The 112,728-nt window shown below is 33.1% G+C and overlaps 1 protein-coding gene and 1 long non-coding RNA gene across 5 annotated transcripts; both read left to right on the top strand.

Moving 5' to 3' along the window:
* The first annotated feature begins 10,533 nt into the window (after positions 1-10,533).
* LOC126892892 (uncharacterized) lies at positions 10,534-11,882 on the top strand. The gene is made up of 2 exons (XR_007701036.1): positions 10,534-11,038; positions 11,456-11,882. It is a non-coding gene; the product is annotated as an uncharacterized LOC126892892 (long non-coding RNA).
* Positions 11,883-20,395: 8,513 nt separating this feature from the next.
* On the top strand, positions 20,396-102,618 carry LOC114328999 (lysophosphatidylserine lipase ABHD12). Of its 4 annotated transcripts, XM_050662713.1 has the most exons (9): positions 20,397-20,483; positions 43,890-43,943; positions 56,596-56,720; positions 72,003-72,103; positions 79,862-80,179; positions 82,225-82,475; positions 84,235-84,396; positions 88,128-88,255; positions 102,037-102,618. In XM_050662713.1, exons 3-9 carry the CDS (start codon positions 56,650-56,652, stop codon positions 102,080-102,082), a joined length of 1,077 nt encoding a protein of 358 aa, XP_050518670.1. In that variant the 5' UTR covers positions 20,397-20,483; positions 43,890-43,943; positions 56,596-56,649; the 3' UTR covers positions 102,083-102,618. The 4 variants fall into 4 exon arrangements, with proteins under 4 accessions (XP_050518671.1, XP_050518670.1, XP_050518672.1 ...); XM_050662714.1 differs by lacking the exon at positions 56,596-56,720 and having other exon boundaries at positions 20,396-20,483; XM_050662715.1 differs by lacking the exons at positions 20,397-20,483; positions 56,596-56,720 and adding an exon at positions 29,180-29,230.
* Positions 102,619-112,728: the final 10,110 nt, after the last annotated feature.

Raw genomic sequence — 112,728 nt, forward strand, 5'->3', positions numbered from 1 at the left:
GAAACCTGAACAGTTTAAAGGAAGAATTTACGAATTTATGCAAAGAAGCATCCAAAAGGGGTTTAGAAATAAAACAAAATACCTAACATGCTTAACATAAAACCCAGTTAATGTGGCAAGCTTAAATATTGATGAATATGAATTTGAAAAGGTAGAACACTTTAAATATCTTGGAGTCTCAGTTAATGGGACTAATGATAGAATCATCGTAATGAATGAAGGAATCCAGGCAGGAAACAAAACCTACTGGAAATACAGTAACTTCCTCAAAGATAAGAAGCTTACTCAGAATACAACACTGAAAATTTACAAAGCAGCAATTAGACCAGTAATCACATATGGTGCTCAAAGTAATGTGTCTGGCACAGAAAGAGGAAGAAAGATTGAGGATCCTAGAAAGGAAAATAATCCGGAGGATAGCAGGACCACTAAACTTAGGTAATAATGAATTTAGAAAACTCATGAACCACGAAGTAAGAGAACTTCTGAAAGGAGAAGAAATCGTCAGATTTATCAATTCACAGAGACTCAGATGGATGGAACATATAGAAAGGAGGAATCCAAAAGCAGTTATCAAGAAAATTTCCAAATGGAGACCTGTATCAGGCAGACCACGAGGAAGACCCAAAACTAGATGGGAAAACCAGATAGTCGAGGATCTTAAGAAGATGGGAGTCAGAGAATGGGTAACCATAAGCAAAAACAAGAACGAATGGAGGAAAATTGTAGAAGATGAAAAATCACACAACCAATTGTAAAACCAAAATGTTAATGCGGATTGATTCACCGCGACAAACGAATCGGAAGAGCCCAAAGAGGTCGGCAATCACTGCGCTAGGAGTGTACATAGATGAAATATGATGATGATGATGATGATGATATTGTGATATATTTTTTAAATATATATCTAACATATTATAGTTATGTCATATATAGTTAAATATTAAATATAAATGTACATTATGTATGTATACACCGTTCTTAGGCGTCAACGCCCTTCGGTAGGGATCTATGGGGCAGTTTCACCGAACCGCAAGCCCTTATCCCTTGCCGTACTGCTCCCTCATAGGTCGATCAGATGCCCGCATATTCCAGTCTAAGCGCCAGATTCATATTTAGAATTTTATACTGACGCGTTAGCCTTTTTGTTTTTCCGATGGCCTGGCCTGGGCTTGAACGCACATACCTCACGGCGAAGTGAAGTGTGGGTCAGCCGCTAGTCGCGCTGAGCTATTCGATCGACTAAATGTACATTATAACTTTATAAAATACGTCCACTGATAATAGCCATTTCCTATTTATTACAATAAGAGTAGGTAGCTACAAATGTGTACTTATAATTTTTCGGAAACGAATATAACTTGAGTTGACTATTTATTAATGTGTATTTTTAAAATAGGTACATAATTAAGAGAGCATTTGCTTGTAGTAAGCAACCAATTATTCAGCCGCGTACTGTTGGTAAACAAAATTTATTTTTTTAAATTATAATCTTAATCTCGAGTAGTTGATAATTATATGTTTTTACTAAATAAAATAAAAAAGGTCGTAGAAAAGTATAGTATTCTACTTGCATGTAATACAAACTTCATCATCGTGAGTATTAGCCATCATTACATACTCGTTGAATATTATACTATTATTACACGGTTTCAAGTAACTAATTAGATAGAAGAATATTAATAAAATATATACAGTTTTTCACTCTTTCGTGGGAAAAATGTTCTAACATAAGTTATATATTATCTGTTTTGTGTTATTTAAAAATAGGAGATAACGGTTTTTACCATGTTTGGTTTTTATCAGTTATTCTGCTTAAATGTTAATACCAAATAATAACATTTTAATGCAGGACGCATCTGTTTTGAGATGCACGTTGAGAGGTGACTCATATTTTTTTGCAGAAATTGCTTGAAATTAATTCATATAGTAATAATTGAGTTATCCTCCCACTTAAAAAGGCCCGGAACATTGTTTAAATAATTAGAATGTCAAAAAATGAAGGAAAGTTCGATTTTTTTCTTGGTTTTTTGATTATAACGTTAAACGTATGCATTTTCGAGAAAAGTTGTACTGACATAAAAGTTGCGCAATTAAATTTCCTATAGCATAGAATTGGTTAAAAATTTTAGAAACTGTCATCCTTGTTGCAAAATAGCAATAATTGGGAAAAAAAGCATAAAAAACAAGTATTTGCATTTTAAGTTTTTCAACCATTTATGCTACCGTTAGGGCCTTAATATTTCATCCAGATAAACTTTATGAAATAGTAAAACAATACTGTAAATTTAGTTAAGATCGGTTAAATAGATTTTTCAAAATAAATTTTGCAATCCAGATTTCGTAAAAAAAATGCATTTTTTCAAAAGGTTGCAGGACTGAAAATAAAGCATACAGCAAGTTGAAATTTTTACTGCTTATAGAAGAATACTGTACCTTTCATTTGCAATTTGCAAAACTAAAATTGGTTAACTACCACATCGTCAGGAATTTCTTTAAATAAACACTAATTTTGGGTGCTACGCGCAGGACAGCGGATACGTTTGCTCTAGGGATGGGAAAAACCTACCGGTTATAACCTAAAACCGGTTTTTTTTTCTCTGCAATAATCGGTTTTTCCGGTTGATTTTTGTCCCAGTTATAACCGGTTTTTTCTTCTTAAAATAATAACTGGTGAAAAACCGGATAAGTGGAAAAAATACTGAATTCAGAGAAAAATGGGAAATTGTTTCGCCCCCCGCGCGTAAATGAGAAATTTTTAGCTGACTGAAATCGATTTTATAACACTGATGACTGATTTCTATACTAGTATGAACTGATATCCATTCGAATGAAGTATCGGAAACTAAAGTGCAATGTAAATGTTACCTATTGGGTATTGGCTGTGACTGAAAAAAACCGAATACCGGTTTTTGGAACAACCGGTTTTTTTGACCGGTTAAAACCGGCAGGTTAAACTGTAGTTAAAAACCGGTATAACCGAAAACCGGTGTTTTGTCAACAACCGCCATCCCTAGTTTGCTCTGATTGGGCATTTCAATGACATGACAAAAATTATTGAATATTGCGGTTACCAATCTTTATCTAATATATTATTTTCTTACTCAATATTTTGTTGTATTTTAATATCTTAATTCCATAAAAATCAAACTAATTTGATTATTGTTTGTGAAATATTGTTTAAAAAATTGCATATGTTTAAAAATAATAAACTTTTATTCTCCAAGTTAAAATATACGAACAAAGAGAGTTTTTGCTAAAAAAGTATTATTCCAAAGGACAAAATGCGCGTTATTATTTTGCAATAAATAAACTTATTTATTTATATTGAAATGTACTAAAAATTAAAATTTATCAATCATTATCAAAGGTCATTGGAATGCCAATCAGAGCAAGAGTATCCGCTGTCCTTCGCGTAGCAACAAAAATTATTGTTTATTTAAAAAAACTCCTGACGCCGTGGTAGTAAACCGATGTTAATTTTGCAAATTGCAAGTGAAAGCTACAGTATTCTTCTATACTTTAAAAACTTGCTGTCTGCTTTATTTTCAGTCCTGCAATATTTTGAAAAAAATGCATTTTTTGCGAAAGCTGAATTGCAAAATTTATTTTGCAAAATCTATTGAACCGATCTTATTGAAATTTACAGTATTGTTTAACTAAATTTACAGTATTTCTGGGTGAAATATGAAGGTCTTAAGTGTAGCATAAATGGTTGAAAAACATAAAATGCGAATACTGTTTTTTATGGTTTTTTTGCAATTATTGCTATTTTGCAACAAGGGTGACAATTTTAAAACATTTTAACTAAACCCATATAGTAGTAAATTTAATTTCGCAACTTTTATGTTAGAGTAAGTTTTCCCGGAAATGAAGACTTTTAAAGTTATAATCAAAAAACAAAGAAAAATATCGAAGTTTTCCTGCATTTTTTAACATTTTAATTATTTAAACAATGTTCTGGACCTTTTTGGGTAGGAGGATACTCAAATATTGTTATATGAGTTATTTTCAAGCAATTTCTGCAAAAAATATGAGTCTTCTCTCAACATCAAAATGTACTAATATTTTTACAGATGGGACCTGGTCTATTTATCAGTGATAGGAAACGTGTTTTTAATACAGCAGAAAGGAAAATACCGGATATTTCGTAATTTTGTTATTTATCGGGTTTTCCCTCTAACCCCTCGATATCAGTAATAACAGTATGCATTAACAAATAACAAACTAGTTGACCCGACGAACTTCGAACCGCCTTAGAAATAAATAATCTACACTTGCGAGCAAAAAAATCGTCTCAAAAGTAAAATAAGTTATATTTTTTGACTACGCTGTTTGGCAAGTGTCTATGAACATAAGATATGTAAAATTAAAAGTAAAATATTGTGAACAGAAGTAATTTTTTTATGCAATGACACCAATATTTGATAAAGTTAGTAACTAAAGAACCTAACAAAGATAACAAAATATTTTAGGTGGGAAAACATTTTATGAATGAAAGCCATTATGTAATGAATATAAATTAAAATAACTTAAACAATCAAAATTAATACTCACTACACCTTTCCCTGCGTTGCGTTACACTTTGCATGCGATCTCAAGAACTCAAGTTTTTGATTGATTGCTGAGGAATCGCTTCCCACTCTTAATCTAATGCATTTTTAGCTCCGCCATTGTCGCTGGTGCTGGTTCACAGACCTGAACCTTAAGATTTACGATTGAGCTCATCCCTTAGGCATAGGCGCCCATACCCAAGGGCAGAGTGGGGCCGTGCCCTCCCTAGCTTTTTGGGTCCTTTAAACTATATAGTATTGTTATCCATAGTGTACAAAATGTAATGTGCAAAATCTTCGCGTCTGCCCCCCCCCCTGAAAATTTTTATATGGATGCCCATGCCCATAGGTGCTCAGTGAGATTCATATTCGGACTCAATGGAGGCCGGTCCATTGTTAATAATATATTAGTGTCTTGAATAATAAGCTAGAAATAGACCATGTTCGGGACACTCAAAGATCAAGGTAGATGACTACTTTTTTAGTTATTGTAGACCTTAGGAGAAAAACTTGTTTCCTGCCTAGAGTTCGCGTCTGTTTTTCAATTAATAACAATTTAGTGCAAAAATCGCTCCATTCAAAAGCTAAATAGTTGACATAAAATTACAAAATTTAATTTTTTTAGCTAAAATGCCGATTTTTGAAAGTTAAGTTAAAAAGTTAATTTTTTGCTACACAAACTGCAAAATAAGTGAAAATTGTTATTTGTTAATAACTTTTACTAAAACTACCTTAGAACTTTAGTGTTTCACCCAAAGTTGGGTATTGGGGTACTTAATAAACCCTCAAAATTTGAGATCGATCCATTAATTAGTTTAAGAGTTATTCTAATTGTTTATCCCAGAGACCTTTATTTTGCAATAACATACGACAGAAAATAATGAAGATAGATAAAGAGTAGAAAACTGATGCTATGAAAATGTACTAAAAAAAGATAAAAAAAAATATCTAATATAGTCAAAAATCCTATTGCCAAATTTGTGAAATTTTGTAGTTTATAAACATTTATAATAACTTTAAAAATATTGTCCGTAGAAAAAATCATTTTACATATTACAAAATCGGGTATTATACAAGAATTTTTAAAAATGTAGTTCAATTGGTGACTAGTCGTGGTAAGTGAAGGGGGAGCTGGGAGTCGACAAATGCACGAGTTCAAAAACTAAAAAGGCAACTTAAAACTACTATCATTTTCTATATCTCGGGATCTACTAAATATATTTTGATCGTTGTTTTTTTAAGTTTTATGTAATATTTCTGTACATTACAAATATGCAATTTGTCTAGACATTTATTAATTAATAAACAGTCTAATTTGTTTAAACAATTTTTAAAAAAATAATTGTTTCCAAAAATCCATGATTTTAATCATACTATCGTTATTAATCATAGAAAAAGTTAAGGTATACTTTAATAAATAAATTATCTTCAATAAATAATTATCTAATAAAAATCATTAATTTATTAAAGTGTACTTTAACTTTTTCTATGATCATTAATAATTACACTATGATTAAAAAATAGATTTTCTACATTTTTGAAAAATTGTAGACATTGCTGTGAAGGTACAATGTTTGTGCACATTTTTTAAGAAAAAATACAAATCCCATTCTTTAAAATGACATTAATGAGATTCCTTAATTATTATAAACAAATTAGCTGTGAATTAAAAAACATATGGCTAACTTTGTCCCAAATGAACCCGGGCTAATTTTTTTATTTAAAAATTTGTGTTAAAATACTATCTTTTCTAATATATAAAAAGATTGTTGCTATGGACATTTTTAAAGTTATTCTAAATGTTTATAAACTACACAATTTCAAAAATTTGGCATTAGGATTTTTGATTATACCTATTAATTATTTTTTATCTTTTTTTAATACATTGTGATACTATCACTCTTTTACTTTCATTTGCCATACTCACAATTGCCCTATCTTCATTATTTTCTGTCTTATCTTAATGCAAAATAAAGGTCTCAAGTATAAACAAATAGAATAACTCTTAAACTAATTAATGGATCGGTCTCAAATTTTGATGGTTTGTTAAGTATGCCAATACCCAACTGTGGGTGAAACACTAAAGTTCTAAGGTAGTTTTAGTAAAAGTTATTAACAAATAGCGATTTTCACTTATTTTGCAGTTTGCGTAGCAACAAATTAACTCTTTAACTTTCAAAAATCGGCATTTTGAAGGGTTTTCAATGTTCTAAAATGAAAGAATACAAACTTGAAAACTGAATTTTGTAATTTTATGTCAACTATTTAGCTTTTGCAGGGAGTGCAAAAAATCGAAAAAATCGCGATTTTTGCATTAAATTGTTAATAATTAAAAACGGACGCGAACTCTAGGCAGGAAACAGGTAGGTTTTCTTCCTATAGGTCCACAATAACTAAAAAAGTATTGATATGAAATAGTTTACTGATATTTATATATTATAATATATATTTCCAAACATTATATAAATTATAATACAATACAAAAACAACTTAATATTATTATCCAACTTAATCTTAAACTTAACCAATGTTCTGCTATATACACTAATGGACAAAACTATTGCATATTTTGAAATTAACGTGTGAAATAAAATTGTTTGCTCTGGCCCCAGTGTCATATAAATAGGATTTCTTTTCCGAATGCGATATATTAATGTATCGTATAATAGCTATTTGTAAACAAGGGAGGAAAGTGCTACTTTTTCTCCCGAGAATGAAGTTTACTGCGGACTCTCCGTCGGGCCCGTTTACTAACCGAGCCGAACGCTTAGAGAACTGACTGAATACGACCCAAATGTGAGGACTGTAGATAGACGGCCTAAACAACAGCTTGCCGGATACAGGGAGGACCCTGAAAGACCACAAAGATAAGATTGCTACATAACACCCGACGACGCGATAACAGATAGGCCCCAAAAAATAATAAAAAAAAATATAAAAAAACGAGCCTAGCTCACCAAAAATATGCCCATAAATCCTACCCAACAAATATTCCTATTTCCTTATTTTAGCTATTTTCATTTTATACTAACCGGTTACACTTATTAAAAAACAAAACCACAAAAATATATGTATACACGGGGTGTGTGAGAGCAGTATACACTTGGAAATGCACACTCCACTCATTTCTTTCTTCCTTCCTTCCTTCCTTCTATTATAATTTTAACTAACCCATACACAATATGCCCCTCAGGCCAAGGCCACTCAGGCAAAGTGCCCTTCAGGCACCAACCCGCGAAACCTGAGCATTGAGGTCGTGTGCGACAAGCACGGGCTCAATGGCTAGACCAGTGTTGCCAATCGGCGGATAATTATCCGATTTGCGTACCTTTTTGAGAGTTGTCGTATCTTCTTGGTATCTTTAAATAAATCGGATATTTGCGGATATTTTTCATTGTATCTACCATCGACTAAAACTTTCTCATCCATATATTCCCAACACCAACAACACAATAATTTTGTTTGGTTCCACCCAAATTTTTATAAATAGCCTATACTGGATGAATGTTAGTGAAATCCGATACTTTTCATCTTTTGACAAAAGGGACATGTGCCGATTCTTTTGTTTATAATTTAAATGCACAAGTGCATCCACTTAAGGCATAATAATCCAATTCAAATTTCAAAAACCGTCTGCCATCCGATGTTATTTATGAGTTTTTAGTTTTTAGTCTTTAAACTTATGAAAGCTAATTTTCATTTCATGTAGTGCAGTGCTTAAGTAAACGTTTCCAGATTTCTCGGACATGAGATGTAGTTAAATCTAGTTCTTTTTTGTAAAGTTCTATCAAATCTAATATCTTAAACAAAATCATTTCATCAAAACATGTTATACTTACCTAATTATATTTATGATTTTTTTGAGGAATGTAATGGTACTATGCAGAAAAGAACTTTCCGGCACAGAAACGTCACTTTTCTGCACACTACTGTCAGTTATTCTGTGAGAAAATATTAAGTTTGTTAACATAAAATTGTGCAGAAAAATGCATTTGGAATAGTGGTTGTAGAAAAATCTACTTATTTGAAGCTAGTATTATCTAGATACCTACTAATTAACTCAAAAATCCTTCAAATTTTTTGCATATAAAAATTATTTAGTCGGGCATTAACGTTGAACGCACCACGGGTATTATGGATAATAACTTTGATACCTTAATAACTACAAGACTGTCAAATACATTTCTATTGTTTTAGTTGTAATAAATCTTTAGTTGTTAAAAGAGCGTAGGCGCAAAATTTCGGACCAAATATCTTTAAACGTATTCATTTGTTTCGAATCCTGAGAAAACTAATAAATATTTTTGAAAAATTTGAACGCAGAATGAAAGATTACATTATTACCGAGGGCTGAAAGTCCCATAAAATAAACAAAATGTTTCTTTTGAATGAGATATTTGAAATTAAAAATCACACTTAATATTCTCTTTTCCTTTTACCCCTGTAACATATTAGAATAAAAATAGTCTTCAGGGACTTTCGCCCCTCGGTAATAATGTAATATTTCATTCTGCGTTTAAATTTTTAAATAATACTTATTAGCTTTCTCAGGACTCGAAAAAAATAATGCATTTTAAAAGCATTGACCAGACATTTTGCGCCTATGCTATTAATGTAGCTGTAGTTTATTTTGTATTGATTTATTTATTATTTATTTTTCCAGTACCTAGTTTTAGGTAGTTATTACGTTTTAATAAAATAATATTTAAAAGTGTTTTTTTTTTACTTAAATAATTATAATAAATTAATATAACGATCCAAATAATGAAATATTTAGATTTATTTATAATTTAACACTTACGATAATACAAAATACGAATAATATAATAATAGTAAGTAAATACTTAGTAAGTAAATACTTTGTACCTTCTTAGTCGTCCTGAATAAACTCGTATATAAGTAAATACTATTTACATACATGAATTATGTAATAATCAGCTAGGATACGAGATTTTCATCTATAAACGAAAATTTTTAAACCGTGAAATAGAGAATCCAGTAGATTAAAGGGCCGGTTGTTCGAACGCTAATCAGAAATGGAATCAGCTGATCATTATCAAATATTTAATTACTGTCAATGTCAACTTTGATTGGGTTGCTGAAAACATAATTGATTACAATTATGAGATTAATTGATTAATTAATCAATTATGTTAACAATTGTTACGTTAATTGATAATTAATAATTAATTAACCAATCAATTATGTTAATTATCATAATGATAATTGATTACAATCAACTGATTGGTGTACGAACAACGGATTTTGTTATTTGATGGTTGTTAAGGGGACTAAACGAATAACATTGGCAACATTGATTTTAATAACAGAATAATTTTTGACCTAGCGTACCTTTTCGTGACAAATCGGATATTTTTCGTGCGATCATCGGATAATCTAGAGAAATGCGATTGGCAACACTGGGCTAGACCGTCTTGGGAGAGATTAAATGTCCAGCAAACGACGGCAATGTTGCCAGATTCCTTTTAACGGGAATTTTAAAATTTTATAGCAGTTTGGTTTTAAATTTGACAGTTCTGTTTTGTCAAGTCAAAAATCTTAACCTTACTTTTACAAGGGATTAGGATTATTATTATTTTATTTACCATAGAGGTAAATATTAACATAGAGGGAGCCTACCTTCCGCGATTCCTGACGACAAGATCTCATGGACTGGTTTGCTGCATCTCTTTCTAACACATTGTATCGAAAATCTATGATGACATTCAGTGTGAATATAGGCACGGAAGAGGAGGATAACTGTAGCAGCTTTACTATGCGTAAGAGTGAAACAGCACTAATCCAAATAAAAAAGATGGTGTCGTCACTTCGCTCTGAATGACACTCTCTCTATGCTAATATATAACTCTATGTTATTTACATGTAAATTGAAACAATAAATATTGTGCTGTGTCATAATTTAAAACTCATTATGTTGCAGTCTTTTCCAGTTGATAAAATTGCAATTCAAAAACTTGTAGGTAGGTACGTGTAACTTCCACATTACATATTATTTATTTTTTAAGTATTAAGGTTGATGTTGATATCAAAAATTTAGATTTCAAAGATAGTTTTATGTAGGTAGATACTAATAGAGTAATACTAGATAATAGATTAGATACAAAGTAAGCTGTAAGTAGTATAACTGCCCATGTAATCACCTGTTATGTTGTTTTTTTTTAGATTTGCACTGTATGGATGGCACAGGAAGAGAACAGTACAAGAACATGAAACATCTTATTATGAATGTATATGTATGTGATCCTCAAAAAATTATTTTACAAAACAAGATAGAGAAAGAGCTTTAAAATCCCAAGGATCCTGCAAAATGTTTATTTGGTGTACTAGTCGAATAATAGTATCTAAAAATATTGAAACTATTTTAAAACATATTACGGACACGAGGATGATATAGAGCACTTACATAAATACCAAAATCAGATAAATATCTCTTCAAAGTTTATTTTGAGACTTTCTTCAAAAATGTAAGTAAAATATTTGCATATCGACGGCGGAAAGGTAGGACTTCGTAACTGAAAAAATTTTATAACATGAGTTACTTCAGTTTTCGCTTTAGAATAAGTGTATCGGCAGCTATTAAGTAGCGATTACAGCTGGGAAAGTTTCCGGAAGGCTTCCAAAAGGCTTTCCCAGCTCTAAAAGCTGTTTAATAGGTGCTGATACACTTATTATAAAGCGAAAACCGAAGTAACTCATTTTATACAAATTTTTCAGTTATGAGGTCCTGCCTTTCCGCCGTCGATATACACAATATAATTTAAAACAAGAATGTTACCACTAAACCACTTTTTTAAATATTACTCATGAATATTTACTACAGTTTACAATTTCAAACTAATTAGTGTGTTTGGTTCTCCTATACCTATATTTTACTTTTTTAGTAAACTTCAGACTGTTCAGGATAGCATAATAGCATAGGAGGCGAATTAAAAAGAATTAATTTACTTACAAGAAAAGATATCACAAACATTAAACTCTCTTATGGCATTGATTTGAAAGATGCTTACAGGTCCGGATGCACAGGGTTGAATGCTTACAGACTCATGTCCAATATTATTTTACAAACAACAGGGCATACTAATGGATATTCATTCTGAATTTAACATTTATGATTTTTGTCTTATTTTCCTTAATACTGTGCCAAAAGGAAATGTTAATTAAGTTTGGTAAATCCTTTATCGCAATCGATGGAACTCATGGGCTCAATTCCTATGACTTTGAACTTATGACAGTATTAGTAAAAGATGAATTTGGGAATGGATTTTGTACTGCTTTCTTATTTTCAAATAGAAAAGATACCTACTTTAATTTACCAATTCTTTTAAATACATGTCTGTGTTGGTATTATATGTATAGTCAAATGTTTTCACATCAGGCATAAGCGACACCTTTTACAATGCCTCGTCAAATGTAATGGGTATTGCTCCTAATAGACTGTTAAGTGTCTGGCACATAGATAGGGCATGGCAAGTAAATCTTAATAAACTATCTGATTCTGAAAAAAATCCTATTATGTATACAAGATCTATTAATGATGGTTTAGACAGTATTAACAGCTTTTTGGGTAGACTTCTAAGTGATGCAGATACATACAATTTTAGTAAGTATTTCCAGTAGAACTACTGCAATAGCATCCAACAATGGGCTTATTGTTATAGGAAGGGGTTGTGGAATTAATACCAATATGACCATTCAAAATTTTCATAAAATTTTGGATAAAAGAGTATCCGTTAGTTGTTATCAGTTAAGCTTAAAACTTGGCACTCATGGAGAGCTATACCATAATATATAATAGGTATATCTCATATTATTACATCTCATATTGTTCACTACAGTAGTAATGAGTGAGCCTGCATACACAGAACCATAATAATATATTATAGTTCATGTATGTAGGCTCACTCATTACAATAGTGAGCAATATGAGATATAACATATTATAGTGTAACTCTCTGTGCATGACCAGATTAACACGTTTGGTGCCCATCTCGAACAAGCTCCACTTGGTTAATACCACATACTTAAATCATTTATTTAGTTACACAGTACTACTCACATAAGTTATGCATCATCAGTAGCTTCGGTAAAACCTTCGTGATGCTACCCATATGTCATGGCCACTGAATGTGTTAAAGCTTGTTAATGTAGGAGAGTTATACTAAAATATATATCTTATATTATATGACTTTAAATAGAAAAAAATCTTATTTAAATTGTATCCATGTAAGTTTTGATTTAATGAAATAAACCTTTTAATCAAAAAAGTGTTGTTTACTTGTGTACACCCAGCAATATCTCTGATCATAGATAAATAATATAGTATTACCGGATCCTGATATGCAGACGCCAATAGGGCTTTTCATCGATTGTCATTTGTTTCGAGCTTCTGTCATGAGTCACATAATATTAATGTATCTACGTCATACGTCTTTGGTTTGTATCATTGGTATATACCAATAACGTACGACGTAGATATATTAATATTATGTGACACATGACAGAAGCTCGAAACAAATGGCTGTGAATGAAAAGCCCTATTGAATAGGGCATTTCATCGATTGTCATTTGTTTCGAACTTCGTTCACATGTCATATAATATTAATATATCTACATCATACGTGTTTGATTTGTATCCTTGGCAATACCAATAACATATGACTTAAATATATTAATATTAGACAACACATGACACAAGCTCGAAACAAATGACTGAATGAAAAGCCCTATATCATGTAAATACAAGTCATAAAGATGTCTTTCTAGGGTTAAAATTTCACAGCCTAAAGACGTCATTTATGTAACTTCTTAAGCCGTCACAAAATGACTGCAATAAGAAAATAGAATTTATTAGCTCGCCTCGCCCCCCAGGTAAAGTAAAGGTGCTAGGCCACTAAGAATGTTTTTTCAATTTTTTTATTTTGCGGCTTTAGCGCTTAGCTATTTAGCCAGATACATGATGAGAATTAATACATATTAAAACTAATTCAAATTACTAGTAATTTTATTAATATTCTGAATAATTATGTAACCACTTAATACTAAAATAAAAAAGTGTCCATCTATACTATCCAACACATTTTCACCTTTGAAATCGTAAATCTCCATTCCGATTAAAAAATAATTTGTACTGTATAAGTATATTTCTTTTGAGCTTCATTTTTTTGTCAAAATACTGCAGCATGAGTTTTAAATTATGACACAGTACAATACTTGTTTCAATATTTACATGTACATAAAATAATCCTAATTACTTGTAAAAGTAAGGTTATAAATTTAAGAATGCAGAACTCTCTTTTAAAACCAAAGTGGCATTGGACTAAGTTTAAAATTCCCGCTAAAAGGAAAAACGTAAATCTGGCAACAGTGCCGTCGTTTGCTGGACGATTAATCTCTCCCCCCAACCACAACCACAAGCGAGCCAAACAACAACAAGAGCTCCACCCGCCGAAGGTGCTGCGCTGGATCATCAGCCGGCGCTCACTCAAGCGGGACGACCGAGGCAGCGCATGAAATGGACTGTGTCCATTAATGAAAACATTTTGCGCTTCTATTACAAGGTGACAAACCTCGGTCAAGAAACAATCGGCTACCGACAACAGCTGTATGCGGAATTTTGCAGGACGTACCCAGATATTCAAGTATCGGAGCAAAGAGTATCAGATCAATACCGGGTAATCATAAGGAACAACCTTATCCCAGAGACTAGACGCAATTCGATCAAAAGCGAAGTCGAACGGGAGATTAATAACCAAGAACAAGTTTTAGATCAAGTCCCTAATGAAATCCTCGATGAGCAGACTCCTGAGATTCCCATGCCAGAAACTCAACCTGATAATACACAGCACGAAAACAACGAGTTGCGCGATAGTCTAGCAAACGAAATGGCTCGTGCCGTACAAGAGTTTAATGGAACAAACCCACTTAGCAGACCACCGCTACCACGAATAAACTCTTGTAAGAAACTAGGTGCGCTGTTACAAATTGTGAACACTGAAGTCCTACCCAACTATGTCGTAGAAGCTCACACGTTGGAATATTTGCATATGCTAATCTACTGTGCAGCAACAGCAATTGTTAATGTAATGGGCGTTAAGATCAGAACACGACGGGTTACTAATAACGAAAGAACTGGTAACAGAATTGCACCCTGGGAAAAAGACTGCTCGGAAAGATCGAATTATTACGTAAGGATATTGGTATAGTCACAGAATACATACGAGGTGTAACAAGTAGAAAAGTCATCAGAAGAGCTGAAGATATAATGCTGACTACCGCAAGACACTCAAGATATGATCCAGAAAACAACACAGCCCATCAGTGTCTGGACACATTAAAACAAAAGCTCTCCGTTTATTCAGGACGACTAAGGAGGTACAAAGTTAGTAACAACCGCAAAAGCGACAATGCTCTTTTTGAAAGTTCTGAAAAGGCGTTCTATCGAAAACTCAATTCCACTGTAGAACGTGTCGATAAGACTTACCCAAGCCCAGAAGAAATTCATGAGTTTTGGGGAAATCAACTTTCCACGCCAGCTGCTCTTAACAACAATGCTGGATGGATAGAAGAAACAACACAAAACTGCCAACACTACATTACCACCCTTTACGAACCCTTCACTACAGAAGAAGTCTCAAATACCATCAAAGAGCTTCACAACTGGAAATCTCCTGGACCAGATGGAGTTCAAAACTTTTGGCTCAAGAAGTTTTGGAGTGTTCATGAATGCTTATCAACACTAATTAATCATGTTATTTCTAATCCGCAGGATATACCATCATTCCTAACTCAGGGAACCACTTATTTAATTCCGAAGGATCAAAATAACACCCAAGATCCAGCCAAATACCGCCCAATTACTTGTCTTCCAACTTTGTACAAATTGGTCACATCCTGTGTAGCCCGGCGTATCTACCAACACTGTGCTCTGAACAATATCATAGAGCCTCAACAGAAAGGATGGGTTAAGGGTTCCATGGGTTGCAAAGAACAACTCATCATCGACTCCGTCATTTCTAACCAGGCATATTCCAAAAAGAGGAATCTTTTTACTGCCTTCATTGATTACAAGAAGGCCTTTGATTCAGTGCCGCATGAATGGCTTATAGATATATTGAGAATATATAAAGTCGATGATAATATAGTGACCTTTTTAGAGCATATAATGACGGAGTGGAAGACTAGAATTCACCTTCAAATACCTGGTGAAAATAACATCGAAACTGAAAATATCGCAATCAGCCGGGGCCTGTTTCAAGGAGATTCGTTGAGTCCACTGTGGTTTTGTCTAGCTATGAACCCATTATCTCAGCTATTGAACTCCACAGACGCAGGTTTTAGCATCAAAAATAACAACAATGTGGTGGCGAAGCTTAATCATTTATTGTATATGGATGATTTGAAATTAATGGCTTCCACTCGAAACCAACTCGATGAGATGCTAAAAACTGTAGAAACTTTTTCTAATGATATTAGCATGCACTTCGGACTAGACAAGTGCCGTATTTTAAATATAGTCAGAGGAAAAGTACAGCCCGGAGGATTCGATATGCAAAATGGCCAGAACATCGAGGCCATGGGTGAAAACGATATGTATAAATATCTTGGAGTAAAGCAAGCGCGGAGAATAGACCATAAACAAATGAAAACAGAGATAACTACTGAGTTTATACGAAGGGTAAAACAGCTGCTTCCCTCACACCTTAATAGTAGAAATTTGTTTAAGGCACTAAACACCTACGCATGTTCCGCGCTTAGCTATTCATTTGGCATTGTTAAGTGGACAAAAACGGACATAGAAAATCTTCAGCGAAAAGTAAGAACGCACCTCACAAAGGCACAAAAACACCATCCAAAAAGTGCAGTAGAAAGAACAACATTACCACGGAATTTAGGAGGAAGAGGACTTATGGATATAGGTGAGCCATTAGACAAACAAATTGCTAATTTAAGATCTTATTTTCAGATGCAGGCTGAAACATCTACTCTACATCGCGCTATCTGCGCAGTAGATGACACAACACCGATAAAACTGAGGGAAGCAGAACTTCGCATAAACCACCTTCCTAAGGACGAAAAAGTGTGCGCCTGGATGGGTAAACCTCTGCACGGGCGACATCCCAATGAGGTCAGCCAAGATTATGTCGACAATATAGCGTCGAACTACTGGTTGACATCAGGAAAGATGTTCCCTGAAACGGAGGGTTCATTGCTGGCCATTCAGGATCAGGTTATACCAACCAGAAATTATCTGAAATATATCATCAAAGACCCTCATGTTCAAAACTACAGATGCCGATATGGATGTCAAGCCAAAGAAACCATCCAACATCTTACAGGGGGCTGCCAGGCATTTGCTGTAACTGAGTACAAGGAACGGCATGACGCAGTGGGAAAAATCCTTCATCAGGAGATAGCTATCAAGCTGGGACTTCTCCAAACCGACCATCTCCCATATTATCAATACGTCCCTGAGAGTATGCTTGAGGATGGCAACTACAAGCTATACTGGGACCGCACTGTGCTCACAGACTAAACAGTGGCGCATAATAGACCAGATCTCGTATTAGTCAATAAATTAACGAGACAAACATTGATGTGGCGATTCCTAACAACAATAATCTACGTACTAAATTTACTGAAAAGATCGCCAATTACAGAGATCTGGAAATTCAAATACGGAGACAATGGAGAATGCAAAGTACCCAGACGATACCGATTATTATGTCTACTACTGGAGTCATTCCGAAGACCCTCCTCGAAAGCATAAAAAAGCTGGGTCTTAATGAACATCTTTATAAGACCATGCAGAAAGCAGTACTACTCGCAACGGCCAGATGTGTACGAAAATTTTTGGGAGATACACCTGCATACCAAGTCACCTAGGGCTCGATAACACGGAAAGAGTCCCACCAGAGCTCAATCCTTTTGATACCGTAGGTATCTGGGATGAGTCAATTTTCTCCTTAGAGGGAGTGGAGCCGTATGGCTAAATCTCGATAATATTTTGTTAATTATTGAGCCAAATTTTTGAGAAATATAGACGGAATGTTGTCAATTATAGCTACAGAATTTTTAGGGCTTAATTTTAGAAAAGAGTAGTGACCATTTAAAGCTTCGAGATTGCTTGCAAAGTCTGGACATTACAATGGAAGAAATATATTTCATATGAAAAATTTGAAATTTCGAACATGTGTTTTCTTCCTTCGTATATCTATTATTATTAAAGTGAGTAAACTAATTTTTAGTGCAACCATGGTTCGTGGAGAATTGAAATGAACCATGAGCTGGATGAACTAATGCAGAGCGCAGATATTGTTAGATTTGTAAAGTCTCAAAGACTAAGCTGGCTTGGTCACTTAGAAAGAATGCCAGATAATCGAGCTGTGAAAGTAATCGAGAGATGGAAGCCCCAAGGAAATAGAACAAGAGGAAGGCCCCGTAAAAGATGGATAGACGACGTAGAGGAGGATCTTAAAACCATGAACATCAGGCAGTGGCGAAGGAAATTATCCTACAGGGCAGAATGGAAGAACATTGTTAAGCAGGCCAAGCCTCACAAAGGATTGTAGCGCCATTAGAAGAAGAAGAAGAAGAAGAAACTAATTTTTATGGCTATCTTTCAAATCATGATCAGCAATTCGTGTAATCTTCTGGCTAAGGTATTCTACAGTGGTAGAGTTTTCAGGTCGCGCAAGAGCCCCTAACATGACTTACTTTACTTTATTTCTTCGTGTCTGGATCCGACTACAGTTTTTCTGCCCAGTATTGGGCTACGTCTACACCCTTTGTATTTGCGAGCCATAAATCATCGAGGGTGCATTGTGATGGGCAAAGTCTGCATACTCTCAGATGCTCCACGTTCTGTATTTCCCCCCATTCACAAAGTGCGTTGTTATCTGTCTTGATGCCCCATTTAATGAGGTTCTATTTTACAGGAGCAACACCTGTGCCTATGCGGTTAAGTATCCGACAGGTTCTCCAGACCAGGTTTATTCCATCAGGTCGTTCTGGATGTAGGGATGTAGGGGAAACAGTTTGGGTGGTTCGACGCTGACATTTCTCATGAACCTTTTCCTTGATTTAAGTCGGCTGGTTTCTGGCGGTTCGTCAAATCCGTTTAATTGGTGCCTTTCATCGAAAGTTTGCCTGAACTTCTCCACATATTGTGAGGCGCATCTACGATCGTCTGGTGATGCGAATCCAGCTGACCGGTACAGTAGGAGTAGAGGGGTAGGCTTCATACAACTGGTAATTATTCTACATGTTTCATTTAACGCCCGGGTGACTTGTAGGGGTGTGTAGATCTACCCCAGACGGAACAAGCATATTCCCCTATTGAGAAACAAGACCTTAGCTGTTGACTTTAAGACCTGGGGTTTGCACCCCACTTGCTCCCTACAAGTTTCCGGAGTAGGTTGTTTCTCGTAAAAACATTTTGTCTTGTGCTCCGACAGTGGAATTTATACGTTAGTGGTCGGTCTAGTATCACTCCAAGATATTTGGGCGTATCTGTATGTTCCAAGCGTTGTCCCTCCCAAGAAACATTCAGTTTTACATGCGCCAGATGGTTGTTGAGATGGAATGCAGATACTTGGTTTTTAGTAGGGTTTGGCTTTAACCAGTCTTGTTTGTAGTAAGTTAACATCATGTTTAACGCCTCTTCCATTGTCGACTCTATTTGCGTGTTTGTTTTCCCCTTTACGGCGATACCAAGGTCGTCAGCATAAACAAAACTCTCAGTAAGGGGGTGCATTGGTTGGTCGTTGATGTAGATGTTCAATAGGGACGGCGCCAGAACGCTTCCTTGAGGTAGGCAATTTTTTTTTGGGTTCTCCATCTGCTCTTCTTTCCATTTAGCACAACGTAGAAGCGTCTATTACACAACAGTCATCTGATGATATTTACCAGGTCATAGTCAAGAACAGTGTTATAGATCTTAGTTAGCAAGGTTCTGTGGTTTATCGTATCATAGGCCATTGTGAGGTCTATCAAGGCTACTACCGCTATATCTTTCTGCTCAAATCTCTCCTCTATGTGCTCTGTTAGGTTCAGCACTTGGCCTGTGCATGATTTACCTGGCCTGAAGCCTGCTTGTTGTGGGATTAGTTTTGCATCTAATTTTTCCTGGATGCGGCTCAAAATACGGCGTTCTTACAATTTATACAAATGGCATAGCAGAGTTATCGGACGGTAGCTACTCAGTAGTTCAGGGTCTTTCCCAGGTATCAGAAGGCCTACTTTTTTTTATTTGCGCCACAGTTTTGGATCGAGCACCCATTGTCTCGCTTTTTGTCCAAAGTGTTTTATCTGCTCTGTTAGGATTTCGTCCACCCCAGGTGATTTTCCATCTATCATATAGTCCATACCATTTTTGAGTACTTCGATGGTAAATGGGTTTCGCAAGAGAGTTGTTTGTTGTTCTTGAGTTCTTATAATATTTGGCGTTTTGCAACGATGGTTTGCTTTGCCATGATATGACTTAACGATCACTTACATAGCCCGGACCGACGGCTTTACGTGTCATTCAAAGCACGGTGGCGGCTCAATTAAATTAGAAATTTAAAATGTTGTTATTCCGGGATCATGGTCATGATTATGATCAGTATTTGATTGTATTAAATGCTTATATTACCTCGAGATCTTTTACCCCTAATCTGTAGTTCCTTAAATTCCTTACTTTTTTAGTTTTACTTGATTTTATGCTAATTAAACAAAAGTAAAATAGCGTATTTGTTAATCTTTCTTAATATTAATATTTGATCAGGTTTAACAAATATTATATTTTGAAACGAATTCTATTCATCTTATCATTTTCAATGTAGGTGTCAGTCAAGAAGTAGACAGTGGTATTTGTGCAACTTCTCCGTAATTTATATCAAGATGATGGGTAAATAAGACATAATAATAAATGTGAGTAGGTATAATATTTAGATTTATTTTATTTTTTAGAGAAAAATTTAGTAGTAGTTTTATCGCCATTTTTTCTTTTTTAACTAGGATTTCAGGAATTTTTCTAAACGAAATTGAAATCAAAGCTCCTTAAATAGAAACGTAAATTTGCGTGTTCTCCTTTCATACTTGCCACGTAGCCAGCCCATCTCCATTTCAATCTGCAAGCTCTCTACACTACACAATATAATATGTAACCAGTGGCGTACTGAGCATGGTTCCGCGGGTTCCAGGGAACCAGGGCTAGGGCCCCGCAGGGGCCCTCTCTAACGTGCTTTTTGCTTCTTTTGTTTCTAATTTGTTTGGAACATTTTGAACTACAGAAGTACACACTACGAAATGTAACTGCTTAATAAATTTTAATTTTTGTGTAGGTATTTATAAATAAAAAAAATACCTATTCATCAAAAAATTTGAAAACCAAATTTATTAAGAAACACAGAGAACGCTATTGTAAGGTTCCTTCGTTTTACCTGCTAAACAAAGCCCTTGTCTCAGCACATGTTTAAAGAATAACAGCCGGTGCCTGCCTAAACACGTGCTAACACGAACACTTTTGTATTTTTTATATTAGCATGTTCCATGAGTAAAGTTTTAAACCGCAAAGTTGCAGTAACACTAATTCGGAAACAGATATTTAATGCAAGTTTTATACGGTGGATTATAAAAATAATCCCAAGATGCTCGATGCTCCTTTTGTTCGTATTTTAAACACCCTCATAACACTGCATAAATAAAGACAATTCTAGTGGTAAGGATAATATGGATCAAATATAGACACTAATTTATTTTTAAGAAAATCTCGTCGTTTGATTGATATCAACCTCACCGATCCAAGGTTTTTTTGGATATTTTTTTATGTAAGGGTTTTATCTCCCTAGAGATTTGTATGTAATTATTTAACTTATTAATAAATCTATCATATGCAATTTGAGAATCTATTTTGTTGATATAAATTTCATTCCAATGTTTATTTTTTTAAAAGCTGTTGTAGTTTTCCATAGATGTAGAAAATTTTTGAGTTTTATTATTTATAAAAACGGCTGGCGTAAAGTGATCATTCATGTAAGTATGAAAAACGATAGGATTAATATTAAGTTATTGCTTTAATAGTCCAATCACTCACATAGCTAATATGTCAAAGAAAAAAGTGATATTGTGCCGATGTGTGCTCTTGCCCAGGGGGTGACTTTTGCCACTTCTCAGAATGAAAAAATATACGTACAAGATAAGTCCGGAATTTAATAAACTAACGTATTCCAAGCAGCTTTAGTTTCATAGATTGTTTTCACTAGTCAATACTTTTAGAGTTATTTGCGAGTGAAAATGTTTATTTTTCTACAAAAAAACACATTTTCAGGCTTTTTCGCAAACAACTCAAAAAGTAAGTATTTTATTAAAAAAATACTATTAGCAAAAATATAGTTTATAAAAAAGTGAAAAAAATGGAGTACATTATAAAGTCTGTAAACCCGTATATAGAAGCAGAGTTGTAGCTAATAAAAAGTAAATTCTTCTAAGTAAGTAATTCTAATAAAAATCTAGCAAATTTCGCAAATGAAGACTGATTACCATTTTTTTTAATCATTTAAAAAAGCTTTATTTTTCTTTTTTAAAAAAGTGTCTAACATGAAAATTAAGTAAGTTACGATCAAAATAATGTTGGTCCCTTTTTTTGTTAGTAACAAAAATCATGAAAATCACCCACTAATTAGGAGGCGGAATGAAATTAATCGTGACCGCTTCACAAATTAGTTTAATTATGTATTTTTTATAAGATCTGTAAAATTCATTGGTTCATAGTTCTTAGTTTTGAAAAGGCTGTAGTTAAATGGGCTAAACGAGTGTACACAAATTTTGAATAGCCCTACCTTAACCAATTTTTGTCTTCAGCAAAACAAAAAGTCTAAAATATTTACGATAGCAAAACCTATATTTTTTCACTACTTGAGATCTTTAGTATCACCAATAATTTTTAAGTTATTTAAAAATTTTTTTCCATAATTAAAAAATAGTATTACATACCTAGCGGGAAAGTACTCTATTTCAGCCGAGCGACAAGGTAGTTTACCGAGGTGCGAAGCACCGAGGTAAACTACAGACGCGAGGCTAGAATGAGTTCCCGCGAGGTTTTTATACTATTTTACTCACAATCGGTTAGTAGTTTATAGATTTCTAATACTCACAATCTACCAATAATAATTTCGTTTCAAATATCTGTATCCATTTTCATTATGTGATAAGATGAATTATTTTAAGTAACCTGTGAGATCGTTGCTAGGTAACAAAACAAGTTTGTTGAATCTGACATTTAGGCGATACACGACGCCATTAATTGTACATATAATCAAATTGTGTTTATTTTACAAAAATGTCTGATAGTGAATTTGAATGTACGCCACCAGAACTGCGGGTAGCTGCAGAGAGAGCTACTGAAGGAATAATTCCTGAAAAAAGCAGGGAGAGGTATGAAAACACCTATGAACTATACAGTAAATGGTGCGTGGCTAAAGGTGTGCAGCATACCTCTGAGACGGTACTTCTTGCTTATTTTTGTGAAATAAGCAAACAAAGTAAAGCCTCCACATTAGGGTCAAGATATTCGATGTCGCGAGCAGTATTAAACTTTAGGCATAATGTTGATATTAGTAAATACGCAAAATAGAAAAGTGGCAGAAGTACTTTCCCGGCTAGCTGGGAAAGTAAAGTAAGTAATAAGTCGCTTCCTGATTACTGCAAAGGTTAGAAATCCATAGATTACTAACCGATTGTGAGTAAACAATTTTTACTCAACGAATTTGTTTCAAAAATGAGATTTTTGAACCGATAAAATTTACAGATCAGATAAACATTACATTAGGTAAGTCAAGTAACTTGTGAAGCGGTAACGATTAGTTTCATTTGAGATGCTAATTATTAAGTGGTGATTTTTACGATTTTTTTTTTACCAAGAAAAAGAACCAACTTTTTTTTTGAGTTTACTTTTGATGCTAGAAACTAAAAAACAAACAGAAATTCAGCTTTTTAAACACTTTAAAAAAGGTGTGATGAGTTAAAATATTAGATTTGGAATTTGACAAATAAGAACCTACTTTTCATTACCTACGACTCTGCTCCTACTGGGCCTACAGAGGACTTTTTGAGTTATTTCCGAAAAACCGTCTAGAAACGTAGTTTTTCTTTTGTTGAAAAATGAGCATATTCACTCGCAAGTAACTCAAAAAGTGTTGACTAGTGAAAACAATTTATCTTGAACGTGTGTTTTTCACCCCTGAGAAGGGGTGAAACTCACCCCCGGACAATATCACACAATATAAATTTTTTCTTTGACCTTTTAGCTATGTTTGTGCCAAATTTCGTGTCAATCCAAACGGATCTTTAAAATTTGGAGCAAAAACCGTGAGTAAAATGAACTAAAAACTTTTGATATACAATGAGTGGTTTTATTGGGCTGGGGGCCCGCATCCTAACTAGAACCAGGGCCCGCTGATCTATCAGTACGCCACTGCATGTAACTCTGGTTTTGTTTCGTAGGTCTTCGTTTGCAATCTTGTCCTTTAACTATTGTTACTCCTATCATTGAACACTCCATCCTTCTTTGTGCTATTCTTAGTTTTGAAGCATTGTTTTTTTGTTCAGGCATTGAAACTAATTCCATGTCCAATGTTCTACAGAGTGAGTCTGTAATTTGGAATAACTTCAATATCTCAAATACTAATCGTTTTTTTTTTGAAAAATGCTCAGTCCCATCGGTTATTATTTCAAATTCTCCTTTTTGAGATACAATAATAATGTATACAGGGTGTCCCAATTTAGAGATATGGCGTCATAGTTGATTTTATTAAATGGCAACACTATCATTTTGATAGCTATTTTGATAGGGTGTGTAAAGTTATACATAACTGCAAAATTTTAAATTTTTATTACCTACCATTTACAAGATAATAAAAAATAACAATGTTATGTCTGTAATTTGGAATAAATTCAATAATTCAAATACTAATTGCTTTTTTGAAAAATACTCAGACCCGTCGATTAGTATTTCAAATTGTCATTTTTGACATAGAATAATAATGTATACAGGGTGCCCCAATTTAGAGATATGGCGTCATCGTTGATTTTCTTAAATAGTAATACTGTCATTTTATAGCTATTTTGATAGGGTGTGTAAAGTTATACATAACTGCAAAATTTCAAATTTTTATTCCCTATCGTCATATCTCTAAATTGCGACACCCTGTATATATTATTATTGTATGTCAAAAAGTACAATTTGAAATACTAATCGAAATCGACGGGTCTGAGCAATTTTCAAAAAAACAATTAGTATTTGAATTATTGAATTTATTCCAAATTACAGATTCATTCTGTATATGTATTTATTAATCCTACTTTGTCGTTCTGAATTTTTAAATTTTTACTGCCCACGTGGTTCATCATGTATTTTGTGTTGGGGATATTTATTTTTAAACCGATTTGTCTGCGGGCTGTTTCCAGTTCTTCTAACATGGTATTGATTTCGCCTAGGTCATCTCCTATCAAAACTATGTCATTAGTATAACTCAGGTGGTGCAGTCTTTTCTCGTCAACACTTATCCTTTTATGATCCCAATCAAGGATTTTAAAAGCAGTTTCTAGGGCAGTTGTAAAAAGCTTCGGTGATAGTGTATGACCCTATTTGACACCTCTTTGAATTTTTATTTCGTTACCGTTTTTTACCATTTTATTTCTATAAAAAATATTGTATACGCTTTTCTCTCCTCAGATTTCCCTTTTCGGGTAGCTATTCTATAAATATTATTCTATACTATTCTGCAATAACAGCTGTCAATGCGACTTTCATTTAATGCTTCAATATCACTATCTATGTAGTTCTACCGAATCAAACGGAACATCAGATCGCTCAACACTAGAAACAAAGAAATAACTCAGGTGACGAAAGAGAAACAATGAGATATATGCACTCTACAGGAAACAAATAGAAAGGGAAAGGGCACTCCAAATTAGATAAATATGTTATTATCTACAGTGGAGTATCAAAAGAAAACAGGGCCAAAGCAGGTATAGCCTTACTAATATACCAAAGACATCAATCACATCAAAGAGTATATATTATAAGAGTCACAAAACAATAGAATTTTTAAATATCCAAAATAGTATAACACTAAATAAAGACCCCCAGAAAAATACCGAAAACAAATTAAACTAGCCATTGAAAATTCAAAATCAATATTAAATCCAACAGAACAGAAATACCTTAATATTATGAACCCACAACCTCCTAAATTATACTCTTTTATTAAACTACACAAACCTGACCACCCAATAAGGCCTGTAGTTTCTTTTTATACAGCTCCGTCATATAAACTTTCAAAAAAACTGTCAGATATTATTACAGAATACACTAAATTTTCACCTAAATTCACCGTAAAAATACACTAGAACTAGTTAATAAAATACAACATTTTCAATTGCCCAACAACTCCAGACTAATTCCATTTGACGTAAAAAATCTTTTTCCTAGTGTTTCTCCTATAGAAACTTTTGTTCTAGTTAAAAATCTTTTGATAATAGTACAAATCCGATCATTGCATCTGAAATTTTACATCTTGAAATTTGCATAAATGAAGACTATTTTGAATTTAATAATCAAATATACACAAACAACAGTGCAGGACTTATTATGGGCAATCCCCTAAGCCCATTGCTATCAGATATAGTCTGTTCGCTAAACTCAGACGCAACTTTCTAGATATTTTAGTCGGTAATTTTGCCAATTTTAGTAAAATTGGCAAAAAATAATTACTAAATAGTTAATAATCACTAAATAGTTAGTAATATTGCCAACTTTTGCAACATTGGCAAAAAACAAAAAAATTATCGACTAAAATATCTAGCCAGTTGCGTCTGAGTTTAGCGAACCGACTATATATGTATTTATGAACCAGCTTGAAACAACAATTTCTAAACATCCCGTATTTAAACAGTTCTTATATTGGTGGAGATACGTGAATGATATACTAGTATGCTCTACAGGAACAAACAGGCAACTTGACCAATTTCTATCATACATTATCATACATTAATATCATAAATTCTATCATACATTAATTCACTTCGTAATAATATTGAGTTTACAAGAGAAACAGCACAGAATAAGTCCATAAACTTTCTAGATGTAACAATTATCAGACTACACAACAAACATGAGTTCTCCGTATATCATAAATCTACCCATACTGACACAACTATACACACTTCATCATCCCATCCTACACAACACATATTAGCAGCCTACCATAGCATGATACATAGACTGACAGAAATTCCCGCATGTCAAAAAATAACTTCGAAATAGAACTGCTATAACGAGCAAACAATTAATAAAATTTTAAACCAAATACTCCATAAGAAAGCTCTGAAATTAGTCTATCCACCACCACAGAAAGAACCCAGTACCTTATGCTCTATCAAATATACTGGCAAGATAACAACAAAAATAGCCAGATGCATAAAATAGAAAGGAATAACACCAGCTTTCAGAACTAACAACAACTTAAGCAAATATATTAAGAACAATAAGAGCCGAAAGAGAAAACAACTACAGAGTGGTGTCTACAAACTAACTTGTGGTGACTGTCCGAAAACTTACATCGGTCAAACGGGCAGAACCTTTGACAAACGGATAGCAGAACACAAAAGGGCTTTCAATAATGGAAAAACAGACACTTCTACATATTATGCACTTCACCTTCTAGATCATAATCATTCTTTTAATGAAGAGTTTCAAATTCTGCATATTCAAAATAACGGCCTTAAGCTATCTTTATTAGAATCTATGGAAATTAATAAATTAAAAAATACAGATATAATTCTGAATGACCAACTCGAGACAAACAGCTCCCCACTCCTCAACATCTTCAGTTAAAGACTTTAAAAAGGCAAACACATAGCAAACTAAATCACTTGAGAAAGGCATTCTGCCGAAACAGCTGTAGTCACATAGTTATAACAAAGAATGTGTGTATACTTTGTACGCACGTAAGAAGTTATACTTCTATTATATGATTTCTTAAAAATAAATATACTTTAAACAGTTTGTTTTAATTTTTTTTAAACACCAAACTAATGTTGTGCTTAACGCTTTCAAAAAAAAATAATGTGTGTGTACTTTGTACGCACGTAATGAGTTATACTTCTATTATTATGATTTCAACGAAATTAATATACTTAACAGGTTATTTGTATTTTATTTAAATATTAAACTAACTTTCTTTACCTACCAGTTTTAAAATTTTTTTATTAAAACGATACTAAGAATATAAAAAAATATATGAATCGTCCGGGATTTGAACCCGGGACCTCTTGATCTCCGGTCACACGCTCTACCACTGAGCTATATCCCGTTTGCTTTGACAGGTTACAAGATTTCTCATACATACTCACAAAGTTAATACAAAAATACTTTAAATATACTTACTATTATTATAAAATATCTTATTCCCGAGGAAGACAAATCGAAAGACACACAAATTATAATAAATAATACATTTACTAAAAACACTAATATATCCTTTTCACACCTTTTCTTGCACTGATATATTTATACATAACTTGAAAGATTCAGCAACTAAACGGCATACTGTCTGTGTGCGCATATTATGAAATTTTACTCTCAATCGCGCCTAAAGAAGTATAACTTCAAAAATAAAAAAAAGGTATAGGATTGCTCCGGATTCGAACTCAAGACCTCTCGATCTCTAGCCGAATGCTATACCAAATACGCTACGAGGACTGTGCCTGTATCGGTTCGGACGTACCTAATGACAATTCACGGTAACAAACAGACAAGGTGAAGTATAATAAATATACAATAAAATGTTTTAATAATACTCATCTTACTCCCGAGGAAGACAAATCCAAAGACACAAAACTTATAATAAATTATATTTACTAAAATGACTAATATATCCTTTTCACGCCTTTTCTTGTACTGATATATTTATACATAACTTTTAAGATTTAGCAACTAAACGCCATACTGTCTGTGTGCGCATGCGCGCAGTATTATGAAATTTTACTCTCAATCGCGCCTAAAGCAGTATAACTTCAATAAATTTTGTGGAAACCTAGAAAACAAACGTTTTCAGTGTTTTATTGTTAGATAAAATGAACTTCCATCAAGTAACGGTCGAATCAATCAATTACATCAAAGAGTATTCTGTTCACCAGTCACTGAAGATCTTCAATATTGGCGTATAATACAGTTGCTCAAATTAATGATTCATATGCTAAGTCAATAGCACTATAAGGGAGGTCTATGTTCAACAATGGACAAACCGGGGCTGGTTGATGATGGTGATTACTAATGGTGAAACTAAACATGCTGACTAGCAAATAGGACTAGGAGATTAAAATCGGTATATCATTTATTTATTTTAACTTTTTTCCACGCATATAAATCAACTATGATACATTACAAGTATTTAGATGATACAGGATTGGTTTTAAAAGCCTTAAAAGCAAATTTAGGTAAAGATATTGTCTTATCTATGTACTTCGAAATTGATAAAGATAAATACTTATATTAAAATTATTTGGTTAATTCCACGTTTTTTTTTATTTCATTTGCCACCTGTTGGAATTAAGTGAAATCAACTTTTAAATAAACATTTTAAAGTAAATTAGGTGACACATCAAATTTAATTGTAAGTAGATATTATCTTTTTTTTATTTGACACAATAGATTTAGTTTTAAGGATATTTAATATCAATTTTTTTAATGTTGCAATCTTACTTATTCTCTTTCTGCTTCTACTAGTTATCTCTACAAAAAAGATAAATATCCCGCTGACTGGTTTCATATTACAGTTATGTCTAGATGGGTTAAAATCCTTTTAGACATTTTTCGTCCATCTTTTATACCACAAGTGAAAGTTTTGATTTAATTAATTATTGCATATATACAGTGTGGGCCAAAGAAAACAGTCCACCGCGATATTTGGCAGTAGTTATAAGATTTTAAGGAAATACCGAAACAGATCGATTTTTACAATTTTCTTTATATATGTTTCATACTAGTGACGTTTTCCGTCTGGGCGTAATGACGTAATCGATGATTTTTTTAATGGGAATAGGGGTCGTGTGGTAGCCAGGGCCTATTTTACCACTAGGCCCATGAGGCCCCTGCCTCGAGCCCGCATTTTAGTTATATCTAAATTTATACATCCACCCGAAAATGGCTGGGGTGTGAATCGGTCATATTTCAAACTCTTCAGTTGGATTGAACTATTTTATAATTATTATTGCGGTGTTTGAAAAATTTTGTGTGTATTTTGAAATATTATTATTTAAATATTAAATGAAAAAAAAAACCTCTCATTAAAATGAAAAATCGACTTGTTTTAGACTTTTCAGAAGGCTTTTAGTTTAGGAGATATCCAATTTATTGAATACTTTACAGAAACACTGTATATTGAAAATACATATTTGTAGTCTGAATTACTTATTCTCAAACAAAAGTAATAGTCGTAGCAGAAATAAATAAATTAGAAAAAGTATTAGCTAAAATATTGACAAGCTCGTTATGGAAAGCTTGGTCCGTTTCGAATTCAGCTCGGCTCGGCTAGCAAAAAATTTGGCTCGGCTTGAAGCTCGGGTTGTAAGAAACGAACCGGCTTGAGCTCAAAGTTTGGCTCGTCAAACGAGCCGAGCCTCGAGCCAAGCCGAGCTAAGCTCGAGCTATTACAAACATTTAAGTTGCAGTGAAAAACGAAAAAAGCAAAAATTAAGAGAACATGCACAAAAAGATGCAATATTATCATATTTTACACCCCACAACACTGCGCAAAAAGAAAGTTCGTCCTCCCATCCTGTTCTTCTTCTTCTTCCACGATACTACAGCCCAAATTAAGCCTTACCTCCTCTTCTTTATACACAGACTCCTAAAAATGCTTGTGCATCGCTGCTTACAGCGTGTCTTTCCAGCGCGTTCTTGGTTTTCCAATCGGTCTCTTTCCCTGCATCCTAACGTTCATTGCTTTTTTTGGTAGCCTATCTTCTCTCATTCTTATCACATGTCTGGCCCATTGCAATCTTTTTATTCTAATGAAGTTTGACAGGGGTGTTTCTGAATAAAGTTGATAAAGCTCGTTGTTGTATCGAATTCTGAAGATTCCGTTTTCCCTCGCAGTTAACAGGTCCTAGTATTCTCCTCAGTACTTTCCTTTGGAATGTGTCGAGTTTGTTTTTGGATGTTTCTTTCAGGGCCTATGCTTCACTACCATATCATGCTATTGGTCGAATTAAGGTTTTATAGATTCTCATATTTGTATTTCGGTGGACACTTTTAGACCGAAATATAATATATGTATATTATAACATATTATGGGAGAGGGCAAAATAAGTTCCGTATTTGTCCATCTTCTGATCCGTCTGCATAAATTATTTCTACTTCCAGGTATCTAAACTTTCCAACCGTTTCATTGCAATCTTCATGTATAATGATTTGTGGGATTATATTTCTTCTCGTCTGTATTTTTGTATTTTATATTTTCTCGTCATTATTTTTGTTTTTTTTTTGTGTTAATTTCTGGACCTAGCCTTTTCGTTTGCGTTTTGAACTCTGCGTATGTTTCCTGTGCTCCTGTTGATGTTTTACTCATAATAATAATAATAATATCATCGGCATAAGCGGCCAGTTTAACGAGTCTGTTGGTCAGTAGATTTCCTCGTCCAGTTTGCATTTGCCTAACCGCATATTCCAGTGTCATGTTAAACAATGTTGGGCCCAGCTCATCTCCCTTCTTCAATCCCTGCAAGATTTTGAAAAAGTCTGTCCAGTGGTTTTGTACTCGTACACATGCCTGAGTTTCATCTTCATCCATCGTTCATTGTGGCTTTAATCAGTCTAATTAGCCTGTGTCGTATTGCCAATTAAGCCAATATATAGTACAGTCTCTTCCTTTTGACTAAGTTGTATGCCTGTTTGAAGTCTACAAACACGTTGTAAACATCAACAAGAATAAAAAACCGCCAAACGCCGTAAAAATGAGTGGCGCATAAAATATTCCAGCTACAAAAGATCTGATATGAATGTTACGTGGCGCGAAAATGGATTTTCATATGATGCAAAACAAAATTTTAGTTTTCTTTTAAAATATTTTTCCATAATATTTGCTAAATTTGAAGTAAACGCGCCACAAAAGAGTAACTTTGATACAGTTTGAATTTTGAAACTCTTTTGTGGCGCGTTTACTTCAAATTTAGCAAATGTTATGGAAAAATATTTTAAAATAAAACTAAAATTTTGTTTTGCATCAAACGAAAATCCATTTTCGCGCCACGTAACATTCACATCAGATCTTTTGTAGCTGGAATATTTTATGCGCCACTCATTTTTACGACGTTTAGCGGTTTTTTATTCTTATATCATGAGTTTTTCAAAGTTATTTATAAATTAAATGTATGAAGTTGAATGCAATGTTCCTCTATTACACGTCAAGCTTTATAAATTGTCACCTTTGCTGCATTATCTCCCAAATAATCTAGTGTCCATCGAATGTACACTAGATTTTTTTCTATTCGAAATAGATTGAAAAAAAAATATATTGAGATGGCCGGTAAATGAAGTCGGATTGCCCGTTGCCAGATCAAATTTAGCTTCGTAACCACTACAACTACATAAACCATTTGGGGAATAATCGTTAATTGGAGTATACTTTTGTATCTCAATAACTTCTAAACGGATTAACCGATTTTGATCAGTAAACATGAGTTTGAAACGTATTAACCAGTAGTATCTGATGGATCTAAGGTCAAGTATGATAACTGAAGCTATTACAGGAATTATTGAGCTTTCGAAACCGTTTTTCCCACAGGAAATAGATTTTATCATATTTATGAAGAGATTATATGTATAGATTTTATCATAAAAATTCGAATTTTCCCGGATATGAGGTATACATCGTTAGATTCGTCTTGAGTCCTTCTACAAACGCTAAGTTATTGGCGTAATTTGTACGTTGAAATGTTGAGTAATTGTCGAAAAACCAAAATTTTCAAAGTTTAGTTTTTCAGTTTTTCGGCTATACTGAGCCGTGTATATGTCTGATCCTGACGGCTTAGACACCATTTGAAAGCTTAAGTCAACACTATTGATTTGATGTATTTGCGGTTCTCCTGCCTCTTCGTAATCCGAATATACCACCAAAAAATATGCCGTTTTGTACCTACTAAGTCATATAGCTGGCTTATGGGTGGTCAAAAGTAACAAAATACAGCGGTTCTAAATCGGCCCTGACCCCCTCTTTAAACACAGAGAAAAATATCAAATCGGTTTAACTTTTAAACACACATCCATACATATCCACAAACATTTTCCCTTTTTTAAATAAAAATTGAGTCACATTTCTAAGCTCTATAACTTTTGAATGGTATAACCGATTTTCAAAATTAGACATGCGTTGGAAAGGTAATGATCAGTTCTATTAGAAGCCGCAAAGGTTGGACAAATTTTTAAACTTTTTGGGAGTTTTGGTGACGAGAACGAAAAAGAGGCCCTAAATAGGAAGGGCCGTAAAATCTACACCCTTGGACCAAAATCGATGGTTGACATATAAATGGGTGAGTCTTTTCTGAACTTTAAGATGGGAGTTGGCCCAATTCTCAATTCAGTCAAATTTAGAAAATCGAAAATTTTGTGTATACAATAGTGTCGCATGTAGGGTGGTGTGGGTGTGCGCCACTGGCGAGAACTGCCGTTCTCTGGTAATGTTCAAAATTAGACATGCGTTGGAAAGGTAATGATCAGTACTGTTAGAAGCCGCAAAAGTCGGACTTAAATTTTCCAAGTTTTTGGGAGTTTTGGGGACCAGAACGAAAAACAGACCCTAAATAGGAAGGGCCGTAAAATCGACACCCTTGGACCAAAATGGATGGTTGACATATGAATGGGTGAGTCTTTTTCTGAACTTGAAGATGGGAGTTGGCAAAATTTTCAATTCAGTCAGATTTAGAAAATTGAAAATTTCGTATATATAATAGTGTCGCGTGTAGGGGGTGTATTTCTGCGCCACTGGCGAGAACTGCCGTTATCTGGTAATCTTTCCGATATAAAACTAACAGCTTCGATAACTAATAAATCGAAAACTATTAATTTTATCAAAAAAATGTATAACGAACATGTTTTGCTTATAATTAATATTTTTACCAGCATTTGCGGTCAAAATATAAAAAAAAATTTCCACCCTCGAGATGAGGTGGCAACAACCCCATGGTAAAAGCGTCTTTCGGCATCATATAGATTTTGATCCTTGGACTATCCACTACTTATTGTCAAATTTTTAAGCAAATCTATCCATTCTGTAAAAATTGCGAAGTGAAAAATTTCAGTTCCTGGACTAATTATACTTTTGGAGCTCTATAACTTCTGAACGGCTTACCTGATCACTAAACATGAATTTGAAACGTATTGACAAGTAGTATCTGATGCATCCAAGATCGAGTATGATGACTGAACGTATTACAGGAATTATTGAGCTTGAAAAACCGTTTTTTCCCATAAGAAATAGATTTGATCATACTTATGAAGCCTATAACTTAAAAATTCGAATTTTCCCAGATATAAGGTATACACCGTTAGACGCGTCCTGAGTCCTTCTACAAACGCTCAGTTATTGGCGAAATTCGTAGGTTGAAATTTTGAGTAATTGTCGAAAAACCAAAATTTTCAAAGTTTCATTTTTCAGTTTTTTGGCTATGGTGAGCAGTGCGTATGTCTCAGCTTGATCGCTTAGGCGCCATTTGAAAGCTTAACTCAACCCTATTGATTTGGTGTATTTGCGGTTTTCCTGTCTTTCCTTGAACCTAAGATATATACGCCCTAAAAATATGCTATTTTGTATTTACCTAGTCCTCTAGCTAACTTACGGGTAGTCAGAAGTCAAAAATTAGACCGGTTCTGAATCGGCCCTCACACCCTCTTGAAACAGAAAAAAAAATTCAGATCGGTTTAACTTTTCCACACACATACATACAAGCATACATATCCACAAACATTTTCCATTTTTTAAATAAAAATTGAGTCACATTTCTGAGCTCCATAACTTTTGAATGGTATAACCGATTTTCAAAATTAAACATGCGTTGGAAAGGTCTATGCTATCAGAAGCCGCAAATGTCGGGCTTAAATTTTTGAAATTTTTGGGAGTTTTGGGGACGAGAACGAAAAGCAGGCTTTAAATGGGAAGGGCCGTAAAATCCACACCCTTGGACCAAAATGGAGAAGAAACATATGGATGGACGAGTCTTTTCCTAAACTTTAAGATGGGATTTAGCCCAATTTTCAATTCAGTCAGGTTTAGAAAATCGAAAATTTCGTGTATATATAGTGTCGCTTGTAGGGGTGTTGTGCGCCACTGGTGAGAACTGCCGTTCTCTGTGGATGTCGTATTCCGATGATTTGCTCAAGACTTGCTTGACTGTAATTGATCCATTGTCGATCTTCCCCAGCTGAAGCCCGTCTGATACTCTCTAATAATATTTTCTGCTATTGGTTGGAGCCGCTGGTTTACAATATACTTACGTGAGGACTTTATAATGATGTACATAGAAATTCCACGGTAATAGTTTTTGCACTTTAAACAATGTTTAATTATTTAAGTATAAATTTTATTTATTGTTAGTAAAAATTTAAATCTCTGGTGCAACTATATTTCTATTAAATAATTAATATTTTTAAATATTTAAAAAAGTTATTGTTATTATTAGTACTACATATAAAATTTTTGTTAGGGGCCCGAAAATTATGTAGTGCCTCGGGCCTGATTTGAAGTAAAATAGGCTCTGGTGGTAGCTCATTTGAAAGGGTGTTCAATTCTCTATTCAGTAATATAAACATTAATATCATTGATTATACGGGATGGCCAACAAAATAATTTTTGAATTAAATTAATTGACGCAAAAAGAAGAAAGTATGTAATTTATTTAACTCAAAAAACATTCTATTGCTGTCAGAAAATAGAAAAAAAAATGTTTATTTGGCAAATAAACATTGCTTTTCGCTTAAATCAAATGTTCAGACTGCCAAAAGGTAGGTGGCAGGCTGTAAAAAAATGGTTATTTGTAAAATAAACATTTTTTTTTTATTTTCTGAAGCAGTATAATGTATTTTGAGTTAAATAAATTACATACATTCTTTTTTTGCGTCAATTAATTTAATTTAAAATTATATTTTTGGTCAACTTGTATAAATAATGATATTAATAATGTATAAACATTTTCAATGTAAAAACATTTTCAATTTCTTTGCAACACGAAAATGCAGCAGCTGTATAATACTCTGGTTAACTTGGAGAGTGCAGGAAGAGTCAATACCGGTTTCGGAGGTCTTTTCCCCCTCATCAGTAGTCTTATATCCTCTTCTCTCCGATTTCTCCACGTGTCATACTTTGGGCCTTTCCGAATTGCAAAGAAAGAAATGTCACGGATGAACTAGAGTCATCTACCGAAAAAAAGTAAGTTATCAATCGAAGTAGCAGAGAAAACGACAATAAATATCGTCTTCATACCACCAGATTGACAACAGGTGGAATACTTTCTTTGGTTACACCTCCTGAGATTTTCAAAATTTATAAATCAAACAAGATGCCGAGGAAATTATGATGAGAGAATTTTAAATAATTCACAACTCATATGCTCACCGTGGTAAAAGTTCCAACAAGAAAGATTCCTTAATACTCCTGCAAAAGAGTAAATGAATTAAAAACGTATAAACATTTTCAATTTCTTTGCAACACGAAAATGCAGCAGCTGCATAATACTCTGGTTAAATCGGAGAGTGCAGGAAGAGTCTATACCGGTTTCGGAAGTCTTTTCCCCCTCATCAGTAGTCCCATGTCCTCTTCTCTCCGATTTCTCCACGTATAATACTTTGGGTTTCTCAAAATTGCAAAGAAAGAAATGTCACGGATGAACTAGAGCCATCTACAGAATAACAAATTAAGTTATCAATCGAAGTAGCACAGAAAATGACAATAAATATCGTTTCCACTCCACCAGATTGACAACAGGTGGAATACTTTCTTTGGTTACACCTCATGAGATTTTCAAAATTTATAAATCAAACAGGATGCCGAGAAAATTAAGATGACAGAATTTTAAATAATTCACAACTCATCTGCTCAGCGTGGTAAATGTTCCAACAAGAAAGATTCCTTAATACTCCTGCAAAAGAGTAAATGAATTAAAAATGTATAGGGGAGAGTTGGATAAAACGGGATAGTCGGATAAAACGGGATACCTAGTCTAGAGACCCAACTAGTGCTGCTATCAATGGGACAACGACGAAAACTTGTTCTCAGTCGTCATTTTAACATTCTCAGTTCGTTTTACCTCGATGCCATTATTTGATCAAAAGTTGTTGTGTTTAGAATTGTTTGACTCTGTTTTTTTGCTACTTTGTACTTTTAAGTGCGTTGTTTTCTACATTATATTGCCTACATATCTAAACATATAATTCCGGTGACTATTACATTTAATTAAGCACTCATTAACGAATATTCTCACGTGTAGTCTATCTAATTTTACTTTCACGTTTAGGCAGGAGCCATTTTTGTCTTGAAAAATGTCTGAGTTGGACAAAACGGGACACTTATAAGTTGGATAAAATGGGATACAGTTTTTTATGTCCCATTTTATCCACCTATTTATTTGTTGGCCTATTAATTTTTTAAATAGCAATAAAGCGTGTTCTCATACTGCAGAAAAGAACAACATATTTTTATGTGACTTTTGTTCTGATATACGTACCTAGTCCTAAATAAAAGGTCTTATTTCCCATTTTGCAATAAAACATAAAAAGGCCTATGTTTAGGTTTCTGACTACTGAAGATATTGTTTTTTTTTTAATGTAAATTTTGATTTGCCGTCTTATATCTACTTAAATATACTTTTTAGATAATTTTATGCAAAAAATTAAATATTGTGAACCTATCCCGTTTTATCCAACCGTGGTATGCTAAAACGGGATGTGCAGGACTTTAATAAATATTTTTTTTACTATTTTCCAGTCATTAAAAAATGATAAAAATATGTTTTTTGTGAGCTTCAATAAATGTTATACCTATAAAAAATAAAAATATGATAATTTCTTTAACATTTTTTCCGTAATAAGAATAAACAAGAATGGTATCCCGTTTTGTCCAACTCTCCCCTAAACCAGTAACAGTAACCAAAGAAAGTATTCCACCTGTTGTCAATCTGGTGGGATAGGAACGATATTTATTGTCGTTTTCTGTGCTACTTCGATTGATAACTTACTTACTAAAAATCATTGATTACATCATCACGCTCATATGGATGACGTCACTAGTATGAAATATATGCCAAAAAATCGTAATTTAAAAATAAAATCGACCTGTTTCAGCATTTTCTTAAAATCTAATAACTACTGCCAAATATCGAGGTGGACTCTTTTCTTTGGCCCACCATGTATACTACTTAAGAAAGCCCTAACATTACTTAGTATTTCCATCACCAGAGAAAAACACAGTACCTTCTGCTCGATTTAATATGTATGTAAAATATCGGTCTTGCTGCCCAAAAACTTACATCGATCAAACTGATAGGGCCTTTACCAACCGTATAGCAGAACACAAAACGGCTTTTAATAATAAAAACAGATTCCACGTACGTATGTACTTCTCTTTCTAGAATCATTACTTTATATTGAAATACCAATTTCAAATTCTCCGTATTCAAAATTAAGGCCTTAAGTAATCTTTATTAGAATCTATCGAAATTAGTCAATTGAAAAATACAGATTATGACATATATAAGATAGCCCCACGATGGGTGACAAAAATTACATAATATACGTTGGGTACAATGCGATGATCTCAGAGGGTATAGAGTTTTTTACAATGAAAATCACGATATTGGATGGAACGGTGTATTTCGTGTTAACTATACAAAAGTCGATCGTTAACTAAAAGCAAAAACTAATACCTAATTTTTTTATTCGCATCTGCAAAACATTAGCTAAATATATACACAAGGGTCAAACCCACGTCAAACCACATGCACGATATAGGGCACTGGGCTATATAACCGGACGATCGAGATGGCACATGTCACTGGTTGACCATAGGCATTCCACAGTAGGGTGCATCGAAAAAGGCGAAAAAAAATTTTTTTTAGCGATGGAAAAGTAATACTTCACAAAAGTTGGCCAATCAACTGTTAAGTATTTTGGTAACATTTTTTCGAAATTGGAAATATCTTCTGCCCCCCCCCAAGACAGTTAAATATTTTGAGAAAATGTTAACAGACGAAAAAAATTTTTTTTTGGATGGAAAAGTAATACCTCACAAAAGTTGCCCAATCAACTGTTAAGTATTTTGGTAAAATTTTTTCGAAATTGGAAAATATCTTCTGCCCCCCCCCCCCCCCCAAGACAGTTAAAAATTTTGAAAAAATGTTAACAGACGAAAAAAAAATTTTTTGCGATGGAAAAGTAATACCTCACAAAAGTTGCCCAATCAACTGTTAAGTATTTTGGTAAAAATTTTTCGAAATTTGAAAATATCTTCTGCTCCCCCAAGACAGTTAAAAATTTTGAAAAAAATTTTAACAGACGAAAAAAAATTTTTTTCCGATGGAAAAGTAATACCTTACCAAAGTTGCCCAAGTATTTTGGTAAAATGTTTTCGAAATTGGAAAATATCTTCTGCTCCCCCCCCCTTTAATATGCTTTAATATGCGAATTTCTTTTGTAAGGGAAATGTAATACCTTATAGGACTTGAATAAATAAATTCCGTTTAAATTGGAAAATATTTTCTGGTTTCACAAGGCAATTAAAAATTTTACTTAAGAAAAGTATACTAAAACATTCTTTTTATAACAAAATAGGCTAACTTATCCGTATTCCTGACGTCACCCAAGTTTTTTAATACTAAAATAAATATAAAGCAAAGTACAAAATTAGGTATATAAATATTACAAACAAATATGGTAAAAGCATTCTATTCGAAGATGTTTTCCGATTTAGCATTAAAGTAAGGCATAGTTTTTCTGGAATCAATTCGAATTTTTATAAATTCATCCATCTAATACGCTCCACAAACTGATAGGGAAGCTTGTGTCACAAGCTTGACACATCGTTCTATTGTTTGTGGCAGTGATATTTCTCAATCTCAATGTTAAAAGGGTCTAAGTTAGGATTCTTAATAAAATCACGCAGATTGTCACTCGAAAATTTAGAGAATATGAATATAGGTGGTTCTGTAAGGTGATATTCTTGTTAGTTAATTAACTCAAAGTAGTCGTTTGAATCAAAATTTTTATAGGAGAAAGTTTGAAGACCCTCACGTTTTTTGATTTGGTCACTGGCAAACTTCTTTTGATGTCCAAGGGGTAGATCATTTGAATGTCGCAGACATACAAACCACTGAAGCGGTTTTTAAAGATGTTCTCCTAACAGCCGTATTACATCACCCTTAACGCCAGTATTTACGACTGTTTCGTCACATGCAATAGCTGGATTTGATACTTTCTGATATACCCAGACAGCGGATACCCATATCCGAAATATTTGCACCCTGGCTCATGCACAAATGTTATGTGTTCTTCCACGATCGATTGACCATAAAACTTGGTACTGTTTTTTACTTGAGCTAAAGTTTTGTCTTTGCGTCGGTAACTTTCTTCTTTTACCGTTGTTCTCTCTGATTATATTTGTTTTTGTTTTCCCTATCAATCGAGCTTATCACCATTTTTCTGGGACCTCTTTGATTTAATAGAAATTCGCGCTCATCCAGAGGCACTTTTTGAGATTTGCTACAAAGACAATTAATCAGAGTGTCACATTTGCATGCTGCAAGATCGAAACGTGTAGTTTTACTTTTGTTCTTAAAGCATTAAATTTTATTTTTGTAAAATTCACTGTTTTGCTTGTTCTTAAATGGTTTCATAAGTTTTATATTTATATTTGTCATGATAGGCTTTTAAAAGCTGAATAATTCTTGTATGTTAAATTATTGGAATTAAAGCCTTTTTCCATATTTCCTTCAATTTAATTGCAACGTGTTCGGCAATACCAGAAAATTCTGGCTCTTTCTTGCTGAGTTTTTTATTCTCTTGCAACCACAAAACTTCATCGCTTGTTTGTATTTCGGTAAAACATTTTCAGGTATATTTGGTGGTTGCCCAAAAATGGGGCGGTCCACAGCACATCTTGATTTTATTCCCCATTATCCTGGTTTATCTATTTTAAAAATCTTTAATTTACAAAGAACAATAATAACAAAGTAACGCATCGCACCAAACATAAGCGAAAATTACACGCACGGACTCACGAAGTGGGACATTTCAAAGGGGCTGGGGAGACTGAAAAAACAAATAAAACTTTAAATATCGTTTAAATTTGTAATTGACAACATTTTTAGTTTTCTTTAATTGATCTTAGATCGACTTAGCTCATATTTTATTCCAAATAATATAAATTGAAATTTCCATAAAAATCAGATATTTAATAAAATTCAAGGTCGTTGGGGGGCAGAAAATTGGCTCAGAAAAAAAAATAAAAATACTAATATGCTGAAAAATAACAGTAGCAACTTTTTCACGCTATTAGGCTACGGCTCCACGGGCGAGAAATTGACGCTAGCAGTAGCAGTAAAATGAACTTAAGGTTCCGCGGAACGGAATGGGAATAGCCGAACTGAACTGCCTACGCACAAGTCCTGTAGTCGGTACAGTTCGGCTACTCCTGTTCCGTTCCGCGGAACCTTAAGTTCATTTTACTGCTACTGCTAGCGTCAATTTCTCGCCCGTGGAGCCGTAGCCTTAGATATAACATTTCCAACTTTTATTTTTTCGATGCACCCTCAGCCACCCTCCAGAGGCGCAGCATAAGGGGTTGGTTTGTTACAAGATATAATTCTGAGTAACTAACTTTTATTACTGATCAGCCCAGAAACATTGACTGCATTCCCCAAAATTAATAATTTTGTATTATTAACAGTCATTACGTATTAATAATTACATATAAAAATTTTGCAGACGTTTAGACGAAATTTGATAACGTCATTATCTATACCTTGTATTTGGATTTAACGTAAAACCCACTCGAGATTTTCTTCGTTAGGTTATCTTTCTTGATTCTCGTTATCGCTGAAACATTCTAATTATTGTTAAAACATTCATCTTTTATTGACCTATCTACTTCTGTAAAGCACTTTTAATAAAATTAGAACTTTTCAAATTTCATGTCTTTAATTTCAAAATTCAAATTGTTCACTGAATATACAGTGATAACCGGCAAAATAACGTAAAAGATTTACAAAACAAATGAGATGAAACTACTAGAGGTGGGAAATTATCCGTATAAACCTATAAAACATGACCACTTACAATAGTTTCGCACCTTTAGACGTTAGCTTTTTTCGTTTTAACTGACACAAATAAACGTCAAAATATGACAAGGTAGTAGCTACATAAATATTTTTTGCCTGAGGGAATGGGAAAACTGTGTCTGTTTAATTTTGAAATTATGTAGTTTTTAAATACATATATTTTAAAAAGTAAAGTAAAATTATTAACTCAATGGTCAAAATCTTTGTTATCGATTTATTTATGAACAGCCTTGCTTCCAAACTCACTCATTCTATTCGTTCTAACAGCTCCGTCAAAATTATTTTAAATTAAAAAAATGTTAATGTTACGTTAACGTCATACGTATGATTAAAATCAACTAGCTCTTTTTATCCGTTAATACCGATAATTTCCCACCTCTACTATTTTCATCTCTTTTTATTTCACAGCGCATTATGTTGCCCATATTGTGCGTTATTTTGCCGGTTATTGGCGCGCTTATTATTGTATGTTGCTGGTATTTTTGGACTTTTATACTAATAGTCCAGGGTAATTAAGGTTTTTTTCCATGACACTTGAACAGCCAGGCTACTGAAGTGTTTTTTCGACAGGTAATACCTATAAGAGCAAATTGTAACTATTTCCTGCGTAGAATCTGGCGGCCATTTTTATTTATAAACAATTAAGTGTCAAAAAATGGAATTTTTCACTTTTTTTCAAATCAATGGAAGACAGGGTTTTTTTAGTACAAATATCTTCGAGATTATGGAAAAAGCTTTAAAATGACGTACTACAAAGTTTGATATACTCGTTTATTGTTAATATAATTGGGAAAAAAGGTCGGAATTGCAAAAAAATTGAAAAAAATAACTGTTGTAAAAATTAGTGTACAGCTTTGAAATTTTTGTCAAATAAGGGTTCTTTGATGCATAATATGTGATAAAAATTTCAAAGCGATTTAGTCAATTGTTTAAATTTTATTTAAATTATTTATCCCAGAGAGCATTTTTTTGCAATAACATAAGTTAGAAGAAAATGACGTTAGAACCACTCCACAGGTGTCAAATGAAAGAGCATGAGCTATTTTTTCAACTTGGTTTAAAAAACGTGAATAAAAAATGCATTAATTAGTAATAAATAATTATGCAAAAGTATCGTAAATCTTTCCTTATAAACTTTTAATTTGTTATATAAGAAATTATACATATTTATTACAATTTATTATCAATTATGATATAGATAATAGTACTTGGTAGTTGTGCACTTAAAACAGGGTAAAAAAGTTAATTTTTTTGGAAAAAGTTATTCAAAAAGTTTATAAAGAATAATTGACGATACTTTTGCATAATTATTTATTACTAATAAATGCATTTTCTATTCACTTTTTTAAACCTTGTTGAAAATAGCTCATGCTCTTTCATTTGACACCTGTGGAATGGTTCTAAGTTCATTTTATTCTGACTTATGTTATTGCAAAAAATGCTCTCTGGGATAAACAATTTGAATAAAATTTAAACAATTGAATGAATCGATTTGAAATTTGTATCACATATTAAGCACTAAAGAACCCTCATTTGACAAAAATTTCAAAGCTGTACACTAATTTTTACAACAGTTATTGGGAAAATATTTTTTTTGCAATTCCAACTTTTTTCGCAATTATATTAACAATAAATGAGTATATCAAACTTTGTAATACGTCATTTTAAATCTTTTCCCATAATTTCGAAGATGTTTGTACTAAAAAAATCGTAAGTTTCACTGTTTTCGTTGATTTGAAAAAAAAAGGAGAAAATGCCATTTTGTGGCAGTTAATTGTTTATAAATAAAAATGGCCGCCAGATCCTACGCAGGAAATAGTTATAATTTGTTCCTATAGGTATTACCTGTCGAAAAAACGCTTCAGTACCCTGGCTGCTGAAGTGTCACGAACAGGGTATATTTTTGTCTTATTACCCTGGCCTATAATTATAATATTAATTTTTGCTTTAAAGGTACCACTGTGACTTCAGACGACTGACGATGGATCTTGCCATATTGTTGATTGGGTAAGCTGTGCCATTTGTTTTTAATATAACACTACTTAGAGAAACATGTCCTCCTGCATATATTGAAAATTGTCAACTTCCTCAATCCGAAGATGTCAAATACAATGATGAGCGCGCTAATAACCGGCAAAATAACGCAAATGATGAAAAACATAATACATTGCGAAACAAAAAGAGATGAAACTAGTGGAGGTGGAAACTATTGTTACAAACGTATAAATTAACATTACGTTACATAGTTTCCCACCTTTAAACGTATCAGAGTAGTATGACAACTGTCATTGTGACAGTAGAATTTTATAAAATACTCCTGTCACAGACTTCTAAAGCTGGAAAACTATGTAGTGTAATGTTAATTATTACGTTTATAACGATAATTTCCACCTATACTAGTTTCATTTCTTTTTGTTTGGCAATGTATTATGTTTTCCATCTTTTGCGTTATTTTGTCAGTTATTAGCGCGCTCATCACTGTATACTGTATACAGTGATGAGCGCGCAGAATAATGATGATGATGACAGAATAACGCAAAAGATGGAAAACGTTATTTTTGCGTTATTTTACCAGTTATTAGCGCGCTCATCACTGTATACGCTGTGAGCTCGTACGTAGAGGGGATATTAAAAAGTTCGTGAGCGCCAGTAGTGGCAAGTCAGGGAACCTTTCCTGGAAATTTGACATAAATGTCAAAGTGACTATTTTAAAATTGAAATTAAAAACATTAATTAGAAAAAATATTAGTTGGTCAAAGCTGTGGTATACAGGGTGTAACAAAAATACAGGTCATAAATTAAATCACATATTCTGAAACCAAAAATAGTTCGAATGAACCTAACTTACCTTAGTACAAATATGAACATAAAAAAAGTTATAGCCCTTTGAAATTACAAAATGAAAATCGATTTTTTCGAATATATCGAAAACTATTAGAGATTTTTTATTGGAAATAGATATGTGGCATTCTTACGGCAGGAGAATGTTAAAGAAAAATTATAGTGAAATTTGTGCTCCCCATACAAATTTTATGGGGGTTCTGTTCCCTTAAACCCCCCCAAACTTTTCTGTACGTTCAAATTAAATTATTATTGTGGTACCGTTAGTTAAATTCAATATTTTTAAAACGTTTTTGGCTCTTAGTATTTTTTCGATAAGGCAGTTTTTATCGAGTTGCGGCTTCTTTTTTAATATATTTACATAAAAATTTTATGGGGGTTTTGTTCCTTTAAACCCCCCAAATGTTTGTGTACGCTCCAATTAAACTATTAATGCGTTACCATTAGTTAAACAAAATGTTTTTAAAACTTTTTTGCCTCTTTGTATTTTTTCAAGAAGGCAACTTTTATCGAGATATGGCTTCTTTTTTAATACGGTTTAAAATATACCTAAAAATGTAAATCATACATAAATTTTCATATTTTTACCAAGTCTCCATAATCGTACTTAACCATATACAAATATGTGGTGGATTTGACAAATATTTAAAGTATCTCGATAAAAACTGAATTTTCGAAAAAGTACTAAGAGCCAAAAAAGTTTTAAAAATATTGTGTTTAAGTAATGGTACTACCATAAAAATTTATTTGGAACGTACACAAAAGTTTGGGGGGGTTTAAAAGAACTAAACCCCCATAAAAATTTTATAGGGTGTCCAAATTTCACTATAATTTTTTCTTAAGATGCTACTGTCATAAAAATGCCATATGTCCATTTTCAATAAAAAATATTTAATAGTTTTCGATATATTGGAAAAAATCGATTTTCATTTTGTAACTTCAAAGGGTTGTAACTTTTTTTATATGCACATTTGTACTAAGCTAAGTTAGGTTCAATCAAACTATTTTTGGTCCCAGAATATGTGATTAAATTTATGACCTGTATTTTCGTTACACCCTGTATATTTTTACCTTAAATATACTTACGTTTTATATACTGAATTTAAGTTTTTTTAATATTCCGTAATATGTTGTTGTTTGTTTGGGTTTATATGACTGCGGACATCCATTCGCCAATTTTACTATTTTTTATTTTATTAGTCATTTTTTCATATCTTATCCTAAAACTAATACTAATATTAATCTCTAATAAACAATTCTACTAATAACTAATAATTTTTGTATTTTTTTAATAATTTTTTTCTAATATTTTTTTTTATTTATTTTTTTCTAAATGATGTTCTCAGAGTTCCGCAGCAAAAACTGCAACATTCTTCTTTAGCCCTCTACTTAATTCGAAAGCTTTTTACTATGGATTGTCCAAGTTCGTCATTCATTTTTATCTACATATTTTTTTATTATATTTTTTTAATTATTATATTTTTTTTTTCTATTATTTTTTTTATATTTTTTTGTAGGTATATGTTTTTTATATTTTTTTATATTTTTTTTCTTTTCTTTTTTCTTTTAACACATAACAATTTAAAAGAAATACATACTCTATATTCTACAATTACAATTTAAGTTTAATATCTAAAATATGTTTATACAATATAGTCGGTATACCAACTCATTTCCGTAATATGTAATTATAAATTATTCTATTAATCTTAGAGCCATCTACACGATAGTTGTGAAAGTATCCGAAGTAAGAAATTAATATTTCATCAATAGAACGTCAAAATGATTAGCAAAATCTTAAAAAAATCGATTAAAATTTAATTACTTTTTTTGTGTTGTAAATATTAAGCGATAACAAATAATAAATTTAAAAATTACCGGCGAAAGTTGCATTAGTAATCCGCTAGTGGCGACACCAGCGAAGCTCAGAGCGTATACGCATACATTTAGGCCGCCATCTAAGTGGCCGTCTAACTTGTAGAAAAACATATGCATAGGTACATAATATATTTACCAAACGTTAACGGCTTGCACTTAAATTAAGTAAATGTACTGGCTCATTGGTCGTAAATCGGACAAAATATTGTCCTTTTGGAAAAATTTGATCTTTTTCTTGTTGTGCCTATCAGTCTCGGATGTTAGCGACTATCATGACAATCTGAACTTTGCACACTGCTGCTCTGAGAAGATTTGCGGTTGTTGTAGGTATTGAACCACGTATGAAGATTTTTCAGCCTTTCAGATTTTTCAGAAGGCACAAGATAGAGAACAATGGAAGAATATGGAGGAGACCTCGGTGGCGCCCAAAACCCCGACAACCAAAATCCCGACGGCCAAAACACCGACAGGCCAAAATCCCGACATGCAACAATCCTCGCATAAGTAAAAATACCGACCACTACATTTTGAATATTTACTGTTTCCTTTTCAAATGCAATACCAGATCATATTATAGAGTATTGAAATTGAAAAATTATTAATTACTAATAAGGGTACTAATTATTATGTATTTTAAAAGAAAAAATTATTTAAACACTTCATTTTATAATATAAAAGCTAGACTTACTGAAATGGAAGGTTGTAAGTGACATGATAATATCTATTATATGAAAGTAAACTTGAATTCAGGATTTGATTATACATATATTATTGACTATATATTGGCAAACAAATTATTTTTCTATGGATGCTATGCAATGTGCAACTTCTCTCACTACTTACATACATTCAAAATGAACAATTTCTCAGGCAGTGAGAAATATTTTTTCTCACAAGTTCACCGCCGGTTTACATACATATGATCGCCATTTCCATGGTAACATGCACAATACAAACAGAATTATTTTTGTCAAACAAAATTTGTTCAAACTTGTCAAAACTTATCAAAAATTACCTTTTAAGACTGTTCAACTGTGAATTATAATTTTAAATAAATAAAGTATATAAATATTAAGAATATTAAATACATATGTGTATATATGTATTTTATTTCAATTTAGGCATATAATAAACCTAAAAGCACCTAAATTATTTAAATTTTATGTTTGAACTCTTGACAAAAACGCATCCATAGAAAAAGTACAGTGTACAACACGAGAGAAAATGACAGATTTCTTTCTCGCTTGATTTGCCACCAAACTTCTGCGCTCGTGAGAAATATGTCTTTTTTCTCTCTTGTTGTACAATTTACTATTAATTCATATACCCATGTTAGAAATTTTATTTAGAAAATTAGTTCATATTAAATGTTAAATACTTTTGTTTAGTAACACAGAATAAAAACAGATGGCCAAAAACAAAAAAAAGAATGTGTGTGTACTTTGTACGCACGTAAGAAGTTATACTTCTATTATATGATTATATGATTATAAACGAAATTAATATACTTTTTATTTATATTTTATTTAAATATAAAACTAATTTATACTTACTACTTCTCAAACATTTTTATTAAAACAGTGCCAAAAATTAAAATAATAAAAGAATAAAACACACACAAACACATTAAAAATGCCACAAATGATTTCTGAACATTAATTGTCGGACAATTTTTTAACTAAATACGTATTTTCTGAAAATAAAATTATATAATAAATATACTTACAATCATAAAATGTATAAAAAAAATAAAAAAATAAATGTTTCTATTGGGATTTGAACCAACTTACCAGCGCGGCTGGTATTGGCGTTGTATTGGGGTTCACTCGCATTAAACGCTTCGCCACGGAGACAGTGTGTCATTATGTGCGAAGATCGACTAACTAAACGGATTAAATTTTTGACATTTTCGAATTATGTAAATCAAATTATTTTGATTTTGAATTTAAATGATTTAGAATTGAAAAAATACAACAAAACATAGAGTAAGAAAACAATATATTAGGTGAATATTGATAGAAATTTTGATGGTAATCAAATTATGTAAATAAAAGTATTACATACTATGTATTTTGGTAGGTTCAAATGATAGTTCAAATGATATTACATACTATGTGTATGTATTTTGGTAGGTACCTATGATACATTTACAATTATTACGTACCTGTTGCTTTAAAAACTATTTAAAAATCACTACAATAATTATAGACTTTTTTGTTTTGCCATATTGGATAATTTTTGTCATGTCATTTGAACATCAAATCAGAACAAAGTTGTAATGCGACTGCGCCAGGATCAAAGGTTTTAATTCTATTAAAATTCACCCTCATATCGCGCGTAAAGAAGTATAACTTCAAAAACAAGAAATAAATGCAATTATCTTACTAATGAAGTAAAAACCTCACGTGTAGGTAGATGGTATATAATTTAATAAAAAATTTTTTTCTAAAATGATCCAAAATGGATAAAATCACACAAACGTTTTCGGACCAATCTGTCCATCATCAGGTGGTAGAAAATTTAGATCCAAAGTAGTTGGAACTAGCTACATATTTAGGTCAAAAGACCTTAATATTATAATAATTATGCCATTTCGGCTACAAAAATGTCGACAATAAGTCGATGTCACAAGAAATTAAAATGCAGCGGTATTACAGAGTGGTCTTCATCTTGGCTTCAAACTGACAGACTGAACTCTACCTACACGTGAGGTTTTTACTTCATTAGTAAGTTTTTTATTATGGTATACAGCCAATGAGAGGAATCTTTTCCTTTTTATTTTAAATGTAATTATGTTAAAAACAAACTTATCAAACCTGTCGGGATTCTGGCCTGTCGGGTTTTTGGCCTGTCGGGATTCTGGCGTGTCGGGATTTTGGCCGTCGGGATTGTGGCTGTCGGGATTTTGGCTGTCGGGATTTTAGAGTGGATGCAAGAGGTTGAGGAATGAGGCGTGAAGGCTCTCTCTAAATTTAATTTCTTTTTGGGTGCAACTTTTTTCGGGGCTAATGAGACAACTAAAGCGAGAGCTTTTAACGGACTGACGACAGTGTCAAGTGGTTGAGAGATAGAATTGATTTTTTTTATAAAATAAATATTACTTGCGTATTCAACTAAATATTATTAAAATACGTTGGACATGTTATGAGAGCAAATGCAGAAAAGATGGAAAGACTCATTATACAAGGAAAGGTGGAAGGCCGAAGATCACGAGGAAGATCCCCAACAAAATGGATCGATCAAATTACAGGAATATGCAAAAGACCTATGCATGAGTTAAAAGAAATGACCAGAGACAGAGATCTTTGGAGACGGACAATACACGACATCACCTCGACCACTACACTCCCTCCGGGGGGTCAGGATTGAAGAGAGATTCAACTAAACAACCCCAGCTTTACATCCAAAGAGACACAGCTTCACACCCAAAGGGCACCATATCGATACCTAAACTCCAAAACCTCTCAACTGTTTTTGTTCGTTTTTCATATTTTGGTCTTTTTCTATAATCAACTATTTTCAATGGGAAATAAGCCACAATTTTATCAAAAAAATTATTTTATTAACGTTTCGACCCCCCAAGTCGGGTGTCGTTGTCAAAATACAAAATAATACTTAATTAAACAAAAATGTTGTTGCTTAGTAAAAAAAATTCTTTTAATAATTTATTTAATCTGACTCATTTATATCGGCAATTTAGACATGTATTATACATTTTAAAGTAGAAGACTTTAAAATGATATTGCCAATACTGATGAGTTGCGTTCCTGGGACGACTTTACTAAAAGATAGTTCATTTGATTACATGAAATCAACCCAACTCTAGAATATCCGCCACAGAAAATCATAGCATGTGATCTGTCTTTGAAAAGACAACCAAATGTAACGGTGGCAGTAAAATTCTCGCGTTAGAGATTCCATAGTAAATCACGAGGGAAAACTAGGAAAAAACCTCATGATACTATCCCGACATCGTAAGTATTTGGGCTTACATTTAGTTTACTCTCAAATCTAATACCAAATTCTAATTTTAATATACAGGGTGTCCCGAAAAGATTGGTCATAAATTATACCACAGATTCTGGGGTCAAAAATAGGTTTATTGAACCTCACTTACCTATATACAATAGTGCACACAAAAAAGTTACAGGCCTTTGAAGTTACAAACTGAAAATCGATTTTTTTTCATATATCGAAAACTCTTAAAGATTTTTTATTTATGGGTTTTAAGAAACCCAGAAAAGAAAATTTATGGGTTTTAATTATGGGTTTTAAGAAAGGCAGATGAAGAAAGATTAGAAAGATGGGAGAGGAAAATTCTCCGATCAATTTACGGCGGCATAAATACACAAATGGGATGGAGAAGAAGGGCAAATAAAGAGTTGGAAGAGCTGTATACGGAACCAAAAATCACCGCAATAATAAAGGCGCATAGAATAAGATGGCTGGGATATGTGCAAAGATTGGAAAACCATAGAATGACCAGGATGATATTGAACAGGAAACCAGTAGGGGAAAAAGGAAAGGAAGACCCCGTAAAAGATGGTTTGACAGCGTCCAAGCAGATTTACGAGAATTAAAAATAGATAACTGAAAAAACAAGGTATTAGACCGAAAAGAATGGAGAGGAGTGGTAAGAAGAGCGCAAGAGAAATTGTAACAGAAGAATGTGCCATGAATTGTAAAATGAGAGCTATATATATATATATATATATATATATATATATATATATATATATATATATATATCAAACAGATGAAATAGAGAATGTGGAAAAATCCCCTTACGAACAATTCACACATCCACCATTTCGGGTTGGGAAAAATTTTTCGAATAGAATCAAAGATCCAAACACCAGTTCTTAGAAATGTGTTTCGCCCTCTTCAACCTCTCTGGGCTTATCAATAAAGATGAGAGGTTGAATATCTTTAGACACATTCCAATCAAAAAACAACATTCGAGACCTAGACATAGAAGGTGCGTAAATCTACGGCAAGTCCGACAATGACAGTCTCAAGTTTTAATTCCCTAATTACTTAAAGTAAGTAAAATATATGTTTAAAAACATGAGATGTAGATCCTTGAAACACACTCAGTGATCAAAAGATCCAAGCTTAATGGTTTGACGACCACTCGTACGAAATCAAACAGATGAAATAGAGAATGTGGAAAAATCCCCTTACGAACAATTCACACATCCACCATTTCGGGTTGGGAAAAATTTTTTTCGAATAGAATCAAAGATCCAAACACCAGTTCTTAGAAATGTGTTTCGCCCTCTTCAACCTCTCTGGGCTTATCAATAAAGATGAGAGGTTGAATATCTTTAGACACATTCCAATCAAAAAACAACATTCGAGACCTAGACATAGAAGGTGCGTAAATCTACGGCAAGTCCGACAATGACAGTCTCAAGTTTTAATTCCCTAATTACTTAAAGTAAGTAAAATATATGTTTAAAAACATGAGATGTAGATCCTTGAAACACACTCAGTGATCAAAAGATTCAAGCTTAATGGTTTGACGACCACTCGTACGAAATCAAACAGATGAAATAGAGAATGTGGAAAAATCCCCTTACGAACAATTCACACATCCACCATTTCGGGTTGGGAAAAATTTTTCGAATAGAATCAAAGATCCAAACACCAGTTCTTAGAAATGTGTTTCGCCCTCTTCAACCTCTCTGGGCTTATCAATAAAGATGAGAGGTTGAATATCTTTAGACACATTCCAATCAAAAAACAACATTCGAGACCTAGACATAGAAGGTGCGTAAATCTACGGCAAGTCCGACAATGACAGTCTCAAGTTTTAATTCCCTAATTACTTAAAGTAAGTAAAATATATGTTTAAAAACATGAGATGTAGATCCTTGAAACACACTCAGTGATCAAAAGATCCAAGCTTAATGGTTTGACGACCACTCGTACGAAATCAAACAGATGAAATAGAGAATGTGGAAAAATCCCCTTACGAACAATTCACACATCCACCATTTCGGGTTGGGAAAAATTTTTCGAATAGAATCAAAGATCCAAACACCAGTTCTTAGAAATGTGTTTCGCCCTCTTCAACCTCTCTGGGCTTATCAATAAAGATCACTGAGTGTGTTTCAAGGATCTACATCTCATGTTTTTAAACATATATTTTACTTACTTTAAGTAATTAGGGAATTAAAACTTGAGACTGTCATTGTCGGACTTGCCGTAGATTTACGCACCTTCTATGTCTAGGTCTCGAATGTTGTTTTTTGATTGGAATGTGTCTAAAGATATTCAACCTCTCATCTTTATTGATAAGCCCAGAGAGGTTGAAGAGGGCGAAACACATTTCTAAGAACTGGTGTTTGGATCTTTGATTCTATTCGAAAAATTTTTCCCAACCCGAAATGGTGGATGTGTGAATTGTTCGTAAGGGGATTTTTCCACATTCTCTATTTCATCTGTTTGATTTCGTACGAGTGGTCGTCAAACCATTAAGCTTGGATCTTTTGATCACTGAGTGTGTTTCAAGGATCTACATCTCATGTTTTTAAACATATATTTTACTTACTTTAAGTAATTAGGGAATTAAAACTTGAGACTGTCATTGTCGGACTTGCCGTAGATTTACGCACCTTCTATGTCTAGGTCTCGAATGTTGTTTTTTGATTGGAATGTGTCTAAAGATATTCAACCTCTCATCTTTATTGATAAGCCCAGAGAGGTTGAAGAGGGCGAAACACATTTCTAAGAACTGGTGTTTGGATCTTTGATTCTATTCGGAAAATTTTTCCCAACCCGAAATGGTGGATGTGTGAATTGTTCGTAAGGGGATTTTTCCACATTCTCTATTTCATCTGTTTGATTTCGTACGAGTGGTCGTCAAACCATTAAGCTTGGATCTTTTGATCACTGAGTGTGTTTCAAGGATCTACATCTCATGTTTTTAAACATATATTTTACTTACTTTAAGTAATTAGGGAATTAAAACTTGAGACTGTCATTGTCGGACTTGCCGTAGATTTACGCACCTTCTATGTCTAGGTCTCGAATGTTGTTTTTTGATTGGAATGTGTCTAAAGATATTCAACCTCTCATCTTTATTGATAAGCCCAGAGAGGTTGAAGAGGGCGAAACACATTTCTAAGAACTGGTGTTTGGATCTTTGATTCTATTCGAAAAAAAATTTTTCCCAACCCGAAATGGTGGATGTGTGAATTGTTCGTAAGGGGATTTTTCCACATTCTCTATTTCATCTGTTTGATTTCGTACGAGTGGTCGTCAAACCATTAAGCTTGGATCTTTTGATCACTGAGTGTGTTTCAAGGATCTACATCTCATGTTTTTAAATATATATATATATATATATATATATATATATATATATATATATATCACTGCAACCTCAATAAAAACTTGTATCTACATATTGTCAGTAAATAATACCAAACTACTTTATATATATATATATATATATATATATATATATATATATATATATATATATATATATATATATATATATATATATATATGTATATATTTATATGATGTATTTTTTAAATAGACAAATTAATATTGTATATTTTAGATATGTATAGTAAAAAAATGTAATTGTGTTTTTCACGCCCAGAGCCTACATGGCCTGTTGAGCAAAATAAATAATAATTTAGTTTACTCTCAAATCTAATACCAAATTCTAATTTTAATATACAGGGTGTCCCGAAAAGATTGGTTATAAATTATACCACAGATTCTGGGGTCAAATATAGGTTTATTGAACCTCACTTACCTATCTATATACAATAGTGCACACAAAAAAGTTACAGGCCTTTGAAGCTACAAACTGAAAATCGATTTTTTTTCATATATCGAAAACTCTTAAAGATTTTTTATTGAAAATGGACATTTGGCATTCTTATAGTAGCAACATCTTAAAAAAAATGAAAGTGAAATTTGTGCACCCCATAAAAATTTTATGGGGGTTTTGTTCCCTTAAACCCTCCCAAACTTTTGTGTACGTTCCAATTAAATTATTATTGTTGCACTATTAGGTAAACACAATATTTTTAAAACTTTTTTGCCTCTTAGTACTTTTTCGATAAGCCAGTGTTTTTCGAGATATTTTGAATATCTGTCGAATCCACCACATATTTGTATATGGTTAAGTACGATTATTATATAGAGAGCTGTTAATAATCTGAAAATTTATTTATAATTTACATTATTAGGTATATTTTCAACAAAAAGAAGCCACATCTCGATAAAAGGTGACTTATAAAAAAAGACTAAAAGAGGCAAAAAAATTTTAAAAACACTGTGTTTACCTAATGGTACCACAATAATAGTTTAATTGGAACGTACACAAACATTTGGGGGGTTTAAAAGAACAAAACCCCCATAAAAATTTTATGTAAACATATTAAAAAAGAAGCCGCATCCCGATAAAAACTGGCTTATCTAAAAAATATCTAGAGGCAAAAAAGATTTACAAACGTTGTGTTTAACTAATGGTACCCCAATAATGAATTAATTGGAACGTACACAAAATTTTGGGAGGGTTTAAGGAAACAAAACCCCCATAAAATTTTTATGGGGTGGACAAATTTCACTATAATTTTGTTTTAAGATGTTCCTGCCATAAGAATGCCTCATGTCCATTTTCAATAAAAAATCTCTAATAGTTTTCGATATATTGAAAAAAATCGATTTTCATTTTGTAACTTCAAAGGGCTGTAACTTTTTTTATGAGCACATTTGTACTAAGGTAAGTTATGTTCAATTGAACTATTTTTGACCCCAGAATATGTGGTATAATTTATGACCAATCTTTTCGGGACACCCTGTATATATGCTATTTTAAATTATAAATAATATTAATAATACATAGATATTATATACATAATACTAAAATATAAAATATGTACTAACTCAATATGTTACTGCCTTAGTAATCGTGGTATTTTCTTTCTTCCTCTTTTAGTACTTCCTCTTTTAGTATGGGTAACCACATCCTACTGCATTCTACCGAAGAATTTGCGACACAATTGATTTCATTTAGCATAATTAGAACCATAATTTCATTTAGCATAATTATAAAAATGCCACAAGGAAATAGCTTCAGAACAACGTCTTTTTTATGTATCAGAACTCCTGTAATCTTTTTTTTAATGCATTCTGAATTCAGTTAAGACTTTAATAAAACAAAAAATTTATAAATTTTCTTCGTCAATTTACTGCTATAAATAGTTTTTGTCCATAAAGTACAATTGAAGATTTTCAGTTGTATTGAGAGGTTTTGGAGTTTAGGTATCGATATGTGGCTCGCGAGCCGCAAATTGCCGCGTTTTGGTATTGTGAAAAATATACACTCTTGTTGATTCATATTTCACCTACCTCATTGAACAGCAATTATTGAATATTGATTCATGGTTGGGTTCAAACCTATTTCCCGTACAATTAGCGCAAAAAGGTACTTTTTATCTATTTTAGCATTAGTTATCGCAAATACGTAATATAGCAAAAGTAAACAGAAATATTTACTAGAAACCGAACCACAATTTGTAATCGGCAATTCCTACGATAAGATTCCTACAAACTCATCGAATGAGTCCACCGGTATTCAGGCTAATTCAAATTTGCTGGAAGATAAGATTATCTTAAAAAAATTATATATTTTAAAATACCGAACTCGTTGACAGTTCGTTCTTCTAATATGTGAATCCAGTCGATATACCTACACACGCAACCAAACTTTTATTCTAAAGATAAGAAAGATAATTTTCCGAGTATTGATTTCCCTATACAAACGACGATTTTTTTGCTTTTATTACTTGATTGACCGAGATAAAAATATTATAGAAAAATGGGAAAACTCCGATGTTTTGTAAGTGATATTTAATAGCAGAATATAAAGGATGTGCATGTTTTGATTACAACTAATGATTATTTTTAGCGTTCTAATTCAGTGGATTCAGTTTATACATCTGTAGAGAATGGTCAAAACGATATGAATAAAAAACAGTTTTTTAAGAGTTGGAAGTTGTGGCAGAAGATTGCGTTTATTTCGGGTGTAGCATTGTAAGTAGTCAAAATATTTTTTAAATTCTTGTTCCTTTGATTTTTATTGCATATTGCCTCGTATTGCGAGAGATATCGCTAGATTGCGTCTCAAAAGGTGGAATCATTGTATCGCGATGGTTTCCCTTAAATAGGCAGGGTTGTTAATATTCGCTTCAGACTTGTGACTGCATAGCTTCACTGAAGATGCATGGGATGCTGAAATATGGAGATGGAGAATAAAAAACAAAAACTGCCTTTATTCTTTTTTATTGCATAGTTTACTATCGTACTAAACCTATTTTCGCACCATAGTCGTGTTTAGGATTATTTCGTGTTTGTTATTACATCATCATCTTCATAAATCAGTCAATCACGTTCACTTTTTGACATAGAACTCCCTCACTTCTTTGTAGTGTTCTCTACACTGGGCCACTTGTACCCAAATTCCCGCTACTCTTTTATGTCGTCGGTCCATCTAATCGGTGGTGTCCTCGGCTTCTTTGATAGTTTCTGGGCCTCCATTCCATGATTCGTCTTATCCACCGCTCATTTTGTTTTCTAGCTAAGTGCCCTGCCCAGTTCCACTTAAGCGCCGTGATTATTTCGATGACGTCTTGAACTCCTGATCGTTGCCTGATTTGTTTGTTATGTGGTCTCGAAGACTCACGTTCAGGATTGCACGTTCCATGGCTCTTTGTGTAACTCTGAGTTTGTTCGCGGATTTTTGCGTAAGTGTTAAAGTCTCTGCTCCATAAGTTTGTACAAGCAAAACACATTGGTATAAACCTTTCGCTTAATACACATGCTAATTGAACTTTTTAGAATATGGCTAGAATTAGTTTACCAAACGCTGCCCATGTCAAGCCTATTCGCCTCTGTATTTCATATGTGTGATTGTCTCTGCTTATTTTGATCTCGTGTCCCAGATATTTGTGTCTGTTTGTTGTATAGTATTATTTTCAATAGTTATATTTCCACTCATTCAGAGATTCGTCATAAGTTTAGTTTTCTCAAAGTTTATTGTAATCCTGCTTAAAATTTTAAGCGAATGTATCATAGAGTCTGTATTATGTAAGTTATCTGCGATTAATACAACATCATCTACAAATCTTAGATGATTTAATCTTTTGCCATCTATATTGATGCCCATATCTTGCCATTGGCGCTAATAAATCGTTTTTTACCGATTCTCATCAACAATTCTAAAAAATGTCTCGAATAAATGTTACTTATTTTTTGATGAGGAATACAAACCTGCAATAAAAATGGAGGTTCCTATTTAATATTTTAAAGTTACACCACACCCCACCTCCAGTGGGTGGAGTAGGAGGCCGCCTTTGGTGTCATTCTATAGGTTTTTGAAAAATATTAAAAACTTGTTTTTTTGGTTTTCATTTGGTAATGTATTTCTCGAGATACTAGACCGTACCTATAATTTACCTAGGCTCTAAGGTATCACAAGATAAATCGTTTTTTTCCGATTATAGAGCCATCTATCCACAACTCGAAAAAATGTCTCGAATAAAATTTGTTTGTTTTTACGTAAGGAATCTAAATCTGCAATAAAAAATGTGGGTTCCTATTTAAGATTTTAAAGTTACCGCCCACCCCACCTCCAGGGTGGGGGGTCGTGTTTGGTGTCATTCGATAGATTTTTGAAAAATATTAATGACGTATTTTTCAGTTTTTCGATCGAATGTTCATTTCGCGAAATATTCAATCGCCCCGTTACTTTTGGGACACCCTGTACTTTCGCGAGTTGGTATAGGTATAGATCAGTGGTCGGCAAAGAGCGGCTCCGGAGCCGCATGTGGCTCTTTGACTCCTTAGGCTAAGGCTCCACGGGCGACAATTTTAAGCCAGCAGTAGCCGTAAAACGAACTTAAGGTTCCGTGGAACGGAATATGAACAACCAAACTGAACCGACTAAAGGACTTGTACGTAGTCGGTTCAGTTCGGCTATTCCTATTCCGTTCCAGGGAACCTTAAGTTCGTTTTACAGCTACTACTGCTGGCGTAAAATTGTCGCCCGTGGAGCCTTAGCCTTAGGTGTGGCTCTGGCACAAATATCCACGGAAAGCGCGATAATATTTTCATGGAAAAAACTACATTTAAACATTACCTACATCTTATTCTGATAAATTAGCTTTTATTAAATTTACACACTTTAGCATTAGTCAAAAATCCTCTTAATGCTACGATAACCGAGTTAAAATTTTCTCCTTTTGAAATTGGCATTAATAGCTTTGAAATACAATTTCTGGATTTAAGAACAAGGAGGTATGGCGCTCTAAATTCGAACGTCTTTGTGTTGAATTGAAAATATTGGAGAAGAAAAAAATGTTCACAACACAAGTGGTCTGCTTTGAATGACCTGGAGAAGGAAGACATGATCATTTTCAACGCTTGAAATAGTAGGTTTTCCTGGTTCTGATGAGGTGAGAAAGCTCATGTTTGCTGTTATTTCCCTTGTCGCTGTTGTAATAAATAAAACCTTACAATATAAATGAGTCAGATAAAATTAAATTATTAGAAACATTTTAACAATATTTTTGTTTAATCTATATAAATAAAAATGAATGTTTGTATGTATGTATTAATGTATGTGTATGTATGTTCCGTATAGACTCGCAAACTATGCATTTGATCGTATGATGACCTTAATGAAAGTTGTTGTGCATGAACCCGGGATGGTTTCTGAAGCGGTACGGTTTACCTAAGTGAAAAGGGGGCTTGCCCCCCCGAAATTATTTTTAATTTTTTTGGCCAAATTTTTTTTTCTTAATTTTATACGATGTAGAACCAAAATATACATACAATCCTAAATTTTCACTTTTTTATCTCAAACCGTTAATTTTTAATAGCCATCTAAATATTACCTCTTATATAAATAAAAATGAATGTTTGTATGTATGTATGTATGTATGTATGTTCCGTATAGACTCGCAAACTATGCATTTGATCGTATGATGACCTTAATGAAAGTTGTTGTGCATTAACCCGGGATGGTTTCTGAAGTGGTACGGTCTACCTAAGTGAAAAGGGGGCTTGCCCCCCCGAAATTATTTTAAATTTTTTTGGCCAAATTTTTTTTTCTTAATTTTATACGATGTAGAACTAAAATATACATACAATCTTAAATTTTCACCTTTTTTATCTCCAACCGTTAATTTTTAATAGCCATCTAAATATTACCTCTTCTATATAAATAAAAATGAATGTTTGTATGTATGTTCCGTATAGACTCGCAAACTATGCATTTGATCATATGATGACCTTAATGACAGTTGTTGTGCATGAACCCGGGATGGTTTCTGAAGTGGTACGGTCTACCTAAGTGAAAAGGGGGCTTTCCTCCCCGAAATTATTTTAAATTTTTTTGGCCAAATTTTTTTTTCTTAATTTTATACGATGTAGAACCAAAATATACATACAATCCTAAATTTTCACTTTTTTATCTCCAACCGTTAATTTTTAATAGCCATCTAAATATTACCTCTTCTATATAAATAAAAATGAATGTTTGTATGTATGTTCCGTATAGACTCGCAAACTATGCATTTGATCGTATGATGACCTTAATGAAAGTTGTTGTGCATTAACCCGGGATGGTTTCTGAAGTGGTACGGTCTACCTAAGTGAAAAGGGGGCTTGCCCCCCCGAAATTATTTTAAATTTGTTTGGCCAAATTTTTTTTTCTTAATTTTATACGATGTAGAACCAAAATATACATACAATCCTAAATTTTCACTTTTTTATCTCCAACCGTTAATTTTTAATAGCCATCTAAATATTACCTCTTCTATATAAATAAAAATGAATGTTTGTATGTATGTTCCGTATAGACTCGCAAACTATGCATTTGATCGTATGATGACCTTAATGAAAGTTGTTGTGCATGAACCCAAGATGGTTTCTGAAGTGGTACGGTCTACCTAAGTGAAAAGGGGGCTTGCCCCCCCCCCCCCCGAAATTATTTTAAATTTTTTTGGCCAATTTTTTTTTCTTAATTTTATACGATGTAGAACCAAAATATACGTACAATCCTAAATTTTCACTTTTTTATCTCCAACCGTTAATTTTTAATAGCCATCTAAATATTACCTCTTCTATATAAATAAAAATGAATGTTTGTATGTATGTATGTTCCGTATAGACTCGCAAACTATGCATTTGATCGTATGATGACCTTAATCAAAGTTGTTGTGCATGAACCCGGGATGGTTTCTGAAGTGGAACGTTCTACCTAAGTGAAAAGGGGGTTCTACTTAAAAAGTTCTACCCCCCCAAAATTATTTTAAATTTTTTTGGCCAAATTTTTTTTTCTTAATTTTATACGATGTAGAACCAAAATATACACACAATCCTAAATTTTCACTTTTTTATCTTCAACCGTTATTTTTTAATAGCCATTTAAATATTTAACATCTATATATATAAAAAATTCTCTTTCTTAGTATTTGTTGCCATACTCCTCCGAAACTACTAGACCGATTTTTATGAAATTTGGCAGTTATACTCCCTGATATCATATTATTATTATATCTGATATTATCCTTGATATTATCCCTGATATCATATTATCCCTGATATTATATATGATAGTTCGCTATCCAACGGTATATAAATCGTCTCTCTAGGTCAATTAGTTTCCGAGATAACAAAACGAGCCCGTAGGACAACACGAGAGCACGAGAGCACGAGAGACGATATTAAGCACACGAGAAGAACGGGCGAAAATTGTACTAACATCCGTGAAATTATGAAGTTTTTAATTTTTCGATTACTATTCTTAATGTACAAAAAATATTTCAAAATTTTGCCGAAGGACCATGTCTCTGGCATAATAATCAAAATTTTGGCAGATGCTTTTGATGGAGGCGCATCTCTGGTATAATAATCAAAATTTTGGCGAAGGCGTGTATCTCTGCTACAATAATAATTTTTTCCCCAAAAAACTAGCGCCAGAACACTTCGCTCTCTGTCTCAATAGGTCCGTCCGTCAGTTTACTCTTTTTAATGCTTTTAAAATTTTACCAAAATACAGAAGCATAAAATCAAAGGCTATTGTTGATCAAAAAATGTTTCTATAAATTATTTTGTAGAACACCTACGTTTGTTAGAGTTTATACAATTATTACAGGGAAAAGCAACTGCCGAAAGGCCACATTTACTCAAAGTCAATTGCTCGAATAAAAAAGAAAATTGTATATCTAAAATATTTATTCACAATAGTACAAAATATAGATATAAGAAAGATAGTAAGTATAATAGAACAAATTATATGATATTCCACGTATATAATCGTATATTAATTTATGCTGAAAACATCTTTATTATAAATCTTAAATATGTTTGAGCTTTGGAAATAAATGAAAAATAACCGCAGAAATTTATTTGCGCTCTAGAACAAGAACAAAGTTTAAATGAACTAAAAATTGAACAGTGTAGTCCTTCTCAGAGGCATTTTTCAGTACGTCACAAGTAACCGCAAAAAAGGTAAGTCCGTGGTAATAAACATTTATAACATTTATTATAATCTGACATTTAAGTTAATTGGGACAGTTGTCAGAATCGTAATCAGCCAAATATGAAAAGGGTATTGCAGTTTAACGCTTTAATTTGCAATTTGGTATAAAAACAAATCAATTGTGTTTATTGCATTTATAAAATGGTATTTTCTTTGATTTATATAGTCTTATAAATTGTACAGATTATAGTCGTATATATAATTCCTAAATCGTTTTTTGTTCGATTATAGCGCCATTTATCAACAATTAGAATAAATGTTATAACAAACTGTGATCACGGACGTACCATTTTTCTGTCACTTCCAACTTAATGCGTTAGAAAGAAATCGAAAAAGAAAGCAAATGCACTGAAAGATGCCTCTGAGAACGAGTATCCATAAGTGGCAAACAACCTCAAAATGGTCATAGAAGATATAGAGATAGTGTTGATAGGTTATTGCGTTTACTAAACAATTACATATTATGAACCACAAATTAATATCTGTGATTATATACGTGGAATATTACATAATTTGTCCTATTAAATGTACCTCTCTTATATACCTACAAATTTTGTATTATTGTGAATAAATATTTGGACATATAATTTTCTTTTTTATCTCTAGCAATTGCGTTCGACCAATTGATCTAGAATTAAAATTATGACACATTATCGAATTATGACACATTATCTAAGGTGCAACGAAGTTCACCGGGTCAGCTAGTTTATTAATATTTTGTATTTTGGCAATGACATCCGATGTGGACGTCGAAACGTTAATAAAATCATTTTGTTAGTTAAATTGTGGCTTATTTTCCATTTAGAATAGTTGCTTACAAAACGAAAAAAAAAACAGAAGTTTCTACGATGATTAGAAACCAAAATATTGCCAAAAACCGAAAAAACACGTTTTAATTTTTATTACGGTTATGGGTTTAAAAATTTTTTGGTCGAATTATTCTTGATGTAGAACATGTAGCCCAATAAATGACCGTTTTGTAGTGTAATTTCCAGGGGCAACTCCGAATTGCATGAAAATTTGGATTTAGGTTCTACTTACCCTCCACTTCAAAGTTGAATTTGTACCGTTGGTTGCTTTTACTTGGGGGGTGACATTTATCCCTTCTCGGGGGGTGAAAAACGCGTGTTTGGAATAAGGCCGGAAATGGATAAATTGACTTATTTTAAGCACCTTTTGTTCTATAAAGTTTTTCACGTAAGTCAATACTTTTCGAGTTATTCGCGATTTAAAATGTTGATTTTTCGACAAAAAAACTACGTTTTCAGACAGTTTTTCCCAAATAACTCAAAAAGTAAATATTTTATCGAAAAAAATGTTGTTAGTAAAAGTGTAGCCTATAAAAAACTAAAAAAATGGTGTACCAGTAAAGTCTACAAATTGAGTAGAAGCAAAGTTGTAGTTCATGAAAAATACGTTCTTATTCGTCTAATTCCAAATCGAATAATTCAACGGCAAATCACCGAAGAAAGAAGCGTTTTTCGGGAGAACCTTATTAACATTTTTAAAGCTTTTAAAAAAAGCTTATTATTTGTTTTTTGCAAAAGTTTACAGCATTAAAAATAAACGAGTTACACTAAAAAAAAGTTGGCCTTTTTTTTGGTAAAAAAAAAATCGTGAAAACCTCCCTTTATTTAGCACCCTAAATGAAATTAATCGTTTGGCTTTACCATTTATTTTAACTGTATGCGTATTGTTTATATAATCTGTAAGTTTGATTAGTTTGAAGTGCTTATTTTTGAAAACATTTAGTTTTATAGTAAAAAAACAATTCTAAAAACTTTTGAAAAAATTCATTTTTGCAAAATAACTTAAAAAGTATTAGTGATATGAAAAATCTTAAAGGGTAAAAAAATGTAGGTTTTCCTATTATAAATATGTTAGTTTCATTTTGTTTCTCCGTAAGACAAAAATTGGTTAAGATATGGCTGTTCAAAATTTGCATACACTCGTGATTAGTGACCCATTCAAGCTTTCTCAATTATAACCCTTTCAAAAATAAACACTTTAAACCGGCGAGACTGACAGATCATATAAAAAATAGATAGGTAAGTAAATTGTTTGTAAAGCGGTAGCGATTAATTTCATTTGGGGAGCTAAACACGGCGAGATTTTCATGATTTTTTACAAAAAAAAAAGAGGGCCAACTTTAATACTAAAACTTTTGTTAACAATTAAAACAAAGCTTTTTATAAACACTTTAAAAAAATTTACATGGGTTTTTCCCGAAAAGTGGCTAATTTTTCGGTGATTTCACCTTGAAATATTCGATTTGGAATTAGTTGAATAAGAACGTATTTTTCATGAGCTACAACTTTGTTTTTATTTGATTAGTAGACTTTACTGATACACCATTTTTTTTGGTTTTTTATAAGCTACACTTTTGCTAAGGATATTTTTTTCGATAAAATATTTACTTTTTGAGTTATTTGCGAAAAACCGTCTGAAAACGTAGTTTTTTTGTCGAAAAATCAACATTTTCAATGGCAAATAACTCGAAAAGTATTGACTTACGTAAAAAACTCTATAGAACAAAAGTTGCTTAAAATCAGTCATTTTATCCATTTCCGGTCTTATCTTGAACGTATGTTTTTTCACCCCCGAGAAGGGGTGACTGTCACTTCCCAAGTAAAAGCAACCAACGGCACAATTTCAACTTTGAAGTGGAGGGTAAATAGAACTTAAATCCAAATATTCATGCAATTCGGAGTTGCCCCTGAAAATTACACGGTATCGCCGAATTTTCCGTTCATTTACTGGGCTAATGTGGTTTTTTGGAATTTCGCTGGGAGCATTTTTCACTATCTTAACCGACTAGGCCCTTTAGTTTTATTTAGTGTAATAAAAGTTTTCTGAACAAGCAGATTTGGCTACCAATTTTTTTTTAAATTGCTGTAATGCTCATATTTGGCTCTTTGGCTAAAAAGTTTGCCGACCACTGGTATAGATATTAATCCATATTATTAACGTCTATTACGCCAGATCATCCATTTCATAAGTCCATATTTGGAATAGTTTCATATTTTTTTGCTAATTTTTTGCTAATTTATTACCACAAAAACAAATTTTTTGCTCCACCCCTAACCGAGAAACAATGGTTGATGTAGCGTAATATTACGTCACATCAACGATAGCCATATCTCGCGAACCTAAAGAGCTAGAAAATCGTACTACGCGGCATATTTTTTTGCTAATTTATTGCTGTCGATCTGCATATGCAACATACCCCAAAACCACCCCTGCTTCCCTTACAGCTAAACAACACCCCAAAAAACAACGAAAAATCTTGAAAAATGATTTTTGTGATATAGTTGACGGTTGATATTTAATTGCTAATTTTTTGCTGTCATTAGCCGCAAAAAACAATTTTTTTGCTCCACCCCTAACTGAGAAACAATGGTTGATGTAGCTTATTATTACGTCACATCAACGATAGCCATATCTCGCGAACCTAAAGAGCTAGAAAATCGTACGACGCGGCATATTTTTTTGCTAATTTATTGCTGTCGATCTGAATATGCAACATACCCCAAAACCAATTAAATCTCAACCGTCAACTATATCACAAAAATCATTTTTCAAGATTTTTCGTTGTTTTTTGGGGGTGTTGTTTTGCTGTAAGGGAAGCAGGGGTGGTTTTGGTGTATGTTGCATATTCAGATCGACAGCAATAAATTAGCAAAAAAATATGCCGCGTCGTACGATTTTCTAGCTCTTTAGGTTCGCGAGATATGGCTATCGATGATGTGACATAATATTAAGCTACATCAACCATTGTTTCTCAGTTAGGGGTGGAGCAAAAAAATTGTTTTTTACGGCTAATGACAGCAAAAAATAAGCAATTAAATATCAATCGTCAACTATATCACAAAAATCATTTTTCAAGATTTTTCGTTGTTTTTTGGGGGGTGTTGTTTAGCTGTAAGGGAAGCAGGGGTGGTTTTGGGGTATGTTGCATATTCAGATCGACAGCAATAAATTAGCAAAAAAATATGCCGCGTCGTACGATTTTCTAGCTCTTTAGGTTCGCGAGATATGGCTATCGTTGATGTGACGTAATATTACGCTGTTTCTCGGTTAGGGGTGGAGCAAAAAATTTGTTTTTGTGGTAATAAATTAGCAAAAAATTAGCAAAAAAATATGAAACTATTCCAAATATGGACTTATGAAATGGATGATCTGGCGTAATAGACGTATATTATTATATAGATGAAGATTAACGACAAAGGTTCAAGTAGTTCAATCGTATTCACTATCTCATAATTATTGTGATTTCTGCTTATCTTGTTGCTTAAAGATTGTAATTCCGATTATAAGTCTAGTTCTATGTACCTTAGTAGTACGCAATGTATATTAAATTCGTTGACTCTTTTGAAAAAACAATAAGTTACAGGATATTTGGTAATTCGTGATGTGATTACTACATCGGTACGATTCTACGAATAATTCGATATCTTTGATAAATCTTTGATATTTTCTGATAAATTTTATAAATTGTAATAAACAACCCAACGACATACATAATACGCGTATGACAAAATATTTATGAATTATTCTTCTTTTTCATCAACATCATTGGCTCTACAACTCATGGTGGGTCTTGCTTGGCTGGTTCTAGAATCAGCTTCCATTCTTTCCTATCCTTTGCCTTTGTTTTCAATTTCGTACTTCGGGGCCTTCGTATACTTAGTTTTATTAGTACTTTTTCATTTTTAGGTACTACTTATTTTGCATTTAGAAGGGTATCCCTTTCTGCACTTTAAATTTGTCTTCACTTTAATACTTCATTGACTTTTCCTCCTCCTGCTTATTCCTTGATCTCTTGTCATTGCGTTGTGACACTCTAAATATTGTAAGCTTGCTGTCTCCATTGGCTGTGATCCTGTGCCAAATGGATGGCTTCATGTAGAGATTTTCCCACCAGAGTCTTTATTTGGTCTGCTCATCGTATTTGAGATCTTGTTTTTAGTCTTTCACCTTTAAATTGCCTTCTTCTACTTACTTTTATTTTTTCGTGTCTGGATCCGAGTTTACAGAGATACAGTTTTTCTGCCCAGTATCGGACTACGTCTACACCCTTTGTATTTGCGAGCCATAAATCATCCAGAGTGCACTGTGATGGGCAAAGTCTGTATACTCTCAGGTGTACCACGTTCTGTACATATTTCCCCACATTCACAAAGTGCGTCGTTATCTGTCTTGATGCCCCATTTAAGGAGGTTCTGTTTTACAGGGGCAACACCTGTGCGTATGCGGTTGAGTGTCCGCCAGGTTCTCCAGTCCAGGTTCATACCATTAAGTCGTTCTGGATGTAGGGGGAACAGTTCGGGTGGTTCGACGCTGACATTTCTCATAAATATTTTCCTTGATTTAAGTCGGCTGGTTCCTAGCGGTTCGTCAAACCCGTATAATTGGTGCCTTTCATCGAAAGTTTGCCTGAACTTCTCCTCATATTTTGAGACGCATCTACGGTCGTCTGGTGATGCGAATCCAGCTGTCCGGTACAGTAGGGGTAGAGGGGTAGGCTTCATACAACCGGTAATTATTCTACATGTTTCATTTAACGCCGTGGTGGCTTGTTTGGCGTGTCTAGATCTATCCCAGACGGGACAAGCATATTCCCCTGTTGTGAAACATAAGGCCTCAGCTGTTGACTTTAAGACCTGGGGGTTTGCACCCCACTTGCTCCCTACAAGTTTCCGGAGAAGGCTGTTTCTCGTAGACACCTTTTGTCTTGTGCTCTGACAGTGGAATCTAGTATCACTCCAAGATATTTGGGCCTATCAGTATGTTCCAAGCGTTTTCCTTCCCAAGCAAGATTCAGTTTTACATGCACCAGATGGTTGTTGAGATGGAATGCATATACTGGGGTTTTAGTAGGGTTTGGCTTTAATTTTGGCTTTAAGTTTGTAGTAAGTTGACATCATGTTTAAAGCCTCTTCCATTGTCGACTCTACTTGTGTGAGTGTTTTTCCCTTTACGGCGATGCCAAGGTCGTCAGCGTAAACAAAACTGTCAGTCTGAGGGTGCATTGGTTAGTCGTTGGTGTAGATGTTAAATAGACACGGCACCAGAAGGCTTCCTTGAGGTAGGCCATTTTTTGGGTTCTCCATCTTCTCTTCCTTCCATTTGGCATAATGTAGAAGCGTCTATTACACAACAGTGATCTAATGATATTTACCAGGTCATAGTCAAGCACAGTGTTATAGATTTTAGTTAGCAAGGTTCTGTGGTTTATCGTATCATAGGCCGCTGTGACGTCTATCAAGGCTACTCCCACTATCTATTTTTGCTCAAATCCCTCCACTATGTACTCTATTAGGTGCAGCACTTGGCCTGTGCATGATTTACTTGGTCTGAAGCCTGCTTTTTGTGGGATTAGCCTTCTACTACTAATAGTTCTATAGTCCCCGTTCTTCTGGCTATGTAGCCGAAGTAATTTAGGTAATGCTCTTTTCGACTTTCATCTGCGTATCATAGGTTAGGTACTGATTTTTCTTCCTCCTTCAGTGATTCCTCCATCTCATTCGTTTAGCGCTTTCCTCATTATATATTCAGAATATATGTTGTATAATAATGGTGATAGTATGCTTTTCTATTAAACTCCAGAGGTGATCTCATTTTACTGAATCGAAAGCCTTTGTGCAGTCTTCGAAACAAAAAAACATTATTGTATGGTGTTCCTTGCTTTTTCTATTATGTGTCTGGTATTCAATACCTGCTCACGCGTTCCTTTTCCTGATACGAATATGCATTGTTTCGGACACACTATCTCAGGAAGTAAAAAGCTCTTTAACCATTCATTGTTTATATGTAGCAGGATTTTGCTTGCATGTGGAATAGGGGCGATGGTTCTGTAATTCCTGAATATTGTTTGTGATCCTGTTTTATGGAAAGGGATAAAGGTTGATTAGCATCACTCATCAGGTCATTTACCTGTGATCCATATTGTGATGCACATATACAGAATTACATCTACACCACTGGCGAAGTGTCCATGTAACCACTGTCACCATTGCTAACAGTTAAAAATCTTGCAAATAAATATTTTATGACGATTAATAATTCCATTTACCTATATTTTTACCAATAGAAATATATTATTATATTATGTGTTAATAGTACCTACCTAATTCAGTAAATAACAAACTACTCGTAGACTCACGAAAATATTGGCGAGTTTATGTGACTCAGTTGCACTTTATTATACTCTGTTATCAGTCTCATTTGTGGTTACAATGGTTATATCCTTGCTGTCGCTTGGGACCGGCTAGTGTCTGAAAATTTTGAAGGAGCGACAGCGTGAGCGCGCTATGTATATCAGTAGCCCTGTTACCAGATTTAAATTTGGTTACAGTACCTATAAAAAGTGTGCGTGCAGTTAACCATGAATGAGTGTCGCTGCGTAATCGATCAATTACTTGAAAAGTAATTCTCCTTGTATAATTTTTAAGAAAAAAACAGATTATTGAAAATAAAAGACTATTTTAAACAATTTAAAAAAGGAATCAAAAAAAAGTAGTTCGATATTTTAAATTTAGTTGGTACAATGAAAATCCTTGGTTATGTGGTTGCAAGAAAAATAGACTGTATTGTTGGCCATGTCTTCTGGTTTCTACAGAAAAATGGGTGGACCAGGTTCACGATTTAAATAGTTTAGAGTTTTAAAAAGGAGACATGAAATTTCTCCGTTACCTACATGTAAGATGTATACCCAATTTGATTCAGTTTGGCAAAAAAAGAATTGAAAGTTCTCTTAACCAAGCTTTTAAAGCAAATATTGCTAAACATAATTATTTTGTTAAAAAAAATAGATAGGTATATCCTTAGCACACTTATCATATATACCGGGTGTTTTTTTGGCCAAACAAGAATTAGCGTTTCGTGGTCATTTTGAGGGCGACGACTCTGACAATCGAGGCAATTACAGGGAATTGTTAACATTAATGGCCAAAAAAGATCAAACATTTTGCCAACATCTAGAATTATCAACTGTTTTTTCGATAGTTTCAAGTGATATACAAAATGATATTATTGAAGCTATATATACATTTAGCCATATCTTCATTTTTTTTAAATAAGATTTTTTGCATCTGGTTTTGGTAATATATAACACTTTAGAAAAAGTCACGCGTCGCCAATGTGGGAACAATGTGGCGTGCAAGATGTAGTAAGATGGGGTAGGCAAAGACGAAGAGAATGGTTCAGTCATATTAAAAGAATGGAGGAGCACAGACTACCAAGAATTGCACTAGAAGGAAAACCTGCAGGCAAGCGTCCACCGGGGAGACCACCAAAAATATGGATGGATAGCTGGCAGTCTACCTCTCAAGAAATACTTCAACGTCGGAATTAACAGATCGACAGATCTACAATAAGTATAAGAAGAAGAAGACATCTACGCCAACCTTGCCCATTGCTGTTAATCTCCACTGGTACGCCATCGATCACTGGGTTTCTTTTTTGTTTCTTAGTTGGTTGAGATTCATCTTTACTTCTGCTCGTAAAATAAGAGTCATGCCTCTTTATGAAGTGTATAGTTGTAAGCAGTAATGTTTCCAGGTCTCTGCATTGCTCTTTATGTCGGTTTTTACTTTTTAATTTGCTTTTGAATGGCTTGAAGTTATGTCTTGAACTCTAAGGTCAAATTTTTTTAACCTATACGCTGCCTATCGAAGAGGATGGAACTCGACTAGGAGCCATTCTGTTGAACGACACCTAACTGAAGTAACCGTATCACTCGCTGACGCATGAACGGCACCTGACTGAAGTAACCATATAACGCGCTTGCACGTGATCGGCAGCGAATGGGTTAAATAGTTCGTGACTAAAGTCCGGATTATAAGCATTTTGCTTTTTTTTGCTTTTTTCGGTTTTTTTTTTGCTTATTATTAGGATTTTTAGTAAAAATGCTTATTTTAAAGATATGTTGCTTATCTTTGTTTATTTTACGTCTTATGATAAACTATAGTTAAATTTCATGTATTACTTCTTGTCTTAAGCAAAATTCTATAAGTATACAGAGCTATAAAACCCTAATAATACAATAAACCATAAGAATTTTAATCTGTTAGGCTTAGGAGATAAACCGGAAAACCCATCATTATACCTGCCCAAGTAATAAACTAATATTTGTCTGCAGAAAGCCCAAATTTATTATATTGTTGTAAAATACTTTTCGGTAGTATCGGTACATTTGTCTAAATTTAAATACGCACCAATCACATCTACAGATGTTGAAAGAACTTTTTCTGCGTATAAATAATATGTCTATAGATAGAAGTAATAGTTTTTTACAAGAAAATTTTGAAAAACATGTTATTGTTAATAATTGTTTTTATGTTAATGGTCATGAATAAAAAATATATTAATATGTTAAATATTTTTCGATTTTTTTAATATATTATAGTTTAACACTTTTGTAATTTTTTATTTATTGTTAATAATACGATAATTAAAAATAAATGTAATTTAATGTTAATATCTTTTATTCATATTTATATCATTATATCCATGTTTACTTACAGGTTTTTTTCTTAAACCTTGCTTATTTCATAAAAACTTTGCTTATTTTTGCGACATTTTTTGCTTATATAAGTGCTTATTTTGACCTTTCTGTCATGCTTATAATCCGGGCTTTATTCATGACTTTCACGGCGCGCGGCGGTTTGAACGTTTGTTCCAGTTCTTAACACAGATTATTTATATGGTTATGATTAACAATACAATGAATAAAATTATTCTAATATCAATATATATTTTTGTTGCAGATTCATCATTCTACTTCTCATATTTTTGGCAATATGGGTAATATTTCCTCTAGTATTTATGAATTCCATATCAGTACAAAGGTTCTTCATATTCTTTAATTGTAAGTATATAAAAAATTATTATTATCTTGATTATTATTATTATCTTATTATTATCTTGATCGATTATCTTGATTAGGTCGATAATTATTATCTTGATATTATAATAATATAATTAAACATACTTTCCAATTCAATCTAGGAAAATTTTATTAACTATACAATACAATAACAAAAAATACCTGCCACGTGAGAATAGATCATAAAGTTTATTCTTGAAATAAATAAAAAAACAATAGACTATAATCTATCCATTAGTTCCCAGAAAAAAAATATATTAAATACATTTTTAATCATTTATCAATTACATTTTTAATCAGGATTTACAATCCTTTCAAAACAGAAATTATCAGCCATGAATATAAATAAAAAAAAGTTGAAAATAAACGTATCGAACAGGTGAACTTATGTTATCTTTTTTATTTAATAGGATTCTCCTTGTTAAATTGTTAGTTGAAGAGAGAGACTAAATAAATATAGATTACTAAAGGTAATCCGTAATCCTTCAAGGCAATATATTCAGAAAGCGAGGAAGTGAGAGAAGAAGAATATCATGGTTAAAGAACCTGAGAAAATGGTTCTCCACAACAACAACTAATCTATTTAAAGCATCAGTTAATAAAATAATTATAGCCAGAATGATCGCCAATATTCGAAACGAATAGGCACCAAAAGAAGAAATTATTGTTAGTTGTTTTTTAAAACAAGAATTTCTGTTTGCGCCACATTTTATGAACATTCTTGGTCAACTTGATAAAAACATCATATTATAGGAGATTAAACAAATCTGCAATTAAAAAAAGAAATCTTTCCTAAAATATAAATCAGAAAAAACGGGTGGGTTGTGATTGCGCGCAGCGGTCAAATACCTCCTGCGGTTCTCTCACTCTAATGGGGAATTCTCACGACGAGGTCGAGGCGCGTGTTGAAGCGAGATTCAAGTGGGTCCTAATTTAAACGTCGGCAAAGAGAGATATAATATATATAATAGTGGAAAAGAAAGAGAACGCAGATACCCTACAAGACGGTAAAATTAGTAATATTTACACTTTGTGATAAAATGTCCCGAATATGTCCCGAAGAATACAGGCAACCAAAAAGTTGACCGCTCTCAGTGGTGGAGATAAAAATATTAGTTGGTTTTTTTAATTCTCACAATGATAAAAATTAAAACAAAACGTAGTTTGACCATAAAATTACCACGCCACTGATCATACCCTCGGCTGACGAGACATCCACACTATCTACAGGCTAATAAATTTTAGCATTTGGTGTTATTTTAAGGGTCATAAATACCAAATTTTGATAGAAATTTCTCTATCTCTTCTTACGTTTAATCTTTTTCACGTTGGGTTGAATTCCGTCTTCAGTTTTTATCTTTTTCTGTTACATTTTTTTATTTCACTCATAATGTCGCAACACGCTCTGTCAGTTTTCCTCTTAAGGTCGCCTCATATTATAATGCACGTCGCGTTTTCGTCACGTAGCGTTTCGTTTGCGAAAAATATAATTTAATGGTTTTTAAATTGAACAATTCATATTGTGCGTATAAGACACGTAACGTAGCGTATAAGACACGTTACGTCTGCGTTCGGTTCATTCGAAAACAATATTTTTCGGATGTTGACAGATACGAGTCGTTTTCCCCTTGTTGTTTATGTAGGTATTTCTTTGAATTTGATACCGAGTATTTAGACCGGTCAGTATCGTCGCCGCCGCTAGCGAAATTATTCCGATTTGATTTTTTGCACAAATTTACTCAAAGAGAGGTTCTTATAACATATCCACAGGGTGCCAGGCGGTGCCGTGGTCGAAAAATTGTTTAAACAATCTTTTTTAAACAAATTCACAAAAATATTTTTTCATTCGAGCAATATTTTTTTTAGATAATTTGGGTAATTCTGAGCAAAAAAGGTTTCTTGTCATTTTTCTCTAAAATTGCGAAAAATCAAGGCTTAATAACTCGATTAAAAATTATTATTATGAATTTCAATAAGTGACCAAATCAAGTTTCAAACAACTTCTTCAAGGTCCTGAAGAGATTTTTGTCATTATTTTATTACAAAGCTGTTATTTTTAACTATTAACAATTACCGCTATAGTCCAACTGTATCGTCGCCCCCGTTAGCGAAATTAGATTTTTTTGCACAAACTTACTCAAAAAGAGGTCCTTATAACACATCAACAGGGTTCCGGGTGGTGCCGTGGTCTAAAAATTGTTTAAACAATTTTTGTTAAACAAATTCACAAAAATAATTTTTTATTAATAATTTAATTAAACCCAAATTAATAATAATTTGAGTTATTCTGGGCAAAAAAAGGTCTCTTGTGATTTTTCTCTAAAATTGATTGTTGTCGAGTTATATGGCCATTTCCGCATTTTTGCAAGATACGTTTTTTGCTATGAATAACCGTTCGTAATGAAAAAATTATTTTTGTGAATTTGTTTAATAAGAATAATTGTTAAAACAATTTTTTGACAAGGGCACCGCCCGGCACCCTGTGGATGTGTTTGTTATAAGGACTCTTTTTGAGTAAGTTTGTGCAAAAAAATCTAATCGAAATAGTTTCGCTAACGGGGGCGACGATACAGTTGGACTATAGCGCTAATTGTTAATAACTAAAAATAACAGCTTTGTAGTAAAATAATGACAAAAATCTCTTTGGGACCTTGAAGAAGGGGTTTGAAACTTGATTTGGTCACTTATTGAAATTCATAATAATACTTTTAATCGAGTTATTAAGCCTTGAAAATGGCCTTTTCGCATTTTTCAAATTTTTAATCGCATGTAACTCGACAACAATCAATTTTAGAGAAAAATGACAAGAGACCTTTTTTGCCCAGAATGACCCAGTTTATCTAAAAAAATATTGCTCGAAATGAAAAAAATATTTTTGTGAATTTGTTTAAAAAAAATGTTTAAACAATTTTTCGACCACGGTACCGCCCGGCACCCTGTGGATATGTTATAAGGACTTCTTTTTGAGTAAGTTTGTTTAAAAATATCGAATCGGAATAATTTCGCTAGCCGGGGCGACGATACTGCCCGGTCTAATTTAAAAAGTAGTTAAAAGAAGTAATTCGTCATGTAAACATGTGTTGTGACAATAAACACATCTGCACCGCACCAAACTGAAACCAACGTAAACGTTCTATGTATGATAATGTGAATGGGCAGTCCGATTGCCGGTCTGCAAACGCTACGTGCTGAAAACGCGACGTGCATTATAATATGACGCGACCTTAATACCCGCAAGTTAGGTTTGGACCGAAGGGTTAGGTCTTCCTCCTTTCTGACCGCTGCGCGATTGCAATTTGCCCGAAAAAACGAATTGAAGCTGAAGCTCATTAATGTTAATGGTTGTTTCATACTTAAATCCTGTTCTCCTTATTCAAGTTTATGTGACATAATTTAAAAACGAACAATAATAATCGTTGGGATAAAATATCTGTCACATAAACCAATAAAAAATATTTAAGTTTTAATCTATACATTGTTTGTCGAAAAAATATGATTTATTATTATGTTAAAAGTCTTAACATATTGTTACAATTTTTTGTGAATTCAGAGATTAGGTGACGCAAACCTGGTTTATCTAACTTTATTTTCAAAAAAATTATTAAATTATAAATATAATTTTTTTTATTTCTGGCCTTGGTGTGGAACCTTTAGCCATACTTAAAATCTAATTACATCAATAATTGTTATTTACTCTTACGATACTCTTCGCTAATAGTAATCAAACACCGACTCAGTTATAATAAACCAACTATTCCATGAAGAAATGGAAAGGAATGGACAAAAGTTAATTAGAAGAGAATTTTACAAATCGGTGTTAAATGAAAAGAGAAGCTTCAGATCTAAGACCTAACTGCGTGCCTGTACTCAGGAAAAATAATGATGAATTAATAATCAATGAAGAGGAGCTGCTCAAAACATGGCAAAACTTCAAAAATTTACTAAACATACACCAAGAGGAAGAACATGTAGATGATATATGTTGAGGTAGACATACCGGTAGAGGTCCCAAAATAGACGAAACATGAAACATTGCAAGCAATTAGCAAATCGAAGAACGTAAAAGTTCCAAGCTTATTCCTTATCAATCATCGTACACGTACACAGCAATCCAAGCGGTCTTTTACATATCAAATACATAGCCCAAGTTATGAATAAATATACTACTGCTACTAATTATTTTACTTAAAACAAAAGGTTCGTTATTGAAAAATTAGGAAATATTGCATAGGTAGAGTTTGCTGACATGGTATTGTGACGATAATATAATTTTATCGTCTAGAGTACGCCAATGAATTAAGTAAAACGTGTTTTTGTACCGTCTCGTACGATATAAAAGTCGGAACGAAAAGCCTAGTTAGAAAAGTCTTGGAGCGTTGATCGAAGAATAATAAACAACAACGAGGCATAAGAGGTGAGTTATCCCGACCATTTTCCGCCGTCGTTTTGGTGCGCTGAACGAATCCGACTGTTTTTCCTTTACCTATCCTTATACGCGTATTTCCCTACATGTCTTTTCCGCTGGCGAGCTGAGCGAGACTTCCTCTCCTTATATGTCCGTTTCATAGTAATAAATGTAATTCCTAAATCCACGCGATCGTCGGTAGTATTCATTCATGTACCAGATATTGTCACATCAACCCGAACTTAACGTTCGATACGTAGGTTATAAATATATTTTATTAACGAAATGAACGAGTAGTAATTCAGGCTAATTATCTTATCATTTGTAAGGTTTTGGTTCTAAATAAATGTCTTAAAAAGCGAACCTTCTGTCTTCGGCTGAATTTTTGTTACCTGGAGCAACAAACGCAACGACCACGTTACAGTATGAGTAGAACTTACATTCAAAGCGCATATTGGTAAACGAAGTTTATTTAATGTTACATTTTGATTTTATTTTTATATATATGGTAGTAGGTATATATAATCCTAGATATTTTTTTTATTATTTGCTTTGCCCAGGTTAGCTGTACAGACAGGACATGTATTGTGCCTCGCATTGTACATTTCCTGAACTGAAACTCGCCTTGAGGTTTTTTCTAATATTTATTATGTGAGACAACAGTGCGTCGGTAATTCGACACTGACAGTGACGTTTATACAAAGTTTATACGTATTATTTCTTATACACATAGATTTGGCCAACTCCGAAAAATAGCGTAACGCGGAGCAGTTCGGGTCTGTGGTCTATCTATCTCTCTCTACTGGCGCTTAGCTTTCTCTCTCTCTAGCATATGATGGCTGCCGCCTCTGTGTAACTGTCGTTCCATTACTCCCACCTCTTCGTAGATACGCTCACACTCGCACGACAGACAAAGATAGCTATTCCACCGTACTTGATATCGACGTTACACCCCGATGCATTGTTTAGCATATCCCTAGCCAGATCTATTCTTGACATATCTCTGCGTTTATACCATCAAAAACAATAATTTCTATACACATAGGCGCGAAATGTTGCCAAGTCAGTGACGTTCGATTTCTTGTTATAAAAAAATCGATTTTTAGTAGTTCCAATGTGACACAAAATCTAGGCAGGGGATAAAAAATTTATTTGAAGAAAGTGTATTTTTTTGTTCTTCTTAATGGCGGTACAGGCTCGTTTTTTCAATATTTTATTTAGCTATAGAGTAATTTCCACATACTAACATATTTCTGAAATTGGGCTCTGTACCGCCATTCTTTATTATATTACGAATATGTGTGCCAAATATCTCGACAAAATATTCAAAATTAGAGCCGCAATCTTGGAACGCGTTTGTTTCTACCTGTTGATCGCTACTGTTTGCTCTTAAGAGACACGTTATATTTCAGTTCGTTCAGAGAGGACCATAAATGCCCTTATGTACGTTTCACTCTCATTAGAGATCTTCAGAGGGGTATATATGACTACCTCTGAGCGAACTGAAACATATCCAGTCTCCCAGTACCGAATTACAACAAATGAATCGATATGGATGCCGTAGCGGCATCTGCTTAAAACAATTTTATTTCCGGAGAAATAAAACCTCTAATGGACCAAATTTCGGGTTACGCCTATTCGTGGTTTCTATTACTTGCAAACCAAACTCCGTTGTAACATGTAATAATCCCCATCCATAAAAATGGAAACACAACCAAGTGCTGTAATTATAGAGATATATCCATACTTAATCACCATTATCATTAGCCGTTTTGAGTCCACTGCCGAACATAGGACTCCCGTAAATAATTTCATTGCATCCAATTATTAATTCCATTTTTTCAAAATTATTTTTTTTTAATGTAAAACCAAATTTTTTTAAATAAACATTTCGAAACTGTCAATCGTAAAGATCATATAAACAATACATCTATAAAAGTAAATTGTAAAGCGGTAACGATTAATTTCATTTGGGGTGCTAAGTAGGGGTAGATTTTCACGCTCTTTTGCCAAAAAAATGGGACTAACTTTATTTTGCGCTTAACTCACTTAGTTTTGATGCAACAAACTTTTATAAAAAATGAAAATAGAACTTTTTTAAATGCTTTAAAAACGTTTTGATACGAGTTTTGATTGAGAAGTTTTCAAATCTTTAAAAAGTTTTGATGAGTTTTAATAAGAAAAATAGCAAAGAAATGCTTTAATTTTTGGTTATTTCTCATTGAAGTATTTAATTTGAAATTGGACAAATAAAAACTTATTTTTCATGAGCTACAACTTTATTTCTACTGGATCCATAGTCTCCATAAATACATCATTTTTTTAGTTTTTGTATAGGCTACATTTTTTCGATAAAATACTAACTTTTTGAGTTATTTGCGAAAAACCGTCTGAAAACTTTGTTTTTGGTTAAGATATAAACATTTTCACTCGGAAATAGCTCAAAAAGTATAGACAAAAATTATATTTTCGGACTTATCTTGAAAGTATGTTTTTCACCCCCGAGAAGGGGTGGCTTTCATCATCCAAGTAAAAGCAATCCTTGGCTCAAGTCCAATAATGAAGTAGAGGGCAAGAGGAATCTAAATCCAAATTTTCAAGCAAATTCGTGGTAACTAGGAAAATTAGACTCCAAAACGGTCATTTACTGGGCTAATAGATAAGTGTTTAACCCCTTTCGTTTCTATCGCCATATCAGTGAGGCCCAAGTACAAACTCCGAATTTAAATTTACAAGCTACAAAATATTTTTTTTTTATTAAAAACAGCTTATGTTTCATTTCGGTTCAGGGGTGATCCACCATCCCCATACGTTCGTTTCGGTCTCTCCAGACCTCTTTAGTGGGCGACAGTGGGGCCACATGAACACCTCTGGATCGAAACGAAACCAAGCTGTCTATTTAAGTATCGTACCCTGTAGCGACATCTATTAAAGAAATGAGAAGTCCCAGACCCCAGATGTAAAGAATAAATCTGAAAACTCTCGTGGAACCACTTTCTGGTAACATCCTTAATCTCTGTCTTTTACAATTATTTATAAGGCAAGGAGACGACGAATAAAGAAGACAAAAGAAACTCTACAATAAGCTACATAAGCTGCCTTTCATTTTACTCGTATTTTGATTACACGGAATCACGGACGAATGGACGGAATGTAGCCTATTGTAAAGTTCCTTTCGTCTTCTTTATTCCTGGTCTCCTTTCCTTATAAATTGTAAAAGGCAGATATTAAGGATGTTACAAGAAAGTGGTTCCACGAAAATTTTTAGATTTATTGTTTATATCTGGGGCGTCTCTTTTCTTTATTTTTTTTATATTATTATATACATTTTTTAGTTCAAGATCCGAAGAATCCCGAATTCAACAATCCTCAAAAATATGGCATGACCGGGGTAGTAAATTTCTATATAACCACCAAAGATCTGATAGACGGCTCTCTAGTAAGCATCGGAGCTTGGCTGTTGTTACAAGAAAATCAGATACAATCTACAAAAATCGCAGGTCAGGATGACAAAACAGCGAGTGAAATCATTAGAAATACAAAGAGTCCAATTGCAATATATCTGCATGGTGTTGGGTGTAACAGAATAAAGCCAAAAGAAACGTACGAGGTTTTGAGGAAGCACTTTTTGGTCATTTCACTGGACCACAGAGGTAAGTAGTCGCCAATATTGGTATAGTATAAGTAAGAGATATAGTAGAAACACTTTAAAACCCTATTTGGTTTTCACCGACCGGATCGCACATAATGAATCGTGTGGCGTTGTAAATTTTAGTTGGGAAGCAGTTCTTTAATAGATTATAGGTATTTACTGTTGTGGATGATGGATCAATCCATTTAAATCCTCTTAAATTATATTAATTGAGTTATAACAAGCTCAAAAAATAACTATATAGCTCTAAAAATGGCAATTTTTTGAGTTGTGTAATAAAAATGAACATAACTCTCTCTACTGCCTTCCCTCCTTATGGAGTATTGGGCGCTCTTGCGTTTCTTATCAAAAAGTGAAAGATGGCTAATTGGCTGGATCAGAGCATCCTCTTCTGTTTCATTGTTACGAAATTTCGTCTACAAGTCTTTTCCATTCCTCTTCTATTGCTCACTCTCTGTTTTACCTTTCTTCTTCTTTACGTGCCATTTCCGCGACGAAGGTTTGCAATCATCATTGCTATTCTCACTTTTGACACTACAGCCCGAAAGAGTTCAGTTGAGCTGCATCCAAACCATTCTCTGAGATTTCTCAGCCAGGACATTTTTCTCCTACCTATGCTGCGCCTTCCTTGAATCTTTCCCTGCATAATTAATTTTAGGAGTTCATATCTGTCAACACGTGTGACCTTTCTCCATCGCAGGCCAATTATTTTATGATCTCTTGTTACAGTTCTTCTCCAGCTGTTAGCTATTATCGAGCCTTCCTTTTCTTCTTCTTTCTGGTTGGTATTCTGGTGCCTGTCTGATATATTATTTTAGTCTTTCCTTAAAATATGTCCAATCTATTTCAATTTCGTTGTTTTAATTGTGACTGTTATGTTCTCTTGTTTTGTTCTTCTCCATAGTTCTATGTTTATTATTTTATCAGGACAGTATATTTTAAGGATTGTTATCAAAGACTTATCTATAAAGGATTGTAATTTTTTTGTAATTGTTTCTTTTTGTCTCCAACATTCTACGCCATACAATAATGTTAAATATTTTGATATTGGTTAATTCTAATATATTGCGTGTGTTTCAGATTTTCTTAGGCAGTTATTATACACGTTGTGCCTTTACTACTATTTTTCTCGATCTGATCTACTACCACCTTTTTTCTTCTATCCTTCTTAATGTTGTTCTGAAGCTATTTCCTTGTGGCATTTTTATGATTAATTATTTATATGGGAAATAAGCCACAATTAAAATATGAAAAAAATAATTTTATTAACGTTTCGACGCCCAAATCGGGTGCCGTTGTCAAAATACAAAATATTACTAAAATAAACTAAAGTGTTGTTGATCAACAACACTTTAGTTTATTTTAGTAATATTTTGTATTTTGACAACGGCACCCGATTTGGGCGTCGAAACGTTAATAAAATTATTTTTTTCATTTTAATTGTGGCTTATTTCCCATATAAATAATTAATCTATCCTTCTTCTTCAGTTCCTCTATTTGTCTTCCATTTATTTTAATTTTAGTTTATTGGCTATTGATTTTTAAGAGTATAACTTTTTCTGTATCTATTTATCGTAAGGCACATTACGTTGGGGTATTTTGCAACCTTGTCGCCCTTCTTTTGCATGTGGTTGCTATGTTCGGTTAGGAGGCAAATGACGTATGGAAACACGAAGTCCTCCAACTGGTTATGCAATTTCCACCTAATACTTGTTTCTTTACCGCTTACTTTCTTCATCGCTTACTTTCTTCATTATCCAATCCGTTATGATTATAAATTGTGTCGGGGACAGAACGCATCCTTGTATACCTATAATACTCTACCGTTACTCCAGTCTGGCTCTACATCTACATCCCTTGTAGAATAACCTAATCAGGTTAATATATTCCATCGGTGTACTAATTAACTTAGGGACTAATTAACTTTTCTCCACGGTGAGTAGAGATCAAAATAAAGCCCAGCCCACTTATAATAAAAAGCTTTTAGGAGTTTATTGATTTTGATCCTGAAATAGACAAGTAATGATAATTTAACAAATTTCGTAGGATATGGTGATTCCGGTCCAGATAAACCACCAACAGAACTAGGAATTGTTGGTGATACATCCCAGGTATTTCAATGGATCCGAGCTTTAACAGACAACGATATTTACGTATGGGGCCATTCGTTAGGAACAGCTTTAAGCACCCACTCAGTCAAAAGGCTCAAGGAACAAAGTATCGTACCATCCGGACTAATTTTAGAATCTCCGTTTACTACCATGAGGGAGGAAATTCCAGCAACGTCGTTAGGAAAGGTACGTAAAGCTACATAATCATATTTTTCTTCTTCTCCTTATTATCTTGCGTCTTAGTGCATCTATGGCATGAGGTTTCATGATACTCTACTTACAGTATCTACCTTAATGTGTCTTTCAACTTCTTCTTTCTTCTTTAAGTGCCATTTCCGCGACGGAGGTCAGCAAACATCATAGCTATTCGGATTTTAGAGACGAGTGCTCTGAAAATTTCATTTGATGTACATCCGTACCATTCTCTCAGGTTGCGCAGCCACGATATTCTGCGTCTCCCTATGCTTCTTTCTCCTTGAATCTTTCCCTGCATAATCAATTAGAGCACGTTGTATCTCTCTACATGTGTAATGTGTCCGAGATATTCCAATTTTCTTGTTTTGATGCTATTTAAGATTTCTATTTCTTTGTTCATCTTTCTCAGAACCTCTTTGTTTGTGACGTGTTGTGTCCACGATATTTTTAGAATTCTTCTGTACACCTACAGCGATTCTAGTTTTTTCATTGATGCAGCATTCAAGATCCAAGCTTCCATTCCATAAAACAAAGTCGAGAAAACATAGCATCTAGCCAACCTAACTCTTAGCTCCAACTTCAAATATCTTGTGCAGAGCACTTTTCTCATTTGGTTAAAATTTTCTCTAGCATTTTCTATTCTGATTTTGACTTCCTGTAAGTAATCACCTGTGGAGTTGATCATTGTTTTAAGGTATGCATAAGGTATGCCTTTTAACTGCATGCCAGCAAATTTTTAAAATTCTTCATCATATTCAATTGAATGACCTTTATTATAGTAGGTATAGGTGGAGGTGATTAAAACGTTAAAAAGAAGTGATTAATTTTTTTTTGAAATACTCTAATAATAGGTCTGAAGTCTCCTTCTTCTAGTGGAATCTTACTGCTTTAGGATATTTCTACTGCAGCCTAGCATAGGTATTTCCTTTGCCCCATCACTCTCGTGGTCATATGCCCACTACTTGAAAAGTTACTTAAGGCCTGAATCTGGAAAGCATTTGGTCAGAAGGTATCCATTTGGTATCCTTGATGGGGTCTAGGACGTTTCATCGCCGCCGTTTCGATGCCGCCAGTTCGATGCCGATGCCGGCCGATTCATCGCCAGTCAATTAATCGCTATCTGATATATTTCCGAATTTTCGACAGTTAAAATTATTAGTTATTTTTAGTATTATTTAGGAATTCTAGGAAATGCGAGATATGACGACGATGAAATGGACTGGCGATGAACCGGCGGCATCGAAACGGCCGGCGATGAACCGGCGGCATCGAAACGTCCCATTCCGCCTTGATGTCGTTTATGATGTTATTATGGCCTATCTGACCATTACGTTGCCAAGTCTATTCACGCAGACTGTGCTTACCAGTAACGCCTTCATACCTTCTATTGATGTGCCCCTCAGAGATCCTGTGATTCCCAGGTAAACCAGTTTTTGTACCTTGTTCAGTCGACTATTTGGTACACCGTTATTTTCAGACAGGCAACTATATGTATTACACGCAGCTGTAGAACATTACGTGTTTATAACTAAGAAAATGTATTTATAACTTTTAGACACATCCTGCTATTTTATAGCAAAATAATCATCATCTTAATCTCAATTATCATCAAAAAATACATGAAATTCAAAAGTTACTTTCCTAGAAGAAACTTCTGGCAGTTATGTTTGAAATATTTGTCAACGAAGATTTATTTCAGAAACTAAATAACATTTATAGATTTTTGAATTAATATAATTTTTTATTTTAGATATTTTCTTGGATGCCATGGTTCACAGCGACTGTACTAAACCCAATTGAAAAAAATGGCTTCCAATTTAAAACTACAACAAATATCCTCGATGTTGATTGCCCCATCATGGTTATGCATGCTCAAGACGACAACGTAATTCCCTACACCCTTGGCGAAAAAGTTAGTACATTTTTATCTAAGCTAAGAACATTTTTTTAACATATTTTTACAATACAATACGCTCTTTTATCACAGATGAAATTATTATTTCAATATTTTGCAGATTTTTTTCTGTACTACTACTATTGGTTTACAGCGTTCTCCGACGTCTTCCGACTTTTAACCATCTAGCCGCCAGTCTTCTCTGTTTAACCATAGACCTGGAGGTATTTCTGTTTCCTCTAGTTCTGTTTCAATTCCTTCCCTCCGGCGGCTCCAGCAAGCCTTCCTCTTTTCCTTTTCCCTTGTGGTGTCTACGTCAAAATCTGTTTAGGGATCCCGTCATATGGCATTCTCTATACATGGCCGTACCATATAAGTTGTTTTGTTTTAATTTCATCAATTATTGTATGCATGATCCCCTATCATTTCTCGTATTCTCGCATTTGGTATCCGATCACTTTTTGATTTGCCTGCTGCCTGTTGCTCTTCTCCAGAAGTCAATTTCTGTTCCTAGGAACATTTTCTTTGTTCTTTGTTTAAATGGCCAAACTTCACTGCCATACGTGACTCCACTTTTAAGTATGGTGTTGTATATGAGCTGTTTGTTCGCTTTAGATATTATTTGGTCCCACAGAATGCCGTTTATGAAGGATGTGCTTTTTTACCCTGTATGTTTCTGTCTTTTAAAGTACCATAAAGTGTTCCACCTTGAGTTATCTTCATGCCCAAGTACTTGTATTCATCACAGTGTTTAATTTCTACCCCATCGTCTAATACTAATATAATGGGACTGCTTTGTCCTTTCAATACAAATGGCTTCAGTTTTCTTAATGTTGAATTCGAGACCCCATTTGTTATATTCTTCTATTAGCTTCTGCATCATGTCTCTCAAGTCATTATGATCCTGGACAATCAGAATTTGGTCAGCAGCGAAACATAAAGTCTCGTTGTTTCGTTGTCTCGTCATTGAAAGGGATTCCCATGCCATTACATTTTCTTTTCCACAGCTTGAGTTCTTGTTCCAGATAAATTTTGAAAAGGGTAGGCGAAATACAGCAACCCTGATTCAATCTGTTCGTGAACCTAAATCCCTCAGACATCCTTGATCCAGTTTTAATTTTTGCAGTCCCATTATGCAGACCGCTTTGATAAGACCATGTTTAATGTTGATTTGCTGTAGTGTTGTCCATAGTTTGCTGAGGGACACACTGTCATAATATGTTTTTGTAAGTCTACGTATACCAAGTAAACTTCTTTATTGAAGTTGTTCGCCTATTTTTTTTTTTAACTTGCGTAATAGAGTACAAGTGGTGTACTGTGGACCGCCCAGCTCTAAAGCCAGCAAGAATTTATTCTTTAACATTCATTAATCGATTATCGATTTCATCTGTCAGGCGTTGTTTTATGATTGGGTTCCTAAATTTACTTTCTATCGATTTGTACATCTATTATTCTTCGTTTTATTATTTTCGTTATGAGCCTAATTTTGGTCACTTTGGCAGATTCGTGCAATATATTATAAGAATTGCACATTTAATGATACAAGCCTATAATTTGGTCCACATATACTGCATAAATAAAGGTTCAAATTTAGATATGAGTCCATCTCAGATTTTGCCTTTTACAAAAATGGCGGTCATTCAAAATGGGCGACTATACATATATGACTAATAGCACGATATCTTTTGAATGAAAAGTCCGATTTCAACCAAATTTGGTACGTAGGTTCGTTTTGTGATTTACAAGATCGATGCCATAAACTGGAAGAATCGTTTTACCAGAAGTTTTGTTTTTCCTGGTTTTTTATGTAAAACTATTTTATATTATGTAAATAATTTATTTTCAATTTTTTCACCCTGTATATATTAATTTTTCAAAATGGTAATACCACTATTGAAAAGAGCGTAAGAATATGTTTTAGGAAATATTTTGAACTTTGTAGTTATGTTAATTATAATTACCATTTAATAAATGCATAACGTATCTTCACATGTGGCAGATTCGTGCAAATATTATAAGAATTATTGTACATTTAATGGTAGAGTCATATAATTTGGACAACATATACTACACATACAAAAGTTCAAATTTAGATATGAGGCCATCTCAGATTTTGCCTTTTACAAAAATGGCGAGCATTCAAAATGGCGGCTATACATATGTGACTAATAGCACGATAACTTTTGAACGAAAAGTCCAATTTTAGCCAAATTTGGTATCAAGTTTCTTTTTTTGATGAATAAGATCGAGGTCTTGAACCGGAAGAATCGGTTTACCAGAAGTTGTGTTTTTACTGTTTTTTATGTAAAAATATGTTGTTGTTTTTTCAATTCTTTCACCCTGTATATATTAATTTTTCAAAAAGGTAATACCGCCATTGAAAATAGTGTAAAAATATTTTTTAGGAAAGGTTTTGAAATTTTTAGTTATGTTAATTACCATTTAATAAATGCATAACGTATCTTCACATGTACCTATGTGCGGTAGATTCATTTTGAATGCCTGCCATTTTTGTAAAAGACGAAATCTGAGATGGCCTCATATCTAAATTTGAATCTTTGTATGTGTAGTGTGTGTGGTCCAAATTATATGCTTTTACCATTAAATGTACAATAATTCTTATATTATTTGCCCGAATGCGCCGCACATAGGTTCATAGGTACATGTTAAGATACGTTATGCATTTATTAATTGGTAATTAATATAACTAAAGAGTTCAAAATATTTCCTAGAAAATATTTTTACGCTCTTTTCAACGTCGGTATTAACTTTTTGAAAAATTAATATATACAGGGTGAAAGAATTGGTAAAAAAACAACATGTTTTTACATAAAAATCAGGAAAAACACAACTTCTGGTAAATCGATTCTTCCGGTTCAAGACCTTGGTCTAACACATCAAAATAAGAATCTATATAACAAATTTGGTTGAAATCGGACTTTTCGTTCAAAAGTTATCGTGCTATAAGTCACATATGTATAGTCGCCATTTTGCATGCCCGCCATTTTTGTAAAAGGTAAAATCTGAGATGGCCTTATATCTAAATTTGAACCTTGATGTGTGTAGTATATGTGGTCCAAATTATATGCTTCTACCATTAAATGCACAATAATTCTTATAATGTTTGCACGAATTTGCCACACATAGGTACTTGTGATGATACATTATGCATTTATTAAATGATAATTAACATAACTAAAAAGTTCAAAATATTTTCTACAAAATATTTTTACGCTATTTTCAATTGCGGTATTACCTTTTTGAAAAATTAATATATACAGAGGGAAAAAATTGAAAAAAAAACATATTTTTACATAAACAACCAGTAAAAACACAACTTCTGGTAAACCGATTCTTCCGGTTCACCATATCCCTCTTATAAATCAAAAAGAAAACCTATATACCAAATTTGGTTGAAATCGGACTTTTCGTTCAAAAGTTATGGTACTATTAAACACATAAGTATAGCCGCCATTTTGAACGCCCGCCATTTTTGTAAAAGACAAAATCTGAGATGGCCTCATATCTAAATTTGAACCTTTATATGTGTACTATATATGTGGTGCAAAGTATGTGCTTGTATCATTAAATGTGCAATTGTTTCACATATCGGCCGCACTACACTACTGGGTTGGGATCTGATCTTATGTTGGCACTTGGATATGTTTTTACTGATATACCCTGCGTTTGAATGAAGACACACCGTTAGTTTATTTTATGAGATTCAATCATATGTCAATTTTTTTTAGGTGTACCATGTTGCCAGTACGGAACGAAAAATTCCAGATCAAGGAAACGTTACCTTCCACCTATTTGGTAGGCTGGGATATGGGCATGTTGGTATTACAAGCGATCCAAATGTACCAAAATATATTGAGTAAGTTTATTAATTTCTTCCTCTTTTAGTGCCTATTCGTTTCGAATATTGGCGATCATTCTGGCTATAATTATTTTATTAACTGATACTTTAAATAGATTAGTTGTTGTGGAGAACCATTTCCTCAGGTTCTTCAATCATGATATTCTTCTTCTCCCCATTCCTCGCTTTCCGAATACTTTACCTTGAAGGATTACCTTCAGTAATCTGTATTTAGTGCCGTTTCTCATTATGTGTCCCAGATATTCTAACTTTCTCCTTTTAATGGTATACATCACCTCTCTTTCTTTGCCCACTCTTCATAATACGGTCTCGTTGGTTATCTTGTCCGACCATGATATCCTTAGGATTCGCCTGTATAGCCACGTCTCGAAGGCTTCAAATTTTTTCTCCATTGCTTCAGTTAGTGTCCAGGATTCAACTCCGTAATACAATATTGAGAAGATATAACATCGTAGGAGCCTTACTTTTATCTCCAGATTAATTTAGTTTAAAATAATTTTGTATGCATAAATCAATGGATAAATGTAATGATTACCTTAAATTGGCATTCAATATTAGTACAAAATGGGCGACGGAAAAGAACTTCACGATCTCGAGAGATATTTTTAGGTTAAAGTTGATTGCATGTAGGTAATCGAATGAACTATCTTCCAAATAAGTCGTCCCAGGAGCGCAACTTTGTCGCAAAACCGTCATGTAACGATCACACGCCTGTGCAGTAAACAAAATATGTGCCAACAAAAAAATGATAGTTCATCGTATCGTCCTTCCAATTGTTCCAACTAAAATTGTGATTATCCAGTGACAATTTCGTGACAATCATTTCAGTTTTCGGAAAAATGCAAATAGTCGTTGGGCTGACCTGCGCACTAGGATCGATTTTCGAATAACCGTCACCGGACGATACAAATGATGAACATGCGCATAAAAACTGTAGAAGCAGTTTCGTGACGATTTCTGGACCCAACAAAAATTGTGTGTTGAAACAAACTTATTGGCAACATTATTTTAGAGCCATCTACTTTAAAACGTATTCCTGATCTGATTTGTCAATATGAATGTGTCAAACAAAACTAAATTATTAGAAGAATTATTTACCCAGCAACGGAAACAGAATTTCTTTAATTTATTAATGTTTTGTATTTTGATAATGATTTCCGAAGTGGAATTCTAAACGTCAAATAAACTTAATTTCAAAGTAAAATTGAGGCTTATTCCCAACTGAAATAGCTCTAACGCAGAAAGGCAACGATAGACCGCATACTATAATGGCAGTCTATAATAATTCTTACGAAAATAAAAGAATTATCGAGTCAATAACTTAATAATAAAAAAATCATTAATAAAAAAAGATCATCAAAATATGCTAACACGCCTATGGCGTATGGTTATTTTATATGCATGCGTAGCTTGCGCTCTGCCTAATGGAGGATTACAACGGAACGTGTTGAGGCACGCTCTGCGAAATAAAAAAATGTAATAGAAAAAGATAAAAACTAAAGACGGGATTCAACGCAATATGAAAATTTATCTCAAAATTTGTGATTTATGATCCTTAACCTTGTACTATGTAAAATTTGCTATTTGTAATTTTATGTGTTAATTTTACTATACAGGGTGGTGAATCGTAAAGCGGGCCATAGGAAACTCAATGTAAAATTTTAAACTGTTAAATTCCTGCTTCCCTAATTATTTTACATCAAAAGTCATTAGAAACTATTTGTAGAGGATTAAAACCTGTCTTAAAAACAAAAGTTAAAATTGTTCTATGATTCAAGCACATTCCAAAATTTTGAAAAATATGATACATTTGCCACAGTAGGTATGTGTGTAAAATTTAGGCCCACGTTACTATTTAACTGATAATGAGCACACTATTGATTGAATAAAACATCTTTATTATTAATACTTTCTCCTGAACTGAGAATATCTTATTAACTTTATTATTTTTTAAACAATAAACGATAAAATAAAAATTTTGACAGTTCAAATATTGTTAGGCCCGGTCTTTTCACCTCCGAATAAAAGTTATTCGGAGGTTTATTTGACAGATTTACATGTAATCTGCCGGATAAACTTCCTAATAAATATTTATTCGGAGGTGAAAAGACCGGGCCTTAATATAATAACTTCATTGTGACCGAACGCAACCGTTACACATCATGACATTGTGTGTGGCCTAACTTTGGCGTGATAGTCTAAAAAATGTATTATATTTTTACAAAATTTTGGAATATGTTTAATTCGTAGAAAAATTTTAACAGTTGTTTTCAATACAGATTTAAATCCTCTACAAATAGTTTCTTACGTGTTTTGATGTAAAATACAGTTGAGTCCGCGAGTCTTTACCCGTGCGTCATCACTTAAAGCATACGAAATAAGTCGGAAATCTATTTCACGCAACAACAACTGACAGAAAGTGGCTACTGTTCCGATTACGGGTTTTATTATAAAATTTGACGTTATCAAATATATAGAATGTCAAATGTAAGTTTTGCTTCAAAATTTTTGCGCAGAATTAAGACCGCGTCCCACCATCAAATAATTTGATCAAACTGGTTTGAGCAAACTGAAAGTGACAGTTAGTGACGTCACATCCTGAGTGTTCATTGTGGATAATAATGAAAAATTTTAATTTTAAATAAAGTACAAACAAGTTAGACAACTCAATACAAAAAATTTGATCAAACTAGACTGATAGTGAGAGCACAGATTTTTAGAATTTCAAAAAAACTTCAATTGTGACGTCACTTTGACGTACTTCCTCAAGTACGTCAGGTTTGCTCAAACTGTTTGATCAAATTATTTGATGGTGAGACGCGGCCTTTAGAGCTACATTTGAAGTAGCTTAATAAATTATTTTATTATTATTATTGATTAATAAATAAATAAACAATTTATAAAAAAATCCAATAACATATTTTATATTTGTAATTTTATTCACTTTGACGGAAATCTAAACACAGTCATTTCTTTACTGTGTGAATGACGTTAGCTTTGTATGTTTTAAATATTAATTGCCTAAATATAATTATTTACCTTAAAATTTCAAAGCCCAATATAAAATTAGTTGTGAAAACAACTGTTTGTGTAATATAAAGAAACTTCAAAACGCAAAAATTCGACAAAAACCGCAAAAAGTTCAACTGACTGACAGCCACAAAATTAAACAAATCAGAAACGTCAAACAAATAGGGCTTTTCATCGACTGTCATTTGTTTCGAGCTTCTGTCATATGTTATATAATCTGTGTACAATATTAATATACACGGATTATATGACATATGACAGAAGCTCGAAACAAATGACTGTGAATGAAAAACCCTATTGTGCTTAAAATATGAAACCATACCGAATCGTCTTTTTTTGTATAGTCTGTTCGCTAAACTCAGACGCAACTTTCTAGATATTTTAGTCGGTAATTTTGCCAATTTTAGTAAAATTGGCAAAAAATAATTTTTAAATAGTTAATAATCACTAAGTAGTTAGTAATTTTGCCAATTTTTGCAAAATTGGCAAAAAACAAAAAAATTATCGACTAAAATATCTAGCCAGTTGCGTCTGAGTTTAGCGAACCGACTATACCTATCTCTTTTCAATGCACTGAGTCTAGATGGTTCATAAAAATAACATGTGTTGTTACTTAATAACAAACGGCAGCTGGTTTGTCATGAGTTTCATGCATGGAAGAGAATGATGCTAGATACAGTAGGAAAAATGAAAGAACACGCATAAAAAAATGTGCCATAAAAAAATTGGCCAGCGCAAGTACATGTAATAATTATTATTACATGTACTTGCGCTGGGCAATTTTCTTTGTGACACGGTGACAGGAAAATACAGCGTGTTTTATATGTTCGTTCATGGGTATTCTTTCATTTTTCCGACTGTAAAAAGTATGTGTTTTATCTCGCCAGGTATTAATGACGCACGGGTAAAGACTCGCGGACTCAACTGTAGTTAGGGAAGCAGGAATTCAACAGTTTAGAATTTTACATTGAATTTCCTATGGTCCGTTTGCCAATTCACCACCCGGTATAGTAGTCTAACCATGTCGTGTTCAGATTTTTATCATTGTATGAATTAACCAACTTCATAATATTTTTATCGCCCACACTGGTGGTGTACCGTCCATACTCTGAGTCCGACCAATTTTATCAAGAAGTAAATATTTATTAATTGCACAGTAACATGGGGTTCAACTATGTTTTCTTTCCTTTTTACTGTTATATATTTTCTATCTCTCTTTCTTCTTCTTCTAGTGCCGTCTTCACTAATAAAGGTTGGCTATGACTATTGCAAATTCATCTATATCTTCTGCTTTTCTCAAAAGCGTATGTGTGTTTAACCCGGTCCAGTCGCAAATGTTTTCAGCCAGGATATTTGTCTTCTACTAGGACTCCTTTTTCCTTCGATTTTACCCTTCATAATTAACTGCAACAACTCGTATTTATCATTTCTAAATATGTGCCCCAAATATGCTGTCTTTCGCCTCTTAATGGTGGTCAAAAGTTCTCTGTCTCTTCCCATTCCATGCCAGTTCATTCGTAATATGATCGGTCCATTGAATTTTCAAAATTCTCCTAAAAAACCACATCTCAAAAGCTTCCAGCTTTCTCATTAAGTCAACATTAACGGTCCAGGCTTCGACACCATAAAGAAGAATAGAGTGGATATAACATTTTACCATCCGATATCGGACTTGCAGATTGAGTATTTTTCTGGTTACTCAGAAACTTCCTCATCTTCAAAAAGGCTGCTCTTGATTGCTCTATTCCAGAGGTTCCCAACCAGTGTGCCGAGGCACACTGGTGTGCCCTGCCTGAAGTCTCTGTAGGTGTGCCGCGAAATTTTATCATCTAGTAACATAGTAAAAAAAGCCCATAACAATATAATATGATTATACTCATTATAGAGATTATTTACCCAAGTGTGCCGTGGCTGAACGAGTTTTTAAGTTAGTCTGCCTCAAGCTAAAAAAGGTTGGGAGCCGCTGCTCTATTCTTGATCGAATTTCTGATTTCGGATTTAGATCTTCCGTAATCCCCACTCCTAAGTATTTCATTTTGTCCACTTGCTCAATATCTTCATTTTTATCTGCATCCTTGTAATGACTTTGCCCCTCTTACCATGTTTTCTTTATGTTTATTGTTTTTTTTATTATGTTTTTTCTTTATGTTTATTTTTAAACGAAACTGTTCCCCAATATCACACATTCTGTTTAGTAGCGTCTGCAGGTCTTTTTCACTTTCAGCGACAATGACCATTGTCAGCATAACAAAAATGTTATTTATATTTTCACCATTTATCTTGATTCCTCTTGTACAGTTTTCAAGTGGTTGTGTAAATAACTCTTCGGAGTATATATTAAATAGTAATGGTGCAAGTACACAGCCTTGTCTCATTCCTCTACTTATGTGTTGCGCATCCGTGCGATTTCCATCTAATGTTACCACAGCCTGTTGGTTCCAATATAGATTTCTCACTATGTTATTATAATTTTTGTCGAGTCCTTTTCGCTTTAGACATTCCATGAGAATATTATGTTTAACTTTGTCGAAAGCTTTCTCATAGTCTATAAACGGAACGAAAAGATATTTTTGTTGGTCTCGACATTTTTAGGCAAGAGTTGTGAAACTATGCAGAGCTTTTACTGTTCCGAAGCCATTACGAAAGCCAAACTGTCTATTACTCATATTCTCTTCACACTTTCTGAATATTCTTGGATGCATAATCTTTAAACATGATTTCAATAAGTGTGACATTAAGCTGATTAATCTATAGTCATTACAGTAACGTGTTTGGGGTTCTTGATTTTTGGTAGCGGAACAAAAGTTGTTAGTAGCCCAATAGTGATGTTGAAAAAGTAACTACATATTCGTTACGAAGTACTCGTTACTTACGAATACCCAAAGTAACGATGACTATACAGAGAGGCAAATCGTTACTTTGATTACTCTGATTACTTCGTACCAATAGTATCAGAGCTATGTAGTAACGACTATCGTATCTACTTTGATTACTTTGATTACTGAGCGGCCGTGGGTAACGGCATAAACGCTGGCCTCATACGCCAGTAGACGTGGGTTCGATCCCTGCCAAAGACAAACCATTTTCATTTCCAATAATGACATGAGCCGTCTCACCGTGCCTCGGAGAGTACGTTAAGCCGTCGGTCCCCCTGGGCTAGTGTACATCGACACTAGTTACTTGAAACAGGGTTAAAGATGTAATTGGCGCTGGAACTATCCGAAAGGATCTCCCCGGCAAAAATGCCATACGATATTATTATTATTACTTTGATTACTCTTTACTCTTTTGATTACTTCGTTACTTCATACCAATCGTATTAGAACGAGTAACGACTATTGTATCTACTTTGATTATTTTGATTTCTCTGATTACTTCGTACCAATCGTATCAGAGCAAGTAACGACTATTATATTATTATCTACTTTGATTACTTTGATAACTCTGATTACTTCGTACCAATCGTAACAGAGCGAGTAACAACTATTGTATCTACTTTGATTACTTTGATTACTCTGATTACTTCGTACTTCGTGAAGGTCGTTATTATATCGGAATACCTATACAAAATACCTACCTACTGAGAAATACGATTCTCGATATGATTACCGGTACTCAAATGCAAAAGTAACAAAAGTAATCATAGTAATCAAATCATTTTATCCCTTAAACAGATTGGTGAAGGTCGTTGTTATATTGGAATACCTATACAAACCTACCTACTGAGAAATACGATTCTCCATATGATTACCGGTACTCAAATACAAAGGTAACAAAAGTAATCATAGTAATCAAATCATTTTATCCCTAAAACAGATCGGTGAAGGTCGTTGTTATATCGGAATATCTATACAAAATACCTACCTACTGAGAAATACGATTCTCGATATGATTACCGGTACTCAAATACAAAATAACAAAAGTAATCATAGTAATCAAAGTTACAAATACTGTAAATGATTACTTTATACAAAATACCTACCTACTGAGAAATACGATTCTCGATATGATTACCGGTACTCAAATACAAAAGTAACAAAAGTAATAATCAAAGTAACGAATACTGTAAATGACTACTTTATACAAAAGTAACGATTTGTAACGAATACTCGAAAGTAACTATAATCAACATCACTATAGCCCAGACTAGGCGGTAGAGACGGCGGTACAGCCGGTACATTTTACCGAGGCCCGGCGATATAAGGAGCCCGCGTCGACCAGACCAAAGACTTAATTTTTCCATAAAATCAGAAATTCAATGTCTTCCAATGTTGAAGAATCTAAATTAGTTGCCAGCAATTATGGAATAAGTCCAGAATTTAAGAAGCCTGCTAGATTTTTTTATTTAGGTGGGCGTAGTAGTGACGCGACTGATAATTTTGAGACCGGCGCAATATTTGGCTCTGAAATATTTTTCATTATCATTGATTGTATAATAAGAAATCTTACATAGAAGATTTTAATGCAGCAAATGAAATTTATTCACTATTTAAGATTTTATTGACATTCCGAGATGAAGATGACCACAATATTAAGAAAAAAAATTATATATAGCGCGAGTTTTATAAAAAAAGGCAACAATGAAGAATTGTTAGACGAAATTTTTCATTTGTGAGCGATATACAAGAATAATTAATTAATATTGTTCTGTCCTAGCCACTTGTGCATTCAAAATGATTTTTTTGAATATAAAAAAAATATATTTGAAATGTTTTTTATTATTTATTATAGATAATTTTATTTATATAAAAATTCAACAATTTTTTCGCTCTTCACTTCTTACCGGGGCCCGCTAATTCCTCTCGGCGGCCCTTAGTAGCCATTCTGTAAGTATCTCTCTTTGGCAAACTGGTGACGCGCCTCAACGCGCTCCGTTAGTTCTCACCTTTATACAGTATAATCTCACTAATCCGAATCCGGCACTTCAACAAACCAACACGTCCAATAATACGGCTCCGTTCGCCGCTCCCTCGTCCTATCTTTCTCGAGTATCGCTCCGTCTCCGTTACGGCATCGCGTCTGGCGTCAGTCTAGCTTGAACTTGAAAATTTATAAAGTGCACGTTTGCGTTTGTAAATATTTACCCGCTGTTTTAAGAGTTATAATATTGTAATTAAAAATGTCAACTAAACGAAAACATATGACTCTAGCTTTGACAGATAAAATGGACATTTTAATCAAGTTAGATAGTGGACAAAGCATGTGCAAATTGGCAAAAGAATATGGAGTTGGGCGTTCTACAGTTCACGATCTTAAGAAGAAAAGAGAAAAGATATTGGAACAGGTGACGACGATGGAATCAGCTGGAATAGGACTGCGTAAAACGTTAAAAGGTGGTAAATGTCCAAAGATGGAAAACGCTCTCTCCACATGGTTTAAGCAAGAGCGTTCAAAAAACATTCCTGTATCTGGAGAAATGCTGAAAGAAAAAGCGATCGAATTGTATAAAGAAATTACGAAGAAAGATGATTTTTGTGCTAGTGATGGATGGTTGGATAAATTCAAAAAGCGATTTGGTATACGTCTCTCAGAAAAATGTGATACCAAAGATGATCCACCTATTACCGATTGGTTTCACAATTTATCTGAAAGAGTATTCGAGACAAAAGAAGAAAATTCAAAGTCTTGGTTTGAAGGAACCCAAGAAAGAGAGCCAATTATAACAAATGAAGAAATATGTTGTGAAGTAGTACTAAAAGAAGAAGAAAACGTAGTAGAAGCACTAGAGCCACCAACTACAACTGCAAAGGTAAAACCAGAGACAGCATTTAATTGTTTCAATACCTGCATAGCGTGGGCTGAAGAAAATGGCGTATCTGCTAACGATATTACAATTCTTCGAAACTTGCGAGAAAAGGTTGTTAAACAAGAACCACAAGTTGCACAAGAAGAAACCTCGACCAAGGATTAAACTATGGTAACTATGAAATTAGTTAAAAGTGAAATAGGTTTTGTCACAGATCTTTTCCCACCCTCTACATCTCCATCCTCCATCTTATTTTTGGTCTTCCTCTTGGTCTGTTTATTATTGGTTTCTAGTTTTGTTAATTTCCTAATTCCTTCTTATGTTCTTTTATGTCTCACAAGCCATTTCAGTCTTTGTGCTTTAATAGATTTTACTATGTCTTGCCCTTCGGTTTTATTTATTATTTCATGGTTCATCATTCTTCTATATTCTTGTTCTATATCCTTGTTATGTCTTTATTGGGCCGTGCATTCTTTTCAATGTGAGATTCTTTGGTTCATCAGTCGTCAATATTCTTGTTATATAACCTTGTTTTGTCTTTATTGAGTCTGTAGTCTTATTTTTTTCAATTATTCTTAGTTTTTCTTCTAAGCATTGTGTTCGGTAACATAATAGCTCTATAGTTGTTGCAATTGTTGGATCCCCCTTCCTAAAAATTGGTGTGATGTGTCTCTTTTTACATTATACATAGTCCAGTCGGGTTAGATGAATAACAGGCCTAACCTTGCATTAGGAGCTGCCCCAAATTTTATTTTTCTAATCTTTAGGAGGGGTCAATAGTAGTTTAAATTTAAAATCTCGACTGAATTCCGCCGTTGCGTTAGCCGCCATCTTGATTTTAAACGAGAACCGTTTTTGCTCAATATCTCCGCCATTTTCAACTTTTCGACAAAAAGTATAAGAACCAAAATTGTTGAAAATGTGATTTTCTATAATTTCTGTTGTTACAATTTTTTCGTGAGGTCGATATTTTCCGAGTTAAGGCGGAAAATAGTGACAGATAGAGCATAATTATTGAATTATCTCGTTTATTGTTAGTTTTACGACAAAAATGTTCCTATACAAAAATAGAGAGAATTAAATTCTACACTTTAATTTTTTAATTTATTTTTTAAGGTAGTTAACATTTAAGGTAGTTAATATTTAAGGTAGTACGTATGCGGTAATGGCGCGAGCCTAAGACCTGATTGATTTTTTAGCAATTGTTTTTGTTCAATATCTACCCCATTTTTAACTAACCTTGTTCCAAATATAATTTCCTACAATTTCTTTTTAATTGTAATTTTTTTCATGTGTTTAATATTTTCCGCCTTAAGTGAGAAAATATTAAAAAGTGGTGGGGGAGCATAATTATTAAATTGAATCTTGGTTCCGAGCTGCCACAAATTTTATAATTCTATCCTTTAGGGGAGATCAATAGTAGTGTAAATTTAAAATCTCGACTGAATTCCGGGGTTGAATTAGCCGCCATATTGATTTTAAAGAAGAACCGTTGTTGCTTAATATCTTCGCCATTTTAAACTTTTCGACAAAGACGGTAGGAACTAAAATTGTTAGAAATGCAGTTTTCTACAATTTCTTTTGCAGAATTTTTTATTCGATCAATATTTCCCGAGTTAAGGGGGGAAATGGTGGAAGCGGAGGGGAAGCATAATTATTGAATTGCTTCATTTATTTACGACCTCATATTTATTTACTTTACGACATAATTGTACATAAACAAAAATAAAGAGAATTATATTTTATACAATTTTTAAAACTTCCAATGAAACACCAACCAAACTAAATACATAAAAGACATAAATAATAACTTATATGCTTTAAGTTTACTTAATTTTATTAACTAGCGGGTTTTATTGGTTGAATTAGTTTGTCGATATTTTAAGTTTTATGTCAGCTGTTGGGGGGAATTTCCCCATTCCTCCCCCCCCCCCCTTGGAGACCCGCCACTGGTTCTCTCGAAAAATTGTAGTAAATCGTAATTGCAACAATTTCACTCCTTACACTTTTTGTCGAAAAGTTGAAAATGGCGGAGATATTTAACAAAAACATTTTCTATAAAATCAATAATTTCTTACGCTCGTACCTTTACCGCATACGTACTACCTTAAATATTGATTTTATCAAAAAAATTAAGCAGATCAAAATTGTACAAAATTTAATTATTTTCATTTGTTGTAAAACTAATAATAAACGAGATAATTCAATAATTATGCTCTAACTGTCACTATTTCCCCCATAACTCGGAAAATATCGACCGCACGAAAAAAATTATAATAAACGAAATTATAGAAAATCTGATTTTTAACAATTTTAATTTCTACACTTTTTGTGGTAAAGTTGAAAATGGCGGAGATATTGAGCAAAAACGGTTCTCGTTTAAAATCAAGATAGCGGCTAACGCAACCACGGAATTCAGTCGAGATTTTTAATTTATACTACTATTGACCCCCCCCCTAAAGATTATGAAAATAAAATTTGGGGCAGCTCGTAATGCAAGGTCAAATGCTATCCCGACTGGGCTAACATGTTACCAAAATTTTGACCATCCGTTTGTTCATCCATTTTAGCAACTCCATTTATATCAATTCGTTGTTAATTTCATCTGGCCCCAGAGCTATGTTTAGTTTTAGTTGCTTTAGATAGATAGATACTATGAGTCTTCTTCTTCTGCATCTATATTATCAGTTATTTCTTCATCTCCTGCATATTCTCTTGGCTGGTTTTGTTTATATCCGTAAATTTTTTTACCAATATTTTGTGTTTATTTTGATGGTTGTTTTTTTGGGAATATATTGTTTGTTTTGTATATTCGAAGAGTCTCTTGCTGTCCTTATTTATTTCTGACTGTTCAGAGATAGGTAGAGATCAGGGGCGGCTCATGATAATAGAAGGTGGTGAGGCACACTACACCTGAGGAATTTTATTATTATGGTTAGCTTCTCTTTAATGGCCGGAAGGTCGATTTTATGACGTCATAACGCTAGGACGAAGCTAGGACAAATAATCCCAGACAAAAAATCCCCACAAATTATCCCTGGACAAAAAATCCCCAGACAAATAATCCATGTACAAAAAATCCCCACAAAAAATCCCCGGACAAAAAATCCCCACAAAAATCCCGGACAAATAATCTCCACACTCCACAAATTTTTTAGAGAAAATATTCTCACAAAATATTCCGGACAAAAAATCCTCAAGCAATATTTGCTGTCGATTAGTTCTCTATAAGTTTTCCCGTGAATGCGATAGACTCAAATGCTTTATCAGTGCATAGAGTTATTTTGAATTCCAATTCCATATCCAAAACTTCAAATTTTATACAGTCGAACCCGCTTATTGGAATAGCCTTCGTGCCAATCAAAAGTATTCCTATAACCGGGATATTCTAATAACCGATCATTGGTCGCTAGTGGAAATGTTTCGGGACCTCAAATTTTTATTCCTTAAACCGGGATATTCCTTTAAGAGGTATTTTAATAAGCGGGTTTGACTGTATAACAAAAGAGTGTGAGTTTTTTCAAAAATTGTGGAAGATATCAAGATATGGGGAATGAGCTAAGGCTGTGGGAATCATGTTGCAATATTATTCGCTTTAAATATTTTGCTCAATCTGATTTTAATATCTATATTCAAAAAAATTTTACAAAAAAAACACAACCACAACATACAACATTTTTGAAACACTTAAATACTACTTTTGTATAAAAATGTCCGATGTGGAAGTGGAAACGTTAATAAAATCATTTTTTTTTTTTTTAGTTAAATTGTGGCCCTTTTCCCATTTAGAATAATAAATAACATAAATGCCACAAAGAAATAGCTTCAGAACAATATATTAGGTGATAATGAACAATGTTTTAAATACATATCCATAAATTTCTAAAATATAATAATCCATTCGTATATACCGCGTATGCATAGAAAGCTATGATCTGCAATCATTAACTTGTGCTTGTAGTCAATTCAGTTCGGCTATTCCTATTCCGTTCCGCGGAACCTAGTAAATAAGGGAAGCAAGGTCAATTAACTTCGTAACTAAAAAAACACGTGCTTGAGGCCGGCCTCAAGGATAGATGAATTTTGTTCCCAGAATTGGTGGCACATTTTTCAAATTTTGCCGCTTTTACTGTTGTCGTTGTCCCATTTTAAGAAACGGTAGGTCTAGGTATGCTAGACAAGGATGGTGTGAGGCTAGCTTCAACTGTAATGATTTGAGGAAGTTGGAATGAGATGCATATGATATATGCATCTCATATGCATATAATACTGGCACGTGGAAAATGGATAAAAAGATAAAGAGTGAGGGCTGTACCGATTTTGATTTTTTTCATAAAAATAAAGTTATTTAGGAAATTTCAAAAAGCCAAATTATATTTAAGAAATTGATTATGAAACAACGAAATAACGTAAATAGTCGATTGATATACTGGTGAGGCACGGCCTCACCTGCCTCATAGGATAAGCTGCAACTGGTAGAGGTTCATAGCTCTTTCGTTCTTCTATAGTTTCGTGCCTTCTTGCTTTTCTGTTCTCCTGAATGGGTCCTCGGGGCATTTTAGTGTATTCTCTAGAAATTGCCTCTTCTCCAAATATGTCCCCGTTCAGCGAGCCAGTATATGGGTTGTTGATCTTGATCACTGGCTCTCTATCCCAGAATTCAATTGTTTTCTTTTTTTACAAACCGAAAGAATGACATTGTGGATGATAGGGGAGAGGGAAGTGGTGGGTGGTTAAAATTGAGCTGAGTCTTTTTTAATGGCATAGGATGTAAAAAATGAAAAAAAATTGATTCTGGGAGTGAGTGCATTTTGCCTATCCTAAGGGAGAGAAACTTTTATTCTTCTAACACTGTACCAATGGAACGAATGTGCATATTATTAAAAATATCTATAAGTAGACGTAGAAGTGTGAAGATTTTTCCGTGTAGGGCTTTACATTGTATTGATGTATTTTATTTATTAAACAAAGCATTTGGATTTATGTATTTTTTCTTTTTCAGCGAGTTTATCGGATTTTGCAAGGACCAGCATAAAAGAAGAGGTTGATATCTACACCTTCAACGGTAAAAATCGAATTTTCAACGAGAAATTTAATTTCCAGTTTTGTTATTATGATGTCCAAAACACAAACCATCACATAGTGTGTTCAAATCTAAAAGTCAAGAAGAGTACCTATATCAAAAATGCTCAAAAGTGAATATCAACAAACTTGGAATCTTATATGGTCTGAAGATTTATGGAACTAATACAAAAAGATAGTCTAATGCAGTGATTCTCAATCTTTTTGAGTCATGTACCATGTACCACAAAAAACTTTTTATTATTTTTGGTACCACCTAACTGAAATACCTATCTAGCTAGGTAATCTAATTAACTATAACAGTGGTGCTGATTTTGGCTGTTTTTGCGTTTTGTGTACCACCGCAAATAATGATATGTACCACCAGTGATACATGTACCACAGATTGAGAACCGCTGGTCTAATGTATTCAATTTTTGTATTAGTTTCCAGTAGCATCTGTTTGCAACTGTTCCGGCGTCTATATTTTGTTACCTTATTTATTAAATTTTTTTATGAATAACTTTTATTAATTGTAAATGTTCACCTATTCTCTTTACTTACACAAACAATATCTTCAAAGGTATACCTAGTAGGAAACTAAAGATTTTCTGGAATATATCGGTATAGGTATATGTAAGTATTCGTGTGGATGGATTAGACACTAGGTGATGTCGAAATACAACAAATTCCAAACATCACAATCTGTATTTACAGATCTCGCCATTAAAAGAAATGAGATTTCGAAAAATGAAGAAGAAGTCACTACCGCAGATAATCGACAACCTATTTTATTCCAAAGTTTAAGCATACTTACTGCAAAATCTTCAACAAAAAACTCGAAATGAAAACAAAAGATGTTTTATTAATTGAAGAAGAATGGAACATTGGCAAAACAAGAGATTATATTCAGAAGATATCTGCATTAAGATATCTAAGACGTATATTCAGAAGAGAAAGCTGGAATACTTTGGACCTGTAATGAGAGGTCCCAAATATAGGTTGCTACAAAATATCATGCAAGGAAAAATAGCAGGCAAACGCAGTCCAGGACGAAGAAGAACCTCATGGTTGAAGAACTTGCGAGATTGGTATGGTGTTGCATTAAACATCGATCTAAAAATAAATGAAGACAAAACAAAATACATGGTCATCTCAAAATAAAAACGACGGCAAATAAGCAAAATATTACTATAAACGATCATAACTTAACTTCGAAGTGGTTAAATAATTTAAATATCTAGGAGCAACAATCACAAATGACAACAAATTAGAGCGAGAAGTTGAAACGCGAATAATGGCAGGAAACAGATCTTTCTTTGCAATGCAACATCTAATGAAGTCAAAACTTCTTTCACGAGGTGAAAAAATCCAGATATATAAGAACATAATACAACCAGCAGTCGCCAGGGCCACTTTATCCATTAGGCAATATAGGCAGTTATGAGGCGGTACATTATGAGAGGGCGGCAAAAATACTGTACAAAAATATTTGTATATAAAAATTATGGATCGGGCTTCTGTCATTAAAGAGTATGAAACTCTTTCAAATTACTTTACCGCAAGGAAGCCAAAAAATTGTGCCCAAATAAAACATATTATAAAGAAATAAGAAAGAGAAAAAGAAAAATTCAATTTGACGAGGGGGCCGATGATGAACTAAACTTTTCAGCTAGTGATGAGATGAAAATCCACACATTCTATATCATAATCGACACTGATAAGAGACCTGAATAGACGTCTGGAATCTTAACGACTTATTTATCAACGTTTTCGTGTTATTAACAGATTTGCCAAAATTAAGCAATGAAGAAATTATTAAAGAAGCTGAAAATCTGATACAAAATAAAGACGACCAAGATACATCATTCATACATGAATGCATTCACGTAAAGGGTCATTTGGATACCACAATAAAATCACCATTTGACATATCTTAATATTTAAAGATGAGTTCAGTCACTGAAAGTGGTTATGAGCTATTACCTCCGATTTCGTTGAACCTTCATTGATTTGCATGAAAATTGGTGAGTGGTTAAAGGATATCTCAAGGAACAAAGATGACATGGTGTCAACTTGAGCTTTTACGCTGGGGGTGGATGCTACCCCTTCTCAGGGGTGAAAATTATTTTATTAAAAATATCCCCAGAATTCGATAGAGGGACAAATTCTAAACAAAATTCGTTACATAAAGTTCTTAAAATAAATCAAAACTTTTTGAGTTATGAAAGATCAAACATTTTCATTGTTCGTGAGAAAAATGTATGTTTTTGGCCGCTTTTTCATGAATAACTCAAAAATTATAAGATTTTACAAAAAAGTTATTACCAAAATTAAAGCTAATAAAAAATGAAATAAACTCCTTACTGGAAAAACCTTTTAATGTTAACTACAAGTGAATTATAGGTAATTGAATATATTAGGCTTAGAAACATCTATCAAATGAGCCCCCGAACAAGTTGATAGCATTAAAATTTATGCACCAAATATTTTTAAAAATTTATCTTTTAAAAATTTTTCCAAAAAGGTTATTGTTTTTTTTTTAATAAGTCCGTTAATTTTTACGATATCAGGTTTATCTAAAAACCATTTGAAATTTAATTGTAATGGCTATTAAACCACGTTGAATTTAATCTTTAAAACGCCTTACTTTTTTAAAAATAAAAGGTTAAATGGCCCCGGTTACATGGTTCTCGCAACAAAATTTAAGCTTTACACGTTTCTATCTCGGTTATTTTTTACCCTACAGAAATAGTAAAAAATATTTGATACAGAAAAAACTAAAATTTGGTTATACATATATCACTTTTTACGTATATTGGGTATTTTTGGAGTTATGAAAAGAAAATGAAAATTACGATAATTTTAAAAATTCTGACTTTTTAAATTATATCTTTTTTTTTAAATATGCCTTCTAAATCCTGTCAAAATTGTTGAAATCATTACTTATGCTAATATAAAGAAATTATTCTAAGGATTAATATAAATTTTAATTTTTGTGGAGATGGCGTATGTTTTATTTTTCACTTTTTAATAAAAAGTTCTAAAGGGTTCTCTCATTTTCATCATAACTTGCTAATTGAGATGCTGTTAACTTCTACTGGAACTCATTTGATAGGTACTTCGAAGTACTTTGACAAGTGCTTAGCAGGTATACTTTATAAAATGCATCGTTTTCCCGTTATTTAAGCTTGAATACCTACTTAGATTTGAGAACTCGTCGAAAAAAATATACTTTCAATTACCCATAACTCACTTTGAATTAACATTAGTTTAGTTCTTTAAGTAAGGAGTGTATTAAGATTTTTATTATCTTCAATTTTGGTAATAATAACTTTTTTGTAAAAGCTTATAATTTTTGAGTTATACGTGGAAAAGAGCTTTAAAACATGCATTTTTTTACAAAAAAATAAAATCTTCGATCTTTAATAACTCAAAAAGCTATGATTTATATTAATAACTTTATACATAGGTATAACAAATTTTGCTTAAAATTTGTCTCTCTATCGATATATGGTATTATTTAAAAAAAAAATAATTTTCACCTCCGAGAAGGGGTGGCATCCAAAAACCACGGTAAAAGCGCAAGTTGGCATCATGTCACCTTTGTTTCTTGAGGTAACCTCTAACTACTCACCAATTTTCATGAAAATCGATGGAGGTTCAACGAAATCGGAGGTGAAAACCTTCAGTGACTGCACTAAGTGGATTGAAATATTATTTTCCCTAATTTTGACATTGCTTTGCACATTTATTTGTGTACCCCTAGTTGCCAACGTGTCTGCTGAAAGGTCATTTTCGAAAATGTCAAGAATTAAAAATAAAATCCACAAGGAAAAATTTCCTGTAGCTGGCTGTATACCATTAATTACAAAAATTGAAGAAAAATCTTCTGCGTAAAAGGTATATTATTTTTTTTTTATAAATATACCTTTTACGCAGAAGATTTTTTTTCAATTTTTGTAATTAAAAATAATTTCCCATCAGTAAGACGCAAGTGTGACGCAATAACGTGTTAACAATGTGTCGATTTTGTCAAGAAAAAATTTTATTTTGAAAAGTCTTTTTTTGAAAAGAAGTCTCTGATGTGATCGAACTGGAATGACAATTCTTTCTGTTATAGATATATAAACGTCGTAGTTTAAATCCATTTTTAATGTATTCTTATTTAAATAAAAATTTCTGCAATTTTTTTCGCGAAAATGGTACATGTTTGAAGGGCGGCTACTAGAGAATTGCCTAGGGCGTCAATTGACCTAAACGCGGCCCTGGCAGTCGCATATGGAAGCGAAACATGGACGCTAACAAAAAGAGAAGTAAATAAATTGCTGGTGTTAGAACGTAAAATCCTTTGAATGATATATGGCCCTTGTAAAGACAGCGTGACAAATGAATGGTGGCGCAGATACAATAACGAGCTGGAGTCTCTATTCGGAAAGAAAAACCTAGTCAGATACCTATATAAAGACCATAATAGACTCAGATGGACAGGGCATGTGATACCTACGCAGTAACGACAATCGCCTTATAAACAATGTGTTCTGGGAAAGGCCAGATGGAAGAAGGTCTGTAGGGCGGCCTATAAAAAGGTGGAAAGATGCAGTCAAAGAAGATCTAGAGAAAATGGGAGTGCGACAATGGGAATTAGTGGCACAGGACCGACAAACATGGAAGGCAATAGTAAACGCGGCAAAGACTCACGAAGAATTATAACGCCATGCCATTGATGATGATGATGATGATGATAATGATGATGATGATGATGATGATGATGATAAACCAGGAAAGAAAAAAAATTAGAAATTGTCTTATATAAAGATTTAAAACAACTAGGTAGGTACGCTGATAGCGAATTAAAGAAATTTGAAACCTAAAAATAGAAAGCTAAAACCTAAAAATAGAAAGATTACCTATAGACCAGGGCGGATCTGTAAAAATATTAGTACATTTGGACGTTGAGAGGTGACTCAAATTTTTTTGCAGAAATTGCTTGAAAATAACTCAAATAATAATATTTGAGTTATCCTCCCTCTCAAAAAGGTCCGGAACATTGTTTAAATAATCAAAATGTCAAAAAATGAAGGAAAAATTCGATTGTTTTCTTCGTTTTTTGATTATAACTTTAAAAGTATTCATTTCCGAGAAAAGTTGCACTAACATAAAAGTTGCGTAATTAAATTTCCTACAATACAGAATTGGTTATAAATTTAAAAAATAGTCACCCTTGTTGCAAAATAGCAATAATTGCGAAAAAACCATACAAAAACAAGTATTCGCATTTTACGTTTTTCAACCATTTATGCTATACTTAGGACCTTCATATTTCACCCAGAAAAACTTTATGATACAGTAATATAATACTATACATTTCATTAAGATCGGTTTAAAAGATTTTGCAAAATAAATTGTGCAATCCAGCTTCCGCAAAAAAATTCATTTTTTCAAAATGTTACAGGACTGAAAATAAAGCAGGTAGCAAGTTGAATTTTTTTTTGCGTATATAAGTGTACTGTACCTTTCATTTACAGTTTGCAAAATTAAAATCGATTAACTACCACGGCGTCAGGAATTTTTTTAAATAAACATTAATTATTGGTGCTACGCGCAGGACAGGGGATAGTTTGCTCTGATTGAGCATTCCAATAACCTTTGATAATGATTGATACATTTTAATTTTTATTACATTTCGATATAAATAAATAAATTTGTTTATTGCAAAATAAAAACACATACTCTATCCTTTGAAATAACACTTTTTTTAGAAAAAACTTTTTTTATTCATATATTTTAACTTAGAGAATAAAAGTTTATTATTTTTAAACATATGCAATTGTTTAAACAATATTTCACAAACAATAATAAAATTAGTTTGATTTTTGGGGAATTAAAATATTAAAATACAACAAAATATAGAGTAAGAAAATAATATATTAGATAAAGATTGGAAGACATTTTGGTGGAAATCAACTTGTGTGAATCGAACACCGCTGTCCTGCGCGTAGCACCAAAAATTAATGTTAATTTAAAAAATTTCCTGACGCCCTGGTAATTAATCGATTTTAATTTTGCAAATTGCAAATGAATGGTACAATACACTTCTATAAGCAAAAAAAAATCAACTTTCGATCTGCTTTATTTTCAATCCTGTAACATTTTGAAAAATTTAATTTTTTTGCGAAAGCTGGATTGCAAAATTTATTTTGCAAAATCTATTAAACCGATCTTAATGAAATTTACAGTATTATTTTACTGTATCATAAAGTTTTTCTGGATAAAATATGAAGGTCCTAAGTGTAGCATAAATGGTTGAAAAGCGTAAAATGCGAATACTTATTTTTGTATGGTTTTTTCGCAATTATTACTATTTTGCAACAAGGGTAACTTTTTTTTTAATTTTTAACTAATTCTATATTGTAGTAAATTTAGTTACGCAACTTTTATGTCAGTACAACTTTTCTCAGAAATGAATAGTTTTAAAGTTATAATCAAAAAACCAATAAAAAAATCGAATTTTTCCTTCATATTTTGAAATTTTGATTATTTAAACAATGTTCCGGACCATTTTGACTGGGAGGATAACTCAAATAATATTATTTGAGTTAGTTTCAAGCAATGTCTGCAAAAAAATTTGAGTCACCTCTCAACGTCCATCTCAAAACAGATGCGCCCTGGACTACTAGTAAGACAAAATCACAAAATAGGAAACAATTATTATTTCGTGATAAAAGTGCATTTTGATTTGATACCTATTTTGAACCTCATATTTCCATAGATGTTATCGGGACACTTTCATACCAAAACCAAATATCTAGATAGTAATAACAAATTTTGCAAGCAATGCCTCTACTTAAAAGAACATATTTAATTCAATATCTGCGACAAATAAAGGTTTTTATATCTAAAATCTAATTAGAAAAATTAAATAAACAAAAATTAATTATTTCCGTTGGCCAATCTGTTATGCGGTGAGAGATAAGTGATAAGTTGGTAGTTGGTAGACCTAAGATAAAGTATCTAGACCACTATAGTCACAAAATTAGAACCTAACAAAACATCTGGAGCTACACATTGCTGCCAAATTTTTAGAAGCAACGAGAGAGAAATGCGATTTATTTTTATTTCTTGAGAAGGAAAGCTTTTCAAAGATACCAAATCTTTAAAAATCAAAAGAGGAATTAGACAGGGGGACACGTTATCTCCCAAACTCTTCACGGCAGTACTTGAACACGCTTTCAAACAATTGAACTGTGACACCAAAGGAATAAAAAATGTCGACGGCGAAAGGCTCTCCACCTACGATTCGCAGACGACATACTTCTTATAACAGAACTGAAGGTACTAGTACCTACACTTTAGAAGACCAAAAATAAGCATTTTTTTCTTAGGAACTTTATTAAAAATGAACATAAACTTTCTACATTTTAATATCTAAACTCTTAGAGAGTACAAAAGAATATATCTTTTTTCATTTACGCACGTACACTAATATTGTAGAGGGCGCAAAAGTCGAGTCCTTAAAAAAAGTCGCCGATGGCGGACAGTTAATCTCAGGATTGGGATCTCCGAAACAAAAAAATCGTACGTCTAGCCTTAGTTTCCTAAGGCTATTACTAATCGAATACAATAAGTTTCATTGAGATTCATGCAACTGCAAAAATTTCGTGGTTTTGTTGCTCCTTGAGGAAACAGTAGCGATCAACAGGTAGCGAAAACGCGTTCCAAGATTGCGGCTGTAATTTTGAATATTTTTTCGAGATATTTGGCACACGTATTCGTAATATAATAAAGAATCTCGGTACAGAGCCCAATTTGACAAATATATTATTATGTGGAAATTAATCTGTAATTAAATACAATATTAAAAAAACGAACCTCTACCGCCATTAAGAAGAACAAAAAAATACACTTTCTTCAAATAAATTTTTTATCCGATGCCTCGATTTTGTGTCATTTTGGAACTACTAAAATTTTTTATTTCATTAGTAGTTCCAAAATGACACAAAATCTAGGCATCGGATAAAAAAGTTTATTTGAAGAAAGTGTATTTTTTGTTCTTCTTAATGGCGGTACAGGCTCGTTTTGTTAATATTGTATTTAATTACAGAGTAATTTCCACATATTAGTATATTTTTCAAATTGGGCTCTATACCGCCATTCTCTATTATATTACGAATACAGTGGAACCCCGTTAACTCGGATTAATTGGGACCGCGGCCGATCCGGGTTATCGAAAATCCGGGTTAGCCGGAGAAAATGGTAAAAATTAATAAAATATGGTATGCTTACAGATAAACTCCGTTATAATTGTCACACAGACACTGGTAAACCACGTTCGCATTCCACACAAAACCACACATACAAAGCGTCGTCAAATGTCTCATTCTTAGCTTTATTAGCTTTGCACCGATTAAACTGTCTTTTGTTATCATTTTGAAAAAAAAATTCTTCGATTTTAGTTCTATTTTTCTTCCAATCCGATACTGTAGATGTACCGACACCATAATTTAATGCTGCAAGATTCACCTTTATCAATTCTACTTAATGCTTCTAGTTTCTTTTCCATTGTCACTACAACATTTTTACGTTTTGTTGCCCTTATAGACAAAAGACACGCAAACACAAAATCTGAATAAATTTACGAACGATTACAAAACGGAAGCGAACAATAATACGACTTTACTACACACAATACCCTCTCTGATGTTATGTTATTTAATAACAGTGATGACTAAGACCATTGTTAAAAAAAGAATTTTAATAGTCTTTTCTAAACAATGCTAACGCAGACAGTTTCAAAAAAATAAAGGATAACACAGGTTCCTGTTGTTTTCGACAATGAATGTGGTGTACCATGAGTCATTTTTACTATGCTATATGTAGTTCAATCCGGTTCCATTATCTCTCAAATATTATATTACATAGAGTTGGTACAAAACCTCGTGAACCTTGAAAATGCGTATGTGTAACCGAAATAAAATGAAGCCAAAAACATACGACTATTTTATTTGCTGCGAATTGCGCGACAGGGTCCCATCTGCACCCTGATATTTTCAGTAATGTCGGATTCATCAATAGTTTCGTTCGTATATTGACGTCACCAAATGAATGAATTAGGTTCACGAGATTTTGTAACAGCAATACATTTTTATTGTTGAAATGTTTGTCTGATAAAAATCGGTCCGGGTTAGCCGGAGTTCCGGGTTATCGGGGGCCGACTTATCGGGGTTCCACTGTACGTGTGCCAAATATCTCGAAAAAATATTCAAAATTATAGCCGCAATCTTGGAACGCGTTTTGGCTACCTGTTGATCGCTACTGTATCACCTTAATACTTATATCTGGTGTTAAAAATGACGTATAATATTATACGTCATTGGGTGTTAAATAACCTTTTGACTGCGTTGTGTTTGACCCGTTTGACCTCTTGATTGATTTTTGGACTGAATATTCACTTTTTTATAATGTAAAAATTAACAGTGAAATAAACTATACTGTAAAATCACAAAAATGGGTATTATTTGCCAAAAAGATTTTATCTCAGGAGACAAAAGGCGCAGCTTTTTTAAGTAAGTTTTGTTTATAATATACCGCAGATTATTTTACAATCTTGTAATATTGTCAATAGAATTCTAAACTTTTTACATAACACGGATGTTATAACTATTTTCTGGTACCTAATAGATATCTATTTTCTTGAATGTTGAAATATAAATTATTATTTTTATGTTTTGATATATATTTGACAAGACAGACAAGACAGACAGACATTTATAGCTAAACGTGGCTTAGACACTATGGCTAGACCACTCAAACTGAATATTGTCAGTTAGACCGAGGTCATTAGAGTATACTAAAATCATAAGTCAGAAAAGCGATATAGCGATACAAAAAAATTTCTGTTGTTCTGAAGCTATTTCCTTGTGGCATTTTTATGATTAATTATTTATATGGGAAATAAGCCACAATTAAAACGAAAAAATAATTTTATTAACGTTTCGACGCCCAAATCGGGTGCCGTTGTCAAAATACAAAATATTACTAAAATAAATAAAAGTGTTGTTGCTAAGCAAAAAAATTCTTCTAATAATTTATTTAATCTTACTCATTTATATTGGCAATTCAGACATATATTATACATTTTAAAGTAGAAGACTTTAAAATGATATTGCCAATATTTATGAGTTGCGTTCCTGGGACGACTTACTGAAAGATAGTAATGATTTAATAATAATAATAATAATAATAATTGATTTCATGTAATCGAATGAACTATCTTTCAGTAAGTCGTCCCAGGAACGCAACTCATAAATATTGGCAATATCATTTTAAAGTCTTCTACTTTAAAATGTATAATATATGTCTGAATTGCCAATATAAATGAGTAAGATTAAATAAATTATTAGAAGAATTTTTTTGCTTAGCAACAACACTTTTATTTATTTTAGTAATATTTTGTATTTTGACAACGGCACCCGATTTGGGCGTCGAAACGTTAATAAAATTATTTTTTCGTTTTAATTGTGGCTTATTTCCCATATAAATAATTAATCCAAAAAATTTCTCTTCTACTACTTAGGCCATATAAGTAGAGGACCGAAATACCATCTACTTCACCTTATAATGCAAGGAAAAG

Source organism: Diabrotica virgifera, chromosome 9, assembly GCF_917563875.1.
Source record: "Diabrotica virgifera virgifera chromosome 9, PGI_DIABVI_V3a".
NCBI classification, from domain to species: Eukaryota; Metazoa; Arthropoda; class Insecta; order Coleoptera; family Chrysomelidae; genus Diabrotica; species Diabrotica virgifera.

Bases quoted from the DNA above. Each gene is read 5' to 3' on its own strand.
- LOC114328999 (XM_028278006.2), top strand. From the start codon at position 56,506: ATGGGAAAACTCCGATGTTTT. The intron at 56,721-72,002 runs GTAAGTAGTCAA...TTTTTGTTGCAG, and splicing joins TTTATTTCGGGTGTAGCATT to ATTCATCATTCTACTTCTCA. The intron at 80,180-82,224 runs GTAAGTAGTCGC...CAAATTTCGTAG, and splicing joins CATTTCACTGGACCACAGAG to GATATGGTGATTCCGGTCCA.